General features: G+C 39.3%; 9 protein-coding genes and 1 pseudogene across 15 annotated transcripts; 7 read left to right on the top strand and 3 right to left on the bottom strand.

Annotated features, from left to right (window-relative positions):
- Positions 1–12,725: 12,725 nt before the first annotated feature.
- LOC129412482 (5S ribosomal RNA) lies at positions 12,726–12,843 on the top strand (annotated as a pseudogene).
- Positions 12,844–24,851: 12,008 nt separating this feature from the next.
- Positions 24,852–32,834, bottom strand: rnd1b (Rho family GTPase 1b). Its single transcript, XM_020929934.2, has 5 exons — positions 32,715–32,834; positions 32,195–32,282; positions 25,772–25,881; positions 25,506–25,640; positions 24,852–25,212 (listed from the first exon to the last, which is right to left on the bottom strand). Exons 1-5 carry the CDS (start codon positions 32,832–32,834, stop codon positions 24,967–24,969), a joined length of 699 nt encoding a protein of 232 aa, XP_020785593.1. The 3' UTR covers positions 24,852–24,966.
- A 5,182-nt stretch (positions 32,835–38,016) lies between these two features.
- cacnb3b (calcium channel, voltage-dependent, beta 3b) lies at positions 38,017–45,723 on the bottom strand. Its single transcript, XM_020929695.2, is given in 13 exon segments — positions 38,017–38,046; positions 38,223–38,399; positions 38,492–38,587; positions 40,005–40,156; positions 40,274–40,374; positions 40,513–40,571; positions 41,806–41,886; positions 42,799–42,818; positions 42,924–42,970; positions 43,219–43,325; positions 43,427–43,549; positions 43,704–43,823; positions 45,679–45,723. Coding segments are annotated over 13 exon segments (1,158 nt in total).
- A 10,082-nt stretch (positions 45,724–55,805) lies between these two features.
- Positions 55,806–90,504, top strand: adcy6b (adenylate cyclase 6b). Its single transcript, XM_020929950.2, has 23 exons — positions 55,806–56,049; positions 58,514–58,684; positions 58,752–59,643; positions 75,310–75,459; positions 75,785–75,906; positions 78,618–78,729; positions 78,916–79,043; positions 79,233–79,391; positions 79,473–79,614; positions 79,769–79,894; positions 80,760–80,788; positions 81,329–81,476; positions 81,549–81,646; positions 81,783–81,870; positions 81,950–82,066; positions 83,741–83,890; positions 84,357–84,532; positions 85,105–85,134; positions 85,219–85,351; positions 85,468–85,731; positions 86,763–86,967; positions 87,295–87,419; positions 88,861–90,504. Exons 3-23 carry the CDS (start codon positions 58,753–58,755, stop codon positions 88,987–88,989), a joined length of 3,522 nt encoding a protein of 1,173 aa, XP_020785609.1. The 5' UTR covers positions 55,806–56,049; positions 58,514–58,684; position 58,752; the 3' UTR covers positions 88,990–90,504.
- Positions 90,505–91,357: 853 nt separating this feature from the next.
- On the top strand, positions 91,358–99,463 carry galnt6 (UDP-N-acetyl-alpha-D-galactosamine:polypeptide N-acetylgalactosaminyltransferase 6 (GalNAc-T6)). Its single transcript, XM_020929952.2, is given in 13 exon segments — positions 91,358–91,499; positions 92,433–93,038; positions 93,772–93,827; positions 93,830–93,943; positions 95,705–95,854; positions 96,963–97,197; positions 97,277–97,394; positions 97,483–97,683; positions 97,770–97,901; positions 97,996–98,097; positions 98,174–98,239; positions 98,241–98,333; positions 98,930–99,463. Coding segments are annotated over 12 exon segments (1,863 nt in total). The 5' UTR covers positions 91,358–91,499; positions 92,433–92,556; the 3' UTR covers positions 99,044–99,463.
- A 336-nt stretch (positions 99,464–99,799) lies between these two features.
- Positions 99,800–103,975, top strand: LOC110164559 (glucose-6-phosphate 1-dehydrogenase-like). Of its 4 annotated transcripts, none has more exons than XM_055166292.1 (13): positions 99,800–100,027; positions 100,302–100,339; positions 100,428–100,536; positions 100,613–100,652; positions 100,740–100,830; positions 100,906–101,064; positions 101,235–101,360; positions 101,444–101,537; positions 102,200–102,386; positions 102,474–102,709; positions 102,922–102,998; positions 103,077–103,169; positions 103,269–103,975. In XM_055166292.1, the coding sequence occupies exons 1-13, from the start codon at positions 99,812–99,814 to the stop codon at positions 103,360–103,362; spliced, it is 1,560 nt and encodes a 519-aa protein (XP_055022267.1). In that variant the 5' UTR covers positions 99,800–99,811; the 3' UTR covers positions 103,363–103,975. The 4 variants fall into 4 exon arrangements, with proteins under 4 accessions (XP_055022267.1, XP_020785276.2, XP_020785275.2 ...); XM_020929617.2 differs by having other exon boundaries at positions 100,613–100,830; positions 103,269–103,334; positions 103,786–103,975; XM_020929616.2 differs by having other exon boundaries at positions 100,613–100,830.
- Positions 103,976–104,086: 111 nt separating this feature from the next.
- On the bottom strand, positions 104,087–111,622 carry zgc:158263 (ceramide kinase family protein). 2 transcript variants are annotated; one of them, XM_020929718.2, is made up of 13 exons: positions 111,199–111,622; positions 110,618–110,713; positions 110,273–110,410; positions 110,052–110,180; positions 109,891–109,954; positions 109,639–109,784; positions 109,490–109,564; positions 109,269–109,421; positions 109,054–109,159; positions 108,519–108,616; positions 108,244–108,440; positions 104,619–104,923; positions 104,087–104,377 (listed from the first exon to the last, which is right to left on the bottom strand). In XM_020929718.2, exons 1-13 carry the CDS (start codon positions 111,338–111,340, stop codon positions 104,266–104,268), a joined length of 1,761 nt encoding a protein of 586 aa, XP_020785377.1. In that variant the 5' UTR covers positions 111,341–111,622; the 3' UTR covers positions 104,087–104,265. The 2 variants fall into 2 exon arrangements, with proteins under 2 accessions (XP_020785377.1, XP_055022265.1); XM_055166290.1 differs by lacking the exons at positions 104,087–104,377; positions 104,619–104,923 and adding an exon at positions 107,749–108,059.
- Positions 111,623–111,913: 291 nt separating this feature from the next.
- On the top strand, positions 111,914–113,725 carry naa10 (N-alpha-acetyltransferase 10, NatA catalytic subuni). The gene is made up of 8 exons (XM_020929791.2): positions 111,914–112,096; positions 112,258–112,356; positions 112,449–112,507; positions 112,576–112,621; positions 112,712–112,827; positions 112,908–112,952; positions 113,075–113,159; positions 113,242–113,725. The coding sequence occupies exons 1-8, from the start codon at positions 112,076–112,078 to the stop codon at positions 113,422–113,424; spliced, it is 654 nt and encodes a 217-aa protein (XP_020785450.1). The 5' UTR covers positions 111,914–112,075; the 3' UTR covers positions 113,425–113,725.
- A 689-nt stretch (positions 113,726–114,414) lies between these two features.
- On the top strand, positions 114,415–122,608 carry LOC110164619 (rho GTPase-activating protein 4-like). 3 transcript variants are annotated; one of them, XM_055165996.1, is made up of 23 exons: positions 114,415–114,771; positions 115,009–115,066; positions 116,732–116,821; positions 116,965–117,136; positions 117,220–117,382; positions 117,690–117,752; positions 117,834–117,959; positions 118,044–118,172; positions 118,646–118,867; positions 118,940–119,041; positions 119,136–119,306; positions 119,390–119,474; positions 119,578–119,605; positions 119,688–119,781; positions 119,862–119,922; positions 119,992–120,069; positions 120,163–120,291; positions 120,367–120,472; positions 120,584–120,808; positions 121,157–121,212; positions 121,282–121,498; positions 121,572–121,617; positions 122,052–122,608. In XM_055165996.1, the coding sequence occupies exons 3-23, from the start codon at positions 116,755–116,757 to the stop codon at positions 122,214–122,216; spliced, it is 2,505 nt and encodes an 834-aa protein (XP_055021971.1). In that variant the 5' UTR covers positions 114,415–114,771; positions 115,009–115,066; positions 116,732–116,754; the 3' UTR covers positions 122,217–122,608. The 3 variants fall into 3 exon arrangements, with proteins under 3 accessions (XP_055021971.1, XP_055021970.1, XP_020785358.1); XM_055165995.1 differs by lacking the exon at positions 115,009–115,066 and having other exon boundaries at positions 114,416–114,771; XM_020929699.2 differs by lacking the exon at positions 115,009–115,066 and having other exon boundaries at positions 114,417–114,771; positions 121,157–121,203.
- Positions 122,609–123,013: 405 nt separating this feature from the next.
- On the top strand, positions 123,014–125,366 carry ssr4 (signal sequence receptor, delta). Its single transcript, XM_020929837.2, has 6 exons — positions 123,014–123,204; positions 123,392–123,510; positions 123,583–123,657; positions 124,620–124,709; positions 124,783–124,848; positions 124,984–125,366. Exons 1-6 carry the CDS (start codon positions 123,156–123,158, stop codon positions 125,086–125,088), a joined length of 504 nt encoding a protein of 167 aa, XP_020785496.1. The 5' UTR covers positions 123,014–123,155; the 3' UTR covers positions 125,089–125,366.
- The last annotated feature ends 367 nt before the right edge of the window (positions 125,367–125,733 follow it).

The following is a 125,733-nucleotide window of genomic DNA, read 5'->3' as shown; positions in this document are numbered from 1 at the left end:
AAATAAATGAAAACAAAACTGAGCATGTTATAATAATAATAATAATAATAATAATAATAATAATAATAATTATTATTATTATTATTATTATTATTATTAGTAGTAGTAGTAGTAGTAGTAGTAGTAGTAGTAGTAGTAACAATAATAATAATAATAATAATAACAACACGTTGTCCCTTGTTCCCACAGCAGATCTGGACATAGGTCTCATGGTAACCAGACCTGCATGTAGTCCTTTCTCCATATTAGAAAGATCAAAGGGGAGTTCCACAAGATTATCAGACCTGTGTCATTTTGGCATTTTGTAATAACTATTGAGAATTTTGTCATTTTAACTCCTCCCCAATAGCTCTTCACAACTGCCATTTGATTGTGTAAGGCTATCTGATCAACATTTACCAGATACAAACCTGTCATAAGTGCTTAAAGCAGGACACTCAGGGAATGCAAATTTCAAAGCATTACATTAATTAAAAAATAATTATTTAATTAATTAAAAACATTAATTCACACAATTCACAAGCAAACTGTGGTCTCCAGAAGACTGGTTGGAGAACTTGTCACAAAAAACCTAAGCATGTAGACTTAGGTTCGTTGGGTAACTTTTTGGGTAGAAGGTCTGCCATTGTTTCCGTGGAGAGGGTATTATTTTTGTCTGAAATGTTTCACACCATGGTATTAAAACTTATCCATCTTCCATTCATTCAGTTATGGACATTTTTCTACCTCAAAGAACATGCGCACCTGTAGTCAGCGGGCCATCCTCTACAAAGATCTGACCAGATCTGGTGGCATTTCCTGCTCATTTCCATGGAGACAGTTAAATTTAACATACTGTAAAACATTCCAAGCAAAGCACCTTCATGAAGACAAAAATGCAGCAACAACCTCTACAAGAAAAGTCATATATTGCACCTTTAAAATGACACATATTTGCTCTTTGCTCCAGTTTGGTAGTGAATAAACTGATGAGATATGAACTATATGCTTAACCTATTTTCCTATACTTTGATCCATGTGATGCACAGCTCTGGTCAGCTCACTCTCTTTATCTCTGTGGTGTGGAGCAGTGTGCAGCTTGCAGCCTCAGAGCATCTGTTACCCTCACAAAACAAAACACAACCCATCTGTCTGCAGAACTACGCCACTTTTGTTTTGTTTTATATTTCTTTAATAATTATCTGTTATTTATCTATTATATGAGCTGTGGCTATCAACAAGCATTTTAACATTTATATCAACTATTTAACAAAACACACAATTTGAAACACAAGTTTATGCAATTTCATTTGATTAATTTATTATTTTCAAATACATACAAACAATGGTTTCAATTTTATCACTGGTGTATACTGACTTATCCAAGAATTTGTCTGTGAATCCAAATAACACAATGTAGGCCTAGTTTAGACACTGAGCATTATAGGTTCAGATATCTGTAAAACTTTTTTTTTTTTCTTTTCAGCACAGTGGTTTAACTTGAATTAGATGTGAAAATGGGACATGCTAACCACACCTTTTTTGTCATAAGTAAATATAAACTAAACAAATACTGTAAGCATGATTATCTTTATTCCTTATCTGCTTTCCATGACATATTGGTCACGTTTATTCAGTCAGGGTGGATTAAATATGCATCAAAGTAAATGGACAGCAACATGCCCCTATCTAAGCTATAAAATAGAATGATGAAATTGCAAAAATAAGCTGTGTGGATTAAACACTCTAATCATTAATACAAAGCTGTCTTTTCTCCACTGAACATAACTATTATGAGTCAGGGCTCTACCAGGAAACCAGTGGAAATGTGTGGAGTATTCCTGTACTAGAGATGATCTCTAAATCATTATGTGACAATGGCAGAGTGGGTGTCGTAGCCCCCTCTGTGCTCTTTAATTACACTGTCTCAGAGTGTGGGGACAGCCCTGGCACGTCTCTTGCCATCCTGCTTTTGCTTCTCAACTTGCCACCCCTCTCTCCCCCTCCATCCTTTTCTCTCTCTCATTCACACAAACAGGTTGGTTAATGTGTCTTGTGGGGGCATACATTTTCTGTAGTCTAACCCAAATCTTAACCAGACACAACCGGTATGTCTTCTAAACTTAACCTGCTTTAGGTTGCCACAGGGAGAACATGTACCCATAATTGCTATAGTTTCAATACACTGTATTGGGGATACTGAAATACATTGACAATTATTTTCTGGAAACTGACTTCTAACCAAAATGACTTGCTATAGCTTAAACCTATAAATTAATCGTTATCTTAACTTCAAGCCATGTCATTGATCTAATACTGAAGGATTTTCCTCATGAGGGCCTGATTTTTGGTGTGTTCAAATTTCAGTCCACACAATGTGATGAATACACTTCCACACACACTGTACCTGTGTGTTGAGAGCATGCCTCTCATCTCCTGTCACTGTAATGAGGACATGCCCCCCAGACTGCAGCATACCATCAAAGCATTTTCACCCATTTTTTGTTTGTTCAGAGTGGCAATAATGCCCCTGGTCTATTCGAATTTGAGTTTGGAGACAAGTAAGAACAATATGTTGGGTGCACATATAGAAAGAAAAAGGTTTGATGTGATTTGGGTCTTTTATAAAAAAAATAAAATAAAATAATAATAATAAAAAAATAAAAAATAATAATAAATAAAAAATAATACAATGTATAAACACTAGACCACAGGTGTCAAACATGCAGCCCGGGGGCCAGATCCGGCCCTTCAAGACCTTTAATCTGGCCCTCGGCTGATTTTCTACAAAAATATTTTGAGTCTATTTTTTATTAAAATATTGTTAATTTTCTGTGGTGTTTATCACAGCAGCGTCTCCAGCGTCTCTGTATGTGGCCCCTCCCACCAGAGCAGCGCAAATGAAGACTTGTCTCTGTCTTGTTGTTTTTGGGGTTTATATGTCATGACTTTTCTGATCTGGCCCCTTCGGGATCAAAGTCGGTTGGATACGGCCCCTGGAACAAAATGAGTTTGACACCCCTGCACTAGACCTATGAGATGATTAAACTGAACTAATGATGTAACCATGTATGCTGAACAATTGTGAGCACAGTGATATATACATTATTTGAAAAGAAAGCTTTTCTGTTTTACTGTCAAACCATCCAGTTCACCCAGAATGGTGTCCTTTTTTTCCAAAAATAAATATAAATATACTATATATATATATATATATATATATATATATATATATATATATATATATATATATATATATATATATATATATATATATATATATATATATAAATAAACAAAATAAAAATAGGTCATGTTTTCTACCCCTCTCAATTGACACTTATCCAGCCAATTCAACTTTAAATACATTTAAAAGATGGACAGTTAGACTGTCTAATCAGAGAAATTTAGTTCACATTCCCTGTAAGAAGATAACATCCAGTCCTACTGAAACTAAGCAGAAACTTGCTGTGCTCAATGTCAGATCTTTATGTAACAAATCATTTCTAATTCATGATTTTATTTCTTCTTTTAATCTTGACTTTATGTTTTTAACTGAAACATGGCTTGACAAAAACACAGGTCATGCAGTGCTAGTGGAATCAACCCCTCCCAACTTCAAATTTGAATCTGAAACACGAGCAAATAAAAAAGGTGGAGGAGTGTGTGCATTTTTTAGAGATCATTTGGTTACACACAGGTTGTCATTTGGGGTGTTTTCATCATTTGAGTATGTTTCCTTCAAAATGGAGCTAAAACAATCACCGTCCATACTCTACATCGTCATCATATACAAACCTCCTCAGCACTGTCAAAGTTTTATTGATGATTTTACTGAGATGCTTTCAGTTGTTTGCACAGACTTTGATGGTTTAGTCATTACAGGTGATTTTAATGTACATGTGGATAATGTGTGTGACAAAAATGCCAAAGAGCTTAGTGTTGTCCTTGAAACTATTGGTCTGACTCAGCATGTCAGTGAGCCCACTCACAACAGAGGGACACACTCTGGACCTGCTCATTACAAAGGGTGTAAATATTTCAAATGTCAATGTGGTTGATGTTGCTCTGTCTGATCATTTCTGTGTCTTCTTTGACCTGTCTGTTATTCCCAAACCACCGGCTGCTCCTACAGTTGTTCGAAGAAGACACATAAATGATAACACAGGTGCACTGTTCATGGAAATGATACATTTTGAAATTGCCTCATGTTCTAATGTTGATGATGTGTTGAACTCTGTGACTTTGAGTGTTTTGAATGTTCTGGATGCCATCGCCCCGATAAAGGTTAAAATAGTTAAAGATAGGCGAAAAGCTCCGTGGAGGAATGATGACTCAGTCAGAGCACAGAAAAGGGAGTGCCGGAAGGCTGAGCGGAAATGGCGCAAGTCAAACCTCCAGGTTCATTATGAGATTTACAGAGGAACAATGCATATGTACAACTACACTTTGAGTAAAACAAGAGAGAAGTATTTTTCGGACATTATTGGTAATTGCAGTAACAACTCTCGTGTCCTGTTTGCAACAGTGAACAGATTAACAAACCCTCCAGCTCCACTGCCACTAGAACTAATTTCCACATCTAAATGTAATGAGTTTTGCAGTTTTCTTTAATGACAAAGTTCAGGGTATCAAAAATGCCATCAATTCCACAACAAAAATAACAAGCATGCAGCCACAGAGACACTTAGAGCTGAGTCACTTTGCACCTGTAACTGACAAAACTGTTTTAGAGATCGTTACCAGTCTGAGTTCATCTACCTGCTGCCTGGACATGTTACCCACTAGATTTCTAAAGTCTGTCCTCAACAGTTTACTTTCACCACTCACTCACATAGTTAACATGTCACTTCAATCTGGAACATTCCCAAACGCATTGAAAACTGCGGTCATTAAGCCTCTCCTAAAGAAGAGCAGTCTTGATGCCACAGTACTGAACAATTTCCGACCCATCTCAAATCTGCCGTTTTTTGGCAAAGTCCTTGAAAAAGCTGTTTACCAACAGCTTACGAACTTTCTCCAAATGAACAACTCCTTTGATGTTTTCCAGTCAGGTTTTAGAGCCCACCACAGCACTGAGACTGCTCTTATCAAGGTGACAAATGACATCCGCCTGAACACTGATGCAGGCAAAGTCTCAGTCTTGATCCTGTTAGATCTGAGTGCTGCTTTTGACACTGTCGATCATGGGATCCTCTTACAGAGACTAGAGGACTGGGTGGGCATCTCTGGTACTGTACTAAACTGGTTCAAGTCCTATCTAGAAGACAGGAAGTATTTTGTTGAAATTGGAAACTGTGTCTCAGATCACATGGCCCTGACCTGTGGGGTGCCTCAGGGGTCAATCCTGGGCCCCTTGTTGTTCAATCTCTACATGCTGCCATTAGGCCAGTTAATAAGCAGCAATAACTTGTCCTACCACAATTATGCAGATGACACTCAGATCTACGTCTCTCTGGCAGCAGGAGACTATGGACCAGTGGAGTCACTTGGTCATTGCATCCAACAGATCAGTGTGTGGATGCAAAACAACTTTCTCCAGCTAAACTCTGACAAGACTGAAGTCATATTGTTTGGTCCACAAAAACAAAGGGACAGTGTCAGCAGTCACCTCCAGTCTCTCTCTCTCTAAAACCTTCAAATCAGGCAAGAAATCTCGGGGTAATAATGGACTCAGACTTGAACTTTAACAGCCACATCAAATCAATAACATCTGCAGCCTTTTACCATCTAAAAAACATAGCAAAAATCAAAGGTTTACTGTCTAAAGCAGACTTGGAGAAACTTATCCATGCGTTTGTCTCCAGTAGATTAGACTACTGTAATGGTCTGCTCACTGGTCTCTCCAAACGAGCTGTGAGACAGCTGCAGAACATCCAGAACGCTGCAGCTCGGGTCCTTACTCGAACTAGGAAGTACGAGCACATAAGTCCTGTGCTCAGGTCTCTGCACTGGCTTCCTGTGCCTCAGAGAATAGACTTTAAAGCAGCTCTGCTTGTGTACAAGTCTCTCCATGGCCGAGCACCAAAGTACATCTGTGACATGTTAGTGTCATATGAACCATCTCGCACTCTCCTGCTGGTGCCCAGAGTCAGGACTAAACAAGGGGAGTCAGCGTTTCAGGTTCATGCAGCTAAAACCTGGAACAGTCTTCCTGAACATGTGAGACAGGCCTCTTCTGTGATGCTGTTTAAATCCAGGCTCAAAACATTTCTGTTTAACTGTGCATATAACTGAAAGGTTTTCATTCCGCACTCTTCTCTCCAATTTATGTCTCTCTTTTTTAATTTTAATCTTCATGATTATTTATGTTTTGATTTGTTTTTATTATGATTTTAATGTATTGCTTATTCTGTAAAGCACTTTGAATTACTTTGTGTACGAATTGTGCTATACAAATAAACTTGCCTTGCCTTGCCTTGCCTTACATTTGCTCGGTTAGGGACGCTATATCAGGTATGGGCAATACCTGATACCAGTATTGGTATCGGGTATTCTATGATATTAGCTCAAACAATGGCCTGTTTGGGTCATTTAATATTGGCTGTGATCGCAGAACATCTCATGATGTTTGATGTTTTATCTGTTCTGAAGGTCTTAATGAATGATTAATAACATCAAATATTGGCATCTGTTGTGTTATGTATGAATTGTGTTATAAGGAAAGAAAGGCTATTTTCTGTCCCTACAGTGGTATTGGTTATACCAGGTATGTGGTAGAATAAATTGAGGTACTTGAAAGAGTTGGAAGAAAAGGAGAAGCTTGTTTACCATCAGAACAGGAACCGAAACCCCAAAACACTGTCACAGTATTGTCCATTCCAGTATAGTCCAGTCCAGTCTGCTTCTTTTGTATTATTACCTAGTATTATTAACTAGGATTTAGCTGGCAGTGTGAGGCTGGCACAGCAGAGAAATGCATTTTCTCTATCAGGGTATCAGCACATAAAGCAAAGTATTGATATCAGAAAGGAAAAGTGAGATTGGTGCATGCCTAATTTCTGTGCCAAATGATAGGCCTGTGGATCCCATACACACATGACAAAAGTAAATGAACAGTAGGACATCTTCTGCTGTAGTGTCTGACTCCAAAGTGTCCCCATGTATCTCTCCTCCTCTGTGCCTCAGGCATGTTTACTTATAAGCAGAGCAGAGTGAGGATGTGGGTGGCTTTTGTCTGTTTGACTGGCTCTGAGCACACAGCCTGTACACATACACTTGACTGGATACATGCGCATGTCTATGGAGGCTGTAACATGGGCACATTGTGTTCCTCTGTGATTCATCACCGCAGAGCTGTAGTCGTGGTTTGTCGACCTGATTTAGCACATGCAGCAGCAGAGCCAGTAAGGTTTTCTTAGAAACACTGACAGATTTACAAGGCCAGTTTAAAGAGAGGACACAAGAGCAGCATGAGAGACAGTTGGGTTTGAAATGAGTTTGTCACATTGGAGCACAAGATGTTTGTCTATTGAAACAATTAAAGCTTTAAAACAGCTAATTCAGATACACCAATTGTAAAAAATAGCAACAAACAAAATTTAAAAAGTAAATTAACATTTTTACTGTAGCACTAGTTTGTCATAGCTAATAGTCTTTGATGGCCAGTACAATTCAGGGTAAGTAATTTAATTAAAGGGTTTGGAGTTAGGGTATCAAGTAGCCAAGCTGGTTGCCACCTAGTGCTTCTGCTCAATTTCATTTCTCTCCAGTGATTAGGTCAGGAATCAGAATACTCTACACTAGACGGTTCACAAAAATCCTGGAAGTGCAAGTTCAGGCACCAGCCAATCAGTGAAGAGCCATACATTCTGTGGTGGCAATGATTCTCAAGATCGAGGATTTAAAGCTGTAACAAAGAGAATGTTTGATTAATTTTATCAAGGGGAAGACGTTATTGCCCTTCTTCCTACGGGATTTGGGAAAAGTTTAATATACCAGTTAACCCCGTTAGGGGAGCATTACATATATCGCGACCAAATAGCAGGTTAAATGAAAAAAAGTATACCATCGAGGTCAGACGGTTTCTACGAAGTGAAACGGGCTGATGAATCAGGTTATCAATTAAGTACTTACTAAACCTGAATCAGACTCAAGCATTAATTTCCTGGATGAAAAATTTTTTAGCCCTCTTTAACATGTTTTTACTAAGCCTCTAATGCAGAAAATAATTGGTTTGATCTTTTTTTCTTTTTTTTTTGAGGAATCTGTGGAAATGTTGCAAACATGCAACAGTGGGCTTTAGTGGTTACAAATATTACAACTTCACATTTAATAAATGCCAACTTTGTATTAGTTATTGTTCACTCAATAAAATGAAAACATATTTTAAAATGAATGAATTTAATAAAAAAACAAAACCAAAAAACAAAACAAAAAAAACTAAAAAGTTTTTTATACAGAACAGCAGTACACAGAATAGCCCCATGCCTTGTAACCGTTTCCAGTGCTTTGCTTTCACCCATCCACTTTGTGGACAACCTGAGTGTTAGGGATGACCAGAACCAAGACAAACTTCAGAAGATTAGACCATGGTTTGGTGCTAGACCTAGCAGGCTTAACCACACACCTTGATTCACATCGAAGTCACAGAGTATGCCGGAGATTCCTGTTCTTGCCCACATCTTGAAGCCCCAGGGATGGGGTTTCCCATGTATATACTGCCTGAACCCTCTGAACCTTCCCTTGAAAGGAATCATCATTTCATCAATGGAGTTAGTTTTGACCATCCCAGCTTGTCAAAGCCTGATCTCATCAAACTAAGCAAGGCCGGGCCTGGTTAGAACCTGGATGGGAGACCGCTGTGAATTCCAGGTGCCATAGGGGTCACCAGTGGCGAAAACTGTTGTCGTGTCCTTAGGCAAGACACTTTACCCACAATGCCTAGTATGAAAGTGATGTGTGTAGTCAAAAGGGCAGATGGCACCGATTGGCAGCCTCGCTTCCATCAGTCTGCCCCAGGGTAACTGTGGTGGCAACAAAAGTAGTTTACTATCATTGAGTGCTGAGTGAATGAATAATGAACTGTAAAGTGCTTTGGGTATCTTGAAATGTGCTATATAAATGCAATGCAAAGATTAATTAAATAATAAAGAAAGAAAGAAATATTAATTATGCTCCTCTGGCACTATCTGTAAGCACTTCTCACTGAAGGACTCCAACCATGGCCTAATCTTCCAAAGTTTGTCTTGCTTCTGTTCATCTGTAACACTGAGGTTGTCCACAATGTGGAAGGATGAAAGCAAGCACCGGAAACAGTTATCACTATCACAGTTCTCTGATTCTATTTCAAATTGATACAGTTTTATATACTACATAACTGTAAACCCACACACCTATCCATCTATTCTATTGGCTCAACACTCAGGGGTGAGGGATTCTCTGTGTAAAAGGGGCACCCTTTGTAACCCAGTGTTGCGTTTTTGCGACATTTACATAAATCACTCTAAATCGTGTGTAGTATACTTTTAAAAAATATATTTAACTTTTCTAACACTAAACATGTTAAGAATGAAAGAAAAAAATATTACAGATTGTTTATTACTTCTACAATTGTTAAAATTGAGGCAGAAAAGAGAGCTGGGTGGTCAGTAGAAGGCAGCCATGTCGTTTGACTTTGGAATGTGATATTCACTCCAGTATTCATATTTTCCCTCCAAAAATGCATGTGTGATGTAATACAGAGTGTTGGGTGCTGGGATATACAGTTTTTGTTACATTCAGTCAATGTGAAGCAAAACTAGACAGCTTTAAGTAAATGTTGCAATTCTGCAACTGTGGGTCTCAGAATAAGTGGCCATACCGGCTTCTAAAAGCCTTATCCCGTCAGATCACAGAAGTTAAGCAGGCTGGCCCTGGGTAGTACTTGGATGGGAGACTGCCAGGAATTCAAGGTGCCACAGTGGGGCGCCAGTGGCAGAAAAACATTGTGTCCTTAGGCAAGACACTTCACCCACATTGCCTAGTATGAAAGAGGTGTGAGTGATGGTGGAGGTCGGAGGGGCTGATGGTGCAGATTGGCAGCCTTGCTTCTGTCAGTCTACCCCAGGGCAGCTGTGGCTACAATAGTAGCTTACCACCACTGAAAGGCGCTATTTAAATGCTATTAATCAATAAACAATGTGTTCATTGTGAATTAAGTCTTTGTTCATTCTTTATTATGACTTTAAACCGTAAGTTACGGACCTATAACCAAGATAACTCAGGTAATGTTCAATGATAGTCAATATTTTGGAAACATCAGTAATGTTGGGTAAGAAATATGATTAACACTCTGAAAGTTCTGAAAGTGTTTGGAGCAACTGCTGATACTCTGATCAGTAAAGGCACATATACATACAATTTTCTGCCATTAGAAGTATCATATCTGCATGTTTATTCTGTTTATGTCTGTTTATTGTCTCTTAATTCCACTGTTTTATGACTTTCTGTGTTCTTTGTGTTCACATTTTCACATGTAGCTGTTAAATATATTACAATAATGGTAGCCTTTTCAGCCACGATAGGCCAAGTGGATTTTAACACATCTTTACACCCTGGTCATACAGTGAAAATAAAGGCATGATAATGTCTAGGCCTTGTATGTCTTTATACCTCCTGTTTCTGTGATTGTCTGAATGCTTGTGTCTGGTCAGGCGCTTCGGGTTTGAGCAATTAGCAGTGGCTGTCATAGCAACACATATGACCCTCATCATTTCACAAACAACACAAGGCATTTTCATATCAGCAAACAAAAACAGCTGGAGAGACTTCAGTGCATTTTGTTTGGGACATTTCTGCTTGAATATTCTTCAATGAAAAGGAGAGTTCTACTTTGCAGCACAGGAAAATGGAACATTATAGTTTATGCATATACAAAGCCATTTTTCCCCAAAATAATTCTTTACACAATACACACTGAAATGAAGCTAGCTTTCAATATCAAGAGCAGAACTTAGATGTTACTATAGTGGATTTATGAACGAATCTATGAATGAACAGTGCCATTGCAAATAAATGTAACACAGCCTTATATATAACATGTAAAATGAACTAGTAACAGTGGACTTTCATTTTTGTAATTAATGTGCCTCTGACATTTTATTTAAGCCCCATATGTGAATACTGTGCTATAATCTTGGTATTTTAATATAAAATGTGTGAAAGAGAAAAACATCTCTGTGTAGTTGCTGTTTTTAATTTTATTTAAATATATATATATATATATATATATATATATATATATATATATATATATATATATATATATATATATATATATATATATATATATACACACACACACACACACACACACACACACACACATATATATATATATATATATATATAAATTATATATTTAAATATAAATCTAAACAATAATGATAGGAGCACTTCACTGGATTCTTTTCAGAAATGATGTCTCGTAGTTTAAAGTTTCCCAATTAATCGATAGACATGTTTGTGATACATGATACTTCTGCAGTTAGTTAATACCTATATATATCTTTAAAAAAAAAAAAAAAGTGGTCCTATGATCTATACTCCAAATGAGTATGAGTCAGTCGTGCACCTGGGCTCACCTAATGTGCTGTCATAGTGACGTCACAGCCCAGAGAACTGCAGAAGTCCTCCAGCTGCAGCAGATCCAGTACAGTCAGCACTTCACCTCTGAGATCATAAACACTACAACATGTACTAATTAGAGGCACAGAGAGGTGTGGGTAAGGTCTTTGCCATGGGATGGGCAACACAACAAGGTTCATGTTATATATAGAATACCTCGGTAATTTATTTATTTTTTCCCACAGTTTGCACATAGTACAACCCCGTTTATGCACTTTTTGACTTTTCTCTCTCTTTAGTGTCGCTCTAAGGATGTTTCACCTTTACATTTGATCCATTTATGAAAAACACTGATACAGCCTGTCATGAGTTGTGTAGTAAGATTGCTTGTCACCCAGTGTGCTCCTTTATTACCTGAAAAATCATATTAATTCTCTATAGGGTCCCATGATCTCATGTTAATGTTTTCTGAACAGTCTACTGAAATGTTTAAATATTACAGCTTAGAATACACCACCCACAAGAAAAAAACAAAACAAAAACATATCATCACATATCACATGTGAAATAAATAAATAAATATACACAAACTGGGCACACTGTTGTTTATAGTGACACATTTTTGGGGAACTTGATACATGCTGTTGCCATGACGACAGCTTTAGGATGTCAGGATGCTGCTCTCTGAAATGTTGTAGAGATTTAATATTTAAATTTTAGCTGTACACCTTATTTGTTTGATGTTTCCTCCTGTGTATTGGCCCCTGTAATCGGTGCCAGCTCATGTCCCCTCCAGTGCTAAGGTAGCTCTTATGTAATCAGCCTGGCTCCATGCTTCAGTTCTTCCTTTGAGCTGATACATTGCAGAACATCCTTCGGTATGAGTGTTTTCAAAGCTTTTACTGTTCCCGTCACCAGCAATCACCATCAAGCCACCCCCTGTCTGTAGTGCATCTCTATTAGCGGCACGTCCAAATTTATCTCATAACACTCACGTTTATGCATGGGATATAAATGCTATTCACATTTGTGTGCTTATAAAACTCCTTACTTTTTGAATAAAACACAGCACACTGTACACAGCAAATTCAAGTGTTAATTCAACTCATATATTGTTAATTTTAACACTTTTATCATGTCATATGGGGTCTACAATAAAATTAGTTCAAACTACACTTTCCAAAGTGTGGAAGGCTCAACACTGTGGCCACACCGGCTTGTCAAAGCCTGATCCCATCAGATCTCAGAAACTAAGCAGAGTCGGGCCTGGTTAGTACTTGGATGGGAGACCACTGGGAATTCCAGGTGCCACAGTGGGGTGCCAGTGGCAAAAACTGTCGTTGTGTCCTTAGGCAAGACACCTCACTCACATTGCCTAATATGAAAGTGGTGTGTGCGTGAGTGATGGTGGTGGTCAGAGGGGCAGATGGTGCAGATTGATGGCCTTGCTTCCGTCAGTCTGCCCCAGGGCATCTGTGGCTACAATAGTAGCTTACCACCACTGAGTGTAGAGTAAATGAATAATGAACTGTAAAGTGCTTTGGGTATCTTGAAAAGTGCTATATAAATGCAATTATTAATTAATTAACACTGGTGATGTAACCACACTCCTCATAGTTGAATTTAACACTGATCAAGATTAGACTTTTTTTTACACTAGTGTTTAATGAAAAACTCATTTCTCTATATTGCTATGTTTTAACACTTTATGAAGTAGAAAAAGTGTAGAGTGTTCTTCATGTTACACTATTCAATAGTAACTCTTTCTTCACTAAATACACTGTAAATGCTGTGGTCATTCTAGTTCATAATCCCTTTTACAAATGTAAAATAATGAAAACCACCACAAAATTCCATTTCAACTTAACTTGTATTAAAACAGTGCACATCATACAATCACAACAATTTAAACAAGTCATATGACACAAAACTATTTTTGCAAAATCCAACTGACAGCAGGAATTCTCTGTGCCCTCAACAGTTGGTCACAGTGACTGTCATTTATTTTTTTAAAGTAGATTTTTCAATGCAAGCTGTTGATGGATGAATCAAGATCTTATTTTGAATGAAATTCAGGCATGCTCATCTCCAAAAGTGAGAGGAGCATGTCTGACTGTTTGAAACAAGATCTTCTCTCCATCTTCTCTCCATTATATAAACATAACAATGTTCACAATAGAGGCAGTCCTGCTAATTCTGAAACATTAACAACGCAGAAACCTTTTACCTCAAAAGTCAGTCTTTCAATCTTGGGGTTTCTTTTGACACATCCAATGTCCATGTTGTAGACAGCTCTTTGAATACAGGTGTAAAGAGTCTGAGGGCCAAGTCCCTTGAAGTGTTCACCAAATTCAGCCAGGTCAACGATGACATAAAAAACCTTTGTTCTTCCCACTTCAGTCACAGGTAGAAAGGCCATCCAGGCTCAACCAGCAAGAAATGTGTCCATACCGATCTGTAAAATAAAATATAGAACAGAATAAATATAACATATTCAAGTAACCACCTTTCAAAACAGGCTATGCAATATTTAATGAGCCATGAATAAAAATTAAAAAGTAAATATATAGTAAATATATTTTGGTGAATGCATATATCATTATTTGTTTGTTCCTATTAAGCAGTTTATTCTGTTGCATGAGCTGTATGTTTTTGTATACAGGAACCATTCAAATAAATAAAAAAAATGTAGCCCCTTAGAAAAGATTATTAACAAATTATTAACAAATAATTTATTAACAAAACACCTAAATGCCATTAATCAAGAAAACAGAATGAGATTAAGGCAAAAATTACAACTACTTAAAGGTGTATGGAATTTTTTTTTGTTTGTTTTTGTTTCAAGTTGTCAATGATAGCATTATAGAGGTGCAGTAGCCTTGTAAATTATGATGACCAAAAAAAGAGAATAAATTCATCAACTCTGGACGTGGTGGGGCCAGCTAAACATTTGCCAATAGATAACGACACTGCCTGTTATCTGTTAGCTGACAGGCTGTCAATCAATCTCCCTAGTTTCTAGCGTAACTGACTTGCCTGCGCGCCGCCGGTACGTGGTTTCGTACGCCTGTCACGCAGACGCAAGCCGCACAGACGCTGTTTACTCCACCAACGCAACAGTTCTTAGCGGCTTTTTTTGACCTATATCTTCCTCGCAGTTAGCACAAAGTTTGTTGCAATGGCGACAAGAATCCAGGAGCAGTTAGCCGCAAAAGAAAGTCCGTTTTTGAGGTCGCTGAAAGAAGAAGACAAGGGGAAAAGCAGCGAAGCTAAACTAAGGTCATTCTTGAAGATTCATTCCAGCGATGGCGCGATGAAGCAGACGCAGGGTCTAAAGACTGACGCATTGGTCGCCAAATTACTCCTGGACAGGTCACTTCTGCTTATTATGAAAACGTACTTTATTTCCAAGAGCTAGTCAAACGTTTTTCAGACACGAAAGCGATATCCTATGTCTGAAAACGTAATTTTCAAGGCAAAGAAAGAGTCCGCTTGCTGCTGCGTGTTGTAGCTAGTTCATTCGCACGGAATCTCCGCGCAACCTTCTCTGCACCCCTTTCCTGTCCCCGCTGCCCGATCCGCTCTTTCCCCTGCTCCTCAGTTCTCCGGGCACGGAATCTCCGCGCACCGCTCCCTCTCCTCTCTCTCTCCTCTCTCCCTGCTCCGCTCTTCTCCCTGCTCCTCACTTCTCGTCCGTGAACGAAATGTCCGCGCACCCGCTCCCGCTCCTCACTTCTCCACCTTGCCTAACCAACACTGTAGTTAGTTGTTTACAAGTCATGTGCAGCACCGGCTGTAAACAAACCTGTTTCTGGCGTAAAGAGGAGGCGGGAGAAGGCGTTTCTACGTAGGGAGCTGTAGGGGAGGGGGGGTGGTTTCACGCATGCGCAACATTTGAAAAAGGACAAACAGTCGCTGGATTTCTCGTTCCTTGGAAAATCCTCTATACAACTTTAACACATATATAAAATTCAATTAGTCAATTATGAAATTATTGGTGAGGTTACATTTCAGTTTTACATTTAACCATTTCATGACATACCTGCAAGTCTCTGACGAGATGGTTAATGGCTTGAGCCTTCATCTTTCCACTGTAGCCTTTAGGAGATGGGGATGCATGTGAACCACTAAAGAAAAGTATGTATCATTACTCTGTTTGACTAAAGGTCAATAGCATGTTAAGACATTGTATTGGGTAAGACATCAAACTTGAAGATATTTTATTTTTACAGAATACTACTACCTTTTGATTCAAATAATTTAAATAATTCTCCACTTGATACAATATCCTACCTCAACTACAGTGAAATGTAGCTTCCCTTTTGGAGAGCAGACGGAGAATGGCAGAAAATCCTAATGTTGGAGTTTATATACGCAACTACTGGCAACAGTGGAATGTCTGTGCATTGCCATAACAGATATAAACTTGTTTTGATTTAACTTAACATTTCATTTGAGGAGAGAGGCGCTGTAAACCATGTAAAACCATGTACAAAACATGTAAAACCCAGACAACAGGTGACAATAATGAAATAAACGTAGGAGACATTATTTTACGCCAACATTTTTGTATTTATTGCTTGAAATAGCTCATAAATAGCTCATAACTGTCCTAAGTCAGTGTAAGGCCGGTGACACAAGCATGACCTAATGTATTATGACCTAATACATTTACTTGAGTCACTATTTACCGATATTGTACTTTCTTCCCACTGTGAAAATACAGGACCTGAGTACTATTTCATATTTCATCCTCGCAATTCCATTAACTTTAAATGACAAATCAGATGTTTCGTCCAGTTATTTATAATTTGAAGTGTAGTTTCCTCGAATACTTTTACTCTTAGCTACTTAATAAATTTTTTGGACTTCTACATTTTTCTTAGACTTGAGAAATATTTTTTTGAAGTAACGTTACTTTTAATTTAGTGCAATTTGTGGCTATTTTACCCAATTTTCATGGCCATCAGTAACGGCAACATTGACTGTCACAGCTAAATTAATTAGCTTACTACTACTCAGTATTACTACTAGCATTAGACCAAATATATTTAATATTTTTATGAATTAAATTAACTGCAGAGTGAAATGTGAAATGTGGCTTCTCTCTCGCACTGTAGCTCTCCCGCTGGAAATGTTACAAAAGTCCAACACTGATGTAGTGTAATGTTCAAAATACACTTCTTAACTGTTTGACGTTAACACTGTTAATCAACAGCTACTCATTTTACTCTACAGCACTGTCATAGTTGAAATAACTCTTTACAATGTTGAAACATATCTGGATTTCCTTCACTTTACTCACAACACCAACACCATGAATTTAACACTTTTGAATTTGAAATTGAACTGTTGTACTCTTTTCCAGTACGCTGAAAAGGTGTTTGTGGAGATGGAAAGGTTGACAATATGTGCTATGGGTTCCAGTAAATAAGTTTGAGATTTTAAACTTAGTATTCAAATTGTGAATGTCTTTGGAAAAAGTACTTTTCATATTGGGGAGTATTTCACTAACATTGTGTTTAGATACTTATTCAATTTTTAACATTTGTATGGGGTTTAGTGCATATAGCACAGCTTTATACGAATAAATGTTATTTATTATTCAAACTATCCACAAATGCCTTCATTAGATACAATTTTCATTTGTCCTCTGGGGGAAAGTCTATAGAGTTAGAAGTGCACATGTAAATGTTACTTATTTTTTTACTTAATCCCTGTACATCTGAATAAATTACAAAAGTCTGTTGTTCCACCTAATTCTGCTTAGCTGTCTACTTCACAAACACCTTTTTAATGCTGTTTCAGCATTTTTTAAGTTTTATTTTTAATGGAGAACATGATGCACTAGTTCTGAGCTTTCTCTGTCTCTGCACTGCCTCACCACCACCACCATCAGCAGCAGCAGCAGCAGCAGCAGCAGCGGCAGTAGCTGTAGAATTATGTTTCCTGGGGAGGACCCTGTGAATGTAGAGTATCCTGGACACTCACATGGCCCATTACTACCGCGACTGTTCTGTCCCGTAGCCATGGTTCCCTTTGGAGGAGGCCAGCCGTCCCTTTCCTTTGTGTCCCTCCTCCCCCACTGATCCTACCCATCAAATAGCACATGGCCAGTTCAGAGTAATGCTGCCATGATTTTGCACAAGTGAGTTAGAGCTGCTCTATGTCACAAGTAAATAAATAATGCTGTTTTTTGTTTGTTTGTTTTTTTACTTATTTGCTTACTTTGTTTTTCTTGTTTTCATTTGTTCATGCTATTATTATGCTTTTCTAGACTCTAGCTCATAGAGAGCTAGAGTCTAGAAAAGCATAATATAAATACAATTCTTATTATTATGGTTTTCTTGACTCAGGGTAACCGTGCAACCTTTCTGGTGGGGAGTCTGTTATAATATAACAGGAGATGTTATTTCTTTGTCTGGAATGCTTCACATCATGGTATTAAATAGTATTAAATCTTTTGTCTCCATGAAGATACAAAGTACCAGTGGTACTAGCAGTTAATAGCAAAATCAGCAATGAAAGAATTAGCAAATGCAATATCATTATTATTACAAAGTATTACAAGTATTTTTTTTACCATTTTATTTCTGCGTCTCCAAAGGCTACACAACAGTCACAAATGTCATGTTAAATACAAATTGTAGCTTTCAAATGAACCAGTATGTAGTAATTATCCTGTAATTATCCCTGTTGTTCTCAGTCTGCTGTCTCTGACCTAATGGTGTGTTTAATCCTCATAGATGCATGAAGGACACCAGAGCCCACTGTTTGTCCACTGCAGCTGTGAGAGAGCCACCCCATAACAAACTTAACATGAGTTTATTTTGGTTCATGTTGTCACGAATCCACTGTGCATGCTCTAATAGTACAGTTTGGTACACAGTGGCCAGCCCTTCGGCTTTGTATTCTGTTTGTGTTCTGTGTGTGTGTGTGTGTGTGTGTGTGTGCGTGTGCGTGTGTGTGTGCGATGTGGGGAATTAGTGCATAATGCGAAGGGAACATCTGTGGCACTGACATTACTGCCAATTAGAAAGAGCAGCCCTCTGCTAACATTATACATTCAACTTAGTGTTTCACTGACTTAATGCTTCACCCTTATGTCTTTTATGGTACAAATGGCTATAAGCGATACACACCACTTTGGAGAATGCATCTTGCCATAAACTACAGTCTGTGCAGAGTTTCCCCTCTGAACCCCAAAGACAGTTTTGAGATTACAAACCAGCTTCCACCAATGCTGCTGTTGTGTCCTTGGGCAAGACACTTGATCGTACTTGTTGCATGTGTCTGCATACTGAGTGAGGGTTCTTGAGCCAACTTTGATTGGAGAGAAACAAAAATGAGCATTAACATTTACAATAATATTAAATCAAAAAGTTCTTAGTCCTGAACATAATAGCTGATTGCTATAGATCAGAGGTCTCCAACCTTTTTCCTCCGGTGAGCTACCTTTACAAAACGAAAATGCCAGATAAATTTAGTAGTCACATGAAATTTTGTTAATGTAAGAAAGACCGCAAGCTTTCCGTGGGGTAAAAGTAGATGATTATAAAACATAAATCATTATCCACGTATTAGTGCACAAAGTTAGGCATCAAATTTAGACATTTACAATGGTAATAGTTTAAAAAAAACAACAACTCAAAATCAATTTTGAGTTATTTCGCATAATACATATAGTATAATTCAGAAATCCCTTGGTGAGCTACTTGGAAGGGAGTAGTAGCAACATGCCCAATACTTCTATATTAATCCTGGCTTTGGTCCTACTCAATGGCATACGATCCATTATAACAAATGAAGCCAAGCGTATCCTCTCGACCCACACATCGTCTGTCCATGTTCAAATGGACATCTGGGCTTTAGTCGCGTGACCGCTGGGAAACATGAAACAATTGCACATCACACATTGAACTGAGCTTCCCGGGAAACACAAGGTCAAGAGAGAGTGAGGCCCACAGTAGGTTTATCCACAGGGAGGGTCAGAGGTCACGGGGAGAGGTGAGGGGCGTAAAGTGGGTGGGTTTACTTCACACCAGAAGCCTATGAGAATAATAATGCATTTTATCTTATCAAGCATGTTGTTTCTTAAACAGTCCAGTCCTAGGCTTTAAGTGAAGGTGCTCATGATAAATAGTGGCTCACATGTGCTGAACACATATTCAGTGGGAAATTGGTATCTTATTGTTATGCTTACAGATATACTGAAATGTGTAGAAATGCTATTGTAAAAGGAGTTGCTGTATTTCATGTCCTGTCCTTGCTCCCAAGTATATAGCCTCACTGCTAGGTTGAAAAAAGCACACAGATTTTGGTGTTGTGGCTGTTCCCTGCACTGCGGCAGAGGAGCTGTGTCTCTGTGTTAGAGGGTGGCACGGAGAAGAGGAGACACCCTCAAAACCTCCTCTTTATAGTAAATGATTCAAACACATACATGGGCCTACAGTAAATTTAGAACTTGTGAAATGTTCCAAAGTACTGGCACATGCACAGGTGTAAAGTGAAGAATAGCATGTAGCATTGTTGTGGTGACAGGGAGATTCTGAGGAGAGAAAATTATGGTATGTTATACAACAGCACCCACTTAACGCTTAGGCACATGTGCACTATGAATGCACGTTCACGATAAGGAGCTGAAGTACCCAATGGAGATAAAGCATTGCATAAATATGACAATAAACATTTCAAAATGTAGTATTATTATCTTCAATTGGTCTCATTTGAGTCATTCTCATCAATCTACTGTTGTATCATTATCTAAATGTTTCTCTAAGCACATAGTAATTAGTCATACTGCATTTGAATTGCATTAATCTGCTACATGTGAAAGAAACTAGCTTTGTATCGCTCTAATAGCCTTCCTGTTGGGCTTTTGTCCATGGTAACACCATAATCCTAGGTCAGAGTGGTCCACTGTTTGCGTAGGAGACAAAGAGCAGTTTGTGTTAAAGCCCCAACAAAATATTGAGGTCGCCCTGACAACCTCCTGGACCTGCAATGTGAACCTTTGCCTCAGCAGCAGAATCAGGCCATGCAGCCATTCCAGATGTTGGCCTCATTTTATGGGACTAGCACAGGACTAGCAGGTGTCCTGACACCCAAGGGTGCATCTAGCTGAGTGAAAGTCACCTACTGCCCCAGGTCTGCCCCCACCAACCACTCGCTTCAGTTTTAGAGGGCACCAGGAAATCTTTTCATGTGGATTGTAGAGCTGTCTGGTTCATGGTCATTCAGGTCAGATAACATCTCAACTTTCAAGGGGCGAATTACACTTCATATAGATGAGGGGCAGCTAAAGTGAATATTGTTATAAAGCATATTTTTGGACAGTACAGCATGTTCTAGGTTCTAGATAGATCAACATTTGAGAATGTACTTGTTTCCTGTGAGAATACAATGCATTCAACAGCACTGTCCAATCTGGGACTATCTGAAAACCACTGATTTTGAATTTGAATTAATCAATTACTTTGGTTGTCCATTCAAATGTCTATAATTGTTAAATACAGTGGTAGTTATCATAAACTTAGAAAAAGTGATCGGTCCAGACCAAACATTTATTTTGTCAAAGCATAGAAGATCTAACAATTGCTCACATCCAAAGTATTCCCCTGGTCCTGTCATGTGAGCCGCACTGGGCATAGAGCTGAGGAGCATCTGATGTCTGTACTCTGTCTCCTGGGCACTGGGCCAGTACCACACACCTGTGCACATGTGGCTCCAGATGGGCTCTGTTTGCACACTGAGCATCGTTACATCTTCAGAAGTGTCACTGAAACTGTGAGGAAACTGAGGAAACTGTCAACAGGGCAAAATTTAACAGCTGCTGCTACATTTTGAAATGAGACAAAAAACACAAATCTTATTTATTTATGCCTCAACCCTTTATAATGACCAACTCAAATAGTCGGATATAGACTGCTATAAAATGCCATGGTTTTCAAAGTTTAACCCATTTAAACACAATATAGGTCACATCATATCAAACGCGCTGTGTGTGTAGCTGTACAGGACAACCAAAGAGGGACAGGTGGTCAACCTACAACCAATTCTATTACTTCAGTTTGCAATCAGTATGAAGTTAACCAATGGTACTAATCCTGTAGCAATGCTAAAGCTTTTGTTTTCATGTATGTAACCTGGTATTTAACCAATCCTTTCATTCCACTGCTGGGGTATCTTTACAGAGTGGGCGACCACAGTGCAGCACATAGGGGTCTTTAACTAAAGTTTGAGTCTGAACTATACCTGTCCTGCTGGGAGATAACCTGCATGTTTAAGTTTGATCAGTGAAACAGTAGCACCCATAAACTACCCAGACTCTGGAACAACTTGCTTAGTCTACACAGGCCTGTCAGAGAACTGAACAGAGGACCTTCCTAAAAATAGTCAAATTATCGGTGAAATTCATTCTGTGTACTCTGAAAGTTGATTTGTTTTACCACTCTTCTCAATTGGGGAACTTGCTCCCCTTTAGTTGAACCCTGCGTTTCCAGATCGTGCCGCTGTTAAGTATGTCTTAATTACACGTGACACCCTTTGGTCTCTGTGGTTCAGGAGATTATCCAGGCGCCCTCCTCATCAGATGCTCTCATCTCTGCTCAGCGTTGAAGAAGAGATACGAAATGACAGTAATCCCCGATCCATCACGATTCAAATTTGTTCTGTCCCTAATGAGAGTTGCTCCGCATGCACTCAGCGACACCGGGCCTGTTCAAGGAATTATTAGTACCAGTGGAGTGGAAGAGATAAGGGACACACTTCATATGGAAATGAGTGACGAGATACATGACTGCATATGCTTTTCTGCATAAATGAGCAGGGATAATACTCATGTACAGGGAACATTTAACAAAAAACATGTTTAACATCTACTATAATTATATCCTTTGTGAATAAGCTACATTTATGATTTCAGATTTTTAGATTAAAGTAAAGTTTCTTTATCCACATACATCACCTTTAGCACAGCATATAGTTACCATGTTCATGATGCAACAGTGCATAGATCCTGTTATCACTTAAACTATTTATTGTTTAAATATACCACTTATTTCTTGTTTTAATAATTAAATTTATGATTGATTTTATGAAAAGCAACTTTGTATGCCGAACAAGGCAAGCTTTATTAACACAGCAAAAAATAGTCAAAACAAAAAAGGCTCAATTTACAAAATAGATTTCAAATGAATGTACATGACAACAAAAAGAGCAACTAAATAAATATTCACATTTACAACAATGGCTCCTCTGACATCTCAGGAGTGCCTTTCAGTGGTTATAAAACAGGAGACAGAAGATATGTACAATCATACAACTTCAATAGGACATGCTTTAGGAGTTGGACTGCACCAGTGTACCAAACACTGACCACAACACGAAGGTTGAGTACAGGTCTATGAGCCTCCTCTGCACACACAGACTGTTCTGTCCACACCAGAACAGCCACAGAAAACCAGAACTGCATGATATGATTCTGACTGGGATCTCTGCCATCACAGTCTCAGCAAAGTAATTAGATACAGTTCATAGCTTTGATAAGATGCTCCACTTAATTGATTAAAAGGTGTTACACTTGAGCAGATAATTGATGTTTCTTTCAATTTACAATGGGTTTCAACTTCAACATATTTTAGTTTAGTTATAACATTAATTTTGACTGAGTCCAGAGCCTTGTGATTAATACCCAAATGTGTCTAGTGCTGCACCTTCATTTTGTGCAGTCTTTGATTTTGATGTTAGGCAGTTTGGTAGAAGCTGCTGCTGTCTGGATTTGGGGATGTGCCACTGATCCAGCCCTGTCTCTGTCTTGGTCCTCGCTGCTTCCTGCACTCAATCGTTGCTAGGCGATGCTGCAGAATTTTGGTGTGACCGTGAACTAAAGGTTTTGTGCAAATCACCATTTCACGGCTGTGACAAGGGCTGCCCACTGCTTCATAGACACTTACTCATAAACAACATGAAGACAACATGCTATTAACAAACATAACAGAAAAAAATCCTTATGGAAAATAATATCGCTCTTTGGACAGGGCCAGCCTGTGCATTTGATTTGAACTACAAACCCCCAATATTTCTCATTTTCTAAGCCCTTTCACAATGGTTCAAATTTGAAATATGTAGATTCCCAATGCAAAATTGAAAACTGCATCTACTCCGTGCAATAACAGCATCTACAGGGTTTTGTCCATCGCAATCTCATGTTAATATTTAGTAGATATCATAGTCATATCAACAGCCTTTTTGTACAGCAAAGATGGTCCATGGAGCATTGTAGCAGATAACAGTAATCACAAAGCTGTGTTTTATTGCCACGGGTCGCCCTTGTATAACATGCACTTAAATCAACACTGTTTTATGGTCAGCACAACCATAAAACTAAGGATTTAAGCACGGACCAGACCCCTGTTTGCTCCATATACAGTATGTCCTACAGTAAGTGCTGCTTATTGGATTAGAAACAACACGGAGGTCTTGGAAGTCATCGGGAGTGCTACATTGGAGTATATTTTACAAATGAGAGAAGTCACAGGCACATAGAAGTCCAAAGATTGTGGGATTATGATATGAAAGGCATTTTTCAAAACTGCATACTGTTAAAGAACAGCTCAAACAATGCTACAAATCCAAATGATATTCTAACCAACAAAGATTTGCATTAGCAGTCAGATCCAAGCATTTTGCACACAGTGACTACTTCAAGCCACATCAAGGCATTGAAACTTGTACGCCTCATAAATTTTCACCTTCATCAAGTAGTTTCAAGCCACAGCGATACAGGAAGCCCAAGCAAACTTCCCTTTTGATTTGGTCAGCTCTGATTCTTCCACCTTAATACGACCAGAACTGACCACAGCGTCACCACCAGGCTTCATCTATACAAGAGCAACTTCTCTTAATAACCCATCTCTCTATTCTTTTGACCACCGACTGTCTAACTTCTGTGCCCCTTTATTTGTCCTGCTACGTAATACTGCCTTGCTAGAAGAGATGTCCAGGACAGTACTTGCTCCTGATTGGTTCATGCTAGATTTAGCTTTAGTTATACATTGAATTATTAGAGTTTTTTCCCCATCAATATTATGGTCACACGTTGCACATTTCCAATTTTGGACAAACTCAACATGTAATGTGAACATTGTAGTATCTTTCTGTTGCATGTGAAAAATGGCAGCTCAATGTCCGAACCTTGAATACAACAGTTTCTTCAAAAAGCAGGTCGAGGTTGATAAATGACAGATGTGCATTACAATGTTCAGGAGCAAGTGGACAGTGCAGTGTCCACCTGTTCTGATGTGGTGTTTAGGTTTCATGGGGGGGTTAGGGGAAGGATTCAGCAGGACGTCCTGATAAATCGTGCCCACCCCCCCTTCCCCAAGACCAAAAGAGGCAGGGGCTCGGAGAGACCTTTTGGAAGCCCAAGATGGCGTCCACTCACATGACAGAGCAGCTCTTAGCCTTCTCCTTTTTGAAGGTGGAGGAGAGAAGGTCTGACTTGCTAGGGAGGTGCAGCAGTCTTTTGGATAGGCGGCGCGTAGGGCTGGGCTTTGGGACTGCCTGGAGTTTGTTGATGCAGGCCAAAGCTGCTGTGCGGAACACACTATGGATGCTCTTCTCTGAGGTGAAGGCGGAGCACTCTAGATAGGCCTCGGCACCCAGCTGCTTGGCCATAGCAGCGCCCTAGGATAAGAGAGGAGAGCAGAATGAATGTATATGCTTTATGTCAACAGATATAATTTACGCATTTCAGGTTATTCACTGTTTGATTAAGTCACTGAGAAGAATCTACTCTAAAATGTATTTGGTTAGTCAAACTTGGGACCCATAACATACTATAAAATCCATATTGAATCCATGTTGAAAACATGTTGAATTTCCCCCCCCCCTTTTTTTTTTTTTTTTTACAATTATGAAGAATTTAACTTTTAGTAAGCAAGAAGAATTTACAACAACTGTATTTAGTTTCTCCTAACCTGCTCGTAGGTGAGAGGGGTCTGTTTCTGATTGGACAGCTCCATCAGGGTGCAGACGTCTGTGCGCAGGTCAGTCTTACAGCCAATCAGAAGGATCCGTGTGCTGGGGCAGAAGTCAAGGATCTCGTTCTTCCACTGCAAAGAACAAAACATAAAGAGTCAATACATGTTGGTACAGAGGCGATCAGTGATCGCTATTGCTTGTTCAGTAATGAGTAAAAGAGATCATTTGAGGATATCTGTTTTGTTTTAGTGAGACTGGTTACCTTTTTGAGGCTGCCATCCACAGTGTCAGGGCGACTGATGTCAAAACACAGCAGAACTGCATCTGAATCGCTATAGCAGAGGGGCCTCACATTGTCATAGTATGGCGAACCTGCAAAACAAAACAAGTCATGATTAACAATGTGTCAGATCTTAATAAATTACTTAATAATTACTAAATTCTACTTTAATACTTAAATTACTTAAAATCTTAACAAACTACAAAAGTAAATAATGAGAGCAAACATTCATCTTCTTAATCATAACATTCACTGAACCCAGTAACTATGGGTCTTAAGGGTCATTGTAAACCATAAAAAGACCATGCACAATGAATCCAGCAGCAGAATTAGGAAACATCAGATCGGATTTTTCCCGCTGAGATCCACTTTCCTGTCCCTGGAACTGCTCTTTTGTCGGCTCGTCTGATAGGCTAAAGGGAAGATGAATATCGAACGCTTAAATCCCTATTGATCTTGGGAAATATTGTTTGCCCTAGAACAGTATTGTCAGCATGGTTTTGACTGAAATATTTACTGCTAAGAGAAAACTATTCTATTACTGTATACTATTCTGTATTCTATTGTGTATTGTATAAAAACAGAAAGAAATACTATCTTTGTTAAAATTGTATTTAATTGCACAGCTCTATCTGGAAAACTATAATAAAATAATAATTAACAATAAATTTGATTTATGTAGCACTTTTCTAAACACTGAAAGATGCAGAATATAAAACTGTAACTATAATAATGATGCTCCAAACAAGAAAATTTATTCTTAAAAGGTAATTTTGTTGTTTTTAATAAAAAGGCAAAAAAACAAAACAAAAACAAAAAAACCTTTACTATTGTTAGTAAAGGGTGGGGGTCATACAAAATCAAGTAGTATTCCAAGTGAGCATGCCATCCCCCCTCTCCTAAAAAGAAAAAATCCAGAGGCACGCCATACCTCCACTCTCTGTTACCACAGCAACAGCCTTGGAATCCACTGACTACGACATCATGCATTCCACCCACCGCTGGCTCTATAAAGACTTAACTGCCTATCAATCAGTTCACACCCGCCACATGCCCACCCACCCACACAGTGCTGGGGACATCCCTCAGGTCTATACCCAGATAAGCACCCTCACAAACAAAAAGCTCACTTATAACAAGATTTAAAGTTTGGGTTTAGCCAGCGGTATGCAACATCCTGCTATCTCCTGCTACAGAACACACAGCTCAATGGGATTAGCTTGTTTGTGAATCCCAAATGTGATTCCTTTTATAGTAACTGATAGCAAAAGCAGTGACTAATTAGCTATTGCACAACGCTAAGTTAATTGATTTACAGCAGAGAAACAACAATGTATCAGGAAACAGGGAAGGGCAAATTAAACAGTAGCCTGCAACTTGGCTCTGTGCATATAGATCACTTTCATGAATACTTAATGCTTTTCCACATTATCAAAGGATAAAACCGAATTTTGCCAGCTGCCGGGCACTGTGAGCAGAATAATGACAAGCTGCTCTCAAATTCCAGCAGATTTTTTTTTCAACAAACAAACACAACAGCAATAGCAAACAATGGGGCAAGGATGTGGCTCAGAAGACAAACTTTATAGATGTTATAAAATACGTTGCATATATTTATTGAAATTATTCTTGACATTGCTGTATATACTAGTCAAGGTGATCATGTGTGGCTATGAGTATTTCTGTATCAAATTCAGCTACAAATTGTCTTTTCTTTTTAATTTCACTACAGCTATCCAAAATTTCATTTCAATTTTATAGTAGCCTATTGTACAGTCATTTGGGTCTGTATTACTGCATGTCTGTGAATCATTAGTGATATTACAGGTAAAAATCCTCCAGCTAAGGCAGGTGTGACCAAGCCTAGCATAAGATTTGTAGGTACTGCACTGCTCCTGTTGGTCCAGCGTTCAAATGCAAATGATAAATTATTTAACCTAGAAAAGCAAAAATGCAGCATGGGAGCAGCCTTATTTGTAAATTAGTTTAAAGGTTCACCCTAAAACAATTCAAAAAGCTTTGTAAACAGACCAGTCGTTAACTCCCTCAATGCAAAGAACCACTTGTCTGTTATCAACAGTTACACCTTGAGCCACAAACAAAAGTTTAGAGTGAGGCCATCAGCCTCCATTCAAACAGAAACAATGCTGTTTTCTGTTGTGGCATGTTGTGTCTGGGCAAAGTGAAGTCCTAAATCTCCCCCATCTTGTGGGGTTATCACACTCTGCCCTGGGTGTGAGGGCGCATTAAACCACCACTGATCTAAATGCAGCGATCAATAGGAGCACTGTGCACTGTCCACGAGACAGTGCAATTAAAGCTGACAGACGAGTTATCCTGCCGGGAAGAAAACAGGGAGCAAAGACACGTCCGAGGTGTTTTTAAGTCTTGTCAAGGCTAAAGAGAAATGGCTTTGACCTTCAGGCAGAGTGATTCATTAGCAGAGCTCGCATAGTTATAGCAGAAACACTGACACATGTTACAATGTGACGGCCTCGATTTCACAGAGCAGTGCTGGTGAATGGGAATCTTAATGAGAGCAAACAATGTTGTAATTAGACTGTAAGTGAGTAATGGCTTTGATTTGATCAGAATAAATAAAAGCAGGGTAAACTTGTAGTCACTGATACAATCTGAAACCAGCATCATGCAAGCAACTGAACTAGTGGTTAGAATACTATTGTGTAAAAAAGCTGGGAAATCTCGCAAGGGACTGGAACAAGTCTTTCTGCTATTATTAATTTTCTTTCCTTTCCTGCTCTCTGAATTTATTTATACAGTATATCGTATGTTGTCTTACATCACACTTTATTTAAGGATTTGATAACAATTATACACACATGGACAAGATCTAAATTAATCTACAGCCAGAATCAATCAGCTAATAAATACATGCTTTGTTTAATTGGATGCTTATTATCCCAAAGTTAAAGAATAACAGATTTGTCTATATGCTAGAAATATTCAGTCACTCCTCATACTTCTTCACCATAAACATTAATGTCATATTTATTATTTCCATATACACCATCTACTGAAAACCAAGTCTAAAAGCCCATACTATCAGTGACCAGAGTTAACATGCTCTGAGTCTTGGCTTTGACATGGCTGCTGTAGATCATACCACCAGTGTGTAATAATAGGTTTAGTGGCGCTCTCCTGACACCTCACCAAGTTATTAAGTGGATGAAACAGCAGGGAAACGCCAATAGCAAAGAGGCGGTGGAGCAGAGTTAGCCCTCTAAGGGGACCAAAAGATCCTCCTGTGCCATTAATCCTTCACCTCCTGCAGTCTGCTATCACACAAGATCCCCCGACCCCTCCCTCCGCAAAGATCAATGCACATGCAGCAAATATGGCCGAAATATGGGCTTTTCTGCTTCTTTCTTGACAGTAGGCCTCCACAGCAGATGGGGAGTTTCTGAGACACTGAAGTAGCAATGAGAGGCAGATGAACAGAGGAAAAGTACAAAGCATTACCCAAGTCCAAAAGGAGAGGAGGAGTCTAGAGTAAGAATGAACCAGAGCCCAGGGCAAAATGAAACTGGACCAAAGGAGAAGTAAATGGTAAGAAGGGGCAGATGATGGAACATGGGTCAAAGGGGATGAGGGACCAGTATAAATGATATTAGCAATATATAAATAACTTACAGTAATTTAGATCAGTTTGGGCAGTATGTTTTATATCAGCCTGAGCTTTTTTTTTTTTACTTAAAAACAATAAACGGTAAAAAAAAAAATAATTAATTAATTAATTAATTAATATAAACTAATATCAAAAGTAGATACTCATTTGAACAAATGGCAATACTGGAAAAATTTCAAAGTTGGACTTTTCCTGAATGGTCTAGATCTACAGTATTTCAGGACTAAAATAAGACCATGTAACCCTGATCATTCATCCTACTCAATTAAGTTAATCTGCTAATGCTACAATCTGCTTTATTTGATGACTCTGGAATTATGCGATTTTGGATTTTCCAGTCCGGAGTTAGTATGTAGGGTTCTATAAAACAATTTATCCAGGTTTAGGACAGCAGTCTTTGAGTAGTCATACTCAGTTACTAGTTCTTTCATTGATCTACCTAAACTGGAAGCAGTGTCAATCTGGACCAATCTTCTTTGTATCAGAGAGAAAACTAAATATACATCAAACTCAAAGACTTGTCAGCGAGACCATTTAAGCCCTTATAAATCACCCACTAACACTATAGAAACATCCATTATTCAGTATTTATGAGCTGCTTTCAGGGCTTCCCCAGCCGCCCTCCTCTGTATGTGACGCGCACAGGCTGATTAAAACGGGCCCATCGATTTGAGTTTGTATAAATCCGAGGTGGGCCGGGGGAGGAAGGACCGCCCGTCCGGTGATGAGGTCAGAGAATCAATGCAGGGGAGTCGGGATAATGAGGAGCCACACTCAGATCCTGGGACACACCACCAGTAGTGTCACTCCACGCAATTAGACAGAATTACAATGAGCAGACTGTAGGCTACCATATTACCAATAACCTGAATAAGCCAGAGTCTGATCATCACTGAGGATTTCCCAAAACTGCACAAGTTTGGATGATAGTCAGTTACTGATAGGGCTCTACAATTAATGCAATTTTAATATAATCAAGATCCATTAGAGTTCAGACTTTGTAAGAAAGAATTGGGGTAATTTTGAATTCAACAAAATTTTGTATTCTTTTAAAAAAACTAATCATATCAAATAATTTGTGAGGAATGAAAAAAATATAGAGATGTTTTGCTTTGGACCCCTAGTTAGTGGAGTCATGGAAAATATTTCTGGAGTTATAGTGTATACAGTGTATTTCTTAAGGTGAACAGATATTGTCTTCATTCATGTCAGCTGTTTGTTGTTTTGTTGACCGTAAACGGAAGTATTTGTGTCTTTTCCGCTGTGTTCATTGTTCCATGTATTGAGGGGCAACATATGCAAATTACACTGACGCTCTCTGTTGCTATTATGCTCGCCAAAGAAAACAAAGGGGGGCTTAATATGCCAAATGACAGGAGCCAAAGAGTTTAAAGACTGAAAGTGAAATGTGGCATCTCAGACTTGTTGGGTCAGTGGGGCGCACAGGCGGGTCTTAATCCTCTGCATCATGCCGTCCTGGAGTGAGCATATGGGGGAGAATGCAGGTCAGCAAACTTTAGAGACCAGACCTCTGTGTCCGTCTGCTCCAGAAAACCTCGGGAACCCGGCCCAGTGGTCCTGCCAGGACCTGCTCCGGCATGAGGTCCAAAGCGTAGGATTAAAAAGCACAGGATTTGGTCTGACAGGGGAATTACACTCTCCTTCCTGCCTGTCTGATAATGAGGGGGCGTGAATATACGAGGAGTAAGTAAACACATGCAGAGTCGTCTGACACAATTGGAGCTGTTATGTAAAGGATTTTATGCGCAAAACGTGTGAGCGAAACTGTGACCCAGAGAAAGCAGACAGGAGAGAGAGGAGAGACGGAGAGAGATGAGAGAGACGAGAGAGGGAGAGGCAGAATCAAACAGGTGATGCAAAAAGCAGTGTTTGTAATATTCAGGTCAACACACAACAGCCCAAGGGAGACCCACACTGACACATTGACCCTGTTTTTAAAGCTTAGAGTGTAAATGAACATATGATGCATGAGAAGGACAAACCAGGCAGAAGGAATCACAGTCTCAGAGCCTAATTTCACTATGTAGTAATAACATGGATGTGCAGAGGAGGCAGGGGAAACACATCCAGTAACAAAAGAAATTTAGTTATTTGAACCATGGATGATTGTAGATCAACAAGTGTGATTCAAATCTAAAGTCATTGTTCACATGTGTATAGTGAGGACTACAACAGAATTTGCCAATAAAATAGATTATCGATAACTGTAAAATAAGTAGAGGGTTCACATTTGTTTCTCTCAGTATAAACAAATAAGTCTTTAGATGAATCAAGCTATGCATCATTGATAATAATTGATAATCCATGGAAAGAAGGAAGTGATCAAGCTGGGCAACTAGATCACTTACTTAGGCTCGACTGAGTGCTTCAAAAATGTACACCCAATCATCTGATAAGCCAAATGAAGCAATGACTTCTGAGCTGAAACTAAGATAAAAGCTCAGACAATTTTTCATATTGTGACCTTAACTACAACTAAAACAGACAAGGAACACACTACAGCAACTATTTTAAACCATGTAATTAAGAAGTAAATCAAATTTTATCCAGAAGACCCACAGGAGGAAAAGAGATAAAATAAATATAAAAATAAATTATGCACAGAAAAACGAAATGAGCCGAATGACACAATGTTAAACATACACTCAACAGCCATCTCACTAGTGGCACAGAGACAATAGGAGTCTGAGAGGGGCCCATAGAGACATAAAGGATGCGTGTAGCCTGTAGTCATTTACCTGAGGTGTCCCAGAGGCTGAGCTCCACGCGCTGCTCCTCTAGCTCCAGACAGGCCGTGTAGTTCTCAAACACCGTGGGCACGTACGTCTGGTGAGGCAATTAACAAGACGCTGTCGTTAGTGGGACCGTGTCAGCCAGGCGGTCACATAATCACATTTGTCCGGCTAATAAGCGCGTTATTAAAACATGCACTGATAAGCCAACTCATCCCAAGAACAGCGTGTACTGGTATACAAGGGCTTGGGGGTAATCAATCAGTTCAAGAGATATATACACTAAAGCACATAAAGGAAAATACATCTATAAATCCAACAATTATCTCTCTAAAGAGTGTTTTATCATGGCATTGGGGGAGATGACTTGATAGAGGAATTGCGCATGAAATGTATCATCTGCAACAAACGCAACACACAACTGCAGCCCATTTTACCGTTTTCTAATGAAAAAAAAAAATCCTGTAGTCGCCAATTCACGTGCATAAGTTGCATCTTCTGTTTCATCAACTAAAGTGCCACATACCTCTGGATAACAGTCTTTGGCGAGGACTTGCAACATCGCCGTTTTTCCGCATTGGACGTCTCCAACCAGCACCAGTTTACACCTCACAACAAGCGGCTGCGTACTCCTCCTTTCCTTCATTTTGGTAAAAATATAGTCCAAAAGGTGCTATAAAATGTGAAGAGGAAAACGTAAAGAGATCCGTCAATGTTCCCCGTGCAGAGCGCGCGTCCCAGTGTGTGCTTGCCCACGCTGAAGCCGCAGTTGATCTGATTTAATTTGCCACTGCGGCTCTTTATACGGAGGGCCGGCAGCCAATAGGAGCACGCCATTCCGCAGGCTTTATAACATCACATTACTGCACCGTGCTCTGTCCCCACAGAGCCAAAACACCACTCTGCACAAGGAGAAGCGACAGACAGCGGCACAAATCTGCACTGAAATATAAAACTGGAGTTTGGAAATACGATGACTCATGTTGACGAAAAGATTAAACCGAAAAGACTTTCCATGATAACTGAATAGGTCCATCCCCAAAATCTCCCACAATGTTGGTTTTGTAAGATAAATGATAACCTCTGCTCCCCATATTTGTAGCAGCGTTCTAAATAATACTCATTGTTTGTTTCTGGCAGAAATTAACTGGTAAAAGGATTTTTATTATTTTATTCAAGTAATCTACAGAAGTTACCACTACTGTACCATATTCCTGAGATGATAAAACTGTATGGTTGACATGATATTGTAACATAATCAGTCAAATCAGTTTGACACAGTCAACTGGTACAGGAATGTTTTGATACCAAATTTTAAAAATATACGAACTTTAAAACGCAGATAAAATAGCATTTGTAGATGACATAGTAAAATGTCTTGTGTCCTTGTGACCTTTTTTATCATTTGTATTCTGAGAGATGTGAGTCGTGGTACATGTGTTGTGCTGTCATTAGTGGTTTTCAGATTATTTGATTAGATTGACTGGGCTCTGGATCAATGACATACCTCAAGTCCTCAGAACAATGGGCCTGATAGACCTCTCCACTGTGGGCTAATTAGTTTACTCTAATCTCCCGACACACAATCAATCCAGTAGATCAAGAAGGACTGGCTTTCCTCTGAATTATTTAAATGGGCAAAACTCCCTGCCTGGACACTGAGGTGGTTATAAAGTTACCACCACAACTGCTTTTTAATTATTCTTGCAGAGATACATCTGTTTGTGCTACAATTCATATTATGATAAGTAGACTATAAGACAAATCATTTTACATTTTCAGAGTATCTTTGCACTATTTGGCAGTCATACTTTTATTTGTGAGCCATTAGAAAATACTTGACCATCAATGACTACTGATGATTGATTTCCACATCTTGAGCATAGTCTTTCGTGTAAAACCAGCACAAAAGCCTTCATCACTCTCTCCCGTGCCCCTGCTCAAAGTGTCAGATAAGACATGAGCCCGACAATTTGAATGCTCTGTGATCAAAGGCCTGAGTAGTTTAAGTTTCTCATGTTGACCTTTGAAAACATGCTGTGACTATCTTCTGTTTTGGGGTCTGTTGGTCAGACCTGCTGTGGACAAACCTCTTCACGCCCTGCAGGCTGTTACAGTGGGGAAATGACATCTCACTGCTAGTCAAAGGAGCCAGTATTAAGAGATAAAAGTCTATTAGCCTTGCTCCTCTGTACCTGGCAACCCGCTATCTAATTTACTTACTCTTGCCAATTAGTATCCCAGCAGCAGCATCCAGCATCCTCTAGCCCAGTGGGTCAAAGCAATTTGGCCAGTGTCATCAAACGGGACATATCTCATGCCCCCCCTCACACAGACAGACACACACACACGCACACACACACACACTCAGGGCCAGTCTGACTTTTACAGCCTTGTACTGTAACTCATTGGGATAAGCCACACACTAGTGCCCCTGCGTCTCTGCGTTTGTTTATGAGCACTGCTGTAAAACTGATAGACTGCATTTTCTACATTTCTGCTCTCTGTAATGAAATGGCTTTGTCATTTTAATCAGATGGTTTAAGTGTCTGGAGGAAATTACAGCCTGAATCACCAGTATAAATTGGTGTTAAAATAAGATTGTGTTGGACGAATGGATGTGCTTTGTCAGTAAGATGGATTTAAGAAGCTGCGTCATGAATTTTGGTAATACATTTCCCCTACAGTAAGTCTCAAGTCCCTAAATTGTATGAAGATTAGAATCTAGGGTTGTCAACTCATGCAGTGTACAACCTCAAATGTCATTTTCTTGGAATGCCTAAAAAGCTTCCAGTACTGGACCCCGAAAGTGTTAGATCATACTGTGGGATTAATTTAAATATGAATTATGTTTTAACAAAAAAGAGTAATGAAAAATAACAACAAAACTAAAACATTGATGATTAAAAAGCAAAAAAATAAAAATAAAAATGGAGTACCAAAAACTTAAATAGTTGTGGACATAATATATAAGCATAACCCCATTGTCACAATTTCCTTCTGACCATGGGCCCTCCACAGCATCCTTTCACGTTTCATGTTGCATCATTTTCACAGTCCTGGAGGAGTGTATTGTTGTAGAATCAGTTTAAAGTAAAATTAATAATTTAACTGTCTGTCATATAACTTTCTGTTTAAACTACTGCATTACAGATTATCATATGGTCCCAGATTTTCCTACATAACAAAAGACAATGACCAGTGGTGGAAGAAGTAATCTATTTTGCTACTTAAAGAACAGATGCCGAAGCATCTGTACTTTTACTCAAGTAAGAGTATCACGTGAGAAAATCTACTTAAGTAAAAGTATTAAAGCAAGTCCTGTTAAAAATAAACCCCTCAGCCTTTTCAGCAGGTCTCATTCAATAATAAAAAAGTACTTCTACTTTTCAGTCCAGTTAAAAAAGTAGAAAGTACAGATACCTTCACTCAAATGCAGTAAAGTGGATTAAAAAAATTATCCATAGGCTATCTAAAATATATACTTAAGTACAGTATTTTACTACTTTTACTTCGTTACATTCAACCAATAACAATGACCATATTCAATAAATAAAAAGATGCTCATAACTAGAGGGTATGTGGCTGAGGGAGCTGGTGGGACAGACAAACAGGTGGCTGTGAGTAAACAGAGTGACACCTCTCCGTTTGAGGTGTGTAAGACCATAGTGACACCTCAACCCGTTGCACCTGCTGTGTCAGGCCACACCGCTGAGGTCCCAATCCACACCCAAGATAACACCAAGGAGGACACGTGCGTTTGTGGAGGGTCTGGAGTGAGTAGAGAAAAAGTCAACGTCCAGGTTTGTCATTGCTTGTGCAGTCCCTCATACCAAACTAACAATCTAACATTTACTGGCATATCCATAAGAAGGCAGATCGTTCTGTCACGTTGCCTTTGTACACCCATAATCAAGCCCCCACTTTTTGGGATGTTATTGTCACCGCTGCCCTCTGCTGGTGAGGGTACCATCACAATGAAGACCTCATACAAAGACATTACTTAAACATTTTCTTTATTCACCCCCTTTAGTCCAGTGTGGCATTGACAACAGATGCACCCAGTATAAGACTGCGAAAATGACTGATTTTGACTGATTTTCATTGGACCAGATAGTTGTTCAGTATTGGAAGTGGCTAAAGCAATAGCATAACACTGTGCATTATTGCATCATAAAGCAGAAATGATATTAGTGCAATCATTCACAGCCCATCATAAGTGAGGAGCTTCACTGATAGTCTTGGCTAGTGTATGGTAATGCTAAACTTTGTATTGCATACAGGATTCAGGCGAGTGAAATAGGTATTGTAAATATTAAATAATAATAATAAATATAATACAGTTATACAAAATTGTGCTTCCAATATCAAGAGGATAGTTGATTTTTAGTACAAATTCCTGCATTTCAGTTTTGCTAAGTGAGTTTAATATTCCCTGGAACATACTGTGCTTTCTGTGTACTTATTTTTCCAGCCTGGTCTTCAGAAATAAATGTTTTTTGATAGTTAAAAAATTAGCAGAGGATCTATAACATTGTGGAAAAAAAAATATACTGCATTGTGCTCATAAATAACATATATAAATAAATATTCACTCTGGCCAAATGAACAGTAAATATATCAGCTCACTGAATATACAGTATGTACAGGTTGGGTATATGCATATATAAATGTATGTAGGTCACACTGTGAGTCTGCAGAGTGTCCGGCTCATGAAGCTCCTGAGGTTCTTCTGATGAAGTGTGGGTATAATGTGTCGTGCACAGGTTATTTACACAGATGAGATGTTTGTGTGTATGTTACTGCATAAGTGTGTGTGATAATGATACATACATTATTACACTACACTACATGCATTTTCAACTGCATAACACATTTGTGGATGTGCTCTAATAAGCAGTAGACATCCACAACTATTATTTATCAGTTGTGGTGATAGAGGTCAGTAGACATCTCTTTCATCTCTATAATGACTATAGGAAAGATGTTTTTGGCCTGTCCTTTGTAACAGTGCATATTATGATATATGCTTGCATGACTTAAGTACAAAGCAAAAGTACCAGTGTTTCCTACATTCACAGTTGTGACCAAGATGCATATAGGGTAAATGGCTGATGTACAGTCTGTGTGTATCATGCATGGCTTTGCATTACTACAGCAGATATGTGTGTAATAGTGTGAACCATAGGTATAAATAATAGTTATATATAAGTACACAAACAAAAACATGAATCAAGTTAATAAACTCATAATTTGTGCACCCAGAAAAGCAACAAATTTCGATACAATTGTGCCTTTAGGAACCATTTGGTTAAATGTGGAGATGGAAGACTTACAGCACTCTTTGGTGACAGATTTTCAGAATAGGGAACTGAATAAATTTGGAGCTACTGGGAAAATAGCTAATGTCAGTCTAAATTTGTATCCAAACACACATGGGCTGGCTCAGCATTATGACCAGGTGGGTGGGACTTCCTGTATCGCAGGTGTGGTGCTCTGCCTGGATCCCTGCAGCTGTAGGTAGTGGCCCTGAGTCGTCTAGTGGGAACAGGGAGAGGGGTTTGCCGGGCAGCACCTCCTGTTGGCTGTATCCCGCCACTACAGAGCACCTTTCTCTCTCCTGAGTGTTCCAAACGGAGACATGAGGTGTACTGCTGCCCCCTAGTGGCATCCTGGACCCTGTGCATGTAGACCTCCTGTCTGACTCCAGCCAACAGCACCAGCTTCTCCTGCATGGGCAGCATACAAATGTCACAGGAGGAACTAAGCATTTATCAAAAGAGGAAGTAAATAATCTAATCTTATGTTACCTTGATCTTTACTGTGGCTCATTCTATCAACTCTTGAGTCTCAGAATACTGCTCAGAGAGAAGCTGACATGTAATAAAACAATTTTAGACAAAGAATCTACAGGACAAATGTTTTAATATATTTGCATGTATTTAAAAATGAAATAGCCAACTAACTAATTCTATAAACAAATAAAATAAATTCATAATTCCCATGATGCAAAATATTCTAATATTAGTTTTACCTGTTGGCTGGAGTTAGCAGAAGGTGGGGTGATGACGCTTTGGTCTCCCAAAGAATTATTCACAGGTGGGACAGCAGAGGGGAGGTGTGTGGCTCTCCAATAAGCATCTAGATACTCTGCCAGGTGTTCACAAGCATCCTCCAGCTGGTTCTCATCCAGGATTACATCAAACATATCCTGGCAAAAGTAAAGGTAAAGATGCAGTAACTGCCCAAATGTCTGTGTAGATAATACGTGTAAACTGTATTGTCAGAAGCAGAGGGACTTACAGGTGGACACTGGGCTAGTTTGTCTCCAGCCATCATCTGGACATTTAGGTGTTTGCTCTGTGACTTCCCACGAGATTTGATCAACCTCTGAAGAACCTGGTACACAAAAAATGGAGGAAGATATTTTTACTTGTTACACACTTAAGAGGTTGTGATTCATATGCCTATATAGTTTAAAATGCAGCTGGGGGAAGGTCTGAATTCTGATGGAATTTGCTGTTTAAATGTGGGATTGCAAATTTGTTTACCTGGTTCACAGTTAATATCTCTGTATTTACTGGGTCTACACAATGAAACAAAAACTGGCACCAAGTTCTTCTCTGTCAGCATAAATAAACTAAGGTGGAATTATTTTCACGAAAACTTCACAGAGTAGTGCCATTATTCAACCCCAAAGATGTTATTATTGTTAGCTGAAAGGATTTAAATCTGGCAAGTGTGTGGAGCCAAACCCTAACAAATAATGAGGTTCAAGGTTCAATACTTGTGGGTAATAAGTATGAATATGTCTTACAAAAACAGTCAATCTTCCATAGACTTATACAGGCCCCTCCCATCCATCTACAATTCTAGCACATGCACACAAATACAAATGTGCTTGCATGCCTTAGCTTTAAATAGCTAAACAAATGAGTAGTAGGTACATGTACTGTTATTTGTGTGTCATATGCATATTCATGTGTAACCTTATGAGTTTATTTTATGCAGTAACCTTTAGTGCATGAGCAATCTGCCTTAGGACAAATATTTTTCATCCATCGTAAATCATATGGACTAAACATATTCTTGTAAATATGTTTAAAGAAATAGATGTGGAAATTATAATGAATTGCACCCAAAACAGAACTCTGTTTAGCAAACATGCATAACACTGATCCTTACTAAAACCACATATAGTCACACTTTAAATGGCTCCCTCCTGGCTTTGGTGTGTATTGGCCAAATAAACATAGGCCTAATGACAGCTTGTCAAGTGCAAATGAGGTTGTCACTTTGTTAGAATCACTTGACACCCCGCAATGACTGAAAAGGATTGAGAAAACAATAAGGTCATTTACTTCAAATAACATAATATAATCAGTGTTGGGAAGTAACTGAGTACACGTACCAAGAATACATATTTTGAATACATGTTTCGAGTACCTGTATTCCGGTACAGGCACTGTTTCATTTGGTGGTATTCAGAGTACAATTACTTTTCTAAAATCAAAGGAACACATGGTGATTCTTGATCACTCAATTTAGGCTTCAAGTGTGGAAGTTCTTTGATCCACGATATATGCATGCATGCAACAAACAGTAAAACAAATATAAAACTGTTTTTAATCCTATGCTGCGTGTTTACACTATAATTTATATGCAACCCTGTATGTTTGTTTTATTCAGAATACAGTACTCTGACCATTTATTGGAATACGTTACAAAAGATATTCTAGTGCAAGTATTCAGTATAATATAATTAAATACAATTTAAAAGTATTCTTCACATCACTGAATATAATACACATAGTACCTTCGGTGAGGACACTTTGACATATACAATGATCGGGGCCAGGGAGGTCTTGAGGAGCTGTGCAGGATGGTTGATGGTGTCTGCATCCAGGACGACTAGTTGCAATGACTTGGCCAGCTCAAAAATCCTCTCAATTTCACTTTGAACCTCTGCTGTGAGCCAACAACACAGAAAGACAAATACATTAAACAGTTTCTATTCCTGGAAGGCGTTCATCTTTATTTAGCCACTGAACAGAGCAAACATATCCTGTCCCTCACGTCCCTTACCCATAGTAGAGCGAGCGTTGGATCTTTCCATTATAGCCTTCTTGTTGAGCACTGAGCGTTTTGCCAGTGACAGATCAGCAGTCACCCGTGTAATCGTGACCCTGTACAAAGACCAGAGTAATCACATGACCAACATTATTACATGAGCAATTTCACAATATGCATTTCAAAAGGAGATGTTAACACCTAAATACATGATCAAAAGTCCCATCCAGTGGTAAAACACAAACACAACCCACCTGCCATCAAATCTGTGCTTCAGGAAGTCAAATAGGGCCTTCTGCATCATGTCTGTGACCTAAGAGATAGAGTACATGTTTAAAGTATCAATCATTTTCAGTATAATACACATGTATTATTACATAGCCATGTGGTATGAGCCAGGCCAATGCGCGCTCTTGCGCGCGGGCACCCTGCTCTCCTGCTGCCATAAGTGTTCATCTCTGTTACATTATTATTGTAGCCTAAATAAACACTTTTTTTTTTATGTGTAATGTCTCACATCCATGTCGTAGTGCCAAAAGTATAAATAAATAACTCAACTTTTACTTAATTTTACTTGTAATATAATACTAATACACTTTTACATAACACACACACACATTCAAACATACATAGTGGAGTAGAGAGTAAACAAAAAATACACTCAAGTAAGAATACATTTACTTCAAAAATGTAAGAAAGTTTAAGAAAAAGCAGTGATAGTAAAAGAAATCTATTTTGTAAAAAGTCAGCTTGTCTAAATACACAATGTAAAAAATTAACACAAAAAGCTACCAGATGTGCATAAAAATATCAAGGCCTATAGTATGCTTTCAAAATATATTTATTTATGGATATTTATTTATGGGTATTTATGAAATCCAATACAGTTCTCAATGTCAAACAACATTAAACGTTATGAGAGAGACAACAGAGAGGAAGGACAGAGAGGAAGAGCACTGCACACCACCAGAGTGTTCATAAATATTTTAGAGACAGACAAAAACAAGCAGCTTGGCGCACGGGCCTCACAATCACACAAGAGACCCTCAAACCTGTGCCGCTAGCATACTTCAGCTCTGCTCAATTTGAACATTCACAATGAAATACATGCTCTGCGTATATACTGTATGTGTAGAATAACTGAGAGTGTCTACTGAAGGACCATACAAGGGCCTTACATTGGTGGGATATAATTAGTGTTTTGAGTGCTATAATTTCATAAGGATGTGGCTGTGGTGTTTAGTATCACTGCTAATGGAATAATGGAGGCCAGAGAGATTCTCTTTAGATCGAAGGGAGCAAGTTGATACCAATAGAAATGTGGAGCAGATTTAGCTAAGCCTAAAATGAGCAAACCACAGTAGAGAGTATGGGCTAGGGCTTCATAGATACACCATGTTTAATACACACATACATACACACACACATATATATATATATATATATATATATATATATATATATATATATATATATATATATATATATATATATATATATATATATATATATATATGTACTGGAGTTTGGTATGTAATTCCACTCACCTCATAGCCTTTAAGTGAAGGGCCCACCAGCACTACCGGGCGCATGGATGGCACCACATCATAAGGAGGGACCTGCTCAATCTATACAACACACAGATGCACACATAAGACATCTGGACATTCAGAGCAGCAGTTCTATCCATTATTCACTCGCTTCCCACACACTGCAATGGAACTACTACTTTTGCCACCGCTGCCCTGGGGCTGATTGCAAGTGTGACTCTAACAATCAGAACCTTACCAACATTCATGGTGTCTTGCCAAAATTTGATGAGAGTTTAAATATTTAATCTCCTTAAATTTCAATCGTCTGACACATAGACTCTATAAATCCCTCATGCTCTCCTCGGGGTCACATTGACCCGAAGAAAAAATGTCTTCGGGTCAATGTGACCCCAAGGAGAGCGTGAGGGTAAAGAAGTGGACTAAGAGAGCGTAACATCACCCATTGCGTTAGGCTCTACTTAAATGAAGCTCACAATGCTAACAGTTCCAGAGCAGATTTGGAGCCAGGTTCTATATTATGAATAGGAATTTTTTGAACATACAAAACAAAATAGCAGAAAAATGCCAGGATCATGTAGAGCAGGTTAATACAAACATTTTAAGACCAAAATGACAAGGCTCACAGCAGCAGTTACAGAGAAAGGGGCCACAATATTCCAGTGTAAGTCAATGGGAGCCAGGGTCAGAGGGAGTTGGGAGAGCCCGTGCTCACTTCCTATTTGGAATGTGGCAGCTAGGGCATTAGCTATGTCTATTTATATGTACAGTCTGGCAGTATACAATTTTAGAAGAATTACAGAAGAACTTATTGACATGTGGCTGAAAATAATTAACTTAAGCTCTCACAATTACCCATGCCCTTGTTAGACCTCTTGGTTACTTTGGAACAATTTATTTATTTTAAAAAATCCCAATTAAAACCACACAGCGTTAGTACTTTGAAAAATAGAAGACATTGATATGCATACGATGCTGACACATACATACCTGTTTTTGCTTCTGTTTAGCTTTTAACACAAAAAAATTGACATTAGACAACAACACAAATGTGTCAACAGTTTTAAGACTTATGATGAGCATGCAGTAGAATGAGAGACATGAGCCCCACTCACCTGCAGATGAGGGAGGTGTGGACCTCCAGCCTGTGGATGCGTTTTTTCTGAAAAAACAGAAACCCTTTATGCGCAAACATCTTCACACAATAATCAGTGAGAAAATATACAGTACAACACAGAAGGCTGGGGTTTTAAATCATCTGCAGTTTGGAAGTTAAAATAATAATAATTAACATACATATATAAAAAATATATAATTATATGATAAGATTATAGATCCAGTCTATAAATAATGGCACAGATAAGTACATTACAGGGGCATGCAGTAGGTTGATAGAAGTGGGTGTAAAACACAAGTGAGCTTCACCTTCTGGCCTCTAGTCTGACCGGGCTGGGGATGAATGTGATGTCAGCTCCTTCTTTCACCAGTCGACCAATCCACCAGTCATTGTTGTACTTCTAAAACATCAAAGGACCAAAGAACAAATCAGGTCAGGTAAAACAAATGTATTTATTTTATTTCATGGATTTAAAGTTGCAAAATGAAACAAGCCCTTCACCTCTTTTATGTGCAGAAATTCTTTGGCATCAAAGTTCACAGCGGCTCCTTGGACCGGACACTCTTCATCAGTGGCACCACAGTAGCTCACATTTGTTTTTACTGCAAACGCTACAGGTTTGTACTGGAAACAGAAATTACATGTTTAAAATGTGATATTTGTCAAGCTCAAAGTCTCTCTCTCTCTCTCTCTCTCTCTACATATATATATATATATATGTATATATATATAAAACATGGTTCAGGTTTTTCCAGCTAAAGATGCTCTATGGGCACACCTTGGCTCTCTCGAGCTGCAGCTGAGCCTGGCGCTCGGCTTCGCGCCGAGACGCCTCCTTGTCCTCCTCCAGGGACAGGTCTGAATCCGAGGGACGACTAGTGTAGGAATCGGCTGAACCCTAAAACAGTGGACACATGATTATATTATACTAGTATGTAATATACTGTTCATGTTTCTGTTTCTGTTTCTGCTATTGACAACACAACCTGATTCCCCAGCCTGGTTCACCCTTTTATAAATTTAAATATAAATAAATTAGAAGATATAATATATGATAGCACTGCACTGTATACTCTGCACAAACTTTGCCAGACTGTATTTACAGGTGTATTTACACCTTTTGACAAACAATGTCTTTTTTTCCTACATAAATAGTCCTGATGAATTGATGCTGGTCTGCAGCACAGACATGTAACACTACTCTCTGCAGCTGCCTGAATGTGGTGAGACTGCAGTACCATGGAGGTACAGGAGACTCCACACACAGGACACCCACTTCATTTAGAGAAGGCTCTAAATATATCCCACTGCACCGTCATCTGCTCTACCTGTTCCCACCTGCTGTCCCTGTACTCCCCTTTTCATACTCTTCTCCCAAATATTACAAACCACATGCAGAGTTTGCACAAATAATTTGAATATCAAAGCTAGCTGGAGGTGAGGTGCAGTCTGAAAAGTCTTCTCCAGAAGAAACAAAGTCTAATTAAAGCAGTGGAGCACAGAGCCCTTTGGTGCTGCAGATGGAGAAGACTAGTCTACCGTACAATCTAATATTTGGAAAGACCAGTGTGAGCTGAAATAAACATCATAGATAATTATACAGGCTTTAGCCTTACTCTCATGTGGAAATACTGCATTTACTGAGCAAAAATAAGAAGGATTATGAGATGCAATCGGCCGTAAATGGAGAAACTGACTAAACGGACAAAGAATAATGCCTATTGCCTTCAGTAATGCAGTGGTGTAGAGTCAAGTGTGTAACAGCAGAGAATTATATGTCTGGACTTGTTTTAAACAGACTATATCTCACTTTGTACTGCAGGTCTATATAGGTGTAGCGCTTTGGATTCTTTCACAAAAAAGAGAAAGACAAAAAAGACAAAAAGAGTCAGAATCATAATAACTGTAATGTAAGTTTTGAAGTTTGTAATTTGCGGTATACACATAGTAAACATGTATACGTGAATATTTATTTATTTTAATAATACATAACTTGTGAATTTATAGCTAGATCATTATCAGCTAAGAAATAATTCAAATGGTTTTCAGTAGTTCAGTGATCTATTTGTATGCAGCTTTGGATCTTATATTTTTTTATGTTTATATTTATGAAGACAGAAACAGTAACAATGATTGCCTTTGTGGCTAAGAAGAAACGAGTCACTGAGTAGGTTAGCAATCTCGGTATACTGGAAGTCCCTATTAATGATTGTAACATGAGCTAATGACTGTGCAGCAGCGGAGAGCCACCAGGAGGGGACAGCATACGGAGTGTAAACAACTCAACTAAACTATAACAAAACTCAAGTGCACACAACACATGGAATAAATACACTGAGATGTTGAAAATTAATGAAAATAATACAAGCCAAAGAATTGTAAATAAAAAAAAAAATAAAAAAAAAACATGTAATTTCAGTGCCAAAAGTTTAAACCAAACACAAGGCCTAAATCTCAGCACAAGTAGCCTAACATTATGTGATTTTTTAAATGCAAACTGCTAATCAACAGCATGTTAGAATAAAAAGTTGAAAGTCAGCCTTGCGCGTGGACAAAGTTGAGCCCGGCAGCAGTACGGTATGTTCATATCGCCGGAGGAAGACGCTACGAAGTGAGGAGGGGACGCACCGCAAAGTGCAGAAGATGAGACTTAAGTGCGAGGGGATGGGGAAAGGGGAAGAGAGGAGGCAACAACTGACATACTGTTTACACGGGGGGAGCAAGCAAACACCAAAAGGAGACCCGGAGCGTACCTTGTTACCGATGAGTCCCGTAGCACTCGAATCTGAGGCTGACATGATTGTGCTGCCAGCGCGCCCTCCCTCCTCCTCTTCCCACCCTCCTCCTCTTCCCCCCATTGCACAGAGAAAGGCGGACCCACCTCCTCCCGTTATCCCACTGTGGTTAACGGGGTGAGCGAGAAAGATGCTAAGTGCTTCACAGCTGACGTTGCTGAGCGCTCCAACAGCCATTTCCTATACAAAATTGATGCCCCTGACTGCAGTAGCCTCCGTACACGCCCGTAACAGTGAAGTGGTATGGTTCTCCTGCCTATACAATATAATGCATAATTTCTAACATTTCATAACACCGGTAATACTGTCTATCCAAGTGCATGCAACTTTGACAACGTGATGAAGCGCACCCATTCAGCCCCCACTTTCATAATAGGGTAACGCAGACTTTTAAGGCATTTTCATAGAACATAGATCTATAAATACAGCAGAACAAAGACTGTAGAGTTATGTAACTAAATGCCAACAACATGTAAACAATGGAAAAGAAACGTGTCCTTGGCTTTCATGTGCCAATTAGAGAGGCTGAGGGAATGCAAAATGAGGAAGAGGTTTCGTGCTCCCCTTAACCAAAATGATTCTTTGACAATTAAAGATGCACTATGTGAAGGGTCTGCCACTTGCTTGTCTCCATGGAGATGATATTGCTTTGCCTGGAATGTTCCACAGCATGGCATTCAGCATATGCATTACATACATTCCAGATTATTCTCTTTTCAAGCAAGCAATAAAAACACCTGTAATATAGTAAATTTGAAATAGAAAAAAATAGAAAGTGGAATATTCTTGGATGGCACAGGATTTTCTCATTGTCACTCCAGCTAATTCTTCAGGTTTTACTTTTCTATCTCATAAACAAAACATATTTAATTAAAACAATCAAAAAAGCTCATTACTTGGCAAGATAAGCAGATACCCTAACTGCACATTATACATTTTAAAAGGATAAGATCCTCAAACATCATAATGCACAAAGCTTTGTCAAATTGTTTTAATCCACTGGCAAAAAGAAGAACCGAGAGTAAACTCAACATGTAGGCCTACTGTATAAAACCCCACACAGACTTACTGGTACTGGAAATGCTAGTTACATTTTATTTTGTCCTAATACCAGGTGGCAACAAGGAATGAATCCAGTAATGCAGCTTTAATTAAAATCAATTCCTCTTAAATAATTTGTAAGATTGCTTTGTGTTTACCAATCAGCTTCCAGCAAATGCATCCTCTGTACATCTACATTATGACCAAGCCCCGCTCCAGTCAGAGTCCTCCCAGAGAAACACAGTGAGTCAGCAGCAGCGCTTCGTCCATCAGGACAGAAGTCTTAATCAGACTCTGGATGGAAGTGTATAGAGGAGCAGCTAGAGCCAGCTTCTCTCTGCTCCTGTGCCTGCCCGTTTGCCTGTCCCTGCTCATGTCCCTGCTCCTCTCCCCACACTCACTCAGCACAGTGCCCCGAGACATGAAGACCCTGCTCTGCCCTCCATTATGTTACACAGTCTTGGTCAACCTTATTCAACTTTGACTGCTGCAGAATTAAGTCCACTTCACTGGAGCTTTTTGTGAAAATGACTTAAGGCTAGATCTGCTGGACTTTAAAGATGTCTATTGCTAGGAAACATACAAGGTAGTGGAATCAAAAAGGAAACAAAATAACTGATTGTAGTCAATTACAATTTCAAAATTTATGATGAGAGATTTCATGTTAAGTTGCAATTATGTTGGTGCACATACATGGTAATGCACTTACATGTCCCATCATTGTCTCCAAACACTACAGTAGAGCACAATTTTCGATACTATGAGCATATATTTCAAGATCATGTTGAAGTCTTATACAATTTTTGGTTATTATAAAATGTTAAATGCGATGTTAAATTAATGTGGACACTGTTGTAAAAAACATAAAGAAGAAATTAGAAATGCACTATCCTACACCATCTCAATTTATTTTTATTGTCATGTCCATAGTTTTACGAATGCACCTCTATCAAGTACAGTGTTTTAGTTATTGCAGCACATTTCAACTTTTATGCAAATGAGCAGAGTATGTACAAGACTAAAAAAAAACAAAAAAAAACAATTTCAAGCAGACTTTTTGTCTAAATATAGCTCTGTCCTCACACCTCCCTGACCGGCCCCGGGTGCAGAGTGGAGAGGCAGGAGGAGATTGTCAAAGTTCACTGACTTCTGATGAATTCCCCGCAGTGAGATTGAAGCAGGTTCTGAGCCTGTTGGTGCCGTATGCACTGAGGCACATCTGAGGGACATTGTCCACAGCTCCTTTAAAGTTTAAAGTGTTCTTCAGTCTTCACACAGATGTTGCACACCTTTCTATTGTCAATCAGATCTCATGGTTGCAGAAGCGGTGAGTGAAAAATGGGACAGTTTTTGTTTGTGTCTGCAGTTTTTGTCTGCAGCTGTTTATAAATGTATAAGTGTTCATATGCTAATTCCTAAGATAATGAACTGGTTGTAAATATTGATCTTCAGCTTCAAGCTTTGCATGGGCTACATTTAAACACTTTGGGTTGCCGAGCTCTATGCATACCATTTCCAGAAGTTAAGCATGTGATCACTGTATCATTTGCATATAACTGGCCCTGATTGGTCAATTTTCTCCATGTCTGTGTCTTATCCTGATTCTCACTATATCAATTCATTAAAGCAAAAAGAATGCAAATTGTCTCCACTTTGTTCTTTACAGGGGTCCAGTGCTCATTGCACATTGATAGCTGGTACTTTAAAAATTAAAGTCTTAAGTGTAATCCCTTAGGTCCAAGGTAGAAAAGGTTTCAAAGGTTTCCAAGGCTTCAGATTTGGCCTGAGTGAAAATTATTTCTGGATGACAGTCAAAATCATTATCATTATCCAAATGATACATTATCCAAATCCTAGTTACACTGAAATATGTACATTGTTTAGTTTTAGTTTCATGCATTGTGTAAATTTTGGGCTTTCCATGAATAAATTAAAATATGAACAAGTTCACATGCCAAAAAACCATGAAAAGTATAAGCCATATTGGAGGAAAAAAAACAAAAAATACAAACATCATGACAAAATGCTCCTGCATGCACTTTAATCATAGCTAAAAATGAGGATCTACAGTCTCCTGAAAGTGAACCCAGAGCAGACCAGTGGATCGATGAGTGCACCACACATATTCTCCATCCTCTGCTTCCTCTGTATCCTGTCCCAGCTCCACCCTCCTCTCCATCATATGACCTCAGGATACTGTGTCTCCTGCCATCTATAATAAGGCCCTGTCAGACCCCAGTGTTTATAAATAGACTTTCAGAAACATTATCCATCTGCTGTTTGTTCAAGGTGATAACTTTGAACATGATTGTTTTAATAGCTCTATATAGTTCACATATGTTAATTTATTTCTCAACTTTAGGCTGGAGCAGTTTCTTATTATAAGGCTTTAACTATCACAGTATGGATTTTTTTGTTTTTGTTTAGTACTTTGAAATTTGGAGATCAAGTTGTAAATTACTTGTTGAAGTCTGATGGAAGATAGTAAATGTTAAATGTGGAGGTAGAGACAAAAAACCATTTGAGATGTCAGTATGTGGCACATTGGAAAGTCTACAAACAGTATTATTTTTTTTTCATTGTCTGTGACTAACTTTTGACCAATGGGAAGGACTTGGCCTTGCTGACTACACTGTGCACACCTCGGCCTTTAGTTCCCTGGAAAATGTCAAACTTGACTTGACGAAACTGCTTCAAAGTGTTGAAGCCGCTAACCCACATAAACTGTGTACCAGCAGTAACAGTGCAGCACTGCTGCCTGTAAACGGGATGTTTTCTTTTCCTACCTGACCTGATTTAAGCTCTGAGTTTGAATAAGGCCTCATTTGGATGCTCTGAATATGGAGGTAGTTGTTCAAGATAAACAGTGAAAAACTAAATCATCAATATACAATGATGGCCAAAAACATTTTAGTAAGCATTTAAGCTGGGCGGTATGAATAAGTAAGGCTGGCTGATAACACAATGTGTCCTTTTTTTCAATTTTAAGGTTTCTTCTGAAAAATGAATAAATTCAATAATAAGATACTGGAACAAGCCCAAATAAATAAACCTCTAGTGATATTCAGCACAAACACTGTCACATTTCTGAACTTTGCTCAACACCACATGCTTTTACTGACTGAGGTTTGACTCTGAACAACCCAATGTGATCATTGACTTAGAATTTAATTAGAATCCGGATTGAATTAGAATCATTAAAGTTATTTTAATTTCATATTGTTAAAAATGACCCCAGTTAAATTGAATGTAAAAACTGGCACTAAAAAATACTGACAACTATAATAATTAACATATTTATGTTTACAGACAGCCATCTTTGTAGAACTGAATGCAATTGCTATTACATTATTGCTATTTTAGGTATGTTACAGTTTTTGTAGGGACATTTGGCTCATTGAAATCCATAAGTGGGGTACATGGCCCAGGTTGTATATTGACAGAGGAAACAGGACAACCAGGTGAATACAACCCAGTCATATGGGACCTTACATACAGTCTGAGATTTGAAACCAGTTGGACTTTCATGTTATGAGTCACTTTGCTGTCCCCAATAAAAAGACAGCTTGAAATTTTTCACTATACTTTACATAAAAAGTGCTCAAATATACCAGATGCACATCTTCTTTCATTATGGCACTTATGGAGGTCCAGGCTGATAATAAGGAACTGAAAACACTAGACTCAAGATCATTGGTTTTCTGCACATTGCTGGTTCATCAGATTTAATCAAGCCACTGCTCGCTGATGCTCCAACACACACGTATAGGAATCGCACACGCACAAAGCACTCGGCTCCTCACGGGACAGGCTTTTAGTGCTCTGTCTCATGCAGTATTTAATTGACCCTGCACAGGAAGCCTAGCGGTCCCAAATGCACTGCCTCTTCCCCATCCGACAACACACAGAGCACCAGCAAGTATGCTTAGACACCACAACAGCAGAAAAAATTTAAAAATATTTTAGACAATTTTAAATTCCATTTGAGAAGAAGATTCAAAATTTTACCACTAAAGGTAGCCTGCAAACTTCTGAAAAGCTGCATAAAAGCAATGACAATTAGATATCTATCACAGATTCAACAGAAACAGATGAATGCAATAGTATAAGCTACAAGATGCAGAAGATTCTGCAGTGTACTTACTCGGTTGGAGGTAGACAGTAGCTCGTGCCTTCTGCTATTCGTTCATGGTGCGCCCTATCTGGGGTAACACTAAAGTGAAGTGTAGCGTGCTCATAAACAGTCTTCTTCTTTCTCTGCCCCCCTCAGCACCCCCACCCTCCACTCCATTCTCCACCTCTCACTGAACACAAGCCCAACTACGTCACTGAGACTCTCCACTCCGCACATCTCTCTCCTCCTCCTCCTCCTCATCCTCCTCCTCCTCGTTACTGTCCTATGGAATGGGAGAAGATTGGTTTCTCCAGGAATCTTGCAAGACACAGAATCAATAGTTACATTATGATCAGGAGATGTTTGCAGTATAAATATAGCTAAGGAAATTGTGCACCAAGACTGAAAAGTCTTTGGATATCTTTGACTAACCCAGCTATGTTTGCTGGCTCACCAGATTGTATTGAATAGCTTTTTTTCACAATGCATATGAGTGGCAGAGAGGTTAGTCTCTCAGTATGGAGATTTGAAACATGGATTGGTGATTTTTTTTTTTTTTTTTTTTTAACGCCACTGGGTAATAGGGCAGTAAAAATTTAATTATGATCTCATTTCTGTGATATTATTTCTGTGATAATGTCATATTCTCATCCTCTTCTTTCTCCTCCTATTGTTCAGCCTCTGTCATACTTTGAGTGACAAATTGATTTAACCAATAAACCACAGTGAAGTGTGAACTCACAGATACAGAAGATAGTTTTAATTACCTGGCAATATAAAGAAATGTATTGTGTTCCAGTTAAAATGTAATTTTGGGGGGTATCAAGGCTAGCCCATGTTGATCCTCGTTGAACTGCTACTAGTTATACCACACCAAATGCCTGATAGAACCTGCCAGATTCTGCATCCATCACTTTTAGAATAGCCTACAGAATGATAATTGAATTTAGTTTCATCATAGTACTCATCTATTTACACACAACAACAAACATAAATTATATTTCATGAAAAGCTATTGAAGATAGAACTTGGGAAGATATTGAAGATACAACAAGGGAAAAAGCCTATACAAACTTATGAAACACTCCATATGATAATGATTGCGTACTGGATAAATAATTCAAAGGCAAATTCAGAGACAACAGCACCAGTAAACGATTGAAGTAAACGGTCTGACATTACAGTAACAAGAACGTTGACTGCTGAGAAAAATCCCCATCAAAGTTTACATTCATTATTCATATTTGAGGCTGCAGGAAATGGTGCAGCAAAGAGAATCCGACACACAAAAATGGCTGCAACTTGAATTCTGTCTGAACTATGGAGTTGAATAAAACATGAATGAACGAATGGAGTCTTGAAACTAAAGAAATGGAAAGAACGACTTTTAGGAACGGCACCCAAGCATTGAAAGCATCTGTCTGTCAGTCTGTCCCACACGAGGCACTGCTCTGGGCTGTTCTGCCGCTACTGCTGCTGCTGCTGCTGCTGGTGCATTATGGATGAGGCTATTTTAAGGCTTTGGGGATGGTACGTTTTGATTTGTGAGCGGGGCGAGATGGCACCTGGCTGCTGCCGAATCTCTTCCTCAGAGAGCGGAGCGGTGATGAGCAGAGACATGAAGGCACAGCATGTGTTTGTGCACAGAGCTGACCTCAGTTTGAAGTATGATGTAAACAGAAAGACATCAAGGAGCATGTCACATTAAGTGTACTGTGTACTGTACTGATCTAAAGAGGGACGAGGTACACCTGATTAAGACTGGTTAGTTGGCAACAATATACCGCAGCTTCCATCTATTACAAAATGAACATTTTCCATTCTCCACTATGAGGCATAGATTCTCCTATTTACTTTGACTTGTTGACACTGAAAGTATATAGTCTAACTTAAAACTTCTCCATGTTCCAAACATAGGCTACAATTGCATTAGTTAATTCCATCCTAAACTAACTTTTAGCGAGATTCTAACAATCGTTTAAGTGACTTAAGGAATTCCAGTAAACAAATGAATGAACGAAAACTTTAACAATTAAGTGCATGCGTTAAGCTATCCTTGTGAGGTTACAATTAGAATGGTAATTGTAACATGTAAAGTAACATTTGTGAAGTTAAGTGATATGCCTTTTAACTACCAAAATTACATGTTAAATGTAACAGGAAAATCCACTGTTCTAAACTGTATACATTTATAAGAGAGTATAACATTTGGAACAATATTCCCCTTTCATTAAATTGTTCCTAATGTTTTAAGTGATTTGCAATTGTATTAAAATTCAACATCCTACAAAACGCCTGCGAACAGAAGCCAGTTAGTAGTAGTACAGCCAGCCAGCCAGAGGAAACCTGTGCACGAACCCACCTCGTTAAGCAGGAAGACGCTTGAATTGGTCAGGGACATTCGTACCTCACTGAGATTTTTGTTGTTGGAGCCAAACTTGTGTAAAAATAGCTAGTTAATTAAAAAACATCAACTGAAGATATCATCGCGGCTCAACCAAACAATTCTCTCACACGCAGAGCACGCGGGCAGGAGGCGCAGAATCCACAGTAAAATTCTCCAGTTATTCGGACGCACACCATGATCGATGAGTGTGCACAAAGCCATGCGCGCGGACACACGGAGGGATAGATTACAGCTTTCTTGATAAATTATGCAGGACTTGCACTTTTCACACAGCCCTGTCCCCCGGGTCTCTGCGGATTCATGACGGTCGGCTATTTTTGTTTTCACTGAAGATAAAGGCCACTAATTTGTGCGTTTGACTGTGGATATGGGATATTCTCCAATCACTGCCGTCTACTCTACATCAATATGCAGGTGCATGTATTTACTTTCAAAGATGCAACAAGCCTATTTTTAAGGAAAATGATATTTTACAGTCTGTTTTTTGTATTGCGTCACTGTAAAAGTAGACTTTTTACACAGCCCAATTTGACAATCTATACCCGGTCTATTAAACCACTAGAGGGAGTTGTGAGATTATTGATACACATAACTAAGGGATAATAATATAACTATAAAAAGCTTTTATAGTTCGCACTAAAGAAGCCAATAAACATGCCCATCTTTTAAGAATGTTATGATGTCCTAGATGGGGGCATGAGCCAGTTTCACATTATTTGCATGGCATACATGTCATTTGGCCAATAACTATTAGTATATAGTTCTTTAGAATAATGTCCTCTAGAACTCGGCAATAGTAGAGTCATGTAGAATAGATCAAAAGTTGTGAGAATGGCGACTGAAACAGGGATGTGTTTAAACTTCAGTCTTGATACACAGCTCACCCCATCCAGTGACCAAGGCAGCAGCTCGGCTCATTTTTCACTGATGCAGCATTTTGTCTTTGTCACTTCCTCCACTGATACAGATCTGACGAGAAGAGGCTTAAAGTAAGCACCCTGCGTACAAATTATGGTATACAAATAAACGCCTCAACTAGTGCCACTGCTCAGATGAAACATTTAATTCAAACCAAGAATCTGAAAAGTTGGGTTGTTGTTTTATTGGGCATAACACCGGGTCCAATCACCCAGCCTGTGTGAAAGTGACGTGTGAGTGATTATTGGTGGTCAGAGTGGGAGCCACATCTCTGCCACACAGACTAAGGGCATGCCCAGCTCTTCACTGGGCGTGCCGTGGAGGAAATGAATAATGGCCCACTGTAGAATCTTGAGAACTCTGTCAAACAAAGCACAATTCCATTAACATTAAGACCTGTTACAACATTGAAATATGTATTTAATATAGAAACGACAAGTACAATGTAGCCTCATTGTTCAGTGGCGTGTCTACGGCTGCCGCTAAAGAGACCTAAACGTTTGTTGAGCAATGGCGCCACGTGGTGGAATATGAAGGCAGCACAATTAAACTCAGGCTAGATAGAAAATCTGGAAGCAAAAGAAAAAAAAAAACATAAAACCAAACCCTTAAAACATAAATTAATCTTAAATCAGTAAAAATTTATACATTGAGTAGAGTAGACAAAAACTTTAAAGTTCAGGGTATAATCAAATGTAGCCAACTTGTGAAATGAAGTGTATAAGTGAAATAATTTTATTATTTCTGCAGAAATAAAGATGTTCCAGAGAGTGTTGTTGTAGTGTTTTAGTACAATGAAAAAATAAAAAATAAATTCATTGTAAAAGCAACAGAACTAGCATTATATTTAAATAACCTGTGTAATTTATGTTTTATTTAGATGCAAATATTTAAAATTAAGAAGGAAAGGTCTTCTTCCACTGATAATCAAAATCGAGGCCCGCTGTCACACTTCTGCTTTGAATCCTGCAGCTCTGACAGATAAGGAGGGTGCAGTCATAGTAAACTTTATGTCCTGTAGGTGAGTCTAAGGGTGTGGGCTTGTTTAAAAGATGAAAAGTCAACATATTATCTGATCTGTGTCAACAATAGCGTGGCCTTTCTAGTTACACATCAAACTCCTCAGTGCAATTGATTGCTCTGTCTTTGGCTGAACCACTTTTGTCATGGGTTTTATTGTTTCTGGAATAATCTCACAGGCCAATGGGAAACACTATAAAAGCAAAGAAGGAATCTGCTTTTACTGAATGACTGGTGTACAAGAGATTACAGCACTCTGCCAGTACCAGGTGCAGTAAAATTATGTAGATTTCAGGCAAAATGTTATTTTTCTCATTGTAATTATTTAACACACCAATAAATAAATGTATTTGATTCATTTAGAAAGTAATACAATCTAAATTGTTTTTGCGTAATTGTGTGCGTAAAAGTTCAAAAGTTCAAGGCTAACATTAACTCCCAAGGAACCAAAAGCCCTCACAAAAAAGTTAGAAATCCATTATTTAGGCTCCAATACTACAGATTACCTCCCAATCCGGCCGCTAGAGTGCGCCTCGGACTCATTGATTTGAGTGCCTCTGGTTTAGGGCTAAGCAAGAGTGAGAGAGAACCAGAGGGAGTCGGGGAGGTCGAGGCGGTGGGAATGTACTGTAGCTCGGGCTGGGAACTGTGAAGGTTGTCCTGGTCGGTCTGGCAGCCCTCCCTTAGCCGAGCCTTTGGAGCAGCTTGTCGGCCTCTTTGGCTTGGACTCGACAGCGTTTGAAACGTAGGACGGCGACTTACGTGCTGGACCGAACACGGCGGTAAAAACTGGATTTCCACTGCAGTATTACTCTTTGGATATCCAATGGTGAGTGTATTGCTACTGCTGCCTCCCTCAGCTTTTCCCGCGGTTCTGTTTGTTGGGCAACTGCTCCGCACAATGTTATTTCTTGCAGATCGGAAAACGAAGTAAGGCAATAGCAGTCGGACAAATGCCAACATCTGACTTGTACTATGTCTGTGTGCCGCTGTGATGATTGCTGCGGCGCTGGGAACTGTTCTGCAGGACTGTGCGAACCAGCCAGCCTGCTCCTTGCGCACACGCAGGCACTTCACTAGACATTTTAACTGTGACACTTAACTAGGATCAAAAGCTGTTTAGTGGTACGTAAAGCAGCCATTAGCCCTTTCACGCCAATTCCTTTGAGTCCATTGACCTGTTTAGAGTCCAAACATAATGACGTTTAGCTGTTACGAAGTCAGGCCCAGTGTGGAGACCCTGTTATTACTACATGCCAGCTTTCGCGCACATCCTCTAAGATACAAGAGCCACAGTTCCTGGCCCCTAAGTTGGCCAGCGGAATGCTTTACTCTGTAAGTTGCTGTGGGTGCAGGAGTGTGCTGAGTGCACCATCTCATCCACACTGCATCTGGGCTATAGTTAACACAGTGCGATTTGTTTACGTTTATCTAACTTAATACAGGGCAAACTCTATGATTGCAGACCACATTTGGAAATTAGGGAGCTGTCGCTTAAGTATGTAGGCTACTTGGTGCATCCTGTTATGTAATGGGTTGTTTCGGCCGATTGCCCGCAACCAAACAGCCTGGGCCTACACGTGTTAAACCTAAATGCCATTTTGAACATCAAGCATTGTTTTGATAATCCGTCTTTTAAGGTTTATTGTCTATGGGGCAGGAGGCCAAGAGGAGCTGCTGTGTCAAACAACCTTATCTTGATGTCATTCCTGATAGGAGCATAATTGAGATTACCCAAGAAGTGTCCTTCTGTCAGACTTGTATCAAAGGTGACTGTTACCTGTTAGTTGGTCCTGAACACCGTGTCTGGAGCTCAGTCTCCACACATTTACCCACAGTTCCCCAGTAGATCACATGCTAAGCTGATGCTTTCAAACTTTTGGGTTTTTTGTGTCACTGTAAAATGCATATTGAGTTGTCTATTGATCCAATCACTTTAGATGGATTGCTAACAATCTAGTTTAATCTATTGAAAGAGCTTATTCTTTCTAGCATGGGGCTTATTATAATAAAAGGACAGAATGTTTTGGCTTTAGGCATAAACTAATTATTGAGCAGGGCTGTTGAGAGTTTCCATTTTGTAGGCTATAATCTCATGTAAACATGTTTTAGTTTATTTGTAGTTTCTGTAGGAAAGTAAGTTCTTGACTGGAGCTCTGGTTAAGAGGCCAGCAGCTGCTGGAGCACTTGATTATGATGAACTTTTACTACAGTCTGGTAATGACATTGTGGTTCACAGGCTCACAGACTGGTGTCTATTGTTCATGTCATGTGCAGACAGTGATGGGAAGAACACTTTGAAAATGCATTTAATTACAGAATGCTGTATTTTGTAATCAGAGTACCGTATTCTGAATACTTGGAATACTTTTACTTTGGTTGTTATACATTAATTTATGTCTAATTAGAGACAAAAATTCCACATGCATGCTCTTCTTTTTTCCCCCAATAATACTGTGCAGGTAAAGCCAAAATGACATGATGAAATTCCACCATGTTTTTTTTAATTTAGAAAAACAACTGTATTCTAAATACTACCAAATGAAAAAGTAATACAGATATTCAAAATTAGTATTCCGAATACGTATTTTCGGTACATGAATTCAGTTACTGCCCAACACTGTGCAGATGGCTGTTTGTCTCAGCTCTGGCAGAGATTTGCTTATTAAGTTTAGAGGTTAGCAATGTCCTTGACATGTGCTGCCAGAAGTCAACCGTAGTGAGTCATCAAAGCTAATGGGGAAGCATGGACAATTTAATGTGGACTGGAGAGCTCTTGATCTCTGATGGTGCCCACTCAGGAGGTCTTTGTTGTCAAATAGAGCACACCCATCCTTATCGACTCGAGATGTGAGGCTCAATAGCAATGATAGAGTCAGGCTGGGTGCTGTCCTTTGCACCAAGAAGAGTTTGGTGAGGAGTTGGTGAAAGCTGCTAGTGTCTCTCTTTGTTCTTTTCTATATTGTATGGCTTGAACAAGCTGCTTCAGATGATTGCTAGAGTAGATTTGATTGTCTCAACCTTAAACTCCATGAAATGGTTTCTGCTTTACAGGAGATGGAAAGTGTAGTGACAAGGCCTTTGCTGAACATTATTCCCTGGCTGTGTTTTTGATTGCTTAAGTTCTGCCAAAGATTCTTGTAGAAAACACATGACTACTCACAGAATTGCTCACAGCTAAACAACTGTTAACTAAATATTTTTTATGTTTATTGTAATGGTCCTGAAATGTCTCCACTGTCCATGTTGTGACCACTCAGAGCCATTATGTGTATTATGTTTGTATTTTCCAGGAAAACAGGTGGAGAGAGGGGCGATGGGCGGAGGAGTATCGCTCTATCTATTATTGAGACACTCACAGACTCACCTCTGATGCCTCTGGCAGCACTGAGCTCATGGTGTGTGCTCGCTGGGATCAACTAGTGGCCTGGCCAACGTTTCAATACACAACAAAGCCCACACAGGTGAGAGATGTTAAAGTCACTCTAGTGTTTGAGTTGTGACTTAACGTCTCTTGTATTTATGGTCTAGGATGTCGTGGGCCAGAGGGCTCTTTGTACGAAGAGTGGACGAGCGAAAAACAGCATGGGGAGAGCGCAATGGCAAGAAGCGAAAAGACAGTTCCTCTCTGTGCCACCCCCGCTACATGAGCTGTCTGCGGGACACTGAAGACCTCGACTCACCTAATGCAGCCTCTCAGCACTACCCTAGTGGAGCGGGCACCAGCGCAGGCAACTACAACCTGCGCTGTGTGTGGCAGGAGGACCACTACCTGAAGAAACCCACAGCTGGAGATGTGGGTCTGAAGGCTGTGGACCTGGGCTTTGAAGATGGTGACGTGAAGGGTAGAAAAGAAGAAGAACTGGGGGAACGGGGAGAGGGCAGCTGTAAGGCCATGAGTGCTGCAGACTGCTGGAGGAGAGTAGTTTGGGTTTTTCAGTCAAAGAAGTTTAGTTCAGCCAAGCTGGAGCGCCTGTACCAGCGCTACTTCTTTAGACTCAACCAGAGCTCTCTGACCATGCTGATGGGGGTGCTGGTGGTGGTGTGTGGGGTCATGTTGGTGTTCCACTGCGTCAGTGCGAGTCCGGACATCGCCTATATCTCCGTTCTCTCTGTTGCCATGGCACTGTTCCTGGCTCTGATGGTGGTGTGTAACCGTAATGGCTTCCACCAGGATTACATGTGGATGGTCAGTTACCTGGTGATGGGCGTGCTGATCGTGGTACAGGTGTTTGGGGTGCTTATGGTGTACCCCCGAAGTGCTTCGGAAGGCGTCTGGTGGACCGTCTTCTTCATTTACATCATCTACACTCTGCTGCCTGTGCGCATGAGAGCTGCGGTCCTCAGTGGAGCAGTGCTGTCCACCATCCACCTGGTCACAGCCTGGCTACTCAACCAGGAAGACAAGTTCATTTTTACACAGGTACAACATCATCTCACTGGCTGTTCGAATTGCTCATATTAAAGCCACAGTATGTAACTTTAAACCCCCAAAATTAATCAAAAATGAAAGCATATTTTTTCAGTGTGGTTGTGTTTATTGCACTGAACAATGTATAAAAACATGCGTCCTTACTGTGAGCAGGATTGCATCTCCACAAACCTAATTCTTATTTGTCCTGGATTAGGGCCTCTATGGAAATGTTGTTCCTTTGGCTATAATATTGCACAGTATGGCATAAAATATATCTATTACCATAGACAATTTCCAGAAGCATTTTTCCATTTCCATGGAATCATGCAGGTGAAAGTTACATACTGTACCTTTTTAAATGCATATATACAGTAGATTTATTTTGTTTTTATTAAAAAAAAAACAACATACTTTACAACAACAAAATGTCTTTCGTATTTAAATTGTTGCATCTATAACACAGACATGTAAACAAATGTGTGAATTTAGAGCCTGAAAGAGCCTTAGTTTGTCTCAAATGTAAAGAGTAAACAGTAGTAGCAGCAGCACCCTCAGAAGTGGTGGCTACATTTCAATGTTTAGAAAACCTATAGAAATTCATTTTCAGTATTTCTAGTAATTTATTTCACATCCAGACACAACAATGAGGTACATAAACTGTGTTCACTGTCATGTGGCATACATATTCATATGTTTAACTCATAGAAGTATAAATACATGGTTTAACTACACAGTCTTATTCTACACTACTTTAGAGCTTGCTCAAATGCATAGTCAGACCAAGAAATCTGTGGTAGTAACATGCAAATGCTTATTCAGAAACAAAACAAAGCTCACTTTCTCTAATTGGGACCTATACAATTGAGCACAATGTTGTCACTGTACTCGCCAGTGGAAACGCCCTACTTTCTCTCTCCATCAATATGGGGCAAACAGTGTAGCAGGACGCTTCTTCACCACTTTTCAGAGGTGCCATGCTAAAAGTAGATGGTGCTGTAGATGTTGGCTGCCTCTCAAATGAGCTTTTTAATGAGCTTGTGTTTTGAGCTGTGTCTTTGAGCTGGTAGCAGCTCTGAGTATGTTGGAGGTCGTCTGGGTTGAGTGAAGCCTTTAGCAGCATTATGTGGAGAAATATCATGATAATGTAGCATGGTGCCATTCCGATCCGCTATCCCCCAAGACAAGGAGGCTATTGTAGTCAAATGAAAAAGGGTGGGATACTGAGATTGTGCAATGAAGTTGATGCAAAACAACATGATTAGTTCCTCGTATTGGATTCTGAGGAAAGGCATAAACAGATTTTAGAGGGTTTAGCAAAGAACACATGGAAGCTATTGAATGCTTTACTGTAGTTTTTTGTTTATTGGACAATCTTTTTGGGACAGTGGTAGAATTAGGTCAGCTCATGACCTTAATTAATATACAAACTTAATAGCAGCCAGAGGGGGAAAAAAACATGTTTAGAATGGGACAAAGATTTACTGTATAAACTAATTCTTAACAGCATATGTCTAATATTGTTTAATTGTGTTAGAGTTGGCCTTTAACATAGTTCTATCAAGGAAATTATATTATCCACTGAAAACTTTTCCTGCAAGGCTGTAACATACTAAACTGGAACTGCCAAATAGCAACGTATTTATTTTTGTTTTATTTAAAAATTATATCAATTATTATAGTAATACAAACCATCAAATATGACCAATAAGTCTTTGTTTCTAAGGCACTTGGAGTTAGTGCTGTATATAGTTATATTTTTAATTTAAAGGTACACTATGTAACTTTTTGGTTGTGGGTTCGTCACCTGCTTGTTTCTGTGGATCGTCTCTGTCTGGAATGTTCCACAGTATGGCATTAAACAGATCTACTTAACATTTATTCAATTACAGATTATTCCTCAAAAATACCTAGAAAAACACGCTTTCTGACTGTGAGCAGAGTCACCTCTCCACAGATCTGACCTGTAACTTCATCTGGTTTTGTCTCCATGATAATAGTTTAATGCCATACTGTGAAACATTCCAGACAAAGCAATAACATCTCCATGGAAAAACGCATTTGACGGACCCTCCACCAAAAAAGTTACACAATGTCCTTTTAAAATGTCACAGAAAAGTATGAAAAGCCTGTTATGCAATTTTAGTCTGGCAGTTTTTTATTGTAAACACGAGAACTTGGATACTATTGACCAATTTGATTTTATTCTTTTAAATATCTAGTTAGAGCACATTCAACAAACATACTTGTCTGTTTGCCTGAAAGGAGTCTTGCTTTTCCCTCCCAAACGACAATATTAACCAACCTGACGTGTGTGGAGCCTGCTCTGTGAATAAGGCAATATTGACTTAGCAATGCTGGTCCACTGAGCTTTGTGTTAAGTGCCATGTCCCAGCCCAGACAGTGCCACACAGCGAGAGGCTGCTCTGCTGGTTCTGTGCACAGGGCTCTGGTTGGCTCTAGTCTGATGGATCGCTGCTCTGCCCCAGGGCTTGGACCCCAAACGCTCTACGTTCCACTTCTCTGAACAATCAATGATGGGACATGGGCCTGTGATGTTGGACTGAGCGCTTACTGTCTCTGTTGGGGTTTGATAGAGAGACTGAAATAACATGAGTTGTCTGAGGCTGTCTAGTGCTCTTACACACTTCCTACTTTAGGTTTACACTTAAAATCACTTGGCCTCAGATTGACTGTATTTTTAGCTGGATGTTGGCTGTCCTGCTGTCACACTGTTAATGTTTCTCCTTTTACATGCTGGAACTGGCACACACAGACTTGTTGAGTTATTGTGTTGTTGCGTTCTTCACCAATGATCAAGTATCTGGCAATATAAAAACATATATATTATGATTATGTAATTATTGATAGTTTTTAATGCTGTTTTGAAGATATGCAAAAGTTTAATATTAGCTATATTGTTTATATTATGAGTTATGACATGATGCTTTAAAATGAGGAGATAAAAAATAAAAATTTAACAAATTTATGTTGTAATCTTTCAGATTAAAGTGATATTTTTGTATTTTTGTCAAAATCACCCACTCCAAGTATTAATTAGTAATAAGTAATAATTGGCTTTCTTGTGGTTGCACTAAAACTTTTCTGGTGGTAGGTCTGTTGCCATCTTGTCTCCAGAGAGATGTTATTGCTTTGCTGAAATGTCCCATAGTATGCCGTTAAACATAACCTTTTTTGCATTAATTCCATTATATGTCTGTCTAATACTCAAAACTTCGAAAACATTGCATGCATTTTTAGTCTGAGCGGGGTCACACATCGGACCTGATGACGTCACCTGCTTGTCTCCATAAGTTTTATGCTATATTGCAGAACATTATAGGCAAACAATCTCCATGGAAAGAAACAGGTGATGAACTCTCTACCAGCAAAGTTAAATAGTGCGCCTTTAATAAAAAAAGAAAAAGAAAAAAAGATCCCCACAAAAACACTTTATCACCAACATACTCCATTTGTACAACTTCTGTAAATCTGCGTTCGTTTTACCCTAGACCTGAGTAACAGACGTGCAGCTCCTGGTGAATACTGGACCTATTGAGTCCATCACACGCTCCTCATCACACATAAGCTTCTGCAGCCCTCTGTGGCCCTGGGCGTCACATGGGCCCTCTTCTTGATCTGGGAAATGCTACTTCTTCTTCAGGGATCTCACCGTCCCCAGGCCTTGTTTCTTGTTCTTTTCCACAGTTTCTTTTCTTTTTTTGTACGTTCCCCACGGAGATGTTCAGGCTGGATCAGAGCTCAGAAGATGCAAGCCATGGTGATGACGAGGACAATGGGGGTCTTTGTTGAAGGACCTCCTCAGTGGGGCAGGGGGGGCAGAGGGGGTTATGGCACAGACAAGGGGACAACCATGGATAGTGTGAAATGAAGCTGGGCTGACGCATCACTCTGTGAAAGCCTGTCAGTCTTTTTCCTTTCTGTGAGTCAGAGAAAATCCTGAGATGAAGTGGTCTTTTATTGGTGAGCAGCTCATGGGGATTGTGTCCATGATGTGCAGACTTTAAAGAGCCTCCTCAGACCACTGCACAGATGGGATGATGATGGTCAAACAGAAAAGATTAGCTCTGTTCAAAGGACAGCACTGAGAAGTGGAACGCATTCATACATTTTAGAAGATTTTATGTAGGGTTAGGGTTAAGTAATTAAGAACATTTTCAAGATCAAGATTTGTGTCTTGATCTTGAAAATCTTCAGTATCATGTAGGTCTATATCAACTGTGGGTTTACATTTTTCTCCCATTTGTGATTGCTTTTAACAAATGTATATTTTTTGTAAACTGAATGTATAGTGTATTGTAATGTGATTGCTATGAGTTTTGTTTACACCATTGAGGGCCATGGCATGACCATTTTGTGTTTATACTACACATTGTTTTCTATATTATATGATATGGTGAAGATCTTTTATGTAACCCAAATAAACTGTAAGATAGATGCTAGATGAACTCTTAGCTAATAAACCTGGATGATCTTTAAGACTGTATGAAAATATTTTATTCATTTATTTATTTATTTATTTAATAGGGACAGTGCATATTAATTAACAACATTGCAGTGGAAATATGCCAGATTATAGCAAGACTGCTATAATCTGGCATGGTATTTTGAGGATTAAGGAGACAAATGGTTAACTTTAGTTGGTCCTAAACAAACAGCATCTCACTAAATTTCACCTTAGTTGTGTTAAACCTATGGTGATACAGGCATCTGGACATGGGACATGGGACTAACTAAACTAAACCTGTCTATTGGAAAGGAGAAGTTATTGGCACATCATGAGGTGAGGTTTGTTTCTCGTGTTTTTTCTGTGGTGGGCAGCTTGAGATTCATCAGGGTCAATTCATTATTCCTGTTTCGTCACTCATGTTACTTGGGTGTGCATACTTCATCCTTTAGCACACTTTGGTTAGTGTCTGCTGCAGACAGCTGTGACAGCTGAAGCTGTTCTGGAAAATGTTTATTTCCTGCCATTTGGCTGATAACCAGCATCTGTAGGCATTCATGTTAGCCATTTTTCTTTTAGTTAACAGTTTTAGCAATGTATTGAATTGGAATTTGAGTGAATTTTTTTTTCTAAATCATATGAAACCTAAGGCAAAGATTAAACAGATTGCTGTGTAAAGTGCCTCTTTATCTTGGTGTATCATTGGCCCAGTCATCTGAGGTATGATTCCACATCACAGTGCAGAAACTATGGCTGCAAGTCAAACTTGTTCAGCACAAATCGTCACATGTTCCACATCTCTCCAGGCTGTTTCTGTGAAAGACCACCTGTCCTCCACAGTGTTTGGTAGTCATTTTGCTATATGTGTTTCTATGCCCAACAACTGCATGCTTGTCTTGAGGGATTGCAAGATTTGCCAAACTATTGTTTTGTTTCTGAAAACACTTAGCCATCCGGTGTGGTAGATATCAAAGAGAGATTAACAACAAACAAAAAAGTTATTTTATGTGACATTGCATATTTAGTTAGGTAAGTCACCATCATAGAGTTGAGCTACCGGCTACTGCGTTTGCGGTGCACCTCAGAGGCATGCATTTGTGCGTTTTGTTTTTGTGAGTGAAATCTGAGGAAAAAACAAACCATCTGTTATGGGGACAACACATGCGGGACTATGGGAACATATGTGCACAGCACAAAACTAAAGATACTGATCAATGATTCGGCACAATCACAACCAAAGCATGTATAATGAATTTAGGCATTGGTCTTATGTAACAAACCCCTGACAATCATCACACAGTGCAGTGTAGCCTATAGGCTTCTGCTCATATGTTCTTTAAGAGCACTGTCGCCTATGTACAGTGACAGTCCAGTATACACTCCCTCTTTAGTCATGTATTGCAATATATTCATCAAACAAATTAGGAAACAATTTAAATCTATTTGAATATGACCTCATTAGAAGTTTTAATTTTAAGATTTTCTGCATTTAATTTTTTTCAGTTTGAAAACTGGTTGCTGTTTAAATTGTTCAATATAGTATTTAATGCTATGCAATGTTTTTGAGTATTCAGCTCTAATTGGGTAGTTTATGATCAATACTAGCTTCTTGTTGAAACAAATACATTAGATGTGTTTTTCCCATTTTCCTTTGCTCTCCCTCTCTTTAGAATCTGTTTGCGCTGAGTGTAGGAGAGCTTAGCTTGTGGCTACTATCAAATGGTGAGAACATCTTCAGGTACAGTGTAAGCCGAAACAATGAAGCGGCTCAAATAATAGATCCCCTTTAGTTGTAACCCCACCCCCTGTGAGAGGGAGAGCTTGTGACTCATCCACTTATTGTATTACCACCAGAGGCAGTGATACAAACACGGATAACTTGCACTCCCAACAACTGTGGTGAGCGCAATTACACCAGTGATAAGCAAAAATATTGCTCTTAAAATATGGCTACCGATAAGGAAATGATGACATGGCTATTAATAGCTGTTGGGAACTGAAGGCTTCTAATAACAGTGCACAAGTTACCAGCATCTAAAAGTAAATAGAGGGATCAACTCCTTGGCAGCAGGATGTTGGCACAGAGCCAGGAAATGTATCTATGAAGTCAATTAGTAGTGGTAAATGTTGATCTATGTGTTGTACATGTCCCAGAGCTTTGAGTGGGGTTCATTCACTGCTGAGTGATCATGTTCTGCTAAAACCCACCTGTCATATACGCCTGTAACAAGAGAATATAGTGTCTCTTCTACACGTGTCACTATCAACACCCCTGTACACTACTGATAGAACTCCAACTTTGTCCTCTATAATTAATATAATATCATTTTTATTTGCTGATTTGAGGTTATGTGGTATTTAGGCCTGTCACGATAAGAAAGTATCACAGTATCATTAAAAGGCATGAGCTGCAATAAATAAATAATATAATGTACCAGTAAATAGCCATAGACTCACTTATTTAAACCTCTACAGCTCAAATCTTATTACGTTACAACAAAAATATCAAAAATCTCCCCAAATTGTTCCAGCTTTCTATCGATAGTAATTATTGTGACAGGCCTAGTGGTATTCCATCCATTTGCCCTATCCCCCACTCTGTAACAGACTCACTCTGTAACATACTGTATATGCACAGAACAAATATTTTTGTAGGTGACATCATTTTTTGAAAATAAGAACAAGCTGGATGTGAGTTGAACATTATACAAAAAATAACAAGACCCCTTGTCCCATGATGTCACTACAGTGGCTCTGTGGAGAGTTAGAGGATTTTGTGCCTTTGCTGGATCCACCTAGAGGACTTAACATAAACATCAGCCACATTTGCCTGGTTTCACAATTATATTTATTGCTCGTACTCCCAACTCATGAGGATTTAAACCAGCCTCATTGTATGCATGGTCATTTGAGTCCAAACATCTTGTTAATTACAATGAAATATCTTTCTAAAGGGGACATATTATCTAAAATTGATTTATATATATATATATATATATATATATATATATATATATATATATATATATATATATATATATATATATATGTAGATATAGATATAGATATATATAGATATAGAGAGAGGAGAGCTGTCAGCTTGCTGGGCCTGATGTAAGACTTACATCATGACCCCTTTGACCCCTTTTTAGCTTAATTCCTATAAACAAATTCCTCAGTATTAAAAAATTTCATCTCTTCAAAACAGTGTTTCAGTTTTGTCATGTGGACGATTCTGTTTATGCCAAATGACAGTCAGCTTTACAGCATTCACCATTGTTGTCGTTTCCTACCTGTGCACCTGACAACTGGCATAAGTTTGATCTTTAAACAAAAGACGACATTTGCAGAAGAGCCTTATACTGCCCTTTGAATAAGTAGAATGTTAAATTGACTTTCATTTTGTACTGGAGTAATACCCTCATAATAAAAAGGCAGCATTCCTTTCATAATAAACACACCACATTTATCTCTGTCGCAGTGAATATATGACTGTGGCTCTTATAGCAAGTTGGGCTTAAAAGGAGAAGTGAGCTGCTGCTGTTCAAATGGGAATTCCGACATGGTTACCTCACTCACACAAATCATGCCATGAAGAAAGTGAGTCCACTGGTAACTTTCCTAATTAATAAAATATATTCATACATACTTAATAAAGGCTGTTTTTCTTTTGTTGTGAGTGGAGGGTGACTGAGGACAGGGGGAGTGTCCTGTTCTGCCCACTTAACCCCTCCCAGCTCAGGACCATTGTGACAAACAACATTGTGACACAGACCTAATGGACAGCAATACTATTGACAGCCCCAGAGCACATGACATGTGTTTTACCAGCTTTGCATGTAACACTTATGTAACTGCAGAATGTTATGGATTCATGACCAATGTGATAAAGGAAGACTATTAGAAATGGTTTTATATTGGCCTGTCATGATAATTATTATATCCACTTATTGTTCAGTATATGAAAGCTGGAACACTATATTTTGGGACTCAAAATGTATCCTGTGTACATTATCTTTGTAACAGTGGGGAGTTTTAGGGTACTTTTGTTGTAAAACAGTTAGATTTAGGCTGTAGAGGGTTGAGTAACTAACTTCTATGGCTAATTATTGGTTAATTCTGTTATTTACTGGTTGCAGCTCAGCCCTTTTGAATGATACCATCTATTGATAATCCTAATGGTTTACTAGGATTATCTTGCATTATAGTTTTTGTGTCAGTGGCATAAAGTAGGTTCAGTATTATCATTTATGGCAATATATCTCTGTAGCAATATATCATGCTTCAAAATTTCTTATCATGACAGGTCTATGCACTATATAAACTCTAATTTAAGTTAGACACGTTTATGATTTAGAAGTTGGGAATTTCTAGAATATGGATATTTCATGATTTGATTATAATTCAACTGGGCCATGCAGTTAATTGAATTTTAATCTAATTGACATTCAGTTTCGAATTGTCAGTTATCTGCCTGTGTCTTGAGGCAATAAATGTAAACAAAAATTAATCAATATGATGAAAAAATTTGAGTAATTATATTAAGAAAATATATCTTTTTTTTAAATGAAATTTTATTATGTCTCAATTAAAAAACAACAACAACAGAGTATTGGCTGTGGACCTCTCGATTAAAAAGACCCTGTTCATTCACCATTAGAAAAAAACTCTTAATCTCAAACTCAAAATACCTGAAATGAATGATGCTATTATTTGTATCCCATTGATCCCAATATTGTCATACTGATTATAGATTATGAAATTAAGAGGAGATTTACAATTTCCAAGCCAAACAGAAACAGGGAAAAAGCAAATTAATGTCATCTTCCATATTGAATTGCATAGACTAGGAGCAGTTGACTCCTAAATTCAATATTTGTATCTTCTGTTTTAACATTATTCCTCCTGAAAGTGATATCTTGTAGAGGAAATATCTGCCTTTGCCAGAAAGTCACCTAATACCTTTTATTAAATTCCTTCAAAGGTTTGACAGAGAATCAACAAACAAGAATACAACTGTCTGAGGATGTCTTGAACATGAACCAGAGACTATTGCATTTCATTCAGCTGCAATATTTTAGTTAGCCTTTCTTTTTTGGTTTCCTCCTTTGAGAAAAGCCCTACAGAGATTAGTGAATATTTTTAATAGCCGTATACCTGTCCTTGGCTGCACATTTTGTGATTTAAAGCTTAGGTACCCAACTTTATTTTTGTAAATCAGCAAATTATTATGTTTTTAATATATTTTTAAGCAGCACTTGGTGATAAAAAACAAATATTCAAAGTATTTTCTCAATTACAAACTTCTGCATTACTGCAGCCTGAAAAAAGCTGTTCTAAAGCTGTGCAAGCTCCTGAAAAGGCATGCATGTGAAAACTAGCAACGTGTCAAAGGTCAAAGGGTTAGAGAGAGCTCAGAAAAAGTTGGATAGATTTAAATACTGACGTCCTCCTTTCTGATAAAGATTTAACAAAGAATGTAACTTTTTTTTTTTAACCTTCGATCAGCAGTAAATACATTCAATCATTTCAAGAGGTTTCCTGAGCAACATAGATCTTGTACACACTTATTTTGTCAATTTTAAATCAATTCATAATAGTTAACAAAAATATTTCCCTGTAGTCATAGTTTTAGCCCGTAGTTATTACTGTGTAATTCTTAAGCAAGCAATTGCTCTCAGTTATTGTAGTGTAACTATATGGTACATTTAAATTCAATCATTTGAGAACTTGGTGTTCAATAAAGTAGTTTGATTTTGTTTCATTGATTGGTTTGGATGGGTAGGATTTACACAGAGTTTACCATCTTATTGGTCATTATTATTTAGAAACTCGTTTGTCTGACTGATGTGTGGCCTTCACAGAGCTTCACACAATCTGTGCCAGTGTTTTCTCAGAGATTACTCTCTGGCCTTACTGGTCGCTTGAGACCAATTTTGGTTTTGGGCTCAATCCACAATGAAAAAGGAGCTTCCATTCCAAGTGGCAGGGGCCCAAGATGGCACCACCAGGCCGCCCCCGCCCACTTCACTCAGAAACATTTATCTTTATAAGGAATAACAGTGTTCTTGTGACAGTAATTGTGCATCATAGTGTGTTCTATTTTTACCGTTGGCTGACCACATGTTATCATTGCAGTGCGTGTTAACGTTACTCCCTTTAAGTCATTTTGAAAGCTCCAGCAGATGCCTGTCATGAGCAGAAACAAACCCCAAAGTCAAGAGCATTGTCCCCTGAGTGTTGACTTTTTGGCTGTTCAAAGTTTATACTTCCAGCTTAAGCACAGGTCATGGATCAGAGCTTATTTTACCTTGGGCTGGAAATCTTTTATAACACTCCCAGATAAGTCTGTCCATTGATTGTTTTGAACAATAGCATTTCAGTGAACTGTATCTCTGAACAAAGAGTTTGTTCCACCAGTTCACTATTGTGTCGCATAAGTAAATCATATTTTGATAAAATTTTCTTATAGATTTATTTCCTCTCCTCACTGCTGCTGTACTTTTATTAAATGTTTGCCATTGGCATTTATCTATTTTGATTCAAATCAATCTTTTATATAGTGTCATTTTAAAAGGGATCAAACTGGAGGCAGGAAAGTTCCACTGTATGACTATCTCCATGAATACGAGAAGGTGATAAAGTTGCATGTAAAGATGTGAGTCTGTCCACATTATTGATGTTTTTTGTAATAAAAACAATGCTACATAAATAAATGCTAGATACATGTATTTAATGCCGTACTGTGGAATTTTCCAGGCAAAGCAATTTCATCTCCGTGGAGACTTATCATGTTTTGGACCACCCTCGAAAAAGTTGCATAGTGCACATTTAAATGCATGTCTAATCTTAGTGTATTAATGTCTGATATTAAAAAAAATAATAATGTATTTGATTAACAATGTTTGAAAACCTTGAAAACTAGCAGCCGTTGTTATTTACCAAGAATTAAAAGGCTTACCATACAGACTGATGAACTGGGTATTGGCACATTTAAATCCCCTAACATCAACATTGCCCACAAACGTACATATTTATTGTGTTCTAGATAACAACATTCTAGTGGCTGCCATACTTCTTGAACTCTTACCAAAACATACTTGGATAATATTGGTAATGCAAAATAGGTCTGCTGATTGTGTGCCAGGCCTATATCTGCCCAAATCCCTTTCCTTAATTTGCTCTTTAATGTTCTGTCCATCTGTCTTATTTTGTGAAGCACCTTGCTGTGAGCCGCACCTTATAAGCTAATGTTTGGACTTCTTTTAACTTCACCGCCAAGAGCTTTCTTCCAAAATAGACGAAGAGTGAGAATCTCTGGGCCCAGAAGACTAAAGAAATAAAAGTTTGGTGCATAGTCCAGTTGCTGTGTTTTCAGTCTCCATGTGTTGTGAGACTTGGGAGTGCCGGAGCTGAGCAGGCTGGGCTCACTGCTGGATTGTGAGGCCACGGTGATATTAGTGCAGCAACCGACACAACATGCACAGGATCAAAGAGCTACTAGTCCTGACAGAGTCACCCCCACAGCGTTCACACTTGAAGATTTATTCAAAAGCCTTTCTGAATGCCCTGCTCTAATCTGCAGACCTAGTGGTGACTAAGCATAAGTTGGCATTAACACAAGCTTTGTTCATCATGTTTTACACTGCACTTATATCCAGCTACTCTCACATGGAGACATCAGTCAAGAGCTGAGTCACAAATACTGATCATTGATCATGGAAGGAGGAGAGTGTGTGAATAAATTTGAATTTTTATTTTAATACTAAACAAGCACTGGCCTTAACCTGGATAACAACACAAGGCCTTATTAGAAATAAAATAATAGTTTAACTTTTAACATTTTGTTTGTGTTTTGGCCTAAACGACTTCCAAACTTATTGCCTTATTGCCAAACCCTAGTCCTGATCTGATTTTGAATGAGCTGTACGGTTAATATGAATTTAATTGAAATTGACATTCATTCATCTTTAATCGTCAATGATATTTTTTCAATCCTCGGTGAGCAAAAGCTTGTGGCTTGGAGCAGTGTTCATATTTTGGAACATTTACCGTTTCTGTTGTTTTACATGTCAATGATTAATTATTTTATCGGTTTTAATTTGACTAAAGAAAATTTAATCAAAACTTGTGATTGATCAATATGGATAAAATGATGATAAAACATTTGGCACATGTTTTTGTCCTATTGCCCAGCTCCTGATTAGTATATTACCTGTTTAGGAGAATTGGGCTCTGCTCAGCAGCTCTGTCCTGGGAACTGCAGGTTGTCCAGTGTCTCAGACTGAGAACTTAACAAAGTTACAGGTTCTCATTGTTAGGAGCCATCTGTTTGACTTTTCTGAGATAAGGGTTTTGTTTAGAGACCATGCAACTCCTCTGGTGGTCCAGTGAGCACAGTTTATCAGGACTATGGCCTGTGACTGAGGGGGACAATGGGCTGGCAGGTCGACGGGAGTCTGATGATGTAACGTGCACATGAGTGGATGTTCTCGAGATTGTTCCTGCTGATTTTCAATCGGGTGGTGATGATGTGGTGTCTCACACCTCTTGACAGCTTTGATCTGAATCCTGTTTGATCTGTTATTCTCTATCATCCAGTGTCAAGGAGTTCAGCCATGAAGCTTCTGTCTTCAGGGCTGGAGCCTCTCAAATTAAACACACTTCTTTGGTTGTTGTGATGCCGACTCTCACCAACTCCCTTTGGTATTTGCCCGCTACATCAAAGACATGTTAGTTTTTCAACCTATTAACTATGAATGGTTTTATTTTCATAATTACTCCAGAATTAGTATGTTTATTTGAAGAGAGATGGCTGCACTTAATGCCACTGAATGAGCTCTGCAGCAGTATTTGCCCATGGCAATCTAGTGTTAATAGTGTTTTGTTTCAGGTCCAGGTTGTTGGCTGGTCTGTTGTGGCAACAGAGCCCAGCCCATGTGTGTGTACAGTGTAAACCTGCACCACTGCCACCACTTTCACAGTTTATGGCTTTGGGTTTGTCACAAATGTTATATTACCAGGCCTTTTCAGTAGGTGAGGCTCTAGAGTTCACACTATGAACTGATAAAGAAGCAGGCTTAATAGAACTATGCAATGAATTCAGTTTGAGAGATAGTAATCGTCTCTGCAGTGTACAAGTCTGTGCTCCTCTCATAGACACAAATATATACAAACACTAGTTTGGCAACATACCAGCAGATTCATAAATACTGACGCTGAAGAGTCCTTTGTCTTGAAGCTGTGATATTGCTTTTAAAAAGACTTGAAGTGGGGTCTCTTTGTGCATGCACATGTATCATGTTTGCATGTCTTTTTCTCATTATTGATGATATCATCTTCAGAGGAAACACTGTGTGCTCTGGTCATGGGTCAAGTGACTTTCCCAGGCTGAGTGTGTCCCTGTGTGTCCTTGTGTGTAGTGCAGTTTACTGTGCTGTGTGTTTAAGCGGTGAGGGGAAGTCCACAGCACCAACTCTATATCCAAACTGTAGACTCAGAACTCAACTTACAAATAGTTTTTAAAAAATCCTTTTTAAGACATTGAAGTCCCAAGTCAGAGTAAATATGAAATTAAAATATTACATGGCATTTTTGAGAAACTATTGCTGAGATGTGATAAAGTTGTTTATTGTATCATTTATGTAATCTTGGAATAAGAGAATGAATTTAAGAATAGTTTTATTATTAGACCCCATTATATCAGATTTTGCCCACGTTCATAAATAGAGCAAACACAGCCTTTGCGTCACACACACACAGAGTAGTGCAGAGGAATGCTTTTAAGGCCGATGACCCTGTAAAGCTAAATGTATCTAAACTTCACTTGCTCCATCCAGAGATAATGCTGCTATGTGCTTAAAAAGAGCCATTGTATAACAAGAATACCTCTGCACTCTGCACATAGACTTGGCATTATTGCATTGTTTCCTTTTGCCATCTGTCATCTTTGTATATAACTCTAAACTACGCTATCCTAAACAAACTAATAATATTTGGCTGAGATGTCTTTCACCTGTTTATTATTGTTTGTCTGGGTTAATGTTTTATTTTAGTTTCAAAATGTATAACTTTTACTTTTTTTAAATGTAGGTTATTTTAACCTCAGCCACTGCCTTAACCTGCATATAGAGGACACATTTTTCTCGTTCTCAACATGTAGCCATGCTTCACATGAAAGCTCAAAACCTCCAGAATTCCCTCGCTGAGCTGCAGGGGCTGCACTAGCACTGATTAATAACTGGCTCCAGATGCTGGGGTTTACGTAGTGAAGATGTAGACCAGAGAGAGTTATTTTAGGTTTAAACCAACTGGATTTAGATATTGGAACTGGAAACCCAAGTGAGAGACTCATTTGAGGGTCATTCTGCTTTCATTCTCAATCTCATTCTTGACATCCCCTTTTATTATGAAAACCAAGTATAATGTCTATTTTAAATGCCAAGGAACATGTTTTATCAGCCAAACCCTCTTCGCCACAAGGAACCATGATTTATTTTCCTATGTCATTTTACTAGATTAGTTCATGACTCTTCATTAGAAAACACATTGGTTTGGTCTCTTTATGCAAAGGTTTCTAGTTCATATGTTAATGTAGTCTTAATTTGCTCCTACATTTAGCCCTTTTAAGGTCCTCCTCTATAGTGCATCCTAACTAATCATTATTTATTATTCCTGCTAAATCTTAATTAACTCATTATTTTACTCTGTTTAAGTTCATGCTACAATATTTGTAGTGCCAAGGTGACTTTAGTTTGAATGTCTTAATGGCTAATATTTCAGTATCACTGCAGTTGTAGCTTATATAAATTGATTTGAGCTATTTTTGGTTAAATTAAAAATAAGATGTCGACAAATGTTTTCTCTACTAGTTTGCTGGAGAATAATCTCTTCTCTCAGTGGATTCACACAGGCTGCATGTGCAGAGTGTCATGTGTCCAGTCCACTGTTACAGAGATGGTCCATTTTCCAAAGTAAACCACGAGGCTGCGCTGGTCCTCTCTAACCACATCACTTCTAATGGCTCCTCAGACGCTTGAAGAATGTTGCCGTAAATCCTATGACATTGAGTGCTATCAATTTAGTTTTATTGACCTCACCCAGGTCAGGCAGAGTTCACCCTGCTTTACGATTTGACACGCACATACTTGGTAGGATTCAGTGTAATTTTTCCCTTATTTGACCATGTTATGCAAATGTTTGTTTTGCAGATCAGTGCCAACGTGCTGATCTTCTTGTGCACTAACATGATTGGGATTTGCACCCACTATCCAGCTGAGGTGTCCCAGAGGCAGGCCTTTCAAGAGACCAGAGGGTACATCCAAGCCAGGCTACACCTACAGAGAGAAAACCAACAGCAGGTATCGGCATAGTAAACAGCCTCTCACGCAGCTCCCAAGCAAATGAGCTCCAGACAACCACATTCATATGTAAAAGAGCAGAGGGGTGTTTCCTATTTCCAATTTGTTTGTGTCAGTGTGCCCAGACCAACAATATGCTCACGAGTATATTGTGTAGCACCACCTCCCTGTGCTAGATGCTAGACTCACACGTTCCCACGCAGATGCCAGCATGGCACAGTGACTCATTGAGCATTCACACATGAAAATAAATGAATGGACAGTGTTTTTCTCTCCTCATCTGTCCATTTTCCACTTCCCTTGTCTGTCTGTGTGTGTGTCTCAGGAGCGCCTACTACTGTCAGTGCTGCCAAGGCATGTTGCTGTTGAAATGAAGGAGGATATCAATGCCAAGAAGGAAGATATGATGTTCCACAAGATCTACATCCAAAAGCATGACAATGTTAGGTAAATAGTGTACAGTATACAGACACTTCATTATGCACTAGCAAAACAGTGGACTTGCCATAGCCGCGTTAAGTAGAACAATGAGCATTAGTTACATTGTCCAATCTGACACATATTAAATGTGTTTAAACTTTTAACTCTCTGCTGCTAGAATGACCAGGAATGTTAATGTACCTACTTTTCATGTGCATATATACAGAGGTTGATAATAACTATAATAAACAATTGTGATCTCGCAAGTAATGTTCTCGGGCAAGGAGACAAGTTTGTAGGACGGATGAGCCTCTGTTAAGGGCACCTCGAGTTACAGCCAACATCAAAGTCAAATGCAAATGACTGCTTCAGCAAGAAAGAACAACATAAACACTGTTGGTCAATGCCGTCATCTGGAAGCAATATCCGACATCAACATGTTACTTATATTATCTGGCAGACTTTTAGGCTAGATGTCCTTCCTCTTGTAACTCAACACATGATTGAATTAATTTATTAGAAGTGTTGATCATTGACATAATGATAATATATTTGAGTATTATTGGTGGGTAACCATAAATCCAGGTTTGAGCAATTTAACAAAAAAAACAAAACAAAAACAAAAAAAAACAAAAAAAAATAATATATATATATATATATATATATATGCAGATTAGCATTTTTTTTTTTTTTTTTTTTTTAAGTATGTCTATAGGCTGTTTATAGACAATACTGAATTGAATATTGTAAGTAAAAACTAATTTGAGAAAGTATTGATACTAAAAAAATGCATAAATAGAGCAAAGTTGGATAGATTAGGACAAACTTAATTGCCAAAAATGCAATTTTTTTGTTGAATTTTATATATATATATATATATATATATATAGAGAGAGAGAGAGAGAGAGAGAGAGAGAGATAGATATAGATATATAAAAATTTTCCTTGAAATTTCATACAATTTTATTGTGACACTATCATAGACAAAAGTATGTCAAAAGTTTCTATGAAGTTATGTTTTTTTATTGTTACAATGTCGTTGTTTTATTGAGACTTTGTCGCATGCAACATCCGACATGATTTAGGGATGACACACTGTGCCATCTGGTTTGTCCTTAGTCAAACCATTATTTGGTTTTCAGCAGAACAATGACTCTAAACATGCCTCCAAGCTGAAAGTAATTTGACCGAAAAGCAGAGTAATGGGGTCCTGCATCAGATAACAGACAGGATTCAGGGCCCAGACGGACGAATAAACCTAAATCTACCACACATGTGGCCAGCTTAGCTCTGCTATAGAAAAATCTTCTAAGGTACCATGGCTAAATGTATGGGTGGTGCTGCTATGACCTCAGACATGCGGGTGACTTGCGTGATAGTAGCTGTAGCTCACACTGCTGACTTGAGTTACAGATATTCTTCTGCCTGAGCCTGTGCATTATAAATGTGACACTGACAAAAACAAAACAGTTGAAATACTCTGCTCCAAACTGTGTTGAGTCTGGTTTTAATCTGTTTCTCAGTAACTCATGTTTAAACCCATGACCTAATAGTTTATTTCTAGGTTTGTTCTGACTCAGTGACGGGATAGGCCTTTATACATCCTCAAGAGTGTAATACATTTGTTTGATTTGATTTATCCTATACATTTATCTCTCAATTTAGCAGTAATTTAGCCCTGTTTTGACCTAGTTTAGACCTGGGTAGCATGCCTCTGACACAGACACAAAAACACACAAAAAAAAAATATTGACTTTACACAACAACGCAGTCTGCCTCAAATTGTATGGTGAAACTGTTTTTCATCTGCTTTACAATAGCCCATTTTTGGCCCAGCTTGTGGCCATGAATGTGCTTAAGATGAAATGAGGTTGCAATGGCAATTTCCTCTTAGGGGTGACCCAAATAGTTGCAGGTGATGCTCTTATTCGAACAAGTTGTTAAAGCGTCTCTCTGCTCTACAAAGGTGTATACTTACAGAAACAATCCATTACTTAAATGTAACTCTAGAGCAGTGCCTCCCCCCGTGCCCCTCATTTGACACAGGTCACTTCCAAGTGCACCTGCACAGGACAGCCAACATGTATAAGATATTTATGAAGCAGATGGAGGTCAGATTACAGACTTTATGCTGTGGGGCTAGTTTTAATTATGATAATAACCATTAATTTATTTTTCCAGATTTACTTTGCAAAAAAAAAAAAACTTCTAGAAAATAATATATAATAAATATAATAATATAATAAATAATCTAGATACTGCTTTTACATAAATGTTGTAAGCACATAAATTTAGACAGGATCTTGGGCAGAAGGGGAAATGCACTCTGACTCTAGAGTGTTGTCATTAAAGACCAAAGAGGATGCTCGTTCACTTGTGGTGTATCTTTTGGGATCAACAGTGCCATCTGTTGCCTTGTAGTGGAACTCTGTATTAGAGCGGCTGTTGATTCCCGCCTTTTGTTACTATCAAAAGTAAGCAATGTAAGGCATGCAGACATGGGGACCAGGGCTGCTGTCCATCACAGTCTGCACAGGGCGAGGTGACATACTTTGAACAGTGATGAGAGACAGAGCTGGACAAATATGTGACCCTCTGTCCTCCCTAAATAACTGACAACTGTATAGTAAGCCTACAGAGGTGCTAAAATGTGGTTATTGGCTTAAGATTTTGTCGTTATAATTAATACAACATTTATTTCCCTCTGTCTGTTCCTTCTTTGTTATTTTTTTTTGCAGTATTCTTTTTGCTGACATTGAAGGCTTCACCAGTCTGGCATCCCAGTGCACAGCACAAGAGCTGGTCATGACGCTGAATGAACTGTTTGCACGCTTTGATAAACTGGCCTCGGTGAGAAACCTGCTATAATTGTTTTTACTGGAGAATTTTGAACTCTGTCCCTTATGTAACCTGACTGTAAATGACATAGCCCACTGAATGCATGGGGAGAGATTACTTAAGCATTGTGTAACAAATGTTGATTCATCTAAATTATGCATTATGATGCCATTTAATGTACTGATCTTTGCTGTGCAGGAAAACCACTGCCTGCGGATTAAAATCCTGGGAGACTGTTACTACTGTGTGTCAGGTCTGCCTGAGCCTCGCGCAGACCATGCCCACTGCTGTGTCGAGATGGGAGTGGACATGATTGAGGCTATTTCGTAAGTTTCAAATTCCAAATTTGATCTTTTTTTTTTTGTACAAATCACCCTTGCCATTCTCACGCAATTCAAGAACACATTTAGTTCCATTCCACTGTAAACCCTTATTGCCACAACCACAAAGTACTTGAATAACTGAAGGTAGAGCTAAATGTTTTCATCATCATCTGTTAATTTGTTTCTTGGCAGGTTGGTGCGAGAGGTGACGGGAGTTAACGTGAACATGCGGGTGGGCATTCACAGTGGGCGGGTTCACTGTGGGGTGCTGGGCCTTCGCAAGTGGCAGTTTGACGTCTGGTCCAACGATGTGACTCTTGCCAACCAGATGGAGGCAGGGGGTAAAGCTGGGTAGGCCTCCCAAAATCCATATGCTACACCCTCTCTGTTCAATCCTTTTCTCATTTATGATTTAACAATGTTTGTGTTTAGGCGTATCCACATCACCAAAGCCACTCTGCAGTATCTAAACGGAGATTATGATGTTGAGCCGGGACATGGTGGGGAGAGGAACGCTTACCTGAAAGAGCACAACATTGAAACATTCTTGGTGCTGGGCTGTAGCCAGAAAAGGGTTAGTCGCACATACGCACATCTCCTTGACCTCTCTACAATTTCACAGTGGTGCCATATTTCACACAAACAGTATAATGGATTATGAGCTGACACAGAAGACCTTGTTTGTCATAGCATCTGCTCTAAAGGCTGTCCTGCTGGTGTCATTGCAGAAAGAGGAGAAAGCTATGATGGCCAAGATGCAGAGGGCACGGGCGAACTCTGCGGATGGGCCCATCTCACACTGGGGACAGGACCGCTACTCCAGAAACAAGGGCTCCAAAGTCTTAAGGCAGATGGTGAGCCACACGCACTCAGCACCAATGAGAACAGAGCACCTGTTTTTGACACAAATAAAGACATTTTCTCTCTTTGAAAACAAAGGTTTTAGGTAAATGGAAGACAAGTAGAAAAATATAGGTATCTATTATAGTGCTACTACTATAGGCTACTTAAGATTTAAGATTAGACTTTAGATTTAATTTCTCTGCAAATATTTTTATCTTTACTCTAGTGCTGTTGTTGGAAATGAAATGTTACACCAAATGTATTTATATTGGTTGTGTTAAATTTTGGTGATGTTGTATTCCTGTCTGTCCTCAATCTCCAAACTATAAACATTCCAATAAAACAGACTATTTAGATAAAAACTGTAATAATAGTCATATAGTCATATAGTTAAAGAGCTAAGAAATTGGATTGATATAATCTGTCAAACAAACAGGAGACAGCACACACTGAGCTCCCTGGGATTCCTGGTGCCTCATTATTACTCTCTCTAATCTGATGAGACTTCAGATGGAGATCCAGTCTTTCACTGCATTTCTCTCTCTTCCTGTTTGTCTGTGAAGCATAAGTCTTGTTGAGTCCTCTCCCCTACATTCTTACCATACCCTTAATGTCATTTTGTCCTTCTCACAAGGGTTTGAGCCTAGGGGTCGACGTGGGTGTAATTTGAAGCCTTCAAGCATTAATTAAAACATCAGTCTGGCTCGCAGGGATTAGCTGTGCAGATGTCTGAGTCCCTGTCTATTTTTCAGTTGCCCTGTTGCTCCGTGATAATCTTGTATAGTCTATAGGAGGTGTATATGAAACTGTAGACTCCACATGTTTTATACAGTCCTGTTTTATTCAGTGCTGTCTGTCTGACTTTGTCTTTCACAGGGGATCGATGAAGCCTCCAGTAAAGACAAGTGAGTGTTAAAGCTCCACTTTTAGTCATTAAAATGCTTTTTCTTTTAGAAACTAAAAGTCCTGTTACACAATCAAATCAAAATTTGAATGGACAAAATGAGCTAATCCCACACAATGCAGATGCATTGTTTAAAAAATGTCCTCAGATCACAACAAATGCACTGGTTTCATCATGAAGTATGATTATTTATAAACACTAGGAAACCTTGTTTACACCTCTACACACATGTTCTGAAATCCATGTAATTTTAGTATTAGTTAAGCAGTTCATATTAGTGTGTTTGTGCCTGTAATTGTTTAAACTGCTTTGAGAACCAGATTTTCATTAATAAAAAGCATCGTCACTCAGCCAAAATTGTTCAGCCCCAGCAACTAGCCTGCAGTTTGTCAGTGTAACCGCCTAAGTTGTTGATTTTGCAAAGTCACATCCAACTCTTTCCAAATAACATATTAGCTCTGAGTCATGCACTAGCTGTCACAACACTGGCCATCTCCTGCATGTAGAAAACCCCACACAGACCTGTTGTTTTGTGCTACAGTCGTTGTGCTCAAGAGGCACTGAACCCTGAGGACGAGGTGGACGAGTTTCTGGGACGGGCCATTGACGCACGCAGCATTGACCAGCTCCGGAAAGACCACGTCAAAAAGTTTGTCCTAACATTTCAGACTCCAGACTTAGAAAAAAAGGTTTGTAGCAATTCACTTTATACACAAAATGGCATCGCTGAATGTTATTAAATGTGTATTGTCTAATTATAGTACTCCAAAAAGGTCGATGATCGTTTTGGAGGATACGTGGCCTGCACTCTTCTTGTTTTCTGTTTCATCTGCTTCATTCAGATGACTGTTTTTCCTAGGTAAGTTATTTATATTAAATACATGACATTTCCTGCTGAGAGCTGTTCTGAATAGTTAACGGGAAATGTTGTTTTTATTAGTTTACAGTTAGTTAATGAGTGTTATACTTCATAATGATTTGCCTTCTTTTCACAGAACCCCTCTTATGCTTGGTCTGTACGTCAGCATTTTCATTATGCTTGTCAACATCCTTTTTATCTGTGCCATTTACTCTTGTATAAAAGTAAGAAAATATATATTATTCAGAGTAATTGTCACTTATCCTTTGCTATTGGTTTGATCTTTCTGTCTTGATATTCTAGCTTTTCCCAGATGCCTTGCAGACTTTGACTAGGAAGATAGTTCAGTCTCGTGCACACAGCACAATGGTCGGCGTCTTCACTATCCTCCTGCTCTTCATCTCATCTTTTGCTAACATGGTAAGAGCCGGTGTCAACATTTTTGTTATAATTCTGATTCTTTATTGGTCTTTGATGTTGATTCTGCTTCTCTGGTTCATTTTGCATTGTGGTTCAATATATCATTTTAATATAATTCCTGTTTTTATGTTATATTCTAGCGGTTAGGTATAGGGGTTACATCTGTTTCATATATAGTTTAGACTTTCATTCGTGTCTAGTCCTTTTTTAGTCCTGGCTTAGTTTTGTATTTACATTGGCGTTAGTTTAGTTCTTGCTTCATCCTAGAGTTATTTCCGAAAAAGGATTCAGAGATGTTAATTTAAGCCCAACATAGGTCTATAATATTGCCTGATCAGCCAGTCCCTCCTACATTGTTTTGTCACATGGTTCTGGCTGGGCAGATAATGGTCGTGGTACATGTGAACTGTTTCAAAATCACCTTTAGACAGAGCTCTGTCTTTCCCCATGCATGTCCCAGCTACTTCAAAGTGTAAATCATAAAATCCTGCATCATTGTGGCATTTGGAAAATTAGAGCATTGGCCTGAGGGGGCGCTATATTTAGAAGTTGAGCTGTAATTGCTCATCAGTGTGACAGATGGGTTGATCTATTTATATCTGCCATATTTTCCTTATTTACAAATTCTAAAGATGGATGGTAGTGTAGCCAGGTCTTATGGTTATAGGTTAAGAAAATATAAGTAATAAATTCTGCATTGATTTTGTTATGTTTTCTGTAAATAAGAGTCTAATGTCACATTGTCCTAGGACGGTGCCTTTATTTTGTAGCCTGTCACAGTTCTGAGGGTGACTTTGGTGTAAATATCTCTCCCGTTTATGGTTCGGTTAACTCCACACACATCACTAATCGACCATGTTTGAATTTCTTAAGAATTACACGCCAGCTCACATGCTCTGTTCAGCACCTGCCTCTCCTAATCCTGAGTTGTTAAGCCCGCGTACAAACAGCTTCTGTGCTACATTTTATCTGCTAGCATTTCATTGTCATAAATGTACCACCATGTTACGATCCAAGAGCGTCTGTGGAAACCATAACACATCAGATCATTCGTTATGGTTGAATAAATTGCACCCTGTTATCAGATGCTATATTATGCTAATGGAGTGCATGCACTCGTTAATGGACTTACATTAACTCATATCAGATGGACTATCCTAAATTAATATTTAACTCAACTTCAATAAAGGAGCATACAGTACTGTAGCTACTGTCATACTTTAGATGGAAAAAGGGGAACAAACTATTGGAAATTGTACTTTATTAATATATTTCAGTAAATAAAGTTGATGCAACAGTGTACACAAACATAAGACACCAGAGACAACATTCCTACAGCTATTAACTACTCATGCATATGTAAAAGTGCAGAAGAGGTCTTCACAATTACTGTGCATTAGTCTAAAAGCAACAGGAATGAAAGTCTTTACGAAGCTCTCAGACTGGCTCTTTGGTGCTTTAGTCTCCAACTGATGGTGCTGCTGTTACTTGAAGAGGTGGACCTGATGGCTTTGAACAACCTTCCTTGAACCACCTGTTTGGACAACCACAAAACCCAATTTTGTTCATTAAGAAGATGATCAATGAATAATGCAAAGATTTCTTGATGCTACAGTCCATAGTGACTTCCTGCTGTTTTTAAATTGTTGATTTTCCTTGTTCTCCTGTATCCAGTTCACATGCAGCAGGGAGGATCTGTGTGACTGTGTGAAAAATCAGCTGAACACTTCAGTGAATCTGTGTCTGCTGCACAATCTGAGCGCCATGGCCGATGACGGACTGACTCTGTGCTCTAGTCAGACCATGCCCTGCCATTTCCCCGAGGTCAGCATCAGAACATTTCACTGTGTCTGTTCTTGTGAGTCGCTTCAATGCATAGGTATATGTCAGCAGTGGGTGCATCAGACAAAAATGACCAAAGTTCTGTTATTTTTAAAGTGAAAATGGCTGAAGCTACCTTTCCCTTATAAAGTAAACTTGACAGAGTAAAAAATGTCAAAATAGCGTTATTTGTAATTATACAATAATTGCAACTTAAAAATGCATAAGCATTTTATCTCTTCAAAATGATGTTCTAAGTTATGTTCCTATAATTTTTATTACAGACAATTTTTTGGTCTTTTAAAATTATATTCATTTGCATGCTGTGGTACTACTATTATGCTGAATATGTTTTAGATATTTGAGGAAATCTAAAAATGTATTTAATTCAGTGTTTTGAATGATATCATTTGTTGCACAGCAGTGTTTGCGCCCCCTCCTCACTGTGTCCTCCCTGTCTGTGCCGCAGTATTTCAGCTACAGTGTGCTGCTGACCCTGCTGGCCTGCTCTGTGTTCCTCCACATCAGCAGCATTGGGAAGCTGGCTCTCATGCTCTTCGTGCAGCTCTCTTTCCTGCTGCTGGTGGAGTGGCCTCAGGTGGCTCTGTTTAACAACGCAGACCTGCTCGTCAAAGCCATCACCCTGTAAGTCTGCCAAGCAGAATAATGTTCATCCCTGTCTGGTTAACCTAGAGTGACCATATTTCTGTTTGTGAAAACCCGGACACCTTACTGGGGGCGGGACCTTGACATTGAGCTACCCTCACCTCGCAAACCTGTGCCTGCTTTGCACACTGTGCACATGGCCTCCCACTTGTCCCAACTGGGTTGGAAAGCGGGGAATTTCTTGTGCAAGTCATCGTTAAATGCACATTTGCTCTTCGGCATGTTGCAGGCTGACCGACAATCGCGAAAAACGGACATGTCTGCGGAAAAACGGATGTTTGGTCACCCTAGGTTAACCAATATATACTAAGTGAGTTTAATGTAATTTAAGATTGCATAAAATAAATGAACACATTGTTTTCTTACTGTCTGTAAATAATGAGATTGTTAATATAACTTCAGTTATTTTATGATTCAGTCACATTTTAGTAGTTAGTTAGGTTGTTACTTAAGAAATTCCAGTTTCCCACTGGATTGAAATGTAAATTTTGAAATTAAAATATTGATATAATATAATATGTAATGTAACATGTTTCTCTCTGCTTCCTCAGGTCTAGTTTCAATGAAACAACAGAACAGTGGTAAGTGGTATTATGAAATTAGTAGTTCTTTAAATAGCACTTTTAAAAACGAATAGTATTACAATGTACAATGTACTTTTTCAGCCCGGACAGTGTGAACAAAGTTCCATTAAGGGTCATGACCCCTGTGATCCTTACTGTGTTTGTCCTGGCACTGTACCTGCATGGCCAGCAGGTGGAGTCCACGGCACGTCTCGATTTCCTCTGGAAACTGCAGGTTGTTAAGTCACTATTGCTCCCTGTGGTTCAGTTCAGACTTTGCTAATTGTTAGTAGAAGTTGGTCTTCTCTTTCCTTGGGAGACGGATAAACATTTGCTTTTGTTTCTCTTTAGGCTACAGAGGAGAAGGAGGAGATGGAGGAGCTGCAGGCTTATAACAGACGCCTTCTGCATAACATTCTGCCCAAAGATGTGGCAGCCCACTTTTTGGCCCGAGAGCGGCGCAATGATGAGCTGTACTATCAGTCATGTGAGTGTGTTGCCGTCATGTTCGCCTCCATCAGTAACTTCTCTGAGTTTTATGTGGAATTGGAGGCAAACAACGAGGGAGTGGAGTGTCTGCGCCTGCTCAACGAGATCATCGCCGACTTTGACGAGGTGAGTCCCTCTGTCTCTCAGCAAGTCCTCTCTCTAGCTTCACAAATATTTCATAGTATAGTATGTAGTATATGTAATTTATAAACCAGTCTGTGTAAAGTCCCACTTGTAAGTGGGTATCATATTAAATTTTTGTGTAACAGGGTCTGACCAGCCACTGACCACTGTTAGATACCCTGTCCACCTAAGACACATTGTGACTGGCACATCCATCATGTGTCTGAATGTAAACAAAATGCATTATTTAAATCTGTATATTTTCTAAAGTGTATAATAATAATAATAATATTTTTTTATATTGCACTTTACATTTGTAAAACAATCTCAAAGTAATACAATCTGTTTAAATTCACATGTGCTTACTGTAGCTCCTCAATACAACACTGCACACGGTTCTCGAGCGCTGGCGCATTTATTAGCCTTAACAAATGCCGTAAAACGCCATGAAAACTAGAGAACAAATAAAACATAATTAGACACTCCATATATGTTTGCTAACACAGAAGTACCAATGAAATTAGCTGCCTCGTGGCCGCCTGTCACATCGGAGATCTTTAAGAAAAAGAAATCTGCGCGATTGGCGCACTTTACATCTGTGCACAAAATACATACATAAGAACAATACATTTCATAACTACAATCGCAACAAATATGAAACAAAAGATACCTCGTGCAGCCGGTTAGCTGCCGTAGCTGCCGAAATCGTGGCTCTCGCTCTAATGGTCTTTAGCATATGAGGGCGTATGCGATCTACCTGTGGCCCGATATCAAGTTCTCAAAGTCTCGCGACAATAGCGGTACCAAACCAAATGAAATTAATATAGTCGTATATTTATATAAAGGAAAACATAATTTCCCTGTATGAATTATAATATTTTTTAAACAAATTTTAACGTAATAATGTTTAATTTATAATTTTCTTAAATCAAAATGAACTACTTTTGCATAATGCATTTTAATGACACTTACACTTACTAAATTTGTTTATAAATACATTGTAAAGCTGTTCTCCCATATTTGCCTTGTTGTAGATAATCAGTGAAGACCGTTTTCGTCAACTGGAGAAGATCAAGACCATAGGCTCCACCTACATGGCAGCCTCAGGCCTAAATGACTCCACATACGACAGAGAGGGTCGTTCCCACATCCTGGCACTATGCGACTATGCCATGAGGCTGAGGGAGCAGATGAAGTACATCAACGAACACTCCTTCAACAACTTCCAGATGAAGATTGGTGAGTTTGATACTTCACATATACAACTTTAATCTTTAGGTATCCTAAATTAAGTTAAGGTCGTAGTATTATACAAATTGATTGTAGACGTATTGATCAAATTAAATAAAAATAATAATTTCACATTCATTAACATATCTGTTCAAAGTATGTGTTCACTCTTCAGTGTGTAGAATTATTGTATTTAAAAAAGTTATTAAAAGTTAATAAAAGTTCAATTTTGCAATCTATTCAACTTCTCTCAAACTCACCAGACTAACTTTTTTGGCTATGTTAAGAGTCATAGTATATAAACAATATATTGATTATAATCTCTTAATCTCTTAGGTCTGAACATGGGGCCAGTGGTGGCAGGAGTGATTGGAGCCAGGAAGCCTCAGTATGACATCTGGGGAAACACAGTGAATGTGGCCAGTCGCATGGACAGCACAGGAGTACCAGATTATATCCAGGTAAGGATTTTGTTCTGGTTTTTACAAAATGAAAATGCAGTGAGTCACTATATGACTTGAATACCAAATATTGCATAAATTATTGTATTTTATTTTTAAAGTCATTGCTGTAGCCAGAAAACATGGCAGCAGAGAATTAGTAACAGTAACATGAAAGGATTAAAATATGCATGACAAAAATCTGTTCCATATTGCTTTCTGCTTTTTTAATACTCTAATTTTTAATACCATAACAGACTTCCATTTGTGCACTTAGTGAATTAGACTACAGCTGTATTGCTTTCCTTGTTGATGTGAAAATTACAGTAGTAGTTTTTAGTACAAGTTGTTTTTTTCTTTTGCTAACAGTAAACCAGTAATATGAATGCCACAATTCAGCATATGACCTAGTTTATTCTTAGTAAACATATATCATTTTCCTGAAATTAATCACATTTGTTCATACTTGAGTGTAAACATGTAAGATTACTTTAGAGTCTGTTTGATTAATCTCATTGGGATTTAGTGAGGTTTTTGACCCAAATATTGCTCTGGAAAAGGTACAGACAGGGCAATGCTGCCACCTGTTGTATCTCACATTGAACTGCAGAGAGAGAAATCAGATAAGATGTTCATGTGCATGTCAGATGTTTTATTTATATTAGCTGCAAAACGTCCAAAAATAAGTTTCACGATATCAGATTGAAAAAATTACTATTCCACTTTGTTTAAACTGCATTGATGCTTTGCAGAGACATCACATTGGGGGTGTTCTGCTTGTATACCTATGGCAGAATGTTCAACAGTTACCATGATGACATAATGCACACATTAACAATAACTTCCAAAAAAGCTTTAAGATAGTCTGAAAAAATACAAAATCAATTTAAACAACACATTTTCAGGAGCCTGTGATCAATACAAGTGCACATGGTCTTGTTTAGGTGAGAATGTGAGAGTGATGAACTGAAAAAGAGTTTGCTAATGCTTTCTAGCTTGTGACTGTAGTGCAATATGAGAGGGACTTGTTTAACAGCACAACTCATCTCACCTGTTATAGCTCCAGCTAAATCATTTCTTTATGGTCAGATTGTGTTAAAACAAAACTCATCTTAAAGTCGATCTTGAGTAACAGAGCTTCAGACAGAGCAGTGCCTACAGTTATTATCACAGCCCCAGGGAATGTTGATTACATCAGCTGCAAAGTATCAATTGCTGAATCAGTTAAGTGCATTTCTATTAAACCCATCAGCAAATTGCAGTTTTATTTCATATTTTGTCTTTATGATCGTTCACGTCTATCCGCAAGTTGAAATAACTATGAACACTGAATACTTTCAAAGAGAAACATCTGGTTTCACAAAACACCTATAGGCTTATATAGTCTTATGAGTAACACATCACCTATTGTAGAGTACAGTGCGACTAACAAAGTTTCCAATGTCTCTTATTCCCGTCTCAGGTGACGACGGACTTGTACCATGTGCTTTCCAGTCACGGATACAAGCTGGACTGTCGCGGCCTGGTCAAAGTCAAGGGGAAGGGCGAGATGACCACTTACTTCCTCACCAGCGGCCCCCAAGGTAGTTAACGAGAGTGGATCAGAGCACTACAGACACTGCAAACCCCTCCACTGCACTGAGAGGACAGAGACTCCCAAAAAGAGTGGTCCAGTTGGCATTGAGCTCAGACGGATGGCACGGATATGGTGGAGACGCAAGGTGGCCGCCGGAGATGACCCTCGTTTTCTGGCAAGAGAAGAAGATGCAGGAAGTGGTTTCATGAGTGAAGACTTTCCCCTTGAGCTGCTTGAAAAGAGATCACAAAAGCCCAGTTGCCTTAGGACGGAAGTGGCTATGCTTTTATGAGCAATAGTACAAGAATTTCATCCAGTGTTTTTATTTATTTTCATGGATGGATTTTTGTGAATATATTGTACGCTACTTTAAAGAAAATATGCAAACAGATACACGTGAAGGACGACTATGACCAAAGAACAAACATTTGATATGAGAAGTACCATAATAAGTAATTTATTCCTCTTTTCACTGCAAAAGGCCACGGAAAAATGTCTCAGTTGTGCCCAGAGACATGAAAGCGCACTCAAAATCAAAATAATAATAATAATATTGGTTAGGATGACTTTTATTTTCCTATCAGGGCCTTTTTTGTCTCTTCCTAGCCACTGTGGACATAGAAATTACTATTTTCTTGGCGCACCGAAATGTACGTTTGATTTATTGGAAATTGAAGGAAAGAAAAGAAGTTGTATCATGGTACAATGGGAGATAATGAAGAAGATGTATGTGTGGTATATGTATGGATGCGAGCACATGTATCTGATAAGGGGCATACTGTACTTTCACTGTGAGGTTTTTACTGTATGAAAAACACTTTTGTTGCCAAACCAGTTGCTACAAGGCATGTTTTATATTATTCCTCAAAGCTAAAATTGATTTATTAAGATAATTTGAGAATAATTACTACACTTGTTGCAACTTTTACTGGACTGTGATTTCCTTCCAATAGATGAAGAAAACTATGTTATTTTATTAGGACAGTATCTCAGTGGCTTCAGTATTGACTGTATGGAAACTAACTATGGTTCTGTTCACAAGTATTGCCTTTCAGAGCAAGCAGTTCAAGTCCATGTCTTATTTGATGGACCAAAAAAGAACCATTTCCAAGAACAGTATTTGTGAAAAGCTTGTTACATTGGGCACTTGGAGGCTTGTCCCCCTCCCTCACTTCCCCAATCTAAACAATCACTATTTGAATGTACTTGTCCACTATGAAGCTACTACTGAGGAGAACCACTCTTATAATTGCCTTTGGTACTGACAGATGAGCAAAATAATTTATGTTGAAGTGATTTTATGTTATAGAAGGCTTTATATTTTCTGTTTTCTACCTGAGCCTAAACTGTTGCCTTATTGGCTAAAGAAGTCTCATTTCTTCTCCTAGTTCCTCTGTGTCCTGGACTTGTCAGGTCAATAAACCACTGTTGCATTTTCTTTTAAATCAACAGTCTAAGGAGTAGTGCAATGATTGGTTGAATTATTTTCCTCTCAAAAATAAATGGCTTTTTTTATTTGTTGCTCTGGGATTTTTTGTTAAATATAACTTTTGTCAACAGTAAAGTATAACACGTACTACTAGCAGTTAATATTTACAGCTCATGTATGTAAAGTGTTCTAGTGTGTAGTTCTAGTTACATTTTATTATTAGAGATTTAAACTTACCTTTGGTGAATAAGAAAACCAAATTCTTTTTTACAGCCATTATGTATTTCATTATAGTTAGGCTCTACCTGTCAATCAGCAGACTGCAATCAAGATTTCAGACCGTGAAAGTAACCCGAGACATGCCTACTACTCTCAATAAACCATCGGAGTACAGTTACAGGAGGGTGACACTGGAGAGAGTACTTAATTTCTGGCGTATGAATAATGGATTTTTGAGGAGGTAATGCTATGTTGTTCACTTGCAGTCCTCTATGTAAATCATTAATTAAACAACATCAATTCTGCTAATCCCTGGTGAAAAGGCAATAACGTTACACCAGTGGGCGCCTGCATAGTGGCATGCAGGTCTATCGGATTACACATGTAGTTCTAATGTTTATTATATCGCGCCAATAGAGAACAATGGACTACTTAAAACTGAGGATGTGCAACGCTGTGTTTGTCCCACAGGAACCCTAGTGATTCATTTGCGGATACATGCGCCACTTCAGCATGTTCTGGTAGACCTACAGTTACCAAAATTGTTACATGAGATTTCTATTACAAACAAAAGTCATACGAAGTTGTAGCCTAAACAGAGGCCTGTCTAATGGCAAAATGATACTAGATGGCTATTGAAACAATCTCCTTATTTGGCCAGAAGGGGTCTCACTTTTGGTAATCATTCCGACAAATGGCACCTGTTCACTGTAGAAGGAAGAGACGAAGAGGACAGACCTGCCCCATCCAGCTCCTTTTGAAATATTTTCTCTTCAGATCAGCTGAACAGGAGAGGAGAGACTGCAAAGTGCGGCATTTCGGCCAATTAAGGGAGCGCGTAAAATCAGACTGGACAGGTGAAATCTTCTTGGTGGAGGTAAGTAAAGCTAAAGAAGGAGACGCTCAACAAGTGTCTTCGAAAAGCGTGGTGGAGTCATTGTAGCAAAGTAGTATGTTGAGCTGTTTTATACGGCGACACGCTTCTTTCCTAAGGCAGTTTTTCAGATTTGTCAAGTTTGCGAGTCATCCTTCCTCTTTCGTTTTACTTCGTTTCAAGACAGTGTTGTATTGAATACTCTTTATCATTTCGGAGTTAACTTAATATGTCCTCGAGACAGATGATACTTGAACTAATGGGTTAATGTTAATGTTTGCCTGAGACACGTCAGTGCGACAGGTTTTTAGGATTTAGGCTGGGTAGTTTGTCAAGGGTTGGTTGTGTGGCAACAGAGCGGACAAACTGGTTGTCCCAATGAGTATCCACCACTTAAATCAATAATGAAGGAGCCTGGACTTGTGTAAATTAATAATGGCTTAGTAAAAGTGAGTCTCACCAACTGTGATCACTAAAGTACACATCTGATACCCTTGCTTTGTATTCATATCCTGTTTAATTTCAGGAAACTGTCTAATCTAGATTGTGCCAAGGTTGCGTGTTGTGATTATGTTTTGCCTCGCCCATATGTAGGCAGATGATGTGGGTAGCCTATAGCCTTCGCCTTTAAGATGACAGTAAAGACAGTGTCGTTGGAGATGTGTGCATCACTCATTAAACAGTGTTGCTATCTGCCGCAGCCACGTGGGGTCCTGGAGGAGGGTGGCTGGGGCAAATGAAGTCAGGTGTTTACCAAGAGGTGTGGTGTTTGTGCTCTCTCTCTACCTGCTCGCTTGCCCCACCTGGCTCCTAGGGACTCTTTACCTCAGAAGGGAGAGCGCGAGGAGTGTCACTGCCTACACGAGTTGGTGACACACGAAACCGGTTCAATACTATTTTTTTTTTTTAAAACTCCTGACATGTTTTCTTTTGTAGAGTGAGCTTGGTGGTGACATACCCAAGAGAGATGTACATCTAAGGAACAAAGCTGTGGAATTCATTATTTTTTTTACCTTGGTGACTTAAAGTGTTGCAGAAAGTAACCTTCTACACTTAAGACATGCGGCTGTTTCTACGGCGGCGTATGTCCCCCCTAAAACTGGTTGTCTTTGGAGGGGCACTCTTCATGTTGGCTTTAGTTGTTCTCCAAAAGGATGTTGCCACTTCACCTTCGGGGGATCCCTGGTTTCAGGATTTTGTTGACAAAAGGGACAAGGTAATGGATATGGTCCGAGGTGCCGTGCACAATATAGGTTTCCAGATTGGAGCTCCTCAGCCTCCCCCGGTTCACGAGCAGCCCACAGAGGATGTCAACTGTCCCGCTGGCTTCTACACACTAACAGAGCTCAAGCCCCACCTGGACAGACCTCCCCAGGACCCCAGTGCTCCAGGAGCAGATGGAAAAGCATTTCAGAAAGACAACATGACTCCTGAAGAGAAAAAGGAACACGAAGATGGCATGACAAGGCACTGTTTTAACCAGTTTGCCAGTGACCGGATCTCGCTGAGCCGTAGCCTTGGAGAAGACACCAGACCCCCAGAGTAAGTCTTAAGTGTGACAGCAGGTGTTTTTCTACAGACCTGCTGGTTTAGTCACAGTTGGGCCGATAAGGCTTTGAGGTCATGAAGAGGCTGGTCAATTATTTACATGGATTTAATACTTTCCACGTCACTGCAAACATACAGTAACTCTTTAATAAATGTGATGCCTAAGTATAACAAACAGTGATCAAGTCCTGCATAATTTGAGTTTACTTTATAAAAGATGACAAACAAAACAAACAAATATTTCTCGAAATACACAAACATTAAAAACAAAAATGGAATCTGTCAGTAAGCATGTGCATACACCAAGGCACTGGCCTGTTTAGATCCTATGTCAGGATTTCAGATGTATTTCAAATATATTGTTCATGGTCATAGAATGTATTTTCTTTGACATTTTCTTTCTGTGACTAAACTATTATGTTGCAACTAAAGTGTGGAATCAAACTCTATAATAAAAGAAGCACTGATACTGCTTTTTAACTTTACATTAGTTTGAGTGTCACTGTTTAACTTCCATCTTTACAGTAAATATACTCTGCAGCTTTAGCAAACAGATCCTCACATTTTCAGTTGCTTGTTCCTTATTGTGGTTTTGACTGTGTCCACAGACCTACCTGAACAGAGCCTTACTTGTTGTTTTGTGACTTTAATTTCCTCTGTTTTTGATGCCAGTTCTCACTCTCTCTCTCTCTGTCTTTCTGGATTGTGTGTCCCACCTTTGTGCCAGGTGTGTGGAAAGAAAGTTTCGCCGCTGCCCTCCTCTGCCCACCACCAGTGTCATTATAGTTTTCACAATGAGGCCTGGTCCACTCTCCTTAGGACTGTATACAGCGTGCTCCACACCTCTCCGGCCAAGTTTCTCAAAGAAATCATTTTGGTGGATGACGCCAGTACAGCAGGTACAGACCACTAATTTAAAGAAGACATGTTATGCTTGAGCCTGCAATAAAGATATGATACCCATGGATCAGTTATAATTTGCACATAATTTGATATCGTAATATTAATCTGAAACAAGCCCAGTGAGAGCTGACACCCCCGTAAACATAATCAAAAACAAGCACAGTGAAGTTTTCGGCCCCCTAGCAAGGGGAAACGATGCTGTGCAACTGGGTAAATGGTGAGGGGAAACTATATAACCACTATAACATGGTTAAAAGCTCTGAGTCGATTTTTGCATAATTGGTCTGCTTTAATTGTCTAAAAAAAGTTTATGTTAATGTATATATTTTAGGCCTATATTAAGATACTTTGTAATTTCCCTTATGGACCAGATAATTTGACTACTGTATATTACATCACCAGGTAACATAAAAGATCATTTTTCATGCCTTGGCTATAAACACAAAGATTATTTGCTTTGAACTCGCACTGTTCATTATTTGTAAGCTGAACTTTGTAAACTGTTGCCTGTGCTATCAGTAAACTCATCTCTAGGAGCAGGCTCCCTGCTGTGACTTTTTACCTTTAAGAGCGGACAATGGAGATATTTTTAAAAGGCACGAAAAGCAAATACCAGGAAGTGTTTGGGTTATTTCTGATGGCTGCTGACCATTTGTCACTTGGCTGAGGACAAATCACAGTTCCAGATAATGATAAATGATGTTGAGGATTAGCTGCAGGTGGTTTAAATGCAGAAAAATACAAATTGTATTGCGAAAAGCAGAGTTGAATATTTTTAACAGAATGTTGCTCAGGCGTCTCAATTCACCCAATTCTTTCACTGTTTGGCCCTGTGCCACAACTATAATCTAAGGCAGAATGACATTAGTTGGCTGACGAAGCTGATAGCCCCTATCTGACGTGTGTGGGTCATTGTGTTTCACAGTTTTTCTAAACAAAGCATTTCCCACTATTAAACTGACAACTACGCTTTATTATCCAAGGCTAGATAACAGGACATCATTTGTACTTTTTTTTTTTTCCTTTTTTTTATGATACCCCAGTATCATCATAGTAAGTGTTTATTCTAGTGTTATTTTGACTGGTACAAATGGGAACGCTGTTTAAATTATATTATCATTGTAATCATTCAAATTTCAAATGTTTAATTTTAATATATAATGTTCAATGCCTGCTGAGAACAGGCACAATCATTCATTCTACTAAAAGGGTCACAAAACATTTTCAAGGGGTGTGTCCTACTGTACTGGTAGTTCCTATTTTGCATGTGCATTTCTAAATCATCACATTTATTTGGTTAAAGACCAACAAACAGAATTCTGTGTATTGTGCAAAGTCTCTCGTTTAGCTTGCTGCAGGTACTGCCCTTGCGTCACTACTGCCCATCTTTTCATGACTGTATTGGGTAATAATTGGTGTTGTCAAGCAGCATAGGATTTATGACTGTTGACATTTCCATGAGAAGAAACCACTGAAGCACATCCTTCATCTGGTTGTTTCCCAGTAACCACAATTTGAAGCCCAGATGTCATTGTAGGGGTGTGTGATATGACAAAAATTATAATTAATAATTAATATAAATTCATGCCATCTGCTTCATCTGAAAGTTTCCTCTTCACTGTGATTGATTAAATCCAGTGCTTATTCACTTAAACTCTTACAGTGACTAATCACTAGAAGAATAATGAATATGATAATATGAATAACTGTTTTTTTGTGAAGTGATTAACATAATTGAATGTTTTATGTTTCCTCAGAGCATCTTAAAGGCCAGCTGGAGGAGCATGTGGCTGGGCTGAAGATCGTGCGTGTGGTGAGGCAGCTGGAGAGAAAGGGCCTGATCACTGCTCGGCTCCTGGGAGCCAGTCTCGCAAAGGGGGAAGTTCTCACCTTCCTGGATGCTCACTGTAAGAAATCACACAAGACTATTGAGACCCAAGTTATTCAGATTAGTAAATCTGTTCTGTACCAAACCTAAACTTTCAAATACCATATTTTCCAGGCTATTAGACACACTCTTAAGCCTCTAACCCCATCAAAAAACGACCGCGAGTCCCGCAAGCCAGAGCGCCCTAGCACAACTTCAGTAAACTACAAAGCCGCACCACCCGCAGCGCACGCAAACACGCACGGAGCAGACAGCGAAACACACCCACAGCCACATTCATCACCCCACGCCGATAAAGAACTTAACGGAGAAATGAACCAAAAAAGCGAGTCCAATGTGCCTTTCTGAGCCACAACTGAACAATTGCGTCACTGCGAACACGCCAACAATCCAGCGGTCCCAGACAGCACCCTCCCTACACACCACAAATGAACAAAGCCCAGAGTCACCGTGAACGCGCCAAACAAAGTCCCACTAACCCATCGACTGTTGTGTTTTGTTTAAAGTCCGGTGCGGTTTATTTGTGAAAAAAGTTCGAAAATAGACCATTTAATGACAATGTGTCTTATAATCCAGTGCGGGTTGAGCACACAGGGATGCTTTAAAAAATGAGAATGAAAATCATTTAATCTGTTGAGGTATGCATATATTGTTCGCTTCCAGCCATAACCAATTATTACTTTTTGAATCATGTGAAATGAGTCTAGGCTCTAATCTTGGGCTTAACTGTACATGGTGTGCCTGAATGAGCTCTTAACCACTTCCTGTTGCGAATGCTAAACCCAGAGGTGGAACTAATTTTATTGTGGTTGTCAGTTCTTGTAACAGTGCTGTTTTTACAGTGGTTTCAGTTAAGATTCTGTTGTAAACATATGGCAAAATTAAACTCTTTATTTTCAGCTGGCTGGTCGCAACCTAAAAACTGTTAGCAAAGAATACAATTACCATGTTGAGGTTATTGTGAGTCCAAATATTTTAGTTTGACCTTCATGACTCAAAGTAAACACTTCTAGATAAATTATATTTAAATCATCGGAGCGGTTAATGCATGGACACACCTGTTATTGCCATACGTGCCAACTGCTTATTCACTCCAATAAAACATAATTATCTTTCTCTTCCTGCAGGTGAGTGTTTCCACGGCTGGTTGGAGCCGCTGTTGCACCGTATCGTGGAGGAGCCAACCGCTGTGGTCAGCCCAGAGATCAGCTCCATTGACCTGAACTCATTTCAGTTTCACAAACCTGTGGCCACTAATCGTGCCTACAACCGTGGCAACTTCGATTGGAGTCTGACGTTTGGATGGGAACCTATACCAGAGGATGCCAAGAAGCTACGCAAAGATGAAACTTACCCAGTAAAGTAAGACACCATTTTATTTTATATTGAATTGAATGCACATTTAATGTGATTTTACAACATCCTTTATCTTTTACATCAGAACACCAACTTTTGCCGGAGGCCTCTTCTCAATATCAAAGAAATATTTTGAGCACATTGGGACTTATGATGACAAGATGGAGATTTGGGGTGGTGAGAATGTGGAGATGTCATTCAGGGTGAGTTTGAGTAACTTGTTTATAGATTTGATTCATAGATTTGACAAGAATTTTGTGTTTTTTTTTTTTGTGTGTGTGAAATGGACAGGTGTGGCAGTGTGGAGGTCAGCTCGAGATTATCCCCTGTTCTGTCGTCGGACATGTTTTTCGCACAAAAAGCCCCCACACATTCCCTAAAGGCACTGAAGTCATCACACGCAACCAGGTACGCCTCGCAGAGGTCTGGATGGACGACTTCAAGAAAATCTTCTATCGTCGCAACCAGAATGCAGCCAATATGGCAAGTCAGGTAAGTGTCTGTTTATTGAGTTTGGCTGGTTTCTAAGTTGAATTTAAAAAGAACTATAACATGCGTTTGAATTGTATCTCTCATAGAAACAGTATGGAGACATTTCTGAGCGTGTAACTCTAAGGGAGAAGCTGCAGTGCAAGAATTTCACCTGGTATTTGAACACCGTGTACCCAGAGGCCTTCATCCCAGATTTGGAGCCAGTCAAGTTTGGAGCTGTGAGTTGCGTTTTCTTTCATTTAAATAGAGATAAGGGGTCACAGAGTTCAGTCTTCTTGATTATAAATACTATTATGGCTATGTTTGCTTTAGATCAAGAATTCTGGATCACAGACCTGCCTGGATGTGGGTGAAAACAATCAAGGAGGCAAAGCCATGATTATGTATCAATGTCACAATATGGGTGGAAACCAGGTTCGAAACCAGACAAAATATGTATCATGTATTCATGAAACAGTTCTTAATTATTTTGGGTATTATGTTTTTGCAGTACTTTGAATACACATCCCACAGAGAGCTACGGCACAACATTGGTAAACAGCTATGTCTTCATGCCTTATGCGCAGCCAGATGCAGTGAAGATTGAAGAGTGCTGGCTAAAAGGAAAAGGCACTGTTTTAGGACCGGACCAGGAGTGGGTTTTTACAGAGGTAAGGAGTAGTGTTTTCATTGTCATGTTTTAGCACTTGTAACCTACAGAATAATAAAATAACAGTGATGAAAATGAAGACTAGGCCTAGAGGTGCAAGAAATTAATTCATTCAGTCATTGCTTTTTTTCCCAGGTAATTATTATTAATTTTTTTCAATAATAATAATAGAAACAGTTCACATGACTTTAGCTAGTCAAGGGGTTAAGCTAATGACAAGCCATTACAAAATTGTTAGAAGTCAGTTTACACAAGATGTCCCTGTAGCATTTATATGGAATGTAATTATAAAGTAATAGTAAAAACTGAACTAGTAATATTTTGCTAAATATAAACATGATAAAAATGGAATATGATTAATGTGGATGAGGGGGTCATGCAACGAGAACCAGGGATGTAAATGTGTATTGCAGTTTAATATGTAATCTCGCTGGTTTTATTATGGAAAAATAAATATAACCATCCTTGTTGGGCAAGGGATTCTACTTTTTCTTGATCTTTATTGTGCTGTCCATTTTTGTCACTGGACTAAGTGTGCCATTGTCATGGACCTCCTGATAAGTATCTTGTTTGTGCAAATGTTTTATTCTATTTTAGGAAAACCTCCTGAAGAATCCACAGAGTGGAAAGTGTTTGCGGCTGATTGGAGGGCAGGTTCAGATGGATTCTTGTAACGCCGCTGATCTGTTCCAGCACTGGACCATCAGTTGACCACCACAAACACATGAACCAAAAAACTTAATTCTCACTCTGAAGTCTCACCCTGTGGGGCCAAAGACATAGTGATCCTGCTGCGGAGCTGCGAGGACTTTGTGGTACAGACAAGTGGTTAATAATGAGTGGGAAGACACCGCAAAGAGAAGTGCGGAGCCATTTGCTGGCATGTTTGTTTTAAATTAATTTATGACGGAAACTCAGGAAACACAGTTGAAAGGTGGTGGGTGTCCCTCGGGTAAACAAGGACTTGAGAGGAGTGGCAGCTTTGACCATGTGGAAAAGGCTGGGATTTGCAATAATATAAAAAAAAGTGCTTTAAACTATATGGTGAGAAAAATACCATGTAGCGACACTCCATATTTAATGTTGTAATAAAAGAGAAGCTTGTTTTATAATAAAATGCATTATGTTGTATTCTTGACATTCTTTTTTTTTTTTTGATACTTATTTCTGTTGTTTTGTAGCACTTTCCATTAATGTTATAATCTTATTTGCACTTATATATTGACAAGCAAAATTGACATAAGGAGTGGTCAAGGCACATTCTATTCATTCATTGGAATAGGCGTAAAACCAGGAGACACTGGCTTGCTTTACACAAGTTTCAATGAAATTTTGAAAAGAAATCACACTGAATTCATGCTGACATTTGTTTATGTAAGCTGCATGTATAATTGTTAACTGTAAAGGGATTCATGAACCTGGGTCAATATGGTTTTGGATCAACAGGTGGCGGTATTTTTTGCATTTTCCTGCCTTGCAATGATGACAAGTGAGATTTCCACACAGCGTGTTTACTGCACAAGCACGAAGCAGGAGAAAGTCCAGAGTTTGGTTCATTGGGTGGAACAAGAGCGTGCAGAAATGTGCTCTGAAGTTTTAAACCGCTGTGAAGTTATTGGTCAACTGAGGAGAGAACTGTATGGAGCCTCACTGTCCACTCACAAGGCCCACATTTTCATAATCTTTGGAGCTTCAGTGAGTAATAACCACCAAATATCTATTAGAAACTCAAAGCTGTGGTTTGTGCCCTTGTAATTTTATGTACTGTAGTTGTATTTAAAGCTGACTATGTTGCTATCTTTGACCTCATTTGATTAAGCTTATCTTGACTGAAGTTGGGCTTTATTCTGTTCACTTAAAGGGAGCCCAGTAGTTTGTTACAGAGTTTATCTTATCAATGTGCATGACATTTGTTTTCTTCTGGTATCTAAACTTGGTTACATGTCACTTATTAGTTTGTCTTACTCAGGGAGATCTTGCAAAAAAGAAAATCTACCCTACACTTTGGTGAGTTCTTATTCAGAAAACCTACTCTTGCAAAATGTAACTCTTGCCCAATATGATGGATCACTGCCTTTGGCCTGTTTGTTCATAGGTGGCTTTATAGAGATGGCCTGCTCCCAAATGAGACCTACTTTGTGGGTTTTGCTCGTTCTAATCTAACTGTCCATGACATCAGAAGAGCATGTCTGCCCTATATGAAGGTATATAAAGGATCATGAAATTATCTGGTGGCTAAAGCAGTGAATGAATGTGGTTTGTTTTTCTTTTTTTGTCTAGATAACTGATGAAGAGAGCAACTGCCTTACAGCTTTCTTCAGTAAAAACTCTTACATTAGTGGAAAATATGACGATGCCACCTCTTTTAACAAACTCAATGCACATTTATTATCTCTCCCTGATGGAGCTGAGACCAACAGACTCTTCTATCTGGCCCTGCCTCCTACTGTGTACCAAAGCGTTACCACTAACATCAGTGCACACTGCATCAGTCTCAAGTCAGTAAAGCTTGTTGAAATCCTCAGCATACTTGTACTAATCACATTCTGATCAGCTGATGTTGTGTGGAACAGGGGTTGGAACAGGGTCATAGTGGAGAAGCCATTCGGTCATGACCTTCAGAGTTCACAGGAGCTTTCCTCTCACCTCTTCTCACTGTTTAAAGAAGACCAAATCTACCGCATTGATCACTACCTGGGGAAAGAGATGGTGCAGAATCTCATGGTGCTAAGGTTTGTGTGTAAACTCAGTCCTATCTCTACTGGGCATTTAATTTTACTATTTTGGGTTGAAACAGTGCTGTTGCTATCATACGGGATGCTGAAGTTGTTTGGTTAAAAAACTTTCCATCACAGGACCTTACAAAATATCTATTTCTTTTATATAATGCATTTTCCAACAGGTTTGGAAATCGCATTTTTGGGCCAATCTGGAACAGGAACAGTGTGTCCTGTGTAGTCCTCACTTTCAAGGAGCCTTTTGGTACTCAGGGACGCGGAGGCTACTTTGATAACTTTGGGATTATTCGGTATGACACATACAAAACAGACAACAGACACACACAAAAAATTTAACAATTTTTTAACTCTAATCTGTTTGCCTTTCTTGCAGTGATGTAATGCAGAATCATTTGCTTCAGATTCTTTGTTTGGTTGCCATGGAGACGCCTGCATCTACTAACTCTGATGATGTGCGAGATGAAAAGGTAAAAATACAGCCATTCATGATGGGCATAGTTAGGGTCTGTAGCTCTTGTACATATATAAAGTAAAAAGAAGAAAATTAGAACACCTCCCGAGGGAGGCGCCAAGAGGCATCTGGAACAGATGCCAGAGCCACCTCAACTGGCTCCTCTCGACGTAGAGGAGCAGCGGCTCTACTCCGAGCTCCTCCCATGTGACTGAGCTCCTCATCCTATCTCTAAGGGAGCGCCCAGCCACCCTGTGAAGGAAACTCATTTTGAGCGCTTCTATTCGCTCGTAATGATTTTAACATCAAATGTAAACATCAAATATCTGATTTTTCTTTTATCATGGTCCCTCTGATAGCTCACATCAAACTGCATGTTCTATAAACTAAGTATTTTTAAAGGTTCAGAAATTAGATATTAATCAGATTTTGGTAAGCTTGTAACCACAACCACTGCCATAAAAAATTACCCAATTTCTTCCTTGAAAGTCCAAACTCTTTTCAAACCACATGCTGACAAAGGATTGGCTGAAGACCCAAGCTGGTCATTGACTATTAGACATCTCATTTAAAATTGAACTCATTGCCTAGCCCTAGGTTACAACATGCTCATGTGTTGCAATACCTCATATTTTTTATGTTATGTTAAAAAATACATGCTTGTTTCACTATCTATAGGTGAAAGTGCTGAAATGCGTGGCGCCGGTCTCTGCCTCTGATGTGGTCCTGGGACAGTATGTGGGGGACCATAGGGGGGAGGGGCAGGCCCGCTTTGGTTATCTTGATGACCCCACTGTCCCAGATGCTTCATGCACACCTACCTTTGCTACAGCAGTGCTCTATGTCCAAAACGAGCGATGGGATGGTGAGAACAATGTCTTGAATTGCACTTTTATTACTCTTTTTTTATAACTTAATGATTTTATAACTTCACCACATTTTCTTCAAAAAGGAGTTCCCTTTATTCTGCGCTGTGGTAAAGCCCTGAATGAGAGGAAAGCAGAAGTGAGGCTACAGTTCACTGACGTCCCAGGGGATATTTTTGGAGGGAGGTGCCAGCGCAATGAGTTGGTGATGCGGGTGCAGCCGGATGAGGCCATCTATCTGAAGATGATGACCAAAAGACCTGGAGTTTACTTCAGCCCCGAGGAGACAGAGCTGGACCTCACATACAAGAGCAGATATAAGGTACAACACCAAAGAGTTAACTTATCATCTTTTCTTTGTCAAGAGTAGTGTCATTTTATCAGCATATTTTACCAAAATACATACACCCAAATGATCATAATCAGGCCTCATTGACGTTAAACAGGAGCAATATAAAAATGAATTTGAGCTACTGTGACCCATACAGAGTGAATAGCTAGTGCTAATTCTCAACTCCTGTCCCTGGTCCCTAGAATGTGAAGTTGCCAGATGCCTATGAGAGACTGATACTGGATGTCTTCTGTGGTAACCAGATGCACTTTGTCCACAGGTTGGTCTTAATGTTTAATCACAGTTAAGTCCTGCAGTAACATTCCATTAATTTTAAATAACCTTGTTTGGGTCCAAGTGATGAGTTGCGGGAGGCTTGGAGAATTTTCACTCCACTCCTCCACAAGATGGAGCAAGAAAAAACAACCCCTATACCTTACACATATGGAAGGTACATTCTCATGTCTTTTCTCCATAATTTATTTAACTTGTTTGTCTTTTCATTTTGTGCACTTTGTATGGTTTTTTTTAAACTATTATTATTTTACAGCCGTGGTCCAACTGAGGCAGATGATCTAATGCAAAGGGTTGGATTTCAGTATGGAGGGACATACAAGTGGGTGCAGCCCCACTGTACAACATGATGCTCAATGTTTACATTTAACTTGAGGCCACAGGGGACTTGTTTACAGTGATCCTTTTGACACTTGCATGGACTTTTATGAATCACGTAGCAGCTAGATATGTAATGTTCACCGTTAAATTTTAGAAATAAGTAAAATACATTTCACTTGTTTTATATTTTCACAATTGATTAGGCAACTCTTCAAAATTAACATTTATAACTTTAAAACTGGTAACTTGAAAATGTGTCACTCAATGAAAACAGGTCACTTTAAAACCAGTACTGCACAAGGTAAGGTGATTTTCATTCTCATAACCCAAATATTAACACTTAACACTAAACCATCTGGATGCTTGATTTGAACCTTTTATTCATCCCATAGTAAAATCTGTTCTTTATGTTGTGTAATGTTATGTCATCTTATCATTTGTCTGTTTGGCAGGCACATAGTCTGACCAGGAGTGTCCCATCAGCAATAATGCCAGTACCAATAACTGGAAGACTGTGGGAAATCCAGCCATAAGAACATGTGTTTGAGCTGCCTCTCCTTTGGGGATGGGCACACATCTACACTTTATCTATGCAATGCCAAGAACATTGTGACCTAAATATACTTCTTATTGGCCCAGTGACATTGTTTGTTACTCAAGTTAATTGCATAAAGTGGTTTACTACTGTTAAAGCAAAATTAAATGGCTGTATAAAGAAAAATAAATATATATAATATAATATATATATATATATATTGTGATGTTTATTAGACATTTTTCAGCATAAATAAAGCTTATTATATTTAAATGTCATCATTATAAAAATACTTATTTCTAAAAATAAATACACTATTGCATCATGTAACCAAAATAAAAAGGCCTTCTCGGTGTAAATACCTGTTCTTAATCTGGACTACTTTAGTCATCAAGACCTAGTTCAAGATGCATTTCCTTTCAGAGGCCTCTCTATCTTCAGTGCCATCTTCTATAGCTGTCTCATCTTCTATGCCTCGAGCATATAGGCGGACCAATTGACCATGAACTCTGAAATTCAAATGATGTAATAATTAAAGTCTATACATTAGCGAGTCAAGAGTTGAAAAACAATGTTGCAGTGCATGACCTAACTCCCCCAGGAAGACAGTGTGGAAGATGTTCTAGTTCTCTTCATTTGGAACTTTAACATTGGAACATAAATAGGCTCTTGGTTCTTAATCTAACAGTAACCTAACATACAACATAGTAATTAAATGATATCTACAGAGTGTGACTCCCATGGACTGACCTGCATTGTATCTCAGTGAACGGCAGTATCTCTCCATCACAGTTCCACACAGAAACAGCTGGGCTTTTCCTGCAGCACAGCCCACACAGTAGTGAAGTGGGGGTCTTCTGCTTCTTCTCAAAGTCATTCTCCACAAGGTGCTGCTGAGAGCCACTGGTGCTCACAGGGTTCGCACTACACACCTTGGTCCCTTTCTCTGCCTCTGCACTGGAGCTGCCCACCTCCTTATATCCCTCATCATCTTCAGAGGAGAGGAAGAACCGGAAAGCCTTGACACGGTGGACCTCAACAAAGGGCAGGTCAAACTGGAGAAGCAGGAGACTGTTAATGATAATAACCATACTGCAATATGATTCCATATAAGTGGAGAAAGTGTCCAAATAACAGATACTCATATAGATGTATTTTTTATGTGGATCTTTAAATCTGCACTTGCATTTTTTGATTATAATTCTAGAATGTCATTGTAATTACTTACATTTAAAATTAAGTTACTGAGTACAGTACAAGTCCTAATTGTCCAAAACCATAGCTGTCTCACCAACGTCTCTGATTCTACCTACAAAGACACATTATAGCACTGCATTGCCTGTCTAGATTGGCCAGAGCCCAAAGAAATTGCAGATTGTGGTTTGAAACTACTAAATTCAGTTTTAATTAATTTGTTTTGTAAAAGAAGCTCACAGGTGAAAAACGATTGGGGACCCCTGGTCTAGATATAGTCGGGCTAACCTTCACGCACAGTTTGGGCTCTGGTACCCAACTTCTCGAGAGGGGTTGGACCCTCCATTTTCTGACATTGCCCATGGGGAGCGGCGGTGGGCAGGTATGGTCTTGCTTATTGCCCCACAGCTCACAAGCCACGTGTTGAAATTCACACCAGTGAATGAGAGGGTCGCGTCCCTGTGCCTTTGGGTGTGGGAAGAGGTCTCTCACTGTCGTGTCGGCCTACGAGCCGAACAGCAGTGCAGAGTACCCGGCCTCCTAGGAGTCCCTGAGAGGGGTACTAGACAGTGCACCAACTGGGGACTCCATTGTGCTACTGGGGGACTTCAACGCCCACGCGGGCAATGACAGTGACACTTGGAGACGGGTGATCGGGAGGAACAGCCTCCCTGATCTGAACCCGAGTGGTTTTCTGTTATTGGACTTCTGTACCAGTCACAGTTTGTCCATAATGAAGACTATGTTCGAGCACAAGGCACCAGAACACCCTAGGCTGGAGGTCGACGATCAACTTTGTTGTCGTGTCATCTGACCTCCAGCCACATGTCTTGGACACTCGGGTGAAGAGAGAGGCAGAGCTGTCAACCAATCACCACCTGGTTGTGAGTTGGATCCGCTGGCGGAGGAGGAAGCCAGAAAGACCTCGCAGACCCAAGTGTATCATGAAGGTCTGCTGGGAACATCTGGTAGAGCCCTCTGTCAGCAGGAATTTCAACTCACACCTCCAGGAGAGTTTCTCCCAGATTCCGGGGAAGACTGGGAACATGGGAGTCTGAATGGACCATGTTCTACACCTCCAAAGCGGCTGCTTGTAGCTGTGATCGCAGGGTCTCCAGTGCCTGCTGTGGCGGCAATCCCCAAACCTAGTGGTGGACGCTGAAAGAGGGATGCCATCAGGCTGAAGAAGGAGTCCTATCGGGCCTTGTTGGCTCACAGGACTCCTGAGGCAGCTGACAGGTACGGACAGGCCAAGCATGCTGCAGCTCATGCGATCGCAGAGGCAAAAACTCGGGGCTGGGATGAGTTCGGAGAGGCCATGGAGGAGGACTATCAGTCAGCCTCAAAGAAATTCTGGCAAACTGTCCGACACCTCAGCAGGGGGAAGCAGTGCCTCACCGACACTGCTTACAGTGCAGGGGGAGAGCTTTTGATCTCAACTGGGGATGTTGTTGGACAGTGGAAGGAATACTCTGAGGATCTCCTCAGTCTTACCATCATGTCTTCCGAGGAGGAAGCAGGAACTGAGGACTCTGAAGGACTCATCCATTGCCCTGGCTGAAGTCGCTGAGGTAGTTGGCAAGCTCCTTGGTGGCAAGGCTCTGGGGGAGGATGAGATCCATCCCGAGTATCTTAAGTATCTGAATGTTGTGGGGCTGTCTTGGCTGACACATCTCTGCAACATCGTGTTGAGGTAGGGGACAGTACCTCTGGACTCCCAGACTGAGGTGGTGGTCTCTCTCTATTTAAGTAGGGGGAGGGTGTGTTCCAACTACAGGGGAATCACACTCCTCAGCCTCCCTGGTAAGGTCTCTTCCAGGGTACTGGAGAGGAGAATCTGACCAATAGTCAAACTTTGGATTCAAGAGGAGCAGTATGGTCTTCGTCTCGGTCTCAGAACAATGGACCAGCTCTACACTCTCCATCAGGTGCTTGAGAGTTCATGTTTGCCCAACCAGTCCACATGTGCTTTGTGGATCTGGAGAAGGCATTCGACCGTGTCCCTCATGGTGTCCTGTGAGGGGTGCTCTGGGAGTATGGGGCCCCTGTATGACCGGAGCAGGAGCTGTGTTTGCATTGCTGACAGTAAGCCAGACCTGTCCCCGGGGCATGTCAGACCCCACCAAGGCTGCCCTTTGTCACCAGGTCTGTCCATTGTATTTATGGTCAGAATTTCTAGGTGGAGTCGGGCCAGAGGGGGTCCAGTTTGGGGACCACAGGATCGCAACTCTGCTGTTTGCAGATGATGTTGTCCTGATGGCTTTATCAGGCCAGGACCTGCAGCATGCACTGGGGCAGTTTGCAGACAAGTGTGAAGTGGTTGGAATCAAAATCAGCTCCACCAAATCCGAGGCCATGGTTCTCGACCAGAAAAAGGTGGCTTGCCCTCTCTGGGTGGGTGGAGGGTCCCTGCCTCAAGTGGAGGAGTTCAAGTATCTCTGGGTTTTCTTCAGAAATGAGGGGAGAATGGAGCGCAAGATTGACAGGCAAACCGGTGAAGCGTCAGCAGTGATGTGGTCGCTGTATCAGGCTGTTGTGATGAAGAGGGAGCTGAGCCGAAAGGCAAACCTCTCAATTTACTGCTCAGTCTACGTTCCTACCCTCACCTATGTTCATGAGCTTTGGGTAATGGCCAAAAGGACAAGATCGTGCAAACAAGTGGCCGAAATTTGTTTCCTGTGCAGGGTGGATGGGAGCTCCCTTAGAGATAGAGTGAGGTCAGTCACACGGGAGGAGCTCGGAGTAGAGACACTGCTCCTTCACATCAAGTGGAGCCAGATGAGGTGGCTTGGGCATCTCCAGATGTCTCCTGGACGGCTCCCTGGGGAGGTATTTTGAGGACATCCCACTTGGAAGAGGTCCCAGGGAAGACCCAGGACAATCTGAAGGGACTATGTCTCTCGGCTGGCCTGGGAATGCCTCGGGGTCCCCCCGGAAGTGCTGGAGGAAGGGTGCATGGAAAGGGAAGTCTGGGTGTCCCTGCTTAGACTGCTGCCTCTGCGACCCAGCACCAGATAAAGCAGAAGATAATGGATAGATAGATGGATATGATTTAAAAAGCTACTAAAATTGTGTTCAAAGGTGACTAGTACTTCACATAGCACTTTTCATGTGTACATTTTACTTTTTTAGTAATTTAACGGTTAACCACTGCATATAAGTACTAATTTGTGTGGTTTACCTGGTCTTCTGAGTTGGTGTGTCTGTGCAGGAACTTGAGAAAGCTCAGGGGGTCTGTGTTCCTGACCAGAATCAGGTCCCCCGTCCCATCGGCCAGGTGAGCAGAGGGGGACAGGCCCAGAGGACTTTTGGGACATGAGCTGGACATACAGGTTAGGGAAACAGATTTGAACCTGCCTTTGACACTCACCCACTCACCTAAAACAACACAAAAAAAAATAAGAGTTGGGTCTAGAACTGTTCATTTACCCATGTATCTTCAGCATATGGTTTTACCTTCAGGGTCACTGTGGTTCAGTCGGGAGCTGCACAAGGAAGCTGAATCAGCTGAAAGTGGAAACAACCTCTCTGTACTCCTGGAGCAAACACCACATCTGAACAAGTAAAAGAGATGTATTATTTATTTTATTTTATATGGTTAAAATTATGCATTTATTATGGCCTGAGTTGCACCGGGGTGAACAGAAAACATTAGTCTTCCTCTGTTACAATACATTGCTGTCTGTCTTTTCATTTTAAAAGTATTTCCTTTAGGAGCCAAAGACTGTCTCAGACAAAGACACAGGTATTCAGGCCGATGAGAGCCCTCAGCTCACTTTTCATCGGATCAAATTCAACTCCAGTCTCCTTAAACATCTGAGCCACTGCTATAGGTGCTAGAGTAGAGTAACATTAAATAAATGAAATAAGATGAAAGACACTTATTATAATTGTACACATTATTTTTTGCTTTCCCCTTACCCTGGAGCTTCTTAAAACTGATGACAACTTAAATTTTTTTTCATTCAAACTTTATAGTGCAAAGACTTACCCTGCAAGGCAACGTGTTTTGTCTCTGGGGCTGGAGAGCAGTGGGTCAGCAGGTATGTACTGAACTATGCCAACATAGCTCCTGTTGCTCAAATACACCATAGCACCTAAAGCAATAAGTTATTCAAATGCATATGCTATATAATAGTAATAATAATAATAATAATAATGCGTATCACATTTGTTTTTTATTTGTTTGTAAATTTAAATCCTGACCTGAGTAGTCATATCTGAGAGGCCCCATCCAGCGGTGCTTCTCACTCAGAGCCAAAACATCTCCATAAAACCCATAGCCCACTAAAGACACAGAGTAGTGCACTGGGCTGGATGGATGATGAACTGCAGACACATCTAAAGGTTGTGAGTCTCCTGAAAAAGAATGTTGCATATGTTATTAAACTGTAAACACAGTATTTCTAATCACATGTTTTTCATACCTATAATAATGTGTAAAGCTGAGGTAAGAGGGTCTATCACTCCCACTGTAGCATAGCACACACAGTCGGTAGAACCTGCTCTTGTACACCACATGTTACACACAGACACATGATAATGCTTTTATCACATTTAATGACAGGGACATTACCTGCGGGGATGATGCCGACATGAAGAGGGCAGGGCTGCAGAGACACAGTGGGATCATTCTCACAAAGATTTGCCTCTTGTTGCGTTCGCCCAATCAAACCATGAAGTATTTCGCTGAACATGCCATCTCCACCAACACACACCACGCTGTTGGGAACACAAGAAGCTCTATTATGAACAGGGGCTCACAATGTGCTTAGCCGTGATAAATGCTTAAAAACCACAGTGTTGACAGAGATATAACAGCCCTCACCCATCAAAACCGGTCAGGTCCTTTTTTAACAGGTAGTCTCGGGCCTGGTTCGCCCGATGGGTAACTGGAAAAAAAATGTTTATGGTTCTATTTTCTACAATATGTTTACATAAAACACATACACTACATTGGCACAGACTGGACAGTGAAAATGTTTTTACCTATTACATGTGAGCTAATGCCAGCAAGCTCAAACAGTGGTGCAACAATACTATGATAGATATGATGTCCTTTCTTCTTTCCTCCGAATGGGTTAATAAACACTAACAAACGGTTAGGACGTAATGGACCTTCACAAGTCAATAAATAAAAAGTATTGGTTATACATTTTAAAGCTGAGGGCAATGTTATTCAATAATCTAAATTAAAATATTTTCCTTACTATGTGTTTTCAATGCAGTTTGCAGATGCTTGATCCACTGGTCTCGCAATGCTCGACTTGGACAAGTGAATTGGGTTTGGCCTAGTCTCCACAGTACACCAGAGGAGCCAACACGACTGCAGCGCTTGATGTAAAAAACTAAAATAAACAAGAGACAAAGAAGACCACAATGTTATTAAGTAAAAGTTGACACTGAGTAAACATAAGCCAATATGTTTGAGTGCTCTTGTGATCTATTATTAATCTTTCTTTCAGTAAAAATGAGAAGGCTGTCATAGTTTGCTTTTAAGATACGGGTTAACAGGTCAAGAACTAGCTTACAATTTGAAACACAGAAGCACCCACCTGTGAAGTCTTTGTCTGTATCCTCGACCGACTTATGGGGCAGGATCAGCACTCGGCCTTCCTCCACTCCAACCACCTCTGACACTGGCACCTGAACTATATTATAGTTTGTATTAATACACAGACAAAATTATAAACCCAAGCAAATAACTGAATTGACTTATTTAACTTAAAATGAAGGCAATTTTATATATATATATATTATACCAAACCAGCTTCACTGGTTTTCACACATAATCTTTTTTTAAACCGTGATTGCTCCAGCTCATTGTTTTCAGTAAACATCGTGTGAAGGTGCTTTTCGTGCTGGTGCTGTTGGACTTGTTCTTCATGTTTCTGTCAACACTAGAGCGCCTAGGAAACAATACAGACCTGATTTTGACACATGTAGACTTAATGTTGTAGGTCCAACCTTATTAATTCACATGGAAAATGTTTTTCTTCTTCCTTTGTCCATTTGTCATATAGGCCTAAAGATAACTGTGAACTTGTGACAGCTGTCTTGTCCAATAGTGTTGTCCAATAATCTTTGCTGTGCCTATACCATATGTAGGCTACAGACCGAAAAAAAAACTTCTTACTCGTTTTCTTGTTGCGGTTTTTCTTGTCCACCTCGGTCCATTTGAAATGCCAGCCCGTCAGCACCGCACGGTACCGCCTGCTCCGGATCCACAGCGTGGACTCCAGGCGCAGGTCCGTGTCCATCTGGGAAGACGCTTTCATCGACTCCTTTCGCACCCACGTCTACACACTCCTGAGTGGTCACTGTCTGCGCCCTCAAGGTGCCGGGACTCTAGAGCCCCCATTAATCCACGTTGTGTATGTTAATTCATCAGTGTACCTGTTAATATAGTGTACAATATAGCAGCAGGCGGTTGGGTTGTTCTCTAAACATTAAGTTTCCTTGAGTCCCTCCCCTTAGACACCTGCTCTATTTACATGACGCAGTTTATGGGCGTGAGACGAGGCATCCAGCGCACCTCAGTAATTGCTGAGCTACACACAGACTATGTTTTATATATGTGTGTGTGTGTGTGTGTGTGTGTGTGTGTGTGTGTGTGTGTGTGTGTGTGTGTGTGTGTGTGTGTGTGTGTGTGTGTGTGTGTGTGTGTGTGTGTGTGTGTGTGTGTGTGTGTGTGTGTGTGTTTTATTTTTATTTTTTAATACTAAAAAATAAAAATTTATATCCTGTTGTAGGATACTCACACTGTGTGTATCATGGATCTATGAAAATAATGTGAATATTGGATAGAGTAAACCTTTATTTTGAATTCTAGTTTTTAACCCACACCGGAAACGTCCTTCAATTCCTCTTCCTCCTTTTAGCTAGCTAGTGGCGAGCACTGAGCTAATGACTAGTTTCATAAAACATCTTAGTAGTAGTTAACATGAACTGACTGTTCACACTAGTGTACCTTATTTAAGTCTCTCCATAAATCGAATAAACGAGCAATCAAAATGAACATCAGAAACGCGCGGGTAAGAAAAATGAAATGTTGACGAAAGCCATGCTTTTTCTCTGAATGGTCTTTGCTACTGCTAAGCTACTCGTTAGCTCACCCGGTATCACCAGCTTGTGAGTGTTATACATGGTTGTTTTTATTTCTCAGAGTAACATTTGTTTTATCTTAAAACCACAGCCAGAGGACCTTATGAATATGCAGCATTGCAATCTGCTGTGTCTTCCTGAAAACTATCAGATGAAATATTATTTTTATCACGGACTATCTTGGCCTCAGGTGTGTACTCACCCGTGCTTTACGTTGTACATGCAACAAATTAACAACAATGTTTTTGACATGTTAACCTGTAAACATGTAAACATTTTTAGCTGTCCTACATCGCAGAAGACGAAAATGGGAAAATTGTTGGATATGTACTAGCTAAGATGTAAGTTTTTTTTAATACGCACTGAAATGTGTCATTCAGTTTAAATCCATCTCACTTGTCTATTGCAGGGAAGAGGACCCTGATGATGTACCCCATGGACACATCACATCTCTGGTGAGTCTAATATGTGGTGTAGACTACAAAACCATTACCAAAAATTATACCATTAGTTGTTGAGTATTGTGCATATGATTTCCCTTTCAGGCTGTAAAGCGCTCTCACAGAAGACTGGGCTTGGCTCAGAAACTGATGGACCAGGCGAGCCGGGCAATGATTGAAAATTTTAATGCTAAGTATGTCTCTCTTCATGTCCGTAAAAGGTACGTTCAAGATAAGACAAAGTCAAAACTGTCCATTAAAAATATGCTAAACATTTATTATTTTAATATTTCCACTTAAGTAATCGGGCAGCCTTGCATCTATATTCAAACACACTCAAATTCCAGTAAGTACAATTTGAACTGTTTCATTTGTAGTTTCACCTTTGCTAAGAGAAGTGTACATGTGTCAATATATAAACTAACTATTCACCATAGAGTTAAACATTTATACTGTGTATTCTTTTAGGATCAGTGAAGTAGAGCCAAAGTATTATGCTGATGGAGAGGATGCTTATGCAATGAAGAGAGACCTGGCAAACATGGCTGATGAGGTAACAACTCTTTGTCACAATGTTTTAATTGTAGGTTTACAGTCAAATTATAAGCAAGTCCATTTACTCTCTACTTCTCCAGCTGAGAAAGTGTGGTGTGCGGGTGTCAGGACAGGAGGCACCGTCTGGCCAGAGTCCATCAGGATCTGGAGACCAAGAGCGAGAGAGTGAGAGAGACAGCGGAGGAGAGAGCAAAGAGCTGAGTGAAGTCAGCGAGGCCACAGAAAGCACAGACGTCAAAGATTCTTCATCTGATTCACAATGATGCAGACTTATAGCCATTTTTTTAAATTCATCTCTCCTTCATAGTTTTATCTGGGACAGCTAACAAACAGCTAACAAATCCTTTATTGAGGTCTGCTGTCATTAACAAGTCCACTGCTTATTTTCTTATAAGAGTGGGACTGAGCAGTGAAGAAGCTCTTGAGCATCAAGAAGCTTTTTATTAGCATGTTGTACAGGTGGCCCAAAGTTCAGAGACAATTTCAATATTGAAAATGGACAGTTTGAATTAACTAGGTTCTCTATTTAAGATACCAAACACAAATAAATCTTTAAAATACAAATGGTTTGTTATGTGTCTTTTCTGTTCTAGAAATCATCTGATTTAGAGTAGACTTTGGCGACCTCCAGTGGAAGGACTTAAAAATGTAGTTGATAGGGGCACTTGTAACGCTTATGATGTGTACGTGGGGGCTCTTGCTGGGATCCACAATACACACAGGGGCTCTCCACATGTCTGACCTTTAACTTGGCCTGGTGCCATTGCTTGTCCATGGAGAAAGGAGTTTAATTCCATGTTTGCAGGGAAAATAACATCTCCAGGAATACTGCCACCCTCCCTCAGGAAAGTTACATAGTGCACCATCAGTGAAAAAATATGAAACACAAGCTAAATGAATTTCTGTAATTTATCATCTGAGTAATTTAAGTTGAGAAGGACCGTTATGACACCCTCGTCCTACACACAACTTTGTATAGAGTTATAACCCAGTTATTCAAGATTTAAGATTTAACTGCTAAATGACAATCATACTTCATACATGCATTAGGCATTCAGCTCAGCACCTTGAGATCTGAGCGCTCATCTTTGACTTTCCATTGTACACTCTATAGTTATAGGTAGGCCTATATTCCAGAGTGACCCCTCAGAGCCTATAAACTAAAAGTATGTTTTGACAGGTCTGAGGTGGTGGCAGCTGATGTCACTTAGCCTGTGTGTATTCAGAGAGGAGGGACTAATCAGTAAGAACAGCTGGCCTTTGATTGTCTCTGCACACAGGGACAGGGAGGCAGCACTTACTGGCCTTATTGAGCTGAACTGGTAAACTTGGTAAACTTTTGACTCAAGCTTTTTGTGTGTCATTCTTGTATAATGTCATGGCGATGGTGCTGTCTTAAATAAGTGTGAGCGTGTGGTGTGAGAGAGAGAGAGAGAGCAGCCACAGGGTGAAAGACTCTAGACTAAAAGATGAGCGCCACTCCACCCACATCCATCCGAGTCCAAACTGAGGGGGAGGAGACACGGTTGAGCGCTTACTATGTTAATAACCAACATTTTACAGTTGCCTGTTGTCAGAAGAAGCTGCTAGTCAACTCTGCTCAAAATAAGGTAAATAAATAACCTAAATTACTTCCGATTAATTTAGTTATACGCCATATACACGCTGGCGTGATAGTTTGATTATTGCACTTGTAGTAGTCCGTTTCTGATTGCACTGAATCTCTCTTGATCAAAATTGTTTTATACCACAGGTGGATCTTTAATGTGTTTGTGCTCTCAGCATAACTCTATTTTCAGTATGTTAAAGGCATTTGTAGTGGTCACTTAAACTGTAGCTTTTTAAAGGTTATGCACGTCAAGTGCTTCATGGCTGATCACATTGAAGAGGAATGGGAAGTGTAATGTAAGTACGGCCTAAGTTGGAAAAAAATGAGACGCCCTATTTACTGGAAGCCTTTATTAATAATACTTTTGCAAAATAAAGTGTCTGGTGGTGTTGTGCAGAGTGCTGATGCTTAATTTTATTGGTCTGAAAAAGGGAAGTGAAGGAGGAAAGGGAGAGTGTGTGTGACAGTGAAGTGTACGAAGGACAGAGAACTACTCTTCCCTTTTCTGTTTCACAGCTTCTATCCAAATTGATCGTTTTGAGCTATGAATATTTTGCGAAGTTATTTTAATTCTTAATAATCATAGACACTTATTGTACATAACAGTATAATGCACCGTCAATGATATGAAGGAAATGCATTTGAAAATGTATTTCGTTACAGAATACTGGATACCCAAATTAAAATGTATTTTGTAACATATCCTGTTACATGGTCCAATCAGAGGACTGTACTGTGACTACTTGGAATACTTTTATAGTGACTTGAATTATATTATGGTAAAAAAAAAAAACATGATATGGAATAACAAACAGCTTTATGTTTCATGCACTGTTTGTTGTCATTAATTTAATGTATTAATTTTAATTAATAATTAATCTAATTAGAGAATAAAATTTTGCATGTGCACATAAGGCACATATTCTAGTTTTCTTACCAAAAGCGCATAGTTTAAAGACAAACCAATGAATTAAAGTGCCGCCATTTATTCCTTTGATTTAAGGAAAGTAACTGTATTCTGAATACCACCAAATGAAATGTAACTGTACCAGGATACAGTTAACTCAAATATAGTATTCTATACATAACCACAGTCATAGCAACTTATAGTAGTTTTGTAGCCTTATAGTTTTACTCTGCTGGCACAAGTTTGTGTAGCTTTATTGCAACACTGTAATCTCCACATTGTGTGACAAATGAAGGTTGACCATATCTTTAATATCGCGTTACTGTAAATTCACCATTACACCTGTAGTAACAGTCTTTGTTATTTAAAGAACATGTGACATCAAATGATATTCAAACTTTTATCCGAACACTGTACTAACCTATAAGGAAGTATTAAATGACCCTTCTTCTGTTTGGGTTAAATTAGTTTGGGTAACATTTGTCATCAATTCTAAAATTTGCATTGACAATGGGTATGAACTAGATTCTTTAGATGGTTAAATGTCATCCTATTTTGAATCAATATTTAAAAAGATATGCTGCTTGTTACTGTCTGCCTGTATGCAGCACGTGCCCTCTCAAGCTTTGGCAATCATCCTTGTGAAACTACTTAAAGTACTACAACAAACGTATGCTAGGGTTGTATGTCATGTGGTTCAGCCTATTTAAAGTTGAAATGTTACTAGATCTATTTTGAGTTGCGATCTAAGTCAGTCAGAATACACTCTGGGTAGAGGACAGCAGCACATGCCAACTGGTTTGCTAGTTGTTTAGCAGGAACACAACAACGAAGGGCGAGTTTCACGACATGTGTTACAGTAAGATGAATGAGTGCTTTTTATTTCTGAGGTGAGAGGTTATTTATGCTGTGGGACAAGATCAAGATCTAAAGACATTTGCAGATGCATTTAAGCATGTTTTGTGTGGCAGTCTGAAACAGGATTTCACACATTGAATGCACTTCAAAAGGCATGATGGTTACTGCATGGTTCTGAAAAACATCTTTTTCACAGAATTCCACCCAGTTGGGACAACAATGACTTCCCATGTGAAACTTAGAAAAGACAAGTTTGGAATAGTAGACTACGACATACAAATCAAAGGTAACTTATTGATAGATAATACAGCAAAGTTCTTATTGCAGAAAAAAAATCACACATTCACATTCATTTCTCACCCCTGACATTGGTTTCACAAAGCGTTTTGCAATATGTAATGTTACTGACGGAGTTAACGTGTGTGTCAGAGGTGCGATGCCAGCTCATAGACCAGCTGAAAGTGTTAGACCTGCAGCTTGAACAGAAGAGCCAGCAACTTCAAGACCTCACAGAGTATCTGAGGAGAAGGGGGGAGATTGAAAATGAATACGCGAGGTCGCTGGACAAACTTGCTGAAAGATTCACTTCAAGAATCAAAAGGTAATGCCTGCCACACACAAACCTGTTAATATACATACATGCATGTAAGTAATAAATGAATCAGTTATTCAACTGTCCCACAGAAAAGACCCAAGCAACCATTCAGTGAGCAACAGTTGGGTTGCTCTTCTGTCCCAAACTCGAAAAGAAAGTAAGGACCACAACCTACTGAGTGAGACCTGCAGTACTTTCATTATTCAGCCTCTCAGTCACTGCCTAGAATACACGCAGCGCCTAGCCAAAAAGGTATATTACATTCTGTGTATATTGCATGATATTTTGCATTTTGTTGGCACATATACAGAAGGTCACAATTTACGTATTGCTTGCACTAAGACCTCTAGTATGTACACAAATTTCTATAGGAAGTGTATTTGTCATGAACTGAAGAAGCTGCTTGGATGAGCTGCAAAACACCTTCAATTAACAAACTTTTGTCCAGTTGACAGAATTGAATTTTTATTTTTGCTTTCTATAGGAAATGTGTATACATTTAACAATTTAACATCTCTTTCCATCACTGCTACTAACATTGTTGTTTTTTTTGTCTCAGAGTCGGGATATTTGCACAAGTTTACAGGATGGCCTACTCAAAGTCACCACGGAGATGCAGACTGTGAGTGTGAACCATCTGAGTGATTTTACATTTTCTGAAGACAAGCTAACTCACTGTTGACTCATTGTTGTGCTTGTGCAGGCCTGGCGGACATACTACCAGTACCACTCTGATTATGTGAGCGCAGAGGGGAAGTTGAAAGAGGCAGAGAAACAAGAGGAGAAGCACAAGACTGGAGCCAAGAAACTAGAGCGGTTGATAGAAAAAGTGTGACCAAGTTGTTTCTGACATTTATGTATGCAATCTTTATGCTATATCTTTATAATAGCTTTATGTCTTTTTTTTATGTAGAGGCAGAGTAAGGTAAAAGACATCTACTTGAAGTGCAGTAAGGCCAGAAACGATTACCTTCTGAACCTCTCTGCAGCCAATGCCTCCATGAATAAGTACTATCTCCAGGACATCTCCACTCTTATAGATGTGAGTTTTCATCTCATTGCAGTCTGCCACCTGTGTATCATACATAAACATATGTTTGTTTGACAGTGCCTACTAATACCTTACTGTAGTGCCTTTCAGAGTTGTATGCATATTTTTTCTGTAAATACCTTTTATTACCCATAACTGACTCTTTCCTTCTAATATTAATTTCTGTTTGTTAAGCAAATCCAGAACTTGACTAAAATGGGGAAGTAGTTTGAAAGTTCGAAGGAATACATTTATACTTAGAGCTTAAAACAGAAGTGGGGGCATGTAATGTCTATATTTAAGCAAACATAACTCTCATACTGTTTCTTAGCTATGGTTTGGTATATTTATGTAAATTATACACATATACTTTAATGTGTAAAGCTTGTCATGGTTTGATTTACTCTTTGTGGCAAATGAGTCCCTTGTATATTAGTAGATCTCTAGTTTGCTTAAATCATGCATAAACTCCCTCCCTTCCCTAGTGTGCTGACACTGGGTACCACCTCACTCTGTCCCGGGTAATGCAGGCCTACCTCTCCAGTCGGGAGAAGGCCCAACAGAACCTTACCACTGGACTCCAGCAGCTCCAGGACGTGGTGTCTGCCCTGGACCAGAGCCATGACCGGGACACTCTCCTCCAGGACCACTATAACGCCTTCTCCATGCCCCTGCGCTTCAACTATCAGCCCCACGATGGAGACCAGGTGACCCTGTTTTGTCTGTATCCTTTTAAATGGTTTCAATGCATGTTTTCACACAAAAACATTTTTGTCCAGGTTACTGAAGTGAGTGCAGAGAGTGAGATGATCTGTGAGCTTGACACCAGATTCAAACAGATTCAAACCAGGCTCAAAGCACTGACTGATGCCACAGAGGAGGTAAAGAGCCATGCTTGTATTTTATATAATATTGTTCAACGATGTATTTACTGTCTACTTATTCAAAATAAACTGGTTCAACATTGTTTTCCAGGCTAGTAAAAACATGTCTGCAGCCCAGGCATTGTTCATTGACTGTATATGTGAAGATGACCTGGAGCTCAGTGCACTGTCTCATGAGAGCAGCTCAGAGAGTGTTTCTGTCCGGCCCAGTGTGGCCCGCCGTAAAGCCAGCTTGCAGGAGCTGGAGACTGTTTACTTCACTGTGAGTTACACCAACTGTTTTTTAAAAAAAAAAACTAAATGTGAACTCTGTTAACTGCTCTTTTGCTGTCACATTTGTTCCAGAGAGTGAAAGACTTTCTCGTGAACACTTCCCTTGTTTCTAAACTGCAAGCTAAACATGACTTGCTTAAAGTAGCCTTGGAAAAAGGTATCACTTCCATATTTCTCATAAATTAACTATTTCAAGTATATACAAATCTATTCTGGAAACGGTTTCCACAGAACAAATTTTAAATGTTTTCCTTTTTTAGCCGAACCAACCAATGGACATCAGCCAAGGTACTAAGAGTTAACAAGGTTTCTGTAAAAAAAAATTTGTGTCAAAATGTTTATTTATTTCACAGTTTCTGTAAAATTGCAGACACAAATTCATGCGTGTGAGAAAGAATCCCTCCAGTGCAAATCTGATGCACAATCAAAAACTTTTTAAGGGTGACATGCTGTCGTTCATCAAGGTAAATTAAGGAGCATATTTATTTTTCTAATTTACTAGTAGACATGTGTACAATTTACAGTTTTCTTCTTCACCTTCCAGGCTTCAGGCCAACAGATACCAATAGTTGTTGAAAGCTGTATTCGCTTTATTAATCTGAATGGTATGGTATGGCAATAACACATTTTACTGATGCAATTTAATTTCAAAATGAAAAACATGTATATCCTAGGCCTTCACCATGAGGGCATATTCCGGGTTCCAGGATCCCAAATGGAAGTGAACAATCTGAGGGATGCGTTTGAGCAAGGTAGGATGTAATGGCCAGGTTTTCAGTACTTTAGTGGCTCTCTCTGTTGAGCAATAATAATGTTGGTCAGTGTGTTGTGGGCTCCCCCTTCAGGAGAGGATCCCCTGACTGTACAGAGGTACAACCTGGACTCAGTGGCTGGAGTTCTGAAGCTGTACTTTCGAGGTCTGACAAATCCACTGTTTCCTATTGAGAGTACAGGCCAACTACTGGAGTATGCACGTGAGTGTGTGGTGGGATTTTAACTTAAGTGAGTGAATTATTGATAGAAACCTTTTTTATTTATTTTCTTCCTAGAAATAAAGAATGAAGCTGAGAGAGCAGCTCAGCTTAAGACAGTTGTTACTTCTTATCCAGAACCCATCATCGTTGTCATGAGATACCTTTTTGCATTCCTTCATCAGTAAGTGTAAATTACAGGTCAACCCCGACAAACTTTGGCCATACAATCTTAATAGTTTTTCAATTGGGTGAAAAGCAATACATTTCATTTGCATGTGTTTTGTGTGATTAGTGTGTCTCAGTACAGTGACGAGAACATGATGCAGCCGTACAATCTGGCTGTGTGTTTTGGCCCAAGTCTTGTGCGTGGGGAAAATGAGGACGATGTGGTCACACTGCAGCCTCAGATCAATGACCTTGTGAAGAGCATCATCCTTCTGCATGAGCTGATCTTCCCCAGTCAGTGTGAAGTCCCTGGGCCCATCTACGAGAAGTGCATGACTGAGGAGGATGGCTGGTAACGAAACAGATAACTGACTGAATCAAGAAATACTAAGCATGGTGTTTATTGTCAGTTTATGTAAAGTATCCAGTTGCTGGGTTTCAGGTGGCATCTCAACCTTCTATAGGACAATAATATTTAATACAAGGGTTGGGAGGGGGGCAGCTAAAATGAAAACTGCTGAAATGAAAAATCCGGTTTAAAAAAAAAAAAAAGGTTTATAAGGAGTTATAGAGTCTAGTCACTGATACAAATGATCATGTTGAGCATTTGTGAATTTAACATTTGGATAATTCATGGCAAAGAATCCTCCTTCTCCCATCTGAAAGTATGACATTATCACATTTTATAATCTCATTTTAGTGAACCTGTAATGGAAGAAGAGGGAGAAGCTGTAGAAACACCCCAAGGTACAGATTGTAAGTTTTAGATAAATGTTGCATGCTGCTGTAATGGCAAATAAATGTCTCCATTTTGCTCCACTCCAGATTCAGATGTGGGTCTCTCACTTGATCAGACTTCTGTGCCACTTCAGAAAAAGGCAGATAGACCCAGAGCCAACAGTTGTGCTTCAAGTGAGCAAATCAAGAAGGCAGCAGCGTCAGCAGGGGGCAGCATTGCTTCAAGTGGAAAATTTCTTCAAATTCCATTAGGACCTCAACACAGGCCAAGACGTGTCCACTCACCTGGATTTGTAAGCAGAGAGTAAGTTATACAAAATGCCAATTTTCACAGCTGACATATGTGTGATGAATAACATTAAGTTTTCTTTTTACAGATTACGTGAAAGTGTATCCAGTGAAGATATTGTACAGCTAGACAAGGTTTGTTTTCTACTTAAATGTGTGAAAAATCCCTCAGTTGTCCAGGGAGAATCCAAGGCAAAGGTGCATCATCTTTTCTGGATGCTGGTCCACAATATGGCATTTAACAATTTCTGTCTCAGAGTAAGAATGCTCTTGCTCCTGAAAAAAATACATGTTTTTCAATGTAATTTTGGTCAATAAAACACCTATAATTGGAAAAAATAGTCTAAATATGAGCTTAAAGCCTTCCCCATGGAGACAAAATATAACAGATTCCCCACCAGAAAAGTTACATGATGTACCTTTTTGAAGCAGTGTGTGCATAGATTTTAAAATATTTATTCTTTCTACATATTTTTGATATAGTTTATACAAATGTTGCTATAGAGACATAACAAAACTTGCTTTGCTCTTCCTCTTTCCCATTACTACTTGTTTATTTTTTCAAATAGGATATCTGTCGTCAGATGGACTCAGTCTTCAAGGAGCTTCTCGCTCGACAAGCCTCACAGGATCCACCCAGCACCACCTTCTCTCCCTCTGCCCAAGCTCTCCAGAGGAAAGGGAGGCGGGTGAGAGGAGCAGGCCTGTTTAAGTCTGCAGACCCTGTGGACTGAAGTGGCTGACTCCATAGATGACAAGACGGATGATACAAATGTAAACGGAGGTGTAAGGTGACTGCTCTGACAGCGGCTTTCAGCACATGTATTTTTAGACAACTAAGATCACTGAGCCCCTACTTGTCTTTTCATGAGGAGTCTACCTTCTTAGAAGCACTTTGACTGAACCTCGTGCAACAACAGACCCTGTCCATTGATTATCTGCAGACCAATGCACAAAACTGGATTACTTGAAATGCATTTTTAAAAAATCAGTCACCAAATGTTATCATTCTTAGTCCTGAATCTTGTACTTGCCTTGATATGAACCAAAATGTTTAACTTGCTAACCATCTCAATAATTAGCAGTTTGTCTGAGTACCATAAAATAAATATGTTGTTTATACTGACCCTGTGTGGTTGTCATTTTACAGTACTATAGTAGGTACTACTAAGTACTAAGAAAATTATGACTCGATTTTATATATGCACATTTAGTAAGGCCCTCTTATTTATTTTGTCATAGTTGTTGGTTGAAAGCATGACATGGTTTCTGCATGGCAGGTCTTTTAGTCCATAATATAATTCTGCTGACTTTTTAGAGTTAAATGTTTAACATTGCTGTGTATAGAACTTTGGAAACGGTCTTATTTATAAAATGTGCTATAAAAATAAACTTGAATTGGATATTTGGGCAAATGAAACTGTCCAAACATGGACTTTATTATAAAGCATAAGGCCTTGTAATGTTTTTTTTTTGAGCTGACGTGGTCGACACATGACAATCCCATAATCCTTTGCTCGGTGAGTGGCCACGTCATTGGTGCGCATGCGCTGTGGTGTTGCGGCGCTGCGCTGAGGTGGACTTCTTTCTTTCAGTCATTGAAGAAATCACCAAGCAGCAGTTTACCTTGACTTTAGAGAGCACTGAGGACCACCAAAACCCCCGACGCAACCATGATCCGGCTAGCCGCTTTCCTCGCTCTGCTTGTGGCTGTATGCTCAGGTATGTTTGAGTTTGGCAGGTTGGATTTAGGTAAGGTTAGCGTTAATGCTAGTTAACTTACACAGCTCCTGTGGACCAGTCCATCAGTCAACCTCTGTTTTCATTCATAGTGGTTCTATTGGCATGCTTCGAGTTACATTGTGTCTAAATGTTCAAACGAAGTGCAATATGATTAAATATTTCACAGGAGAGAGCTGCACAGACCCTGTCATTACTCCATCGGCCTACACCACCTCAGACGCAGTCATCTCCTCAGAATCTGTCTTCATCGTTGAGCTGAGCCTGACCTGTGCAAACGGGGCTCAGGTAAACGTTATGTCCAAAGCCCTATTACTATATAATAAATATCAGCACTCACACTCATCTGTTTGTTCCCAGAGTGTGACTCTGTATGCAGATGTGAATGGCAGACAGTTTCCTGTGACCAGAGGCCAGGATGTTGGCAAATATCAGGTGAGACAATAGTTCAGATGCAAATTAATGACACATGACATGTCTACTCGATTTACATAGTAATTAAATAGGACAGATAACCAAGTATTACTCTGTATCAATTCAAAATTGTTAAATCCTTAAATGAAAGATGAAACTTTGAGTTACATAGTAGAATTTGCCTGTCCTAATTTAGAGAGCTTTGTGCTGTGTATTAGTAAACATTCAGTTGATGCAAGCCTTGCCTATCTAAATAAGGGTTGGCAGATTTCTGTAAAATTAGATGCATTGTTGTTTTGAAGATCTGCAAATTTTGGATTTTGAGAATATAGAAAAGCTCATTAAAATTAAAATAGGATATTTCTGCAATATTGTAGGCAACTTTAAAACCCTCTCACATTATTTTGAAACTTAAGGTCCTACATTACGCAAAATTGACTATTGTGAGCTTTAAACCGTGTTCCTCAAAAACATACCTGGATGTTGGAGTAATCCTTTATTGATCTGTCTACATCTCTAAAGCTCAAAATGCTCTGTTCCTCCTTGTGATGTCATGTAGTGGTAGTTTTCAAATTGAGATTGGCAGCCAGGACTGAAATGATCCAAATCATTCTAATAAAGGTATATGAAGTAAAAAAAAATATATATTTTTTTTTTAAAAAGTGGAGCGCATTCTGTACATGACATCACAAGGTGGAGTGTTTTCTGTTTAAGAAGAACTAAAGAACTAAATATGAAGGATTTGTGTGTTAAACGTGTGAACACAACACAGCACCAAGTATGTTTTTGATAAGGAAACAACATTATAACATGGATCAGAAAATAGTGTAATATGGGCCCTTTAAAGCTTAAGTTATACATTTGATGAGATGTTTTAACACATTTGTTGGATTGACATAATATTGCCTGAATGTAGTTATTGAGTCATAAATGTCAATATCACCCACCCTTCGAGATATTAACTTGAGTTTATTCGCTTTCAGGTTTCATGGAGCATGCCTCACAAACAGGCTGCCTCTGGGACATATCAGGTGAAATTTTTCGATGAGGAGTCTTACAGTGCTCTGCGCAAGGTTTGTGATCAAAGCATTCATGTTAAAATTACTTGCCCCAAACTGATTTATTAATTTCATCATCTATTTTAAGGCCCAGAGAAATAATGAAGATGTGAATGCCATTCAACCCCTTTTCTCTGTCAACATTGACCATCGGGTAAGATTTAATGAGAAAAACTATTTTAATTATAATCATTTATACTTATTGCATTGTTTTAGAATATTGTTGTTGTGGTCTGGAGGTATTGTGCTTTAAACATATTGTGTCCATTAATCTTTATTCTTTCTGTAGGGTGCCTGGAGCGGCCCATGGGTATCAACTGAGGTTGTGGCAGCACTCATTGGCATCTTGGTCTATTACTTGGCTTTCAGTGCAAAGAGCACCATCCAGGCATAAATTGAACACTATTGTTTTAACCACTGGATCATGATGAGATCATTATCAAAGACTGGTTTCTTAACGGAACTTATCAACGTCTTTAAGCAGTGTGGCTTGTTGTCACTGCCACAATGTACTTGAACAAAGAAGTTCTGCTGCAGTCTTTGTACTTTTTATTCAGACTGTGTCTGTGTTCTCAGTCTTGGCCCTTGACAGCTTTTCTTTTGTGGATTTCTCTTATCAGAACATATTTTTGTAATGTTTATTAAATCTGAACCAATAAACCCGGACCACAAGTTTGACAGTAATGTAAACCACCTGGATGTACTGATCAAAGATCAAAAATGTAAAAGTATTTCAATAATGCGAGTGCACTGGCTGATGCAAAGGGGCTGAAATGTCTCTTCCAGTAAAATTAATAAATGTTTTTTTTTTTTTTTCATTTTGCAATGCTTCACGTATTTCTTTATGTGATGACAACAGACTGCCTCCTTTTTTAGAGAAATATTCCTTTCCTCTGAAGATGGTCTTATAGATTAATGCCATATGTTTTTTGTCACTGTGGAGATCTGCTCATTGTTGCTTGTGGTGAGATTTCAGAGTCTAGACAACTCTTGAGTGTACTGACCTCATTTAGATCAAATGACCTCCCTAGACAACTGC

The sequence above is a fragment of the Boleophthalmus pectinirostris genome, unplaced genomic scaffold, assembly GCF_026225935.1.
Source record: "Boleophthalmus pectinirostris isolate CB_2022bp ecotype Guang Dong unplaced genomic scaffold, ASM2622593v1 HiC_scaffold_8, whole genome shotgun sequence".
NCBI lineage: Eukaryota > Metazoa > Chordata > Actinopteri > Gobiiformes > Gobiidae > Boleophthalmus > Boleophthalmus pectinirostris.
The sequence above is the reverse complement of the archived record's forward strand: the minus strand, read 5'-3'. Positions and strand labels throughout refer to the sequence as shown.

What these genes read in the sequence shown, in the direction of transcription:
- rnd1b (XM_020929934.2), bottom strand. Translation starts at nt 32,834, where the DNA reads ATGAAGGAAAGGAGGAGTACGCAGCCGCTTGTTGTGAGGTGTAAACTG. An exon ending in CCAAAGACTGTTATCCAGAG is followed by an intron (nt 32,283 to 32,714) that starts GTATGTGGCACT and finishes TTGCCTCACCAG; the next exon opens with ACGTACGTGCCCACGGTGTT. An exon ending in TGGATGGCAGCCTCAAAAAG is followed by an intron (nt 25,641 to 25,771) that starts GTAACCAGTCTC and finishes TGTTCTTTGCAG; the next exon opens with TGGAAGAACGAGATCCTTGA.
- adcy6b (XM_020929950.2), top strand. Translation starts at nt 58,753, where the DNA reads ATGTCGTGGGCCAGAGGGCTCTTTGTACGAAGAGTGGACGAGCGAAAA. An exon ending in TGGGCTGTAGCCAGAAAAGG is followed by an intron (nt 79,615 to 79,768) that starts GTTAGTCGCACA and finishes GTGTCATTGCAG; the next exon opens with AAAGAGGAGAAAGCTATGAT. An exon ending in TCATCGCCGACTTTGACGAG is followed by an intron (nt 85,732 to 86,762) that starts GTGAGTCCCTCT and finishes GCCTTGTTGTAG; the next exon opens with ATAATCAGTGAAGACCGTTT.
- LOC110164559 (XM_020929616.2), top strand. Translation starts at nt 99,812, where the DNA reads ATGATGACAAGTGAGATTTCCACACAGCGTGTTTACTGCACAAGCACG. An exon ending in CATGTCTGCCCTATATGAAG is followed by an intron (nt 100,537 to 100,612) that starts GTATATAAAGGA and finishes TTTTTTGTCTAG; the next exon opens with ATAACTGATGAAGAGAGCAA. An exon ending in GATAACTTTGGGATTATTCG is followed by an intron (nt 101,361 to 101,443) that starts GTATGACACATA and finishes CCTTTCTTGCAG; the next exon opens with TGATGTAATGCAGAATCATT.
- zgc:158263 (XM_020929718.2), bottom strand. Translation starts at nt 111,340, where the DNA reads ATGAAAGCGTCTTCCCAGATGGACACGGACCTGCGCCTGGAGTCCACG. An exon ending in AAACCGCAACAAGAAAACGA is followed by an intron (nt 110,714 to 111,198) that starts GTAAGAAGTTTT and finishes ACTATAATATAG; the next exon opens with TTCAGGTGCCAGTGTCAGAG. An exon ending in TTCACTGAGATACAATGCAG is followed by an intron (nt 104,378 to 104,618) that starts GTCAGTCCATGG and finishes TTTGAATTTCAG; the next exon opens with AGTTCATGGTCAATTGGTCC.
- naa10 (XM_020929791.2), top strand. Translation starts at nt 112,076, where the DNA reads ATGAACATCAGAAACGCGCGG. An exon ending in ACGGACTATCTTGGCCTCAG is followed by an intron (nt 112,357 to 112,448) that starts GTGTGTACTCAC and finishes AAACATTTTTAG; the next exon opens with CTGTCCTACATCGCAGAAGA. An exon ending in ATGGACACATCACATCTCTG is followed by an intron (nt 112,622 to 112,711) that starts GTGAGTCTAATA and finishes TTTCCCTTTCAG; the next exon opens with GCTGTAAAGCGCTCTCACAG.
- LOC110164619 (XM_055165996.1), top strand. Translation starts at nt 116,755, where the DNA reads ATGACTTCCCATGTGAAACTTAGAAAAGACAAGTTTGGAATAGTAGAC. An exon ending in TAAAGTAGCCTTGGAAAAAG is followed by an intron (nt 119,475 to 119,577) that starts GTATCACTTCCA and finishes TTCCTTTTTTAG; the next exon opens with CCGAACCAACCAATGGACAT. An exon ending in CCAACTACTGGAGTATGCAC is followed by an intron (nt 120,292 to 120,366) that starts GTGAGTGTGTGG and finishes TTTTCTTCCTAG; the next exon opens with AAATAAAGAATGAAGCTGAG.
- ssr4 (XM_020929837.2), top strand. Translation starts at nt 123,156, where the DNA reads ATGATCCGGCTAGCCGCTTTCCTCGCTCTGCTTGTGGCTGTATGCTCA. An exon ending in GCTTGTGGCTGTATGCTCAG is followed by an intron (nt 123,205 to 123,391) that starts GTATGTTTGAGT and finishes AATATTTCACAG; the next exon opens with GAGAGAGCTGCACAGACCCT. An exon ending in CCTGTGCAAACGGGGCTCAG is followed by an intron (nt 123,511 to 123,582) that starts GTAAACGTTATG and finishes GTTTGTTCCCAG; the next exon opens with AGTGTGACTCTGTATGCAGA.